Source organism: Pan troglodytes, chromosome 8, assembly GCF_028858775.2.
Source record: "Pan troglodytes isolate AG18354 chromosome 8, NHGRI_mPanTro3-v2.0_pri, whole genome shotgun sequence".
NCBI lineage: Eukaryota > Metazoa > Chordata > Mammalia > Primates > Hominidae > Pan > Pan troglodytes.
In genome coordinates this window covers 44,982,150-45,126,328 of record NC_072406.2, presented here as the reverse complement: position 1 = coordinate 45,126,328, position 144,179 = coordinate 44,982,150, and the positions used below count along the sequence as shown (strand labels likewise).

The 144,179-nt window shown below is 41.6% G+C and overlaps 1 protein-coding gene and 1 pseudogene across 3 annotated transcripts; both read left to right on the top strand.

Moving 5' to 3' along the window:
• The first annotated feature begins 42,524 nt into the window (after window positions 1-42,524).
• LOC450391 (small ribosomal subunit protein eS4, X isoform-like) lies at window positions 42,525-43,335 on the top strand (annotated as a pseudogene).
• Window positions 43,336-89,687: 46,352 nt separating this feature from the next.
• Window positions 89,688-137,286, top strand: KIF5B (kinesin family member 5B). Of its 3 annotated transcripts, none has more exons than XM_507730.6 (26): window positions 89,688-90,380; window positions 97,663-97,750; window positions 105,748-105,821; window positions 106,774-106,878; window positions 107,385-107,433; window positions 107,994-108,049; window positions 108,604-108,691; window positions 108,833-108,957; window positions 110,222-110,326; window positions 110,549-110,694; window positions 111,379-111,527; window positions 112,180-112,373; window positions 113,443-113,511; window positions 115,304-115,510; window positions 118,016-118,159; window positions 123,227-123,415; window positions 124,003-124,120; window positions 124,970-125,031; window positions 125,126-125,235; window positions 126,299-126,400; window positions 127,701-127,761; window positions 127,876-127,947; window positions 128,116-128,220; window positions 128,913-129,129; window positions 130,618-130,768; window positions 134,778-137,286. In XM_507730.6, exons 1-25 carry the CDS (start codon window positions 90,255-90,257, stop codon window positions 130,746-130,748), a joined length of 2,892 nt encoding a protein of 963 aa, XP_507730.2. In that variant the 5' UTR covers window positions 89,688-90,254; the 3' UTR covers window positions 130,749-130,768; window positions 134,778-137,286. The 3 variants fall into 3 exon arrangements, with proteins under 3 accessions (XP_507730.2, XP_054516932.1, XP_063637641.1); XM_063781571.1 differs by lacking the exon at window positions 89,688-90,380 and adding an exon at window positions 95,695-95,908; XM_054660957.2 differs by lacking the exons at window positions 107,385-107,433; window positions 107,994-108,049 and having other exon boundaries at window positions 89,780-90,380.
• Window positions 137,287-144,179: the final 6,893 nt, after the last annotated feature.

The following is a 144,179-nucleotide window of genomic DNA, read 5'->3' as shown; positions in this document are numbered from 1 at the left end:
CTTTAGGGTTATCAGTCTTGAAAAAAAAATGAAACATTTTTCAGTGTAAGTATATCCCATGCAATATTTGGGACACACTAATATATCATTTGTTTTTCCATTGCTTTTTTTTTTTTTTTTGGAGACAGTCTTACTCTGTTGCCCAGGCTGGAGTGCCATGGCATGATCTTGGCTTACTGCAACCTCCACTTTCTGGGTTCAAGCGATTCTCCTGCCTCAGCCTCTGGAGTAGCTGGGATTATGGGCACCTACCACCACGTCCAACTAATTTTTGTATTTTTCGTAGAGATGAGGTTTCACTATGTTGGCTAGGCTGGTCTCAAACTCCTGACCTCAGGCAATCCTCCTGCCTCGGCCTCCCAAAGTGCTGGGATTACAGGTGTTAGCCACTGCACTCAGCCTGAAATTCATATTTAACTGGGCATCCTGTATCTTACCTGGCAACCTTAGTTCCTTGATCTGAGAGTTTTCCATGGGGTATCTCACAGACAGAAGGGATGGGATGCCATCATCAAGCATCCTGACGTCAGAGAATGGGCCCAATGCCTTCCTATCCCAGCAGCTTCATATGAACTTGGAGCTGCACTCAGGAATGTCTGGACTGGGCATTAAAAGAACAGTTTTCACAGAGGACTCAAAAGGGACAATTGATGGTGGGAGTGGTGGCCAGGTCTGAGAGTGGTCATGACAGGATGGTGAGGAGGAGTGGGCAGGATGTAGCTTATGCTGAGCTTTTGGGCATGCATATTTGTTTTTCTGTTGCTACCATGGCAAATGACAGCCAAGTCAGTGACTTAAAACAACACCCATTTATTATCCCACAATTTCTGTGGGCCCTACATCCAGGTAGGCATGTCCAGGTGCACCAGGCGTGGTGCACAGCCAGGGCATTGCAAAGGGAGCTGCAGTCAAGGGCTCAGGCCCCGCTGGCCAGCTGTGCTCCTATACATAGCTGCGTTCCTAGCCCAGGTGCCCCTTCCTCAGGCCAAGACCTCTTATCGGGGGAGAGAGGAAAACTATGAAGAAACTTTTTGTCTACCCTGATGGTATTCGGTACTTTTCCACTCAGAGTCTTTGTCCCAGATTCCCTCTCCCCACCCCAGTCCCCCAGGACCATAAAACTGCAGGAGCCCTTTGCTCTGGGCTCCCTCAGTAGCGAGACACCTTCCCTGTGTGCCGTCTCTGCACTGACAGTGCACAAGCCAATGCTCTACGCTGTTCCACAGTGGGAGGTGGAACCAGGGGCACTGGTGTTTTCTTCCACTTAGCATCTTGCTTACACTATTGTGGTAAGTGAATAAAGGGTGGACTCTCACTTTATTTGGTTTATTTATTTATTTGACAAGGTCTTGCTCTATCACCCAGGCTGGAGTGCAGTGGCACAATCACAGCTCACTGCAACCTCAACCTCCCAGGCTCAAGTGATCCTCCCATCTCAGCCTCCTGAGTAGCTGGGACTACAGGTGCTTGTCACCACACCTGGCTAATTTTTAATTTTTTTTTTTGTAGAGACAGAGTCTTGCTATGCTGCCCAGGCCGGTCTTGAACTCCTGGCCTCAGGCAGTCTCCTTGTCTCATACTCTCAAAGTCCTGGGATTACAGACATGAGCCATTGCACCCAGCCAAAGGGAATATTCTCGACCAGATGGTGTCCTGAAGTGCGGGAGTGCCAAGCCCTGTCACCACCACACCCAGCTAATTTATTTTTTTATTTTTATTTTTAGTAGAGATGAGGTCTCACTATGTTGCCCAGGCTGGTCTAAAACCTCTGGCCTCAAGTGATCCTCCCGTCTTGGCCTCTCAAAAGGCTGGGATTTCTAGGCATGAGCCACCACCCCAGCTTGATGTCCTAAAGCATGAGTGCACAATGACCCCATGAATGCAATGCCCCTCAAAACCGCTGGTTCTTTAATGAGGCCGTTTAAGAATCAGAGTTCTGGCCAGGCGCAGTGGCTCACGCCTGTAATTTCAGCCCTTCAGGAGGCCAAGGCAGGTGGATCATCTGAGGTCAGGAGTTCGAGACCAGCCTGACCAACATGAAGAAACCCTGTCTCTACGAAAAATACAAAACTAGCCAGGCGTGGTGGTGCATGCCTGTAATCTCAGCTACTTGGGAGGCTGAGGCAGGAGAATAGCTTGAACCCGGGAGGTAGAGGTTGCAGTGAGCCGAGATCGCACCATCGCACTCCAGCCTGGGCAACAAGAGTGAAACTCCATCTCAAAAAAAAAAAAAAAAAGAAAAAAAGAATCAGAGTTCTAGCCTGTCACGGTGGCTCACGCCTGTAATCCCAACACTTTGGGAGGCCAAGGCAGGAGGATCGCCAGAAGTTCAAGATCAGCAACATAATGAGACCCCATCTCTATAGAAAATACAAAAATTAGCCAAATGTGGTGGTACATTCTTATAGTTCCAGCTACTTGGGAGACTGAGGTGGGAGGATCACTTGAGCCCAAGAGTTCGAGGCTGCGGGTGAGCCACTGCACCTGGCCAAGACTCTCACTTTCATTTCAGTTTGCTGTCTTAATCGGCAACCCCTGGCAGTTCAGCCCTCTCCAGCTCAGCAGAGCTCTTGACATCACTGCCCAGACTAGTTGCCCTAGTAGTGTCATGAGTTACAAGGCTCATTCATTCATAGATTCAATAACATTTATTCAGCACCTATTATGGGCTGGGCATTTGCTGGGTGCCAGAGATACAAAGATGAGTAAGTCCTGTCCCATCACCGGCATGAAGCCAGTTCCAGTTGAGACACGTTGATTGATTCATTAGGATACAGTGTAATTCCTTCTTCCATCAAGTATTTATTGAAAGCCTGACTTCTTGCTTGGGACCTCATATAATCCTCACAATGATTCTTTGAGATAAATTTTGTGATTGTCTTTATTTTATGGATTAGTAAACCAAGGTTCAGAGAATAAAATTTTGAGTGAATATTTTAGGCCTTCTAACTAATAAGTGATAGATGAGGATTCAAACTCAGGACTTCTGGTTTAAGTTTAGTGTGCTCTGTCTCTTTCATGCCACCCAGAGATAAGCTCTAAATAAGGACACAGAGGAAGGAATAGATTCTTCCTGGGGCTAAAGGAGGGGAATGCAGCAATATCTCAGGACTTCGAAAAAGTGCTACATATAATTACTATTATTGCTATCATAATTTAAACTCTTACTGCTTTTAATTAATGAAGATAAAAGTTGTGTGTCATCCATAAGACATCGTGCAAAGCCCTAACTTCTCCCTGAGATGGAAAATTCCCTTGTTATGGGCATTACTCACAGCTGGTCCCTCTGGACTATGTGCTGATGACATCAATGCTCAAGGCCATAGTGTGAGTGGTTTTCTCCAGGTGGGTTTTTGGAAAATCTGTGCATAATGACCCGCTAAACAATGACTCTCCAAAAATAGTGATTCATGAATGTGGCCATTTAAGAATCAGAGTCCTAGCTTGGCACGGTGGCTCACACCTGTAATCTCAGCATTTTGGGAGGCCAAGGCAAGAGGATGACCAGGAGTTCAAGACCAGCCTGGGCTCATGCCTGTAATCTCAGTGCTTTGGGAGGCCAAGGCAGGAGGATCGCCTGAGTCCAGGAGTTTGAGACCAGCCTGGGCAATATAGCCAGTGTGATGATGTTGCCTGTAGTCCCAGCTACTCAGGAGGCTGAGGTGGAAGGATGGCTTCAGCCCAGGAAGTCAAGGCTGCAGTGAACCCTGATGGAGCCACTGCACTCCAGCCCAGGTGACAGAGTGAGACCCTGTGTCAAAAAAAAAAAAAAAAAGGCCGGGTCTGGTGGCTCACGCCTGTAATCCCGGCACTTCTGGAGGCCAAGGTGGGTGGATCACCTGAGGTCAGGAGTTCAAGACCAGCCTGGCCAACATGGTGAAACCCGATCTCTACTAAAAATACAAAAATTAGCTGGGCATGGTGGTGGGCATCTGTAATCTCAGCTACTTGGGAGGCTGAGGCAGGAGAATCACTTGAACCTGGGGGATGGAGGTCGTGCCACTGCACTCCAGCCTGGGTGACAGAGCGAGACTCCATCTCAAAAAAACAAACAAGCAAACAAACAAACAAAAAGCAAAACAAAAAAGAGAGAGAATCAGAGTCCCATCTGGACATAGAGGAATCCACTTACTCCACCTCTCCGGCTTGAAGGGAAAAGCTAAGCGTGGGAGTTTGCAGAATGACAATAAAGGGCGCAGCACAACTTGGAGCTACACGCAAAAGTGAGCATGATGTCACTGTCTCCTCCTTGAAACATTTCCTCTGTTTCCATGAGTGTGAAGGTATTGGGAAATATTTAAGATAAGTGCTGTTGTCTGGGGCTCCAGGACGTCTGTGCCTCCCGACAGAGATGAAGGCATGGAGGCCAGCCCCGGCATGTGCCCATCGCAGGGTGGCTTCCTAGTTTTGTTTGTTCATTTCACCCCCACTTACTTCCCAGTCCTTCTTCCTTTCCAGGCTTCTCATGAAAAACACAGCCATCCCTAAGGACCCCAGAGGCCCTGCACCTTGGCTGTGCATCTGCCCCTGAAAAAATTCTGCAGCCACAGAAACAAATGCAATTTTCTTGTCTCAGGTCACCTTCAGATAAGCTTGAATCAGCCAGCCCAAGTGACCGGTTATGACATTCATTTCCCTCTTAGATCTCTGCTCCTCCTAAACAATAAAGCTTCAAGGTGCCAACAAGGAAGACTGAATTTTATTCTGTCAGATTGAGTGGTAGCCAACTGATGACCTCACTCAACTTCAGCCTTCCCAGTTATCAAACAGGACTTGCATAAGCACCGATGATCTGAAATTAAGTTTACTGGAGAAGGAGTACAAAGAGCTACTAAGTACCGTGAAGCTCTTGTTAGTTATTGAGTAGTAATAGGAATCAGTAGAATCCCCATTCATTTGTATCTCTTCTCTTAATAAGCATCAATTGAGCACCTACTGCATGCAGAGCCCTCTGCTTGTCACCCATGGGGGTACACAGACACAATCTCTACCCTTCCAGAATTTAGCACCTTAAAACCAGCCAAGTGGAGTGCTGGAAAGGAGGGGCAAAAGGTGTCCTCAGTGGTGCGCCATGTTGGTTCTGAGCAATGTGTCACAGTGCAAACCAGAAATAAAATTCTAAGGTCCACCAACCATCTGAATGGACCCCTTCTTTCAGCCAATGGCATTTGAAAGTTCACCTGAAAAAACTAGTTCAGGCCATGATGGAAGGGGGCGTTGGACATGCCTCATGATCCCCTCCTGTCTTTGGAATTCAGGAAAAGCTGACCAACATTAACATCAACACAGACCTTAAGTCTGATAAGAAACATTTACAATCTATTCTCTCTGAAGCCTACTACCCAGAGGCTTCATCCGCATGATAAAAACTTGGTGTCCACAACCTCTTTTCGTAACCCAAACATTCCTTTCTATTGATAATAACTTTTTCAACCAATTGCCAAACAGAACATTTTAAAATCTATCTATGACCTGGAAACTGCCCCATCTTTAGGTTGTCCCGCCCTTCCAGATGGAACCAATACACATCTTAGACATATTGATTAATGTCTCGTGTCTCCATCAAATGTATAAAAGCAAGCTATGCCCCGACCTTGTTGGGCACATGTCACCAGGACCCCCTGAGGTGTGTCATGGGTGCGTCCTTAACCTTGGCAAGATAAGCTTTCTAAATGCACTGAGTCCTGTCTCAGATGCTTCTGGGTTCATAACGGATACCCCATACCTACATTTTGAATAAACAAGCAAGACTGATGATGGCTGGGTGTGGCGGCTGAAGTCTGTAATCCAAGCACTTTGGGAGGCTGAGGTAGGTGGATCACTTGAGGCCAGGAGTTTGAGACTGGCCTGGTCAAGATGGCGAAACCCTATCTCTACCAAAAAAAAAAAAAATTAGCTGAGCATGGTGGCGCATGCCTGTAGTCCCAGCTACTTGGGAGGCTGAGATGGGAGGATTGTTTCAGCCCAGGAGATGAAGGTTGCAGTGAGCCCTAGTTGCGCCTTTGCACTCCAGCCTGGGTGACAGAGTGAGATCCCATCTCAAAAAAAGAATGATGCTGACCACAGCTGGTTTTGCTCACATGTCTCTTTAGTCATCGGAGAGACCAGGCCCTGGCCAACCCCCAGTCCTCCCGCTGGACTTAATGCATGTGGGCAGTTTGGTTTCTGCCAAAGGCCAACAGGGTTCACCTCAGGTCTGTTAGTGGCACTTTGGGGCTTTAAGTGCAGTCATTTTTAATTCATGAAATTCAAAGGAGACACTGAATGAGTTGGCTCTCCAGCCCTTAACAGGCTGGCCTGAGCATTTTGGGGCGGAAGCATTTTGTAAGGGATTGGAGGAGCCACGCCTTGGCCCAGGCAGGGAAAAGGATGACTCAGCCTGAGCCACTGAGGTTGGGCAGGAAACAGCTGATTCTCCTGCTGTGGTGCTAGGCAGGACTGCCTCCCTGCGGGGGGCGGCAGGGGGGTGGGCAGGGGAACAGGTTGCCTTGGGAATTTGGAGTGACTTTAACTGGCAGCTCTTTTTCTTCTCTTCCTTGGGTTATTCCTGGGGATTTGGGGAAAGAGTTGAGCAACAGGCTGAGTTAAAGGAGACAAAATAGAAAGGAAATGAGGAGCTCTGCAAGGCCATCCCTCGAAATAGGCCAGCAAATTCAACTCTTGGAGCCTCTTAGGGAGTCAGGTGGAACCAGGAGGAGCACACGACACAGGAGACATCCTTAACACACTGTAAAACGTGAATGTGTTTTTTTGCACCTGTCAAGAAGCCCCCAAAGCTGTACTCTTCCAGGAACTGCCAGCAGCCTGCAGAGATGGTCTTGCGCAGCTTCTATCAGTCAAGAAAAATGATGAGACAAGTCTCATTTTAGGAGGTTTATTTGCCAAAGCTAAGGACGCACACTGTGACACAGCCTCAGGAGGTCCTGATGACATGTGTCCAAGGTGGGTCGGGGCACAGCTTGGTTTTACACATTTAGGGAGACATGAGACATCAATCAATATATGTAAGAAGTACATTGGTTTGTCCAAAAAGGTGGGTGTCAGGCCTCTGAGCCCAAGCTAAGCCATCATATCCTCTGTAACCTGCATGTATACATCCAGATGGCCTGAAGCAACTGAAGATTCACAAAAGAAGTGAAAATAGCCTTAACTGATGACATTCCACCATTGTGATTTGTTCCTGCCCTACCCTTACTGATACATACATTCTGCCCCACCCTTAAGAAGGTACTTTGTAATATTCTCCCCTAGCCCTTAAGAAGGTACTTTGTATGCCTATCCCAAATCTATAAGAACTAATGATAATCCCACCACCCTTTGCTGACTCCTTTTTCGGACTCAGCCCCCTGGTACCCAGGTGAAATAAACAGCCTTGTTGCTCACACAAAGCCTGTTGGTGGACTCTCTTCACATGGACCCACGTGACATTTGGTGCCGAAGACCCGGGACAGGAGGACTCCTTCGGGAGGCCGGTCCCCTGTCCTCGCCCTCACTCCCTAAAGAGATCCACCTACAACCTCAGGTCCTCAGCCCAACCAGCCCAAGGAACATCTCACCAATTTCAAATCTGGTAAGCGGTGTTTTCACTCTTCTTCAGCCTCTCTTGCTACCCTTCAATCTTCCTCTCTCGCTACCCTTCAATCTCCCTGTCTTTCCAATTCCAGTTATTTTCCCTCTCTAGTAGAGACAAAGGAGACACATTTTATCCGTGGACCCAAAACTCCAGCGCCGGTCACGGACTCAGGAAGACAGTCTTCCCTTGGTGTTTAATCACTGCAGGGACGCCTGCCTGATTATTCACCCACATTTCATTGGGGTCTGATCACCACGGGGACGCCTGCCTTGGTCATTCACCCACATTCCCTTGGTGGCAAGTCAATTGTGGGGACGCCTGCTTTGGCTGCTCACCCACCCCCTTCTCTGTGTCTCTACCTTTCTCTTTAAACTTACCTCCTTCACTATGAGCAAGCTTCCGCCCTCCATTTCCCCTTCTTCTCCCTTAGCCTGTGTTCTCAAGAACCTAACACCTCTTCAACTCACACCTGACCTAGAACTTAAACGCCTTATTTTCTTCTACAATACTGCTTGGCCCCAATACAAACTCGACAGTAGTTCCAAGTGGTCAGAGAATAGAGCTTTCGATTTGTCTATCCTACAAGATCTAGATAATTTTTGTCAAAAAATGGGCAAACGTTCTGAGGTGCCTGACGTCCAGGCATTCTTTTCACATTGGTTCCTCCTAGTCTCTGCTCCCAATGTGACTTGTCTCAAATCTTTCTTCTTTCTTTCCTGTCTGTTCATTCAGTTTCCACCCGAAGCTCTGAGTCCTTTGAATCCTTCTTTTCTACGGACTCATCTGACCTCTCCCCTTCTCCCCAGGCTGCTCCTCGCCAGGCCTAGCCAGGTCCCAATTCTTCCTCAGCCTCTGCTCCCCTTCCCTATAATCTTTCTATTATCTCCCCTCCTCATACCTGGTCTGGCCTACAGTTTTGTTGCGCGACTAGCCCTCCCCAACCTGCCCAACAATTTCATCTTAAAGAGGTGGCTGGAGCTAAAGGCATAGTCAAGGTTAATGCTCCTTTTTTCTTTTTCTGACCTCTCCCAAATCAGTTAGCATTTAGGCTCTTTTTCATCAAATATACAAACCCAGCCCAGTTCATGGCCCGTTTGGCAACAACCCTTAGACACTTTACTGTCCTAGACCCCAGAGGAAGGCTGTCTTATTCTCAATATACATTTTATTACCCAATCCGCTCCCAACATTAGAACAAGTGCCAAAAATTAGATTCCGGCCCTCAAACCCCACAACAGGACATAATTAACCTCACCTTCAAGGTGTACAATAATAGAGTAGAGGCAGCCAAGTAGCAACATATTTCTGAGTTGCAATTACTTGCCTCCACTGTGAGAGAAACTCTAGCCACATCTCCAGCACACAAGAACTCCAAAACGTCTGAACCGCAGTGGCCAGCTGTTCCTCCAGGACCGCCTCCCCCAGGATCTTGCTTCAAGTGCTGGAAATCTGGCCACTAGGCCAAGGAATGTCCCCAGCCCGGGATTCCTCCTAAGTCATGTCCCATCTGTGCGGGACCCCACTGGAAATCTGACTGTCCAACCCCGCAGCCACTCCCAGAGCCCCTGGAACTCTGGCCCAAGGCTCTCTGACTGACTCCCTCCCAGATCTTCTCGGCTTAGCAGCTGAAGACTGACACTGCCCGATTGCCTTGGAAGACTACAGGACCATCACAGATGCTTTGCGTAACTCTTACAGTGGAGGGTAAGTGTGTCCCCTTCTTAATCAATACTGAGGCTACCCACTCCACATTACCTTCTTTTCAAGGGCCTGTTTCCCTTGCCCCCCATAACTGTTGTGGGTATTGATGGCCAAGCTTCACAACCCCTTAAAACTCCCCCACTCTGGTGCCAACTTGGACAACATTCTTTTATGCACTCTTTTTTAGTTATCCCCATCTGCCCAGTTCCCTTATTAGGTCGAGACATTTTAACTACATTATCTGCTTCCCTGATTATTCCTGGGCTACAGCCACACCTCATTGCCGCCTTTTCTCCCAGTTCAAAGCCTCCTTCACATCCTCTCCTTGTATCTCCCCACCTTAATCCACAAGTATAGGACACTTCTACTCCTCTTTGACGATCGATCATGCACCCCTTAGCATCCCATTAAAACCTAATCACCCTTACCCTGCTCAATGCCAATATCCCATCCCACAGTATGCTTTAAAAGGATTAAAGCCTGTTATCACTTGCCTATTACAGCATGGCCTTTTAAAGCCTATAAACTCTCCTTACAATTCCCCCATTTTACCTGACCAAAAACCAGACAAGTCTTACAGCTTAGTTCAGGATCTGCGCCTTATCAACCAAATTGTCTGGCTTATCCACCCCTTGGTGCCAAACCCACATACTCTCCTATCCTCAATACCTCCCTCCACAACCCATTCTAGATAAACCTAGCTGACCCCATAAATCCTAAATCCTTTCCCCACTCCCCTTTCCATTCCTTAAAAAACAGCCCTAAAAGCTGCTCCCACACTAGCTTTCCCTAACTCATCCCAACCCTTTTTATTACACACAGCCGAAGTACAGGGCTAAGCGGTCAGAATTCTTACACAAGAGCTGGGACCGCGCCCTGTAGCCTTTCTGTCCAAACAATTTGACCTAACTGTTTTAGCATAGCCCTCATGTCTGTGTGCGGCAGCTGCCGCTGCTTTAATAATTTTAGAGGCCCTCAAAATCACAAGCTATGCTCCACTTAACTCTCTACAGTTCCCATAACTTTCAAAATCTATTTTCCTCCTCACACTTGATGCATATACTTTCTGCCCCCTAGCACCTTCAGCTATATACTCAGTCTTTGTTGAGTCTCCCACAATTACCATTGTTCCTGGCCCAGACTTCAATCCGGCCTCTCACATTATTCTGGATACCACACCTGACCCCCATGACTGTATCTCTCTGATCCACCTGACATTCACTCCATTTCCCCATATTTCCTTCTTTCCTGTTCCTCACCCTGATCACACTTGGTTTATTGATGGCAGTTCCACCAGGCCTAATTGCCACTCACCAGCAAAGGCAGGCTATGCTATAGTATCTTACATGTCTATCATTGAGGCTACCGCTCTGCCCCCCTCCACTACCTCTCAGTAAGCCAAACTCATTGCCTTAACTCGGGCCGTCACTCTTGCAAAGGGACTGCGCATCAATATTTATACTGACTCTAAATATGCCTTGCATATCCTGCACCATCATGCTGTTGTATGGGCGGAAATAAATTTCCTCACTATGCAAGGGTCCTCCATCATCAATGCCTTTTTAATAAAAACTCTTTTCAAAGCCGCTTTACTTCCAAAGGAAGCTGGAGTCATTCACTGCAAGGGCCATCAAAAGGCATCAGATCTCATCGCTCAGGGCAACACTTTTGCTGATAAGGTAGCTAAAGAAGCAGCTAGCTTCCAACTTCTGTCCCTCATGACCAGTTTTTCTCCTTCTCATTGGTCACTCCTCTTTACTCTCCCACTGAAGTTTCCACCTATCAATCTCTTCCCACACAAGGCAAATGGTTCTTGAACCAAGGAAAATATCTCCTTCCAGCCTCATAGGCCCATTCTATTCTGTTGTCATTTCATAACCTCTTCCATGTAGGTTACAAGCCGTTAGCCCACCTCTTAAAACCTCTCATTTCCTTTCCATCATGAATATCTATCCCCAATCCTCCACTCTTGACTCCCTCTTGGAGTGGATAGATGATCTTTGCTGACAGGACACACTCCAACACTTTAATCCCGATGAAGTCCTATTGTTTACTTTTATACTCACTCTTATTCTCGTTCCCATTCTTATGCCACCTACTACCTCTCTCCAGCTATCTCCACCACACTATCAATCTCACTCACTATCTCCTAGCCATTTCTAACCGTTCTTTAACAAACAATTGCTGGCTTTGCATTTCTCTTCCCTCCAAAATCGCTAAGGCCTCAATTTACTCACTGCTGAAAAACGAGGACTCTGTATATTTTTAAATGAAGAGTGTTGTTTTGACCTAAATCAACCTGGCCTGGTATATGACAACATAAAAAAACTCAAGGATAGAGCCCAAAAACTCACCAACCAAGCAAATAATTATGCTGAACCCCCTTGGTCACTCTGTAATTGGATGTCCTGGGTCCTTCCAATTCTTAGTCCTTTAATACCTGTTATTCTCCTTCTCTTATTTGGACCTTGTATTTTCCTTTTAGTTTCTCAGTTCATACAAAACCGCATCCAGGCCATCACCAATAATTCTATACGACAAATGCTCCTTCTAACAACCCCACAATATCACCCCTTACCCCAAAATTTTTCTTCAGTTTAATCCCTCCCACTCTAGGTTCCCATGCTGCCCCTAATCCCGCTCGAAGCAGCCCTGAGAAACATTGCCCATTATCTCTCCATACCACTCCCCAAAATTTTTGCCGTCCCAACACTTCACCACAATTTTGTTTCGTTTTTCTTATTAATATATGAAGACAGGAATGTCAGGCCTCTGAGCCCAAGCTAAGCCATTATATCCCCTGTGACTTGCATGTATACATCCAGATGGCCTGAAGCAACTGAAGATCCACAAAAGAAGCGAAAATAGCCTTAACTGATGACATTCCACCATTGTGATTTGTTCCTGCCCCACCCTAACTGATACATATATTGTCCCCCACCCTTAAGAAGGTACTTTGTAATATTCTTCCCCCACCCTTAAGAAGGTACTTTGTACACCTATCCCAAACCTATAAGAACTAACGATAATCCCACCACCCTTTGCTGACTCCTTTTTCGGACTCAGCCTGCCTGCATCCAGGTGAAATAAACAGCCTTGTTGCTCACACAAAGCCTGTTGGTGGACTCTCTTCACACAGACATGCGTTGACAGTGGGGACAACTCAAAGCAGGGAGGGGGCTTCCAGGTCACAGGTAGGTGAGAGACAAATGGTTGCATTCTTTGAGTTTCTGATAAGCTTTTCCAAAGGAGGCAATATGCATCTATTTCAGTGAGTAGAGGGATGACTTTGAATAGAATGGGAGGCAGGTTTGTCCTGAACAATTCCCAGCTTGACTTTTCCCTTAGCTTGGTAAATTTGGGACCCCAAGATTTTCCTTTCACACTTCTCTAGGGCCCAGGAACTGCTGAGTTGGAGTCAGCCATTGTGACTCTTTTTCTTTTTTTTTTTTTTCTTGTAGAGATGGAGTCTCACTGTTTGGCCCAGGCTAGTCTCAAACTCCTGGCCTCAATCCATCCTCCTGCCTCAGCCTCCCAAAGTGCTGAAATTACAGGTGTGAAACACTGTGCCCCGCCTCCACTGTGACTTTATTTCCATTCTTTGTGTCTCAGAATCCTCATTTGTAAAATAAAGTTAATAATAGAAGCTACCTGTAGGGCTGTTTGTGAGGATTAATGAATCAAAATGGATGAAGCACATAGAACAGTTCATGGCTCAGGGTAAGAGCTTCATAAATGTTTAGGTATTTTTATGAGTAGGTCAAGAAGAAGGCATTGGTCAACACAAACAGTTGTGCAGACACTGACTGTTAAACTGTAGCCGGAGGTAAGGGTTGACTTAAAAGGGAGAAGCTGAGGTAAGTTGCCCTGAATATCCACTCCAATGTGCAGTAGTTGCAAGTGGATTTTTAAAGGCAAAAAGAGGGAGACAGGGAGTGGGCTAAGACAAAGTTGCTTGTCAGGAATTCCCATTGGTTTACAGAAATAACACTGATAAGCTATACACTGTGAAGCTTTAGGGTGTGGGTTATGGTGTCCCATGTGGCATTATTAGATTAACTTATAGCTGCCTGTGGCAATAGCAAGCCATTTCAAGAAATGAATACATAGCTCAAAGCAGGGAGTAGGGCATGATTGTGAGACAGCCAAATGCCTAGGCATATAAAAAGAGGTCCCCGGAGAATCTCCGACCTGCCCCACAAGTGTTTACATGAGATACTTTTGTGCAGATGAGGGAACCTGCCCAGGGCCTTGTCTGAGCCTGCCAACATGCGCACTGGGGGATGGGGCGGAGCCACAGGCAGTGGGAGGAGCCTGGCCTCTTCAGTTCCTGTGTGGTGGCCTGGGATTCAATCTGTGAGGTGGGGGGCCTGTTAGCAGGACTCCATCTCGTTTTGCTGTTTTTTTCTTTTTTCTCTTTTCACTCAATAAAATCCTGCTCTACTCACCCTTTAATGTGTCTGCGTGCCTAAATTTCCTGGTTGTGTGAAAAGAACCCACTTACAACTGAACTAAGGAGCAAAATTCTGCAACAATTGCTGCCTGTTTTTAATACCTCTCTGGGCCCAATAATTAAAAGGACTTGTGTTCCTCAGATAAAAGTTCTTTCCTTTTCTCATAACTTAATATTTTTCTTAGTTTTAAGAAGCCATAGGAAAGATGCATTTCTGTAGGAAGTAACTGTACCTATAGCCCAATCTGGATGCAGTTCTTTCCTTCTTCCAAGCCTGGGGGTATGTTTCCTCTGTGGATGAAAAGAGTCAAACTCTGTAAAATATTTGAGGAGATTTATGCTGAGCCAAATAAGAGTGACCATGGCCCATGACCCAGCCCTCAGGAGGCCCTGAGAACATGCACCCAAGGAGGTAGGGGTGCAGCTGGGTTTTATACATTTTAGGGAGGCATGAGACTTCAATACAATACATTTAAGAAATACATGGGTTTAGTTCAGAAAGGCAGGACAACTGGAAGCAAGGAGTGGGGTGCAGGGGGTGGGGGAGGCTCCAGGCTATAGGTAGATTTAAACATTTTTTGGTTAACAATTGGGTGAGTTTCTCTAAAGACCTTGGATCAATAGAAAGGAAACGTTTGGGTTAAGATAAAGAATTGTGGAGACCAAAGTTCTTATTTGCAGAGGAAGCCTTCGGGTAGTAGGCTTCAGAGGGAATAGGTTGTAAAATATTTCTTATCAGACTTAAAGTCTGTGTTGATGTTACTGCCAGAGAGGTATAATGAGGCACATCCGATCCCCACTTCCTGTCATGGCCTGAACCAGTTTTTCAGGTTAAATTTTAAGATTGTTCTGGCCAAGAAGGAAGTCCGTTCAGATGGTTGGGGGGGCCTTAGAATTTTGTTTTTGGTTTACAGCTCGATTGTCTAGAACAGTGCTTCTTACTCTTGAATGGTATATAAATTACCCAGGATTGTGTAAAAAGCAGATTCTCTCTCAGTAGGTCTGGACACAGCTGAGATTCCACATTTCTTCCAAGCTCCCAGGCGATGTTCCTGCTGCTGGTTCACAAATACTGGTCCCAGGGATCCAGCACAGTCCGCAGAACTTCCGGTGATGATGGAAATCTCTACCTGAGCCACTAATCATATGTGACTATGGACCAATTGAAATGTGGCTATTGAAAACTGAAGTTTTCATTGCATTAAAATGAAGTATAAATGACTATGTATGGCAAGTGGCTACCTTACTGGACAACACAGCTCTAGACTCATGCCCAGAAGGTCCAGGTCATGATCTGGATTCTTGTTAGAGACACAGACCAAACCATGTTCAGGACCACATATTACATCTTAGATAATAATAAGGACTCAGCAAAAAGCTGTGTACAGCTCTACCCAGACCATCTACATACCCAGAATGTACAGTCAACACATGTGCTCTGATATCTGTAAATGTCAGTAAAATAACTTTCCTATTTGCAGATAAACTTCCTGGTAGAGCTGTCTGACTGAGTTCCTTCCCTCGCCTCTGGACCTGGGGCTAGAACCACTATTGTAGTCTGTGCGTTCGTAAAGAAAAAATAAAAATGAGGTATTTAATTAACATTATTTCTGTGATCTCCTCAGTTCCATAATTTTTACTTCTCAATTGTTTTCTTTGCATGCCTTTAGGGCATGCCCTTGATATCCACAAACAACATAAAAACAGGCATTCTCTGCACGTAAAAAATGGAAAGTTTGTAAAATTGATAAGAGTTAAAAAAAGATCTTTATCTGACCAGCTGTGGTGGCTCATGCCTGTAATCCCAGCACTTTGGGAGGCCGAGGTGGGCGGATCACGAGGTCAGGAGATCGAGACCATCCTGGCTAACATAGTGAAACCCCATCTCTACTAAAAATACAAAACATTAGCTGGGCATGGTGGTGGGCACTTGTAGTCCCAGCTACTTGGGAGGCTGAGGCAGGAGAATGGCGTGAACCCGGGAGGCGGAGCTTGCAGTGAGCCGAGATGGCGCCACTACACTCCAGCCTGGGTGACAGAGTGAGACTCTGTCTCAAAAAAAAAAAAAAAATCTTTATCTGACTACATTGTGAAATAATAATAAAATAACTCGGAATGTTTGATATTCAGGAATTTTCTCAGGTTGAAAATTATTTCCAAGTGTTTAGCTTTCTTCTGGGTTGTTCCAAATAATCTTTGCGGTTTCTTTTTGTTTTTGAGATGGGGTCTTGCTCTGTCGCCCAGGCTGGAGTGCAGTGGCGTGATCTTGGCTCACTGCAACCTCTGCCTCCTGGGTTCAAGTGATTCTCCTGCCTCAGCTCCCCTTTTGTATTTTTAGTAGAATGTTGGCCAGGCTGGTCTCGAACTTCCCATCTCAGGTGATCTGTCCGCCTCGGCCTCTCAAAGTGCTGAGATTACAGGTGTGAGCCACTGTGCCCAGCCCAAATAATCTTTTATTTCTGCCAGTGCATTCTTGGGTGAGTTGGATGTGTCAAACATCCGGGATAAATGGTGACAAGACTTACACCCATATCAGTGACAAATAACTGACTCTGATCCAAAGCATGCAGCCAGGTTCTGAGCAGATGCCAGGGCCTGATGCTTCAGAACTGATAGGAAGAGGAAACCAGCCCTGTTTTTCACTACCTCTTGCTGAGAAATGTATCCATGCTTTTACATGCTCCTGGTGTTACATGGAAGAGATCAATTTCAATTGCCTCCGAGTTACTGTACTGATTTTATAAATGACTCTGCATTTAAGAGGACACTTTACATTTTAGCATGTGAATGGTTGAAACCTTAATAGACAACACTTTATAGTAGGGACAAAGTGAAGAGCTGTTATATTGGTTATGAGAGCTCTCTACTGCAACATAGACTGTCAAATTGAATTTAATAGCAAGGAGTTGACAGCAATCATGAAATAATAGCAATGAGTAGCTACCCTTTATTTCATGATAGTGGAAAGTTTTTTCTATATCCTTATTGCTTTTATAGGGTCTGGGTGTAGTGGTCATGCCTGTAGTCCCAACACTTTGGGAGGCCAAGGCAGGTGGATTGCTTGAGCCCAAGAGTTCAAGACCAGCCTGGGTAACACAGCAAGACCCTGTCTGTACAAAAAATCAAAAAATTAGCCTGACATGGTGGCACACACCTGTAGTCCCAGTTACTCAGTAGGCTGAGGTGGGAGGATTACTTGAGCCCAGGAGGTTGAGGCTGCAGTGAGTCAAGATCATGCCACTGCACTCCAGCCTGGGTGACAAAGAGTGATCCTGTCAAAAAAAAAAAAAAAAAAGAAAGAAAGAAAAAAGAAGTTTATGGAAATGAGATATACTGAGAAACTATCCAATAAATGCCCCCATGCTATACTGTGTTGAAAATAATATGTGTTGAATAAGAATGATTCAATTCTTATTCAAGGACAACATTGAGTTTCCTGCCATAGTGAAAAGGGGGACCCTTGAGTCAACATTCACATAGAAATCAAAGTAGAGTGTAACATTAAATGCCTTTGATGATGGACTATAAAATATACACACTTTGGACATTTTATTATGACACAGCACTTAACAGATTCAACATTAACTCTCAGATGAGAAAATGCTAGCAGCCCAAGGAACAAAGGAGTATTCTTCTCTTTTCTTTTTATTATTGTTCCCTCCCCTTCCCTAATTTCACTTTCTAGTTCTCTCTGCTTTTTAACTATTAGAAAACTTTTATTTGGTACTTTATCTATCCCATATCTTCTTCCACTGGAAAGACATGCCCCTTCACTGGGCATCAAATGTACGCAGCACTGGGCAAGATGCAATAGAAAGGTATAAAGAACATGTTCCTTCCCATAAGCTTATGAGGTTCCTTCCCATAAGCAATTTAGAATGTATCTGGGGAGAAAACCCTACTAATATGAAGTGGTGTGTTTATAAGGGCCATAAGTGATTGAAAACTACCCACCAATCACACAGAAAAGCTAGAGTGGTTGACTACAAGGAGGAGAAGGTGGAAAAAAAATTCCTTGAGGATTCATGATGTAAGTCTGATGGCTGGGAAGCAACTAGAGAAAACCAGGCTGATACAGTGAGTGTCTGGGAGAGGCTAAACTCCCCTCTAAGGCTAAGAGTATCTTGCAATGATAGCTCATTTAGACAAAGCAGTCTGGGCAGACAAGGCTGCACAGGTGACGTATTCTGAAAAATTATTCTTTTTTTTGCTTTGTTTTGTTTTTTTTGAGACAGAGTCACCCAGGCTGGAGTGCAGTGGCGTGATCTTGGCTCACTGCAACCTCCGCCTCCTGGGTTCAAGTGATTCTTCCACCTCAGCCTCCCGAGTAGCTGGGATTAGAGGTGCGTGCCACCACATCCAGCTAATTTTGTATTTTTAGTAGAGATGAGGTTTCACCATGTTGGCCAGGCTGGTCTCAAACTGCTGACCTCATGATCCGCCCACCTCGGCCTCCCAAAGTGCTGGGATTACAGGTATGAGCCACTGCTCCCGGCCCTGAAAAATTATCCTTAAGGAAGCCTGGATTGAAACCTACTAGGGATGGACAGGCTAGCTCCAGCTCTTCAGCCATACTTGGGCCCACTGCGATCTGAGAGACCAAAACAGACACCTCTTCATCACTAAGATGGATTCTAAGGTTAAGGAAACAGAGTTCCCTGTAAGTCAAGGGTTTGGGCTTACTGGCATGGCAAATTTCTAAATTCCTACAGCTTTATGCTTCCTAGCAACGGGAGCTCGGACCCCTCCTAACTGATTTACAACCCAGACCAGTATAACTCTGTTGGACAGAGGACCAGCCTTAATAACATTCTTTTCTGATAAGCAATTACAGACCGTAAGCCAGTTTTAGCAACTTATAGAGACTGCATACAAACTGTCTTTGTGTCCTACAGTTCACCTTTTGACATAAAAGAGCCAAGTTCCACCTCATTTTATTTTTTTATATTTATTTATCTATTTATTTATTTATTTTGAGATGAAGTCTTGCTCTGTCACCCAGGCTGGAGTTCAGTGGCGTGATCTCAGCTCACTATAACCTCCACCTCCTGGGTTCAAGTGACTCTCCTGCTTCAGCCTCCCCAGTAGCTGGGATTTCAGGCATCCGCCATCATGTCTGGCTAATTTTTGTATTTTTTAGTAGAGACGGGGTTTCACCATGTTGGCCAGGCTGGTCTCAAACTCCTGACCTCATGATCTGCCCGCCTTGGCCTCCCAAAGTGCTGGGATTATGGACATAAGCCACCATGCCCCGCCAATTCCACCTCATTTTAATGCTAAAGCCTTGCCCCAAAGTGAACACGAGATGTATGTTACAGACATGTTTGCCCATTGCACATGCATTCAGCTCCCCTCATAAATATGTATAGTTTTTCCCCCAAAACTGCTGAATATGTATGTCCTGTGAGGAAAAAAAAACCCACCTGCTCTTCCCTCTTGAAAAAGAGAATACCTTTGTCACACATCAGAGACTGTCTCTTCCCGTTTTGCAAACTGGTATTGATGATAAAGCTCTCCTTTCTACTACTGAGCCATCCTGGTGGTCTTTGGGACAACACCCTGAGTTGGATATCTTCTGCTAAGAAGAAACAACTACATATATGGGTCACAAACCCAAGAGTAATGCAGGGATCTGTGATTGGACCTGAATCAGGCAAACAGGCCCATGAGGATCTCAACCAAACACTTCTGGGTCCTGTGAAACTGCAAATATTTTCATTTTATTAACTGCCTTTTTTGTGCTGGGCCATGTTTGGTCATGTCTAAGCCTAGGGAAAAATGATGGACTCCTCTTATGGTGGTTTTCTTTTCTTTCCTTTTTTTTTGAGACGGAGTCTTGCTCTGTCACCCAGGCTAGAGTGCAGTGGCACGATCTCAGCTCACTGCAACCTCTGCCTCCTGGTTTTAAGTGATTCTCCTAACTCAGCCTCCCAAGTACCTGGGATTACAGGTGCCTGCCACCGCGCCCGGCTAATTTTTGTATTTTTAGTAGAGATGAGGTTTCACCATCTTGGCCAGGCTGGTTTCGAACTCCTGACCTCGTGATCCACCTGCCTTGGCCTCCCAAAGTGCTGGGATTACAGGTGTGAGCCACCACACCCAGCTTTATGATGGTTTTCTATAGCACCTCTTGGAGTTATATCTTTGCATTGTGAATTGCATTTTTTTTCCTTTGAGCATATCAACAATTTCCTTCTTTAATTTTATTTTTTAATTGACAAACAGTAATTGTACATATTCATGGGTGACAGAGTGATATTTCTATACATACAACATATGGTGATCAGATCAGAGTAATTAGCATATTCATCATCTGTGAGTGGCATTATTTTTAAATTTTGTTTTTTTATTATTATTTATTTTATTTTATTTTTAGAGACAGGATCTTGCTCTGTCACCCAGGCTGGAGGGTAGTGGTACAATCAGAGCTTATTGCAGCCTTGAACTCCTGGGCTCAAGCGATCCTCCTGCCTCAGGCCTCCTGAGTAGCTAGGACTGCAGGCACGCAACACAACCCCAGATGGGGTCTCATTATGTTGCCCAGGCTAGACTCATACTGCTGGCCTCAAGCGATTCTTCTGCCTCAGCCTCCCAAATTGCTGGGATTACAGGCATGGGTCACCATGTCTGGTTGTATGCGTTGCATTTTTTAATAGAGCATATTCACAAAAGCATATTATTGAGGTAAGAAAAGAAGGAAGAAAATAAAAGCAGATAAACAGCCAAAGTTTTGGGAAATACAAGAACTAAGGAATAAAAAATGAGAGTGTGATCTTGATGAAAAATGAAATCTTAGAGAATAAAAAAATGATGATCATTTAGGCATTTTAAAAAATTCACTGCTATGAATTAGTGGGATCAAATTAAAATGACAGATGTTGAAATGTACAGTAACAGAGAGATGAAAATATAAAAGCATGTTGGCTCTTAAATCCTTCGAGTTTGAGAACTAAGGGACGCCAGTGAGATTGTGTGGCAACACAGACTTGAAATGTTAAAAATTCACACAAACAATTATTTCCTTTACTCATGGAAATGTCTAGATTGCTGTCTGTTCCACTACACTGGTGAATAGACCTTTGTCCCAATGTCCTTGACACACAGCCTTTGTTGAGATCCCTGAGGGGTTGTGAGAAAGGGGGAAGGGCGGCGTAATGTAGAGTAGTTTAGAGGACAGAATCTTTCTCAACTCAATGTCTTTTGTTAGAATCCCAGGACAAGCTGGGCGCGGTGGCTCACACCTGTAATCCCAACACTTTGAGAGGCTGAGGCAAGCGGATCACGAGGTCAGGAGTTCGACACCAGCCTCTAGCTTGGCCACCATGGTGAAACCCTGTCTCTACTAAAAAATACAAAAATTAGCTGGCTGTGGTGGCATGTGCCTGTAATCCCAGCTACCTGGGAGGCTAAGGCAGGAGAATCGCTTGAACCCAGGAGGTGGAGGTTGCAGTGAGCTGAGATCACGCCACAGCACTCAAGCCTTGGTGACAGAGCAAGACTCCGTCTTGGGGGAAAAAAAAAAGAATCCCAGGACAAGTCCCAAATGATGGAGTCTCACCCAAGTACATTTTTCAGAAAGACCTCCTGCTTCTGTGTGAAGCCCAAAGCTAAGAGCTCTCCCGTGCCCACCCTTCCCATATTGGGGCTATTTGTCACTTCAAGTAGCAGTGCCCATTGCTCAAGGCATTGAGTGATCATTGTAATTCTCTAGCCAGCTTCATATATTTGAAATATGATCAAAGAGGAAAAGAAAAGCAATAAAAAGGCACAATTTAGATGTAATCTTTGGCTAGTGAGAAAAAACAATGATACTGGATTAGCCAGGATTCTTTTTTTTTTTTTTTTTTTTGAGATGAAATTTCACTCTTGTTGCCCAGGCTGGAGGGAAATGGCGCAATCTTGGATCACTGCAGCTTCCACCTCCCAGGTTCAAGCAGTTCTCCTGCCTCAGCCTCCCGAGTAGCTTGGATTACAGGAGCCTGCTACCATACCCGGCTAATTTTGTATTTTTAGTAGAGACGGGGTTTCTCCATATTGGCTAGGCTGGTCTTGAACTCCCAACCTCAAGTGATCCCCCCCATCTTGGCCTCCCAAAGTGCTGGGATTACAGGCTTGAGCCACTGCGCCCAGCCGGATTAGCCAGGATTATTTTGGCTGGAGTGTGTTAAAAGAAAAATCTTAAACAGGCCAGGCATGGTGGCTCATGCCTGTAATCCCAACACTTTGGGAGGCTGAGGTGGGTTGATCACTCAAGGCCAGGAGATTGAGACCAGCCTGGCCAACATGGCAAAACCCCATCTCAATGAAAAATACAAAAATTAGCCAGGTGTGGTGACACATGCCTGTTATCCCAGCTACTCAAGAGGCTGAGGCATGAGAATTGCTTGAACCCGGGAGGCAGAGGCTGCAGTGAGCCCAGATGGCACCACTGCAATCCAGACTGGGCAACAGAGCAAGATCCTTTCTCAAAAAATAAAAAGTAAATGAAAGAAAAATCTTAGACAAATTAAATTTAGCAGAGTTTAATTGAGCAAAGAACTAGGGCCGCCCCTGAACCAGAGGAGGTAGAGAGAGGTTCCAGTATGGCCTGGTGGTCCGAGAAGATTTATGAACAGCAAAAGGAAAGTGATGTACAGAAAATGGAAGTGAGGTGCAGAAACAGCTAGATTGGTTACAGCTGGGCGTTTGCCTTATTTGAACATGTTTTGAACAGTTGGTCACCTTTGACTGGCCAAAACTTGATGACTGGCACAAGCATAGCTTGCAGTCTGTTCATACATCCAGTTAGTTTACAGTTCATTATGTACAGAGATATCTTTAGGCTGAACTTAAAATAACGTAAGGAGGCAGCTTTAGGCTAAACTTAGTTTAACAAATGATAGAGCATAAATTCAAACTAGCTAAAGCAGAAAGTGGAAATTAGTCAAGGACACCTGTGTGTCTCATGGAGTCCAAGAAGAGAAATGAGATCGGGCCTTAGGGAGGAACAGAACCAGGATCTTAAATCTTTCTGCTGCTCTGCTAGCTGAACATCTGCTTCCTTCCTTCCCTGCCTCAGCCCACCAGGCCCTGAAGTCCTACCTTAATCATACCATGTTACTGCTCCAAGCACAGAGATCCCCAAGAGAGGTGAAACTGATGGCAGGGGCAGGCCATCTGGAGCCACCGCTGCCATCACACCAGCTGCAGCAGGGAGGAGTAGCCAGCGCTGCTTGCTCTGTGGAGCCCGTGGGAGCTGGGAACAAGTGGGAGCCTCATCCCTTCGAAGTTGGGGTGGGAGCTTCCTGGGTGCTGCTGCAGCCGCCCAAACCTCAGCTGCAGACCTGGGCCTCCCACTCCACAGAGTAGGCAAGATCCCCAAGCTCCCAGGCACAGCTGCAGCTGCCCAAACTGTAGCTGCAGACCTAGGCAACCCTGCACTCTTGGAGGCCCAGGAAGTCACCCCCACCACCACCCTTATAGGCTTGGAAGTGCCTGCTCCGCTGCCTGGCTTCTCCCTGCTGTCAGTGCCTGGTCCGATCTTGGAGCAAAGCTGGGGGGAGCCTGGGCACTATGAATGGCAGCAGGAGGCAGACAGATTCCTGGGCAGAAGGGGGCGGGTCCCTGGTGAGGTCCCACCTTCAGGCCAGGGAGGGCCTGAAAGCTGGAAGCCGGGCTCCCAGTCCTGCAGACCAGAGTGGGAGCTTGTGGTGGCTTTTCTGGGCCCATCCATGGCTGCTCACGGACCAATTGTTGCACACTTCCTCCTCTCTGAGGCCCATAAAAGCCCCAAGCTCAGCCAGAACTGAGCAGATGTTAGGACAACCAGCAGCAGAGAGAAGCTATCCACTCTAAGGCCTCCTCTATGCTGAGAGCTTTAGAGACTTGCAGAGACATTGGGACAGCCAGCTGCGGAGAGGAGCAACCCACTCCAGGGCCTCCTCTCTGCTGAGAGCTGCAGAGACAACAGGACAACCTGCCTGCAGAGCGGAACTTCCCACTCCAGAGTCTCCTCTCTGCTAGGAGGTGAACACTCATCAGGACACCCTGGCTGCGGAAAGCAGCTGCCCCCTGCAGGTCTCCTGTGAGCTGTTCTATCGTTCAGTAAGGCTCCTCTTCATCTTGCTCACCCTCCACTTGTCTGTGTACCTCATTCTTCTTGGTCCCAGGATGAGAACTCAGGGCCCACCAAATGGCAAGACTAAAAGAGTTGTAACATAAACAGGGCTGAAACCTGCCCCCTGCTCATCATGTTGTGGGTGAAGAGAAGGAGACAAGAGCTGTGGCCCTTTGGGGAGCCCAGACCTGGGAGCTCCCTGAGCCAGGGATGTGACTCTCTCTTTGGGGCCCTGAGGTTCCTGGTGTCTCCAAGCTTCTGGGCACCACTGCAATCCCCAGTGCCAGCTGAGGAAGCTGCTTGTGGTGCACCTGGTCTTGCTGCAGCCTCATGGAGAGCTGGTGCTCATGCCGGCACCTGGAGCTGCTTGCCCCCCGGCTGGCATGCCTGACTGTGCACAGAGGCCAGACCTCACGCTTGCTCATACACTCCTTGCTGTTCCACACCTGGCTCACCCTTGGCAGGCATGGGATCCAGGCCGGCAGCATGAGCAGAGTGCAACCTGCCAGGCCAAGTGGGCAGAATGAGCCCAGTGGGCCCAAGCAAAGATCGGGCAATGGCCCCACAGCCACAGAGGTTTCCAGCCAGAAAAGCAACACCCAACAATCCTGTAACAAAACTACTCTTTGTTTTCCCCCAAAGCCTTGACATGTCAGGAAGGGCAGTAAGTAGTGGCTCTAAAATCCCTGCTGCTTCTGCATGGGTACCCTTTCCTCTCCCTCTGGAATCCCTGGAAACCAAGATTTCTGACCATATCCTGAAGGGACCTGTGCTTTTGTTTCTTTGGCCTGCTGAAATCCTATTCACCCTGCAGGATCCAGCTCCAATCTATGAAATTCTTCCACCCCGGTCCTTTGCCTACACTGCTAAGTATGTTATTAATCTTCCAAATTCCTCTCCACAGTGCTGGGAAGAGTCAGCCTTAGCTCCTAGCAGACACTTATTAAGTATGTGCCAAATGGAAGCAAACTAATGGGCTAACAGACCCCCCCACCCCAGGACCTCTCACACAAACTATGGCAACATTGACAGCTCTAGGGATTGCCACAAGGAGCTTGTGCCCACGCCATTATTTTAAATCAAACAAAGAGGCAGCTATTACAACATGTAAATCCACCCTTTTAGATAGAAAAGGAGGTAAAATAATGATCCAAAGTGTAATCATAGTAGATTTGTTGCCTGACACATACCACAAGTCAATATGCTGAGAGGTTGGGTTGCAGCAGAGAAAAATGTAATCCTAGGGTCACCAAACCAGGAGATGGGAGGGAACCTCAAATCCATCTCCCCAAGGAATTTGAAGTTAGGGTTTTTAAGGGGCATTCAAACTGGTTGCTGGAATTCAGGGTCTGAGAAACATCTTAAGCAATCCTTAAACAAAAGCCTTATGATTCTAATGTCAAAGATCCTGTCTGTAGGAGCAATGGGATGCAGATGTCAGCACCTAGTGCACCTGACTTTTAGCAACAAGGAAGTAGGTTAGAGTGTAGCCTGATGAATGCTTAATTGTAACTATATTTTTGTCCAGAACCATGGACAAAATCCTTGCAGTCCTTCTCAACCCTGTAGGAATGGTTTCAAAGATAACATTGAAAAGGCACAGTCATGTTTTTCCTCCTTTTAAGTGGTTTCATTCATGTTAAATATCTAAGCATTGGCCTTGTGTGACAGCTCATGCCTGTAATCCCAGCATTTTGGGAGGCCAAAGCAGGAGGTTTACTTGTGGCCAGGAGTTAGAAACCAGCCTGGGGAACATAGTGAGACCCCGATCTCTATAAAAAATTCAAAAATTAAAAATAATTTTTAAAAAGCATTTAAGTACCACTTCTGCTCTTCCAAGTCCTCCACTGGCTCCCAGCTTGGCAACTTCAAGGTACCGTTTGATCCCAACTTTAACAGGGGCCACCTCCCTCTTTGTCAAACTTCAAAGAGTAGGATGTAGGAAAAAGCAAACTTTTTTTTTTTTGCCAAAATTCTTTCTTTGAAATTTGTTTTTCTGTGATGTCTGGGAATTTCTAGTGAGAAACGATAAAGTAAAATAAGACAATCTCACTCCAGCCTTTGCCTTCAACCCCCCCCTTCATCACCTGTGTTTCTGCATCACCCCCAAACAGCTAGCGCTGTGTTCTGACCTTTTCTTTCTCTGCATTCCTACCCTGGCACCAGCTGCAAACAGAGTCAGACATTGTCCCTGTAGGCCTTAAAAACTGATGAACAAAGATAGCCAGATACTCTCTTCTATTGTGGGGAAATGGGGTGTGGGCATTTTTCCCTGGCAGAGACTCTCAAGTATGTTACCTTCCACTTTGAGCCATAATCACCATCATTCCCAACAACAAAACGGTAGTCCCCCCCCCCCACAAAGTCACTGTGCTGCAAGGACCCTGTCTCCCTTAATGCTGCAAGCCAGTGGCCTATGTCTGCTGGCTCACAGGGACCCCTGGCATCGAATGTCTTACCCAGGGAGATAGTACCCTGTCGTGGGAGCAAAAGTCACCTCTTTTTTTTTTAAATTTATTTTTATTTTACTTTAAGCTCTGGGATACATGTGCAGAACATGCAGGTTTGTTACATAGGTATACATGTGCCATGGTGGTTTGCTGCACCCATCAACCCATCATCTAGGTTTTAAGCCACACATACATTAGGTATTTGTCCTAATGCTCTCTCTCCCCTTGCCCCACAACCCCTGACAGGCCCCAGTGTGTGATGTTCCCCTCCCTGTGTCCATGTGTTCTCACTGTTCAACTCCCACTTATAAGTGAGAACACGTGGCATTTGGTTTTCTGTTCCTGTGTTAGTTTGCTGAGAATGATGGCTTCCAGCTTCATCCATGTCCCTGCAAAGGGCATGAACTCACTCATTTTTAGGGCTGCATAGTATTCCATGGCATATATGTGCCACATTTTCTTTATCCAGTCTATCATTGATGGGCAAAAAATCACCTTTTTGCTCCTGGCAACCTTTGCCCAGAGCATTCTGGTTTGTCTTTGTGTGTAACAACTCAAGGGAGATGGCTTTTTGTCCCGAGATAGCACTTTCAATATGATGGTGCTTATGTGGTACTCAAGTAAGCACAACATAAACAGTATTGCTGAGAAGGACAGTTCACGTTTATGTTTTAATTTGGTGGAGTATTATTGTTTCTTTGTCATTTGGTTGAATCACCATCTTTGGCTATTTTAGGAAAGAACAGAAAGGGAGCAGTTTTCTGATCCACCTGACAAATTCTGGGCCTGCACTCTCCCTTGGAGTCCACAGGATTGAATTTAAAGAGCCAGAAGACTAAGTTTAAATAGAAAAGGATATTTTGAAAAAAGGCAAAGTGAGACTGTTTTTTTAAATGAAACCTGAAAACGTACCTTGAAAGAGATTCCATGACTAAAGCCGCCTAAGGGAGTTTATTAAATGATTATTCTTTGATTCTTTGTTTCATTTTTGTTTTGGGTAAGAGCAATCCAGGTTTCTCTTCAGAATATGATTTTTTTTTTGACGGAGTCTCCCTCTGTAGCTCAGGCTGGAGTGCAGTAGCATGATCTCGGTTCACTGTAATCTCTGCCTCTCGGGTTCAAGCAATTCTCCTGGCTCAGCCTCCCGAGTAGCTGGGATTACGGGCACCTACCACCATGCCCGGCTAATTTTGTATTTTTAGCAGAGACAGGGTTCCACCATGTTGGCCAAGCTGGTCTCAAACTCCTGACCTTAAGTGATCCACCTGCCTCAGCCTCTCAAAGTGCTGGGGTTACAGGCGTGAGCTACTGTGCCCAGCCAGAATATGATTTTTGATACCATTATTAGTTGGGCTTCATATTCTCTTTCACCATCAGCAAGCAATTTTGTTTTCTATATAGTTATAATTTATTTACAAACAGAAGGTGTTTTATGGAGACCTTTGTTTACCAAGCATAGCTCAAGAGTACACTGTATTTCTGGAATTCTCTCGTCTTCCTTTGAAGACCTACCTAAGAAGTCTACACTGATGGATGTGTGAAAGACTTCAAGTTTCTTAATATGGCTCATTACTTTCATGAGAAGAAAAGATTACTATAGACTTAGTTAAAGCAAGAAAAAGGCTTTCTATTGGAGTGGTCATTTCACAGTTTTATATCAAAATTATTTTATTTTAAAGGGAATTACAGGTAAACCTCACAAGGCTGGGCACAGTGGCTCATGTCTGTAATCCCAGCACTTTGGGAGGCCAAGGTCAGAGGATTACTTGAGGCCAGGAGTTTGAAACCAGCCTGGGCAACATAGCAAGACCTGTCTCTACAAAAAATTAGCTGGGCATGGGTGGTGCACACCTGTAATCCCAGCTAGTCGGGTAGCTGAGGCAGGAGGACCACTTGAGCCCAGGATTTTGGGACTGCAGTGAACTATGATTGTGCCACTGCAGTCCAGCCTAGACAACAGAGAAACCCATCTCTGAAATATAGAACAAACTATAACAAAACAACAACAACAAAATCACACAAACATGGAATTTTCTTTGTGAACACTTACTGACTTGGTTTCTAAAGGGCAGTGGAGTTATTTGTCTGTATCTGATTCAATAATATCCATCTTAAAATTCATGAAGATCCAATTAAAATGCCCCTTATTCCCTCCTGAACCCCCTTCACCCTCTGCCACACACAGATATTAAATTGTGACATCCCCCAGCACAACAGCATGTGCCCCCAATCTATTCCAATCTATCATAATCCTTTGTGTACAGTCCCAAGTCACCTAGTAGACGATGTGTTCTTTGAGTGCAGGGACTATGTTGCATTCTTCTTTATTTTATTTTTTTATTTTTTTGAGATAGAATTTCTCTTTTGTAGCCCACCCAGGCTGGAGTGCAATGATGCAATCTCGGCTCACAGCAACCTCCGCCTCCCGGTTCAAGCAATTCTTCTGCCTCAGCCTCCCAAGTAGCTGGGATTACAGGCATATGCCACCACGCCTGGCTAATTTTTGTATTTTTAGTAGAGATGGGGTTTCGCCATGTTGGTCAGGCTGGTCTCGAACTCCTGACCTCAGGAGACCGACCCACCTCGGGCTTCTAAACTGCTGGAATTACAGGCATGAGTCACCATTCCTGGCCAAATGTCATACTCTTCTATTTTGCATCTTCCACTGAACCTATGACTGTGGCTGGTACATCCGAAAAGAAATTAAATACCTGCTGGATTTAACTTATTTCAATGTCTCCACAGAATCCCATTATCCTCATAGCACTCTTTAGAAGTTGCTATTTTCCCTCTATAGTGACAGTGTACTGTGACTGTCACTCTAGAGTTATTGCAAAAAGGAGAGAAGTTTAGGAGGGACACAGTAACACACATGACATTTGCCTTTGTTGTCTTCCTGCTATTTTTAATAAACATTTTCCCCAGGTGCCCAATTCTGCCATGGAACCCCCACCTTGGCATCTCATAAGGGCCTGCTCAGTGCCATCAGTTCCTGTGACTTTTGTATTTATTTATTTGTTTCAAATGTCTTTTATATTGACTTTTTTTTTTTTGAGACAGGGTCTTGCTCTGTTGCCCAGGCTGGAGTGCAGTGGCACGATCTCAGCTCACTGCAACCTCTGTCTTCCAGGTTCAAGTGATCCTCCCATCTCAGCCTTCTGAGTAGTTGGGACTACAGTCACACATCACTACACCCAGCTAATTTTTGTAGAGATGGGATTTCTTCATGTTGCCCAGAATGGTCTCGAACTCCTGAGCTCAAGCGATCTGCCAGCCTCGGCCTCCCAGAGTGCTGGGATTACAGGCATGAGCCACCATGCCTGGCCTATATTGACTTTTTAATGATGTGTTCATTTAAGAAAAAGTTAGCAATACAGATAAGCAAGACAAAAACCACCTGTGAACCTACTCCTTGGGTGGGATCATGTGGCATAACATTCCTGTCTATAAACAGAGTGAGTTTTGTTGGCTTGTTTTCTAGAATGAGGGTATCAAATAACCTCTGAACAAGGAGAGACAAAAATTCCCCTGGCAGGGATCTTCTTTGTCCTGTGACTGTTGCTTCATCCATCCTCTTAGTTTTGCACTAACACACTTTGGTAGAAACACGTCCTGATTAGAGTTGAAGTGGATTTCTCTTTGGTTTTACAAAGCTGACCCTCCCTCCTAAACTCCTTCCCATTGACAGTAGTAAGCAGAATTTGGGGGAAGCTGAGTATGAGGGGATTGTGGGAAAACCATATGTGACCCAGCATGTGTTTGCTATTTGAAGCAACTGCAGACCTGCTCACCTCGGCACAGTGAGTTGCTTTGGGGAGCAATGGCTGGGTAGAAGAGTGCTCATTAAGAAGAGTTGTGAGGGCCAGTGCGGTGGCTTATGCCTATTATCCCAGCATTTTGGGAGGCTGAGGCAGGAGGACCACTTGAGAACAGTGGAGGACGCAGTGAGCTATGATGGCGCCACTACCCTTCAGCCTGGGTGACAGAGTGAAACCCTGTCTTCAAAAAAAAAGGAGAAGGAAGAAGCAGCAGAAGAAGCAGAAGAGGAAGAGGAAGAAGAAGAAGAGGAAGAGGCGGAAGAAGAGGAGGAAGAAGAAGGAGGAGGAGAAGAAGAAGGAGAAGAAGGAGGAGAAGGAGAAGGAGGAGGAGGAGAAGAAGAAGAAGAAGAAGAAGAAGAAGAAGAAGAAGAAGAAGAAGAAGAAGAAGCAGCAGCAGCAGCAGCAGCAGCAGCAGCAGAAGGAGAAGAAGAAGAAGAAGAGGAAGAAAGTATCCAATGTGGGTTGCATCTGAGACTCTGGGAGAAATCTAGACCGACCAGTGGGGTCATTGTAACAATGGTGGACAATGATTTTCCTTCAAACAGTAGTAGGACAGCCTTTAGCAAAGACACTGTGAGGCTGCAAGAAGCAATGAAGTGGGTGCGAGGGAGGGACTGTTGAGTCTCTAACTCCTGCTCTGCCTGGCATGGAAGCAGATGTGCATGTGTAGGAGGATGCTTGGTATTTAATAAGTTGGGTATTTAATAACTTTTTAAAAATGTAAAACATCATCATAATGAGGTAAGAATTATGTTTTACCATAAAAAAGTAAAATGTAATAATAAAATTAATAATATTAGGTTGGGGGATTTGAACACTTGGAGGTGGAGAGACCCCTTAAGAAGATGTTCTTTGGGATAAGAGCTAATAAAAAAAGAAAAAAGAAAAGAAAAGAAGATGTTAGTTTGCCTGGAAGTGGAGCAAGTAGGCATTCAAGCAGTCAACTCTAAATGAAGCAAGATTATATTTGTGCACCAAAGTGGAAAAGCAAGTTATACCATGTGTGATTGCGCCTGCGTAAATGTGTGTGTAATTTTTTTATTGAGGGCATCACATTAACTGGTACTGATTGCTTTAGTTCAGGGAACTTCAGGCATGGAAGGCAGAGCACAAGAAAGATATTTCTGGATGAAATGGCCTTTCTGATCTTCCTCTTAAGTATGCAATGATTTCACTGATAGGTCAGGTCAGATTTAGCCCATCTCATAACTGGTTATAGAAAATCAGGAGAGGCTGAGCGCAGTGGCTCATGCCTGTAATCCCAGCATTTTGGGAGGCCAAGGCGGGTGGATCACAAGTTCAGGAGTTCGAGACCAGCCTGGCCAACATAGTGAAACCCCGTCTCTACTAAAAATACAAAAATTAGCCGGGCATGGTGGCACATGCCTGTAGTCCCAGCTACTCGGAAAGGTGAGGCAGGAGAATCACTTGAACCTGAGAGGTTGTGTGGGGAGGTTGTGGTGAGCTGGGATGGCACCACTGCACTCCAGCCTGGGCAACAGAGAAAGACTCCATCTCAAACAAACAAACAAAAATCAGGAGAAAGCCCTAAAAAAATTTCAGGAAACAGAAAGGAGAATTGCTGAATTCTCTTACCAGACTCCGACCTGGAGTCTGGTAAGTTCTGATAGTTCTCCCAAGCCCCAAACCCCTGAAGTCTTCCCAGCCACTGCCATATGCCATTGGCTTGTTAACAGTTGCAGCCTCTTCTCAGTCACAAGTTTTTGTTTGTTTTTGCTTTTTCACTTTTGCTAACATTTAAAAACTTTTAAAATAAAAATTTCCAAACACAAACAGAAGTAGAAAGAATGGTACAATGAACTCCCATGTACCCATCACTCAGCATCAAGAATTATCAGTGAGGTTCCATCTGTACCACCATCCACTCCAACAATCATTTTGAAGCAAACCCCAGACATCATATATATACACCTTAAAAGCAAGGATTCTTTTTTAACATAAGCACAATACGCAATACCATTAACACTTAAAAAGTTAACAATAATCTCTTAATATCAAATATTTAATCAAAGTTCAGCCTTCTCCAATTGTCTTATAAATGTTTTTGCAATAGCCTCAAGTTTCATATGCTTATAGTGTGTTAGAATATTTTGTTTCTATCTTTAAAAATCCATCAATAAACGGGGTGTGATGCATGCCTAGAGTTCCAGCTACTTGGAAGGCTGAGGTGGGAGGATTGCTTGAGCCCAGAAGTTTGAGGCTGCAGTGACCTATGATGAATAGTCACTGCACTCCAGCCTGGGCAAAGTAGCAAAACCCCCATCTCTTAAAAACAAAAAACTCAACAATAAGTGTGCATATATTTACTATGTGGTCAGCCTTGTTTTAAGCACAATAAGGAGCTAAGTGCCCATGCTGGGGAGTGGTGAAAAATGGGATCAAATAGACAGGATAGGGCTAGACTACGGAGGATATTTAAAAACAGCAGAGGAGTTTCAACTTGATTTGGTAGACAGTGGAGAACCTCTTAAGATTTCTGAGCTTGGCGTGACAAGAGGAACTTCAGCTTCTCCGGTGAATGACATATGATAGTGACAATTCCCTTCACCTCTCACAATGCCTGACTTCCTGAAGAGTTGAAAGAGCAAGTGAGGTAATGAGTATTCTATACAAACCTCAGTTGCATTGATGGAAGTATAAAGATAGAAACTTGCCTTTATAGTCAAATGTTTTAATACAGATATTCTGCAAAGCAAGGGATATATATATATATATAAATTGAAATGAAATATAAATTATATTTCAATAATAAGACATTTTAATGAAAAGTTTTAAAATAGTAAAATAACCATATGCATAGTGTTAATATAAACAAAGAGCATTCTTTTTTTTTTTGAGATGAGTCTTGCTCTGTTGCCCAGGCTGGAGTGCAGTGGTGCAATCACTTCTCACTGCAGCCTCAACCGCCTGGGCTCAAGGGATCCTCCCACCTCAGCCTCCTGAGTAGCTGGGACTACCGGTGTGCGACACCATGCCTGGCTAATTTTTTGTATTTTTTGTAGAGACGAGGTTTCGCCATGTTGTCCAGGCTGGTCTCGAACTCCTGGGCTCAAATGATCCTCCCACCCTGGACTCCTAAGTTGCTGGGATTACAGGTGTGAGCCATTGTGCCTGGCCTCAAGAGCATTCTCGATGGTCAGGAGAGACAACATAAAAGAATATAACTTTGAAGACTTAGAAAGTGAGTGCTTTTCTGACATCTTCTAAATATACATCTTGAGTTTTTAATTGTATAAGTCCTAACCAATAGCCTAAGAGCTAAGTATACAGATGAATACCATATAAAGGCAATCTAAGTCTAGTTATTTTTAACTCAGTGGATTATAAAATAAACCTAAGACCTCATTAGAGGTCAAGTTTTTGCAAAGATATAAAAATTGAGCTAGAGTTGGCAGGGGCATATGTGGTAGAATTTTGAAACACTTTGTAATCCATGAGTCAGTGCCTCTGGAATGTTGGAGAAGAAAGAATGGCAGTAATCAATCCAAGAGGACCCAAAGGCATGCACTCTGTAGGCTGTTCCAAGCCTATTTTAGCAAGTGCACATGTCTCCAAAATAATAGGTACTCTCCAAGTGGCGAGATGGCATCTGGATCATACAGGGTTTTGTGGTTTTTTAAAAAGTCATTTAAAATTATTGAAATTCAACTAGACCCCCCAAAATCTTCAGAAGAAAAGAACAAATTTCAAATTTTAGAAAGCAGTTTAAGAAAAAGACATAATGGGACTGAGGTTTATCAGTATACATATTATCATGATCAATCTTTAGTATTATTATATGAAACTGATGGATGTTTCATAAAAACACATGGATTCTGGGCAGCCTTCCCTACTGAAAGGCTGAGAGGTGGACCCTGGGGCAGACAGCTGGGCTCAGAGCCCAGCAGGGTGGGGATGGATGAGGATGCGCTGACCACCCTGAAGATCCTCATCACTGGCGAGAGTGGGGCGGGCAAGTCCAGCCTGCTCTTGAGTTTCACAGATAATACTTTTGATCCAGAACTTGCAGCAACAATAGCATGATGTGACTGCAAACAGTATGATAAGAATGTATGCCAGGTGAAACACAGGGATCACTGTCATAGAAGTTGCCTCAAATTCCAGTTGTCTGGAAAGCGATGTAAACTGGACCGCCCGCCACAAAAATATACTCAGTAAAATAAAGTCTATAATATGTCAAATGTGCCAAGAGAAGATAACGGTAAACATATGTCTCTTTCCCACTGTCTAAACCAGTAATTCAATGCTCTGTTCTGTATTTGCTTCTTCCAGGCAATCCAGGAATCACATCAACCTGGCTATTCACAGATGAAGGGGTAAAGAAACTGCTGTGTAGATACACAATGGAATACTCTTCAGCCATAAAGCTTCTGGAAACCCTGTCATCCGCAGCCACATGTGGAACCCTGTGCATCCACAGATGAAGGGATCAGGAAACTCTAACATATATACTGAAGGGAATAGCCTTCAGCCACCAAAATAATAAAATTATGTAGCTTGGAGCAATACAGATGAACCTGTCCATCCACAAATGAAGAGATCAAGAAACTCTAGTATGTACACAAGGCAAAACCCTTCAGCCACCAAAATCATGACATTATGTCACTTGGAGCAACACAGTTGAACCGCCGAGGATGCCTCATCCTCCACAGGCGGATAAAGGCTGTGGCCGCCGCTGCTGCCTGGGTTGTGCCCTGACACCCCCACTGCTTCTCTATTTATACAACTTAATAGGGTTGCTGACCCAGCAATAACTGAACGGCTGATATGTACCTCACACTAAGCCAGATGCTTCATATGTATCTAATTTGAAAAATGCTGAGCTGTTACCTTCTTAACACCACGGAACTTCTACTTAAAAGTTTGTTTTTTAATCCCAGAGAGCTCCAAGCAAGTTTTAGGGGGCTCCCCAAAACCAGTGAAGACTTTAACTAAAAGTAGAATTTCAGAGTACTATAATTTGATTAGAAACCAAACCCCAAAATTAAACATGAAGATCAATGTCTGTACTGAACCGACATCTCGTGGTGGACACGAGATTTGTGTTATTGACTAGAATGTTACCGAAAATTCACAATTTCTGGCATCCATCGGTGTTCAGAAAATTGGATTAAGTACCAAATACAGCAGAGCACACCCAGCTTTGAGGCAAGGACCCCGTCAAGCAGTCAGGCAGTGCTTCTGTTAGGGTTCTGGGCACAAGTCTTCCTTGTCCCTCCCACCTTCTCCTGGCCTCCCTGTAAACCCGAACAGCCAGGTACCTCAATTTTCTTCAAGGCCAGGCTGTTCTTAACGTTGGCAAATTGGTCGAGGAAATGGGTGAGCCACTGCTTGCTCTGCACGTCATCCTCAGGGTGCTCGGTCTTCAGGCACCCTGAGGTGCCTGAAGCAGCCGCACGGCTTTGGCCTGCAGGAGTAAGTGGCCCATTCCTAGGCTGTCCCCCAAGATGTGTCCTCCGAAGAAGCCGGTCAGGTAGAGGGGATGCCCGCCCTATTTGTAGATGGGGAAGGAGATGCTGCTCAGGTCGAGCGTTTTGTCCACCTGCCAGGCGTACAGGAGCGGGTTGGGGGGCACGCAGAGCACCCTGTACCTCGCGCACACCTGCTGGTACTGGATCTGGCTTCCTTTTCCCCGCGCCACAAGCAGATCCTGCACCGCACCGTCCAGTTTGCTGACTTCTGCAAAGATGGCCGGGTCCAGCAGTGAGTCGCTGTGGAAGACCGCCAGAAGCGAGGCGCAATTGGCCTCGGTGCTCATCCTGGAAGCCGAGAAGACGTAGGAGTCGTTGTTGGTGAAATGGCTCTGCAGGAAGCACCCAGGCCTTGGCAGGTGAAAAAGCAGCCGCGGGCCAGAGCTCCCCCTACCCAACCGTTTCCTGGAGAAATTCTAGGCGAGTCTATTTGAGCTCCGCCCCAAGCTGCCGGCGGAGGCTGCATTCGGAGCACGTGGTTGGCCCCAGTCGCCTGACGAATCTGGAAGGTGTTTGTGGCCTGGTTGACCTCTCAGGGGTTCGGCAAATACAAGGATCGCTTCTTCAAGGCCATCAAATGCGTGCCTATCCTACGGGACTCGCAATTTATTGGGAGAATTTGGGGGTTTCTCCTACACACACAAATGGCACAGAAATTCCACGTGTCCTGAGAAACAGATTTTGCCTTTCCTGGTGTTCACCCTGTAGCAGTTTCAGGGAAGGCTTTTGTGAACCTGATGCACTTGACTTATTGTTTTTATTCTCTGTCCACAAATGTAACATGAACATACATTCTCCTAGTAAAAACAAGTAAATGCATAGAATGAAAAGTGGAAAAAAGAAATCAAAACCTTTCTATCCCATTCCTCTTAAAGGAAGTGTTAAAAAGTGGGTCTACATCCTCACAAACCCTTTCTATGCATATACATGCATATCAAAGATATAGCAAATATACCTTTTCCATAAATATTATTGAGCTATTTGTGCTATGCAGATTACATTTTTCATCTACAGTGGCAGAGGGTTTGAACATGTCAGTGCATATAGACTTATTTATTTATTTATTTTTGAGGCAGATTCTTGCTCTGTAGCCCAGGCTTGAGTGCAGTGGTGCAATCTTGGCTCACTGCAACCTCTACCTCCCCAGTTCAAGCAATTCTCCTGCCTCAGCTTCCCAAGTAGCTGGGATTATAGGCATGCGCCACCATGCCTGGCTAATTTTTGTATTTTTAGTAGAGATGGGGGTTTCACCATGTTGGCCAGGCTAGTCTCGAATTCCTGACCTCAAGCGATCCACCTGCCTCGGCCTCCCAAAGTGCTGGGATTACAGGCATGAGCCACACCACGCCCGGCCTTATCTTATTTTTTTGAACTGCTCTATACTTTTCCAATGTGTGGATGAAACATAATACAGCAAGAATTTTGTTGATGGACCCATAGATTGTTTAGACGTTTGCTTTTATAAACATCATTCAGTGAGTGAATGTCTTTTATTTAACCTATACTCAGGAACCATATCTGCGAGATAGTTTTTTAGAGTGGATTCACTAGGCCAAAGGATAGGTTATTTAAAATTTTTAGAACTATTGAGAAATTAAAATCCAAAAAAGTTGTATTAATTTGTACCCTCATAAGCAATATATAAATTTACCATAGCCTATCCCACAATGTCGGCAAAGCATTTGGTTTGTGCCATTGGTATCTTACTTTGGTTTAATTTTGAATTTATTGCTTAGTATCCTTATCTTTCCTTTTTGAGTGAACTATCATATCTTTTGTGTGCATAATCCATTCAATAGTTTTCCTATTGGATTGTTGGGATTTTCTTCTTTGTTTATAGGAACGATTCATATGTTAAAGAAATGACCACTTTTCTTGTGATCAGAGTTACAAGGGTCCTCCCCACCCACCTGCATTTTGCTCATTGCCATGGATTATTATCATTATTATTTTTTTGAGACTGAATCTTGCTCTGTCACCCAGGCTGGAGTGCAGTGGCACCATCTCAGCTCACTGCAAGCTCCGCCTCCCGGGTTCATGCCATTCTCCTGCCTCAGCCTCCTGAGTAGCTGGGACTACAGGCGCCCACCACCATGCCTGACTAATTTTTTCTATTTTTAGTACAGACGGGGTTTCACTGTGTTAGCCAGGATGGTCTCGATCTCCAGAACTCTTGATCTGCCAGCCTCGGCCTCCCAAAGTGCTGGGATTACAGGCGTGAGCCACAGCGCCCGTCCTTGCCATGGCTTATTTTTGTAGTTCATTAATGAATACTTTTCTTCCCTGAGATCCAAGTTTTTGTCATATTTGTGTGTGTGTGTGTGTGTGTGATTTAAAAAAACCCACATGGATTCTAATCACGAAAAATGCAGAAAATAGCGTAAGGACTATTTCCGAAGATTTTGTCTTGTTTTTTGGTGGTTCACCAGATGGATGCACAAGACTCAGTGACACGGTCCTAAGATTCATTGCAGCAAAGCATACTGAGCAAAAATAGCAGGGAATGTGCAAACAGAGGAGTCCAGGGAGGGTCCTGGGAGGCCCAGCATAGGCCTCTGATTTCCTTCCTCATTCACAGCCACACAGGAGCACTTTCTCTCTGGTAGAGCTATCTGGTATATATGAGTCTCAGAATCTGAGGGCTTTGTAGCAGGTGGGTCACAAAGGTACCTCCTGCTATACAACCAGTCATGGCAACTAACACTCCAGATCCCAGTAAAAAAACCCAAGTGTCTTGATATTTGTGCCAAGAACCCGACAAACCAGTACAGTGTGGCCCATTGCTCCAAGTATATGTAGCAAAACCATCAATCATAGCCAGGTGCATTAGCTCTCACCTGTAATACTAAAACTTCGTGAGACTGAGGCAGGAGGATCACTTGAGTTCAGGAGTTTGAGACCAGCCTGGGAGCCATAATGAGACCCTGTCTCTATGAAAACAAAATTAAAAATTAGCTGGGCATGATGTTGCATGCCTGTAGTCCTAGCTACTCAGGAGGCTGAGGTGGGGGAATTACTTGAGCCCAGGAAATCAAGGCTGCAGTGAGCTATGATCACACCACTGCACTCCAGCCTGGGTGATAGAGTGAGACTGTCCCAAAAAGAAACAAAAACTATCAGTCACTACCATAAAGAACATTTCAGGAGCCATATTCCCAGTTGCTGGCAAAGAGTCAATCATGGTGTCCTTGGAGACATGTAAGGACTAAGCATACAGACCTGTTGTGGTATTAGTTTGGTGCAAAAGTAATTGCAGTCTTTGCCATTACTTTCAATAACTCTTTCATTAGGGATATTCTGGAATGAACCAAAGGCAGCAAGCTTGCAAGATGGTATTACTCCAGAGAGTGTGCCCAGTATGCCCTACCACCCTGCCTTTCCCCATGTTTCTCCCTATGCCTACTTCCTCTCCTGTCCTTGTTTCCAGATCCCATATACCTTTCAAGCTCCCAAAACTTTGGGACAAACTCCCAAGACTCTCATGCCCAGCTGGTAGCCATCACTTGTACAGTCAGGACTGGCTACGCAATTTGTAGGATCTGGTACAAAATGAAAATACCCAGTTCCTTGTTAAAAAATTATTAAAGAACTTCGGGATAGTGACAATAAAGCATTAAACCAAGAGTAAGGCCCTCCCTCAAGCAGGTCACAGCTACACAGGTTGCAAAAGCCTGAGGCCAGCCCCGATTTTTTTCTTTCATATTCTGTCACCGAGGCTGGAGTGCAGTGGCTCCATCGCTGCTCACTGCAACCTCGACCTCCCAGGCTCCAGCAATCCTTGGGACTTGGAGAAGCTGGAATACCACCACACCTGGCTAATTTTTGTATTTTTTGTAGAGATGGGGTCTCACTATATTACCCAGGCTGGTCTCCAACTCCTAGGCTCAAGTGATCCTCCTACCTTGGCCTCCCTAAGTGCTGGGATTACAGGTGTGAGCCAATGCGACTGGCCTTGTAGTGAGTTTTCACTGGCGTATGTAAGACAGCTACAGGGAATTGGAAACTACCCCACTCATCTTCAACTCAGATCACTCCTAGCTCTACTCCATTGACAAGGTGACCGTGGAAAGTCACCTTGCCTCCAGACTCCATTTCCTCCTCAATAAAACAGGAATGATAATGATAGCATGTTTATGGGGCAATTGTGAATGTTGAAAGAGATATGTACATGAAAACGCTTTGTAAAGTAAAGCACTATGCAAATATTAGCTTTCTCTCTGGGGCTATGTCCATCTAGATAACAAACACTGGTCTATTATTTTCTCTCCCTTGGACGGTGCTGGAGGCACACTAGCAGATACTTTTCTTTGTTGTTGTGAGTTCGCTCTTGTCACCCAGGCTGGAATACAGTAGCGCAATCTCTGCTCACTGCAAACTCCACCTCCCGGGTTCAAGCAATTCTCATGCCTCAGCTTCCTGAATAGCTAGAATTACAGGTGCCAGCCACCATGCCCAGCTAATTTTTGTATTTTTAGGAGAGATGGGGTTTCACCATGTTGCCCATGCTGGTCTTGAACTCCTGAGGTCAGGTGATCCACCCACCTCAGCCTCCCAAAGTGCTGGGATTATAGGCATGAGCCGCCGCACCCGGCCAATACTTTTCTTTTTCACCCTTTCTCCCCAGACATGAATGCTTTTGTTATTATAGTAGTACAACATAACCTCATATTATGTTTCCCCAATTACAAAATGTAGTTATACTTACAGTTGTTATTATGGGGGAGACTAATTTGTGTCAGGTTGAGTAACTTCTATGGATGGCTAATCTTATGCACTTTATGTTTTATTCCAATTCAACTTCGGAGGATGTCATTTTCAAACCTTGTCCCTAAATTGTCACTTTGTCACACCATGTAATACTGTGGTCACCTCTCTACAGAATATACTTTGTGCTTGTTAATTTCTCACCTTCCTAACTGCTGCTATGTGCACATAAAGATCCTGATAAATATTTGCTAAATAAATGAATTGGCAAATGAATAAATGAAGAAAGAAAGAGAAGGTCATAGTCTGGATACACAAAAGGATTAAATGACGAAACTGGTTTATGATCACCAAACATAATTTCTTTAATGTCAGAAATAGTAGTTCTCTTAGTTGCTACCTAAAGACTTCAAACACACAGAAATGCATCCCAGATCATTGCAGCACTGGATCCAGAGAAGACGAGGTCCTGGTGGGGCAGACATGGAATAGGGTGGAGCTAGGTGAGCCACTGATTGGCCCACATGCATCACTATTCCCTGAATGGAAATAGTGCTCCAGCCTTGGGGTTCGGGGTCTGTTCCAATATATTCAAAGGGGTCATCCCCAGGCCGGATTAGGGGCTCAAGGTCACTCCAGGAAGGGCCAGCCCAGAAGTCTGTGGTCCTTCCATTTCCTGACTGACTTTCCTCTTTACAGAGCCCTCTTTCTTCTTCCTTCCACTACATAACCAACACACAATCAGGGCCACTGCTGATCCCTCCTAGACCAATTTCAATCCATGAGTCATCTCTAGGACTGACCCCATTCCCATGCAACACTCAGGAGTTGAGCTGATCCTCTTAGAAGTATAGTCCTTGATACATAGTCCTTGATTCTGAAAGGCTAGTCTAGCTTTTAGAGGTGGCCTAAAGGAAAGAAACAAATGTTTTTCATTTCCAAACTTCTAGTTCCTATATATATTTGGGCCAGGTGTGTAAGAGAGACTCACTAAATGTGTGTTGACAAGCTGAATAGAGTTTCCACTCTGATCGACTCAGAAATGAAGAGCTCACAATTCAGAATGTGTCTGTGACCCCCAGATGAGTCTCTTGGTCTGCACAGCTGGAGACTACCCAAGAAATTCCAATAAAATAAATTGCTTGCCTGAAAAATGGAAGTGTTCCATTTTTAATGTTGTAAAAGAAACAAGTAAATGCCTCAGAGCCTACAGCCTTTAGGATGGCTAAGAAACCCAATGTCATAATGACATTAAGGCTTTAAATGAGAATTGAGACGTCTCTGCAAAGTTTTTGAGTTAAAATTTTTATTGCTTGTGTTCCCGGGATCCTTAGATAACAGAGTTAAAATAATTAAAGTGTGGTTATGGCAACCCTGCCAGCTTTCATGGTTTTGGAGATTGCTATGAATTGAGTATGGTTTGAGTTTATTTCCCCCAAAAACTCATGTTGAAATTTGATCTCCAAGGTGGCAGCGTTGGGAGGGGAGTTTAGTGGGAGGTATTTGGGCCATGGGGGTGGATCCCTCATGAATGGCTTGGTGCTGTTCTCATGGTAGTGAGTGAGTTCTTGAATTAGTCTTGGATTAGGTCTCTTGGGAATGGGTTAGTTCTCAGAAGGGCGGGTTGTTATAAAGCCAGGACATTCCTCAGGCTTTGCCTTTCTTCACACGTGTCCACTTCACCTTTGACCTTTCCACATTGTTTGCTTGTTTTTTGTTTCTTTTTTTTTTCTTTTGAGACAGAGTCTTGCTCTGTCACCAGGCTGGAGTGCAGTGGCACTATCTTGGCTTATTGCCACCTCTGCCTCCTGGGCTCAAACGATTCTCCTGCCTCAGCCTCCTGAGAAGCTGGGACTGCAGGCGTATACCACCATGCCCAGCTAATTTTTTGTATATTTTTAGTAGAGATGGGGTTTCATCATGTTGGCCAGGGTAGTCTCGAACTCCTGACCTCAAATGATCTGCCCACCTTGGCCTCACAAAGTGCTGGGATTACAAGCTTGAACTGTAGCGCCCGGCCTCTCCATCATGTTTTAGCCTATCATGAGCCCCTCAGCAGAAGCCAAGCAGATGCTGGAGCTGTGCTTCTCATACTTCCTAGCCTGCAGAATCAACTAAATAAACCTCTTTTATTTATAAATTACCCAGCCTGAGTTATTCTGTTATTGCAAAAAGAAAAGGTTAAGACATAGGTGATCCTCCTTCCTTGCCTAACACAGCCATGGCTGTGTCCCAAGAAGCATCTGAAGTGGGTAGCAGCTCCAAAGCATTGGATGCTGGATAAAGTGACCAGTGTGTTGCTCCTTGTCCATCCAGTGGTCCCCACAAGTGGAGAGAGTGTCTCCCCCTCATCATTTTCCTAAGGAACAGACTTAAGTATGACCTGACAGGTGAGGAAGAAGATTTACATGCAGCAGTTCATTAAGATCAATGGCAAGGTCTGAACTGATATAACCTACCCTGCTGGATTCATGGATGTCATCAGCATTGACAAGATGAGAGAGAATTTCTGTCTGATCTATGACACCAAGAGTTGCTTTGATGTACATCTTATTACACCTGAAGTGGCCAAGTACAAGTTGTGCAAAGTGAGAAAAATCTTTGTGGGCACAAAAGGAATCCCTCATCTGGTGACTCATGATGCTCACACCATCCACTACCTTGATCCCCTCATCAAGGTGAATGACACCATTCAGATTGATTTGGAGACTGGCAAGATTACTGATTTCATCAAGTTTGACGCTGGTAAGCTATGTATGGTGACTGGAGGTGCTAACCTGGAAAGAATTGGTGTGATCACCAACAGAGAGAGGCACCCTGGATCGTTCGACGTGGTTCATGTGAAAGATGCCAATGGCAACAGCTTTGCCGCTCGACTTTCCAACATTTTTGTTATTGGCAAGGGCAACAAACCATGGATTTCTCTTCCCTGAGGAAAGGGTATCTGCCTCACCATTGCTGAAGAGAGAGACAAAAGACTGGCGGCCAAACAGAGCAGTGGGTGAAATTGTCCCTGGGTGACATGTTAGATCTTTGTACATAATTAAAAATAACATGGCATGATTAATAGCCAAAAAAAAAAGACACAGGTGATCTTCAACCTGACAGCTAAGTCCTCCTGCATCTATGTTCAGAATGCTTCAGTTATGTACTTGTTTAATTAAATAGAATAGTAAGTCAAAATGTGTTATTTGGGGGGAACTCATATTTCCTGGGAGGAGTTTTGTGAGATAAATGTTCAGCAGTTAGAGATTTTCCTTCTTGTTGCAGGGAATGGCTTTTCTCAGTTAGGCAATGATAAAACTTTCTACTATTAGGAAAGTAGAGTATAGTAACATCATGTATTTAAATGGAAAAATCAGTATAAGCTTTGGCTTTAAAAAAATGTATATTTTCTAGCTCTATCACTCTTTTATGTGGTCCCACGGCAACAGCAGCACATTTATGTGTAACCAGCTGCAGTGATTGTTAAACTCCTATCTTCCCTGTTGTTGTATGTGACCACTGGGGACAGTAAGTCTTCCTGCCTTTTGTATGGTCTCTACAATTTCTGGGACTTTTTATCAGTATTGTATTCAACATTTTTCTTATACAGATAGATAAGTATAAGTTGGTCTCTAATAGTATTGCCTACCAAAAAGAGAAGGACTCCTAGAGGACAGCTGATTCCATGTCTTGGGGCAAGAAAAATTAGGATGGTTTTTGGAACTTCATGTCTTGCCAAAAAGCAAGAATGTCTTTAAGGATGCCAGAGCAATGCTATAGGGCAAAGCAATTTGCTTAAATGGTTTCCCATCATGAACAATAACCATTACTGTTAATAAATTAATTAGAACAAATCAAATCTATAAAAGGCCAAGGGTTTATGATACCTGAAAAGGGAACATTAGCATAAATTATACAAAAGGTAATGTACTGAAAAAGAAGAATGATTATAAGAAAATATGTTTTATTTGTATTGATTTTAATAAATAAAAGAGGAAGTATGTGTGTTTTCTTTCTTTAAGTTTTTACCTATTTATCGAGTATGGATTATAATTCTTTCTATCTGTATAAGAAAAATGTGGAATACAACACTGTTAAAAAGTCCTAGAAATTGTAGAGACTATACAAAAGACAGGAAGAATTACTGTCCCCAGTGGTCACACACAACAACAGGGAAGATAGGAGTTTAACAATCACTGCAGCTGGTTCCACATAAGATGCGAAAAAGAGTTCAATAGAGTTAAATGTGCCAAATGTGTTAGAGAGGAAAGCTAACTGTGCATCTCCTAGGTAATTAAACTTCTTGATAGTCCTACTGGTGATAGTGAAATACAACAAGAAATGAACACGGTTTTAATATGAAAACAGACCAGGTGAATATATAATAGCAGAACATGTTATCTAACACTAGCCAACCAGGACTATAAAGAAAAAGTAAATGATTTGGATTTTTGCTTGTTTTGTGTTTTAGAGACAGGGTCTTACTCTATCGCCCAGACTGGAGTGCAGTAGGGCGATCTTAGCTCACTGCAGCCTCCAATTCCTGGGCTCAGTTGATTCTCCCACCTCAGCATCTCAAAGTGCTGGGATTGCAGCCATAAAGAAGAATGAGTTCATGTCCTTTGCAGGGACATGGATGAACCTGGAAACCATCATTCTCAGTAAACTAACACAGGAACAGAAAACCAAACACCACATGTTCTCACTCATAAGTGGGAGTTGAACAATGAGAACACATAGACACCGGGAGGGGAACATCAGACACTGGGGCCTGTCGGGGGGTGGGGGACAAGGGGAGGGAGAGCATTAGGACAAATACCTGATGCATGTGGGGCTTAAAACCTAGGTGACAGGCTGCCGCAAACCACCATAGCACATGTATACATATGTAACAGACCTGCAAATTCTGCACATGTATCCCAGAACTTAAAAAAAAAAAAAGAAAGAAAAAGTGCTGGGATTACAGACATGAGTCTTCGTGCCCTGCTCAAAGTAAACTATTTTGAAGGAAGATAGCAAGTTGCAAAAAATAAAACATAGGCTAAAAATGATCTTGAAAAGTTTTACTGAGATGATAAGTGGGGCTTTACTGTAAACAAGAAGTTCAGCCCCCATGACCAGGGATCAAATTTGACTCACCTAAGAAGCCCTCAAGTCCTGTGCTCTAATGAATAATCTTTGATAAGCCACGTCTTACAACCTTGGAGTATTTTTCTTTTGAGTCTGGTAAGATTACTGCAATCCTGGGAATGTATCAAAAAAATTGTTATGAAAACTCAAGATATTATTAAAATAAAAATAACTATAACCCAAAAAAGGTATAAAAACAACTACAAACATAATAAATTTAGCCTGTTATTTTGATGTCTCCAAAATAATTTAGGTATAATAATACGTTTTATTATCATTTGTATGTTTTATTTACCATCTGAAGTGTTTGAAATGTCTTAGAAATCAACCATACTAATAAATATATTTGTAATTACAGTTTAAAATTGTTTGGGGAAATGTAATTAATTAAATTTAATTATTAAATGTTCAAGAAAATTTAGCTTTCAAATATTAGATATATGAGGCTTAATAATCTGAGCATTAAACAAAGTACAAATAGCTAGGAGTATTCTTCTCCATGTCCCAAAGCCCCTGGTCATTGAAGAATGTACCCAACAATTCAGAGGGATAATGATATGGTTAGGCTTTATGTCCCCACCCAAATCTCATCTTGAGTTGTAATCCCCATAATCCCCACGTGTCAAGGGCAGGACCAGGTGAGGTAATTGGATCATGGGGGTGGTTTCCCACCTGCTGTTCTCGTGATAGTGAGTGAGTTCTCATGAGATCTGATGGTTTTATAAGTGTCTGGCAGTTCCCCTGCTTGCACTTACTCTGTCCTGCCACCCTGTGAAGAAGGTCCTGCTTCTCCTTTGCCTTCCACCATGATTGTAAATTTCCTGAGGCCTCCCCAGCAATGCAGAACTGCGAATCAATTAAATCTCTTTCCTTTATTAAATTACCCAGTCTCAGGTATTTTTTCATAGTAGTGTGAGAATGGACTAATACAGTAAATTGGTACCAAGGTAGTGGGGCACTGCTATAAAGATACCTGAAAATGTGGAAGCAAATTTGGAAGTAGGTAACAGGCAGAGGTTGAAACAGTTTGGACGGTTCAGAATAAGACAGGGATATGTGGGAAAACTTAGAACTTCCTAGAGACTTGTTGAATGAATGGTTTTGACCAAAATGTTAATAGTGATGTGGACAATGAAGTCCAGGCTGAGGCTGTCTCAAATGTAGATTAGGAACTTATTAGGAACTGGAGCAAAGGTGACTCTTGCTATGCTTTAGCAAAGAGACTGATGGCATTTTGCCCCTGCCCTAGAGCTCTGTGGAACTTTGAACTTGAGAGAGATGATTCAGGGTATCTGGCAGAAGAAATTTCTAGGCAGCAAAGTGTTCAAGATGTGACTTGGGTGCTCTTAAAAGCATTCAGTTTTATGCATCTGCAATGAGATGGTTTGGAATTGGAACTTATGTTTAAAAGGGAAGCCAAGCATAACAGTTTGACACATTTGCAGCCTGACAAAGCAATAGAAAAGAAAAACCCATTTTCTGAGGAGAAATTCAAGCCCACTGCAGAAATTTGCTTAAGTAATGAGGAGCCAAATGTTAATCTCCAAGACAATGGGGAAAATGTTTTCAGGGCATGTCAGAGGTCTTCTTGGCAGCCCCTCTCATCACAGGCCCAGAAGCTTAGGAGGAAAAAATGGTTTCGTGGGCCGGGCCCGGGGCTCTGCTGCTTTGTGCAGTCTTGGGACTTGGTGCCCTGTATTCCAGCTATGGCTAAAAGGGGCTAAGGTAAAGCTCAGGATGTTGCTTCAGAGGATGCAAGCCCCAAGCCTTGGTGGCTTACATGTGGTGTTGGGCCTGTGGGTGTACTGAAGTCAAGAACTGAGGTTGGGAAACCTCTGTCTAGATTTCAGAGGATGTATGGAAATGCTTGGATATCTAGGCAGAAGTTTGCAGCAAGGGCAGAGCCCTCATGGAGAACCTCTGCTAGTGCAGTGTGGAAGGGAAATATGGGGTCAGAGCCCCCACACAGAGTCCCTACTGAGGCACTGCCTAGTGTTGCTGTGAGAAGAGGGCCACTGTCCTCCAGACGCCAGAAAGGTAGATCCATCAGCAGCTTGCACCATGCGCCTGGAAAAGCCACAGACACTCAACACCAGCCTGTGAAAGCAGCTGGGAGGGGGGCTGTACCCTGCAAAGCCACAGGGGTGGAGCTGCCCAAGACCATGGGAACCCACCTCTTGCATCAGCATGACCTGGATGTGAGACATGGAGTCAAAGGAGATGATTTTGGAGCTTTAAGATTTGACTGCCACACTGGATTTTGGACTTGCATTGGCCCTCTAACCCCTTCATTTTTGCCAATGTCTCCCATTTGGAATGAGTTTCTCCCATTTACCCAATGCTTGTACCCCCATTGTATCCAGGAAGTAACTAACTAGCTTTTAATTTTACAGGCTCATAGGTAGAAGGGAATTGCCTTGTCTCAGATGAGGCTTTGGACTTGGACTTGGGTTAATGTTGGAATGAATGAAGACTTTGGGGTACTGTTGGGAAGGTATGATTGGTTTTGAAATGTGAAAAGGATATGAGGTTTGGGAGAGGCCAGGGGTGGAATGATCTGGTTAGGCTCTGTGTCCCCACCCAAATCTCATCTTGAATTGTAATCTCCATAATCCCCATGTATCAACGGCAGGACCAGGTGGAGGTAATTGAATCATGGGGACAGTTTCCCCCATGCTGTTCTCGTTATAGTGAGTGAATTCTCACAAGATCTGATGGTTTTATAAGCATTTGGCATTTCCCCTGCATGCACTCCCTGCCACCCTGTGAAGGAAGTGCCTGCCTCTCTTTTGCCTTCTGCCATGATTGTAAGTTTCCTGAGGCTTTCCCAGCAATGCAGAACTGTGAGTCAATTAAACCTCTTTCCTTTATAAATTACCCAATTTGAGGTATTTCTTCATAGCAGCATGATAACGGACTGATACAGGTAACGTGTAGCAAGAATAACTGGGATTGATGTCAGTACCCAATGGGAAAAGTGGAAATGAGATGGGTAGGAGTGCACAGAGAGCTTCAGTTATACCAAGTTTACAACTTAAATGGGGCTTTTGGCTGAATAGGTGCCCATAACATTACATGCTATACATTTTTTTATGTTAAAATATTTCAAAATAAAACAAATTTACAACTGTACTTGAATGAGGAGAAAATGTCCCTGATCAAAAATATGGTCTTAGTCCTAAATGATTGGCTACATTGGTTAAAATCACATTGAAAAACTTTTATATGTTGTAATCTTACCGCAAAGGCAGAATTTTACGAGTTGAAAACCATTTTAACTGGTCAAGTGAGATAAGTACATTGAAATTAGCCTTAATGTTTGATTTTAATGCCACTAACCATTAAATATATGTTCATCTATTTCATTTCTTAGATGTTCATGAAACTCTTAATTTTCCAGAAATTAAGTCACATTGCCTCTGTGGACTTTTGACTTGTGCTGTGCCTTCAAAAACTGTTTATATAAAACATTTACCGTACTAACGTAGTTCATAAGTTGGGTTAACCAAGCAAGTTACCAGTAGTAAACTATTTTTACGTTAACTTTGGGAAGCAATAGCTATCATGGAAAACAAAAATACAGCAGTAAATAAATACTCTTTTAGTGCATTGTAGTGGATTCATATCACAAAGAGAAAAGAAATATGAAAACATATATAACTAGTGCTATTCTGTACCTTATACAGCTTTGCAGTGGCTAAAGCCACCATAATATGGGCTGAGAATTGTCATCAATCTAGGTTATGTACTGGGCCATCGTCAACACTGGGAAGTTTGTTACTCAGAGCCACTTAAAATGCATTCTGGTGGATCACTTGAGGTCAGGAGTTCAAAACCACCTTGGCCAACATGGGAAAACTCTGTCTCTACTAAAAATACAAAAATTAGTTGGGCGTGATGGCATGTGCCTGTAATCCCAGTTACTCAGGAGGCTGAGGCAGGAGAATTGCTTGAATCTAGGAGGCAGAGATTACAGCGAGCCAAGGTTGTGCCACTGCACTCCAGCCTGAGGGACAGAGTGAGACTCCATCTCAAAACAAAAACAAAACACATTCTTCACAGTAGTCTGCAGAGGGAAGCTCTGTCTAGAAGGCATTGGCAGGGCTCATGTCTGAATTGAGAGCTCAAAATCTCTGGAATTGACCAAGCTAAAAGAAAGATTGTTTGTTTTCCACAGATGCTGTATTAGTCTCTTTTCACGCTGCTGATAAAGACATATCCGAGAGTGGGCAATTTACAGAAGAAAGGGGTTTAATAGACTCATAGTTCCATGTTTCTGGGGAGGCCTCACAATCATGGTGGAAGGTGAAAGTCACATCTCACATGGTGGCAGACAAGAGAAGCGTGAGAGCCAAGCAAAAGGGGTTTCCTCTTATAAAACCATCAGATCTCGTGAGACTTATTCACTACCATGAACAGCCCCCATGACTCAATTATCTCCCAGTGGGTCCCTCTCACAACACAAGGGAATTATGGGAACTGCAATTCGATACAAGATTTGGGTGGGGACACAGCCAAACCATATCAGATGCCAACTGAGATCTGGTGGCAGAGTGGAACCTCCAGGAATTGTGAGATGAAGGACCTGAGTGCCAAAGTGCCCATATATTTCCTTATTTCGATTGTATTGATTCCAAGCAGCTATACTTAATGCATGTGTACTGACACTGTGGGTCATCATTTCCATGATCAATTCTGTATTCGCTGATTCCACGCTTTCAGAAACTTCAGAAATTGATGTTTGCTATTGAGTCCAGACTGGCTCTCAAAGATTTCTTTTCCTTTCTTTCCTTTTTTTTTTTTTTTTTTTTTTTTTTTTGAGACAAGGTCTTGCTCTTTCACCCAGGCTGGAGCACAATGATGCAATCACAGCTCACTGCAGCCTCAAACTTCTGGGCTAAGATGATCCTCCCACCTCAGTCTCCCAAAGTGCTCAAATTACAGGCATGAGCCACTGTGTCTAGCCCAAGAATTTATTACTTTTGTAACTTGTACCCTTAACTCTCTGCTTGTAATATGACCTTTTTTTGTTTGTTTTACTGCTAAACTAAACTCAAGACAATAGGGTTTGAGGACACCTCCCTTTATTGACATAGTCACTATTTGCTAAAAGTGGAAAGCAAGTAAAGAAGACAGCACAGCACTCACCACTGCAGCCAGGGGACCTCAGCCCTGCATGGGTGCTGCAGTGGAGAGGGACACTGCCTTATGCTCTCAAGGGGTGGGGGCCCTGGCTCCTGGCACTTGCTGGCTGTGTGACCTTCACTTAGTAATTTTACTTCTCTGGACTGCAGTTTTCTCAGTGAAAATGGATTAACAATACCTTTCTTTTTCAGAGCCAGTGTTAGGGTGAGGTGAGTGAAACCAGATCATGCAAGCAAAGCCACGTTCTTTCCCTAAAATTTTGACATTTTGTTTATCATGGATTTTCTTGCAGTTTTTTTTTTATTTATTTACTTTTTTGAGACAGAGTCTTACTCTGTCGCCCAGGCTGGGGTGCAGTGGTGTGATCCCAGCTCACCGCAACCTCCACCTCCATGGTTCAAGCAATTCTCCTGCCTCAGCCTCCTGAGTAGCTGGGATTACCGGCACCCACCATCATGCCTGGATAATTTTTGTATTTTTAGTAGAGATGGGGTTTCACCATGTTGGCTAGGCTGGTCTTGAACTCCTGACCTCGGCCTCCCAAAGTGCTGGGATTACAGGCATGAGCTACTGCACCCAGCCTCTTGCAGTCATTTTAATTTTGCAAATATTGCATTAAAATATTATTTATCTTACTGAGTTTTTGGGGATCTCCCTTAATTTTGTGTCTGAGGCAAGTGCCTCACCTCCATCACCCTAGTGTGAGTTGTACCATCACCCAAGGCAGAGTCGTGGGAATAATCCTAGATTCTTCATTCTTAACCCCACCCCACGTCCAAACAATCTCCAAGTTTCATAGAATCTAGTCTCTCTCTCTCATTGCTTTCTCATTCTCTATTCCCATTTGTTTCATCTCTCATCACTCCCCTGTGAGATGACTGCAAGAGCATTTTAATTAGTCTATTCTAACTAGTCCACCTGTCTTCCCTCCAATGCATTCTCCATGTCACTGCCAGTGAGGCCTTTCTAAAGGGCAAATCTGATCCCACCACTCTCTGGCTTTAAAGCCTTCAAGATGTCCTCTAGCTTTCCGGATAACCTAAATTTATTCCCACGGTCTTTCATATCCTGGTTCTGTAGTCTTGTTTCCTGCCATAACCCCACTCCCACAAGCATGGTGGTATTTCATGCTGCCAGGCCTGTGCACATACTGTTCCCTGTCCCTGGAATGCCCTTCCCCATTTCCTTACCTAGCTGAATTATATTTCAAAGCTCAGCTCAAGGATACTTCCTCTGGGAAGATTTGGCTGCCCAGATAGTTGAACGTACATATCTAGTCTCTGTGTTCCCAAAGCACTTCATGTGTCCTCTATCATCGCTTCCATCATGTTAGACTGAATTCACTGATGCACTTGCTGTATTGCTTGCTCTCCTAGCACAGCACTAATGAGACTCAATAAATGTTTGTTGAATGACTGACAGACAGAATTACATAAAAGGACATAATAATGCACTGTACACAGTAAGTACTTGAAAGTATTATTCTGTTTCCTTTTTTGGTTTTGCACCCAGCTACTCCAACAACAGATGTATGGTTGTTGTCTTCAACAACCAGATACTTTTTAAGAACTGATACTTTTCTTAAAGGATCTCAGGGTATTTGCTGAGCCTGTCACTGCTGGTTGGAGGCTTTGATTGAAGGTACTCAATTTTACTAAATAAACTGTGCTGATCCCAGTAGTCTAAAGGATGGATAAGAACTGATTCTTGCTCTTTAAGAATATTCAATCTAATATAACTGAATGTGACAAATACTCAGTTTATGCTAACATAAGGCATTTTGCAATAAAGTACCATACAAAAGACTGTGGGGGTTATATCACTTGGACTTGAAGAATCAGTGGAGTAAGAGATGAAGACAGAAACTTCCACATGGGGGACACAGAGGCACAGAGGTGGTGAGCCATGGAATATTTGGAAATAGAAAGTAGGTCTGATGGAGTACATAAGACCTACTTTCTATAAGTTTTCTTAATTCTATAATTTCTTAATTTCTATAATTACTTTCCATAAGTTTTCTTCTTGTAGAAGAAGCAAAACTTGTAAAGATGGTTGAGAACACATTTCAGAAACCCTAAAATACCACATGGAGGAAATGTGTGCTTGACCTGAGACAATAAGAAACCATAGAAGGGCCGGGCGCGTTGGTTCATACCTGTAATCCCACTGCTTTGGGAGGCCTAGGTGGGCGGATCATGAGGTCAGGAGTTCGAGACCAGTCTGGCCAACATGATGAAACCCCGTCTCTACTAAACATACAAAAAATTAGCCAGGCATGGTGGCAGGTGTCTGTAATCCCAGGTACTTGGGAGGCTGAGGCAGGAGAATTGCTTGAACCTGGGAGATGGAGGTTGCGGTGAGCAGAAACCATGCCACTGCACTCTAGCCTGGGCAACAGAGTGAGACTCTGTCTCAAAAAAAGAAAGAAAGAAAGAAACCATAGAAGGTTGTTGAGGAGTGTCATAACCAGATAATTTCCCAAAGAAAGTTTAGTCAGGTAGTATATTATCATGGATGTGTACTACATAAAAGGAATCCAGCCATTGTGAACTACTTTTATTAAAAAAATAAAAAGGCCGGGCGTGGTGGCTCATGCCTGTAATCCCAGCACTTTGGGAGGCCGAGGCGGGCAGATCACGAGGTCAGGAGATCGAGACCATCCTGGCTAACAGGATAGTTTAGTAGAGACCCCATCTCTACTAAAAATAGAGAAAATTGGCTGGGCGTGGTGGCGGGCATCTGTAGTCCCAGCTGCTTGGGAGGCTGAGGCAGGAGAATAGCGTGAACCCAGGAGGCGGAGCTTGCGGTGAGCCGAGATGGCGCAACTGCACTGCAGCCTGGGCAACAGAGCAGACTCTGTCTCAAAAAAAAAAGAAAAAAAAAAAATTGGCCGGGCACTGTGGCTCACGCCTGTAATCCCAGCACTTTGGGAGGCCGAGGGGGGCGGATCATGAGGTCAGGAGTTCGAGACCAGCCTGGCCAATATGGTGAAACCCCGTCTCTACTAAAAATGCAAAAATTAGCCAGGTGTGGTGACACACGCCTGTAGTCCCAGCTACTGGGGAGGCTGAAGCAGAAGAATCGCTTGAACCCAGGAGGCAGAGGTTGCAGTAAGCCAAGATCATGCCATTGTACTCTAGCCTGGGTGACAGAGGAAGACTCTGTCTCAAAAAAAAAAACCTCCCAAATACATTGAGAACTGTACCCCTCATTCAAAGACCAAATTAATTAACCTTGAATGTCAATGGTCTTAATACTCCACTTAAAAGGCACAGAGTGGCCAGGCGTGGTGGCTCATGCCTGTAATCCCAGCACTTTGGGAGGCCGAGGTGAGTGGATCACCTGAGGTCGGGAGTTAGAGACCAGCCTGACCAACATGGAGAAACCCCGTCTCTACTAATAATACAAAAAATTAGCTGGGCGTGGTGGCACTTGCCTGTAATCCCAGCTACTCGGGAGGCTGAGGCAGGAGAATCACTTGAACCTGGGAGGCGGAGGTTGCAGTGAGCCGAGATCGCGCCATTGCACTCCAGCCTGGGCATTAAGAGCAAAACTCTGTCTCGAAAAAAAAAAAAAAAAAAAAAGGCGCAGAGTGGCAAGTTGAATAAAAAAACAAGACCCATTCATCTGCTGTCTTCAACAGACCCATCTCACCATAACAACACTCATAGACTCAAGATAAAGGGTTGGAGAAAGATCTATTACACAAATACAGAACAAAAAAGAGCAGAGGTTGCTAGTCTCATATCAGATAAAATAGACTTTAAACTAACTGTAAAAAAGGACAAAGAAGGACACCACATAATGATAAAGTGTTCAATCCAACAAGGTGACTTAACTATCCTAAATACATATGCATCCAACATTGGAGCACGCAGATTCATAGAACAAGCACTTTTTGACTTACAAAAAGACTTAGACAGCTATACAATAATGGCAGGGGACTTCAACACTCTGCTGACAGTGTTAGACAGATCACTGAGGCAGAAAGCTGGCAAAGAAATCCTGTACTTAAATTTAACACTTGTCCAGTTGGACCAAATAGACACACTCCACCCATCAACTACAGAATGTACATTCTTCTCATGAGCTCATAGAACATAGTCCAAGATCAACCACATGCACAGCCATAAAACAAGTCTCAATAAATTCAAAAACACTGAAATCATAGCAATTATACATTCAGACCACAGTGGGATAAAATTATAAATCAATAACAGGAGATCCCTCAAAACCACAGAATTAAATGAAAATTAAACAACTTGCTCCTGAATAACTTTTGAGTAAACAATGAAATTAAGAAGAAATTTCAAAATTATTTGAAATAAATGAAAATAGAGACACAACATACCAAAATCTCTGGGATAGAACTAAAGCAGTGTTAACAGGAAAGTTTACAATGCTAAACACCTACATCAAGAATTTAGAAATATCTCAAATTAATAATCTAACATAGCACCTAGAGAAACTAGAAAAATAAGAATGAACAAACCCCAGAGCTAGCAGAAGAAAATAAATCAGAACAGAGTGAAATTGAGACCCAAACATTTATATAAAGGCTCAACAAAACCAAAAGCAGTTTCTTTGAAAGAATTGAGGTTGATAGACTGCTACTAGATTAACGAAGAAAAGAGAGAGAAGAACCAAATAAACACAATCAGAAACAACAAAAATGACATTACAACTGATCCCACAGAAAATACAAAAGGTCCTTAGGCAAGATTATGAACACCTCTATGCACATAAACTAGAAAGTCTACAGGAGATGGATAATTTCCTAGAAACACATAAACTCCCAAGACTGAATCAGGAAGAAATAGAAACCCTGAACATACCAATATCAAGTTCTGAAATTGAATTAGTAATTAGAAAAAAACCTACCAACCAAAAAGAGCCTTGGACCAGGTGGATTCATAGCTGAATTCTACCAGACGTACAAAGAAGAGCTTAGTACCAATCCTATTGAGACTATTTCAAAAAGTAGAGGAGAAAGGACTCTTTCTTAACTCATTCTGCAAAGCCAGCATCACTCTGATACCAAAATCCGGCAAAGACACAACAAAAAAAGAAAACTACAGGCCAATCTCCCTGATGAGCATAGACACAAAAATCCTCCACAAAATGCTATAAACCGAATCCAGCAGCCCATCAAAAAATCAATTCCCTATAATCAAGTAGGCTTTATTCCTAGGATGCAGGGCTGGTTCAACATACACAAATCAACACATGTGATACATCACATAAACAGAGTTAAAAATAAAGGCCGGGCCGATGGCTCACACCTGTAAAAAACAAAAACAAAACAAAAAACCATATGATCATCTCAGTCAATAGGTGCAGAAAAAGCTTCCTTTTTTTTTTTTTTTTTTTTTTTTTGAGTTGAAGTCTCGCTCTGTCGTTCAGCCTGGAGTGCAGTGGCATGATTTCGGCTCACTGCAACATCTGCCTCCCAGGTTCAAGCGACTCTCCTACCTCAGCCTCCTGAGTAGCTGGGATTACAGGTGTGTGCCATCATGCCTGGCTAATTTTTTGTATTTTTAGTAGAGACAGGGTCTCACCATGTTAGCCAGGCTGGTCTCGAACTTCTGACCTCAGGACATCCACCTATTGGCCCCCCAAAGTGCTGGGATTACAGGCATGAGCCACCACACCCAGCCATCTCAATAGATGCAGAAAAAGCTTTTGATAAAATCCCAAATGCTTTCGTGATGAAAACTCTCAATAAACTAGGCATTGAAGGAACATACCTCGAAATAATAAGAGCTATCTATGACAAACTCACAGCCAACATACTGAATGGGCAAAAGCTGGAAGCAGTTGCCTTAAGAACTGGAACAAGACAAGGATACCCTCTCTCACCACTCCTATTCAATGCAGTACTAGAAGTCCTAGCCAGAGAAATCAGGCAAGAGGAAGAAATAAAAGGTGCCCAGATAGGTAAAGAAGTCAAATTGTCTCTCTTCACTGATACTATGATTCTGTATCTAGAAAACCCTAACAACTCCACCAGGAGGCTCTTATTGCTAATAAATGATTTCAGTAAAGTTTCAGGACACAAAATCAATGTATAAAAATCAGTAGCACTTCTAGACACCAATAACATTCAAATTGAGAGGCAAATTAAGAATGCAATTCCATTTATAATAGCCACATTAAAAAATACCCTGGAATACATTTAACCAAAGAGTTGACAGATCTCTACAAGAAGAACTACAAAACACTGCTGAAAGAAATTATAGATGATACAAACAAGTGGAAAAACATCTCATGCTCATGGATCAGAAGAATCAACATCATTAAAATGACCATACTGCCCAAAGCAATCGGCATATTCAATGCCATTCCTATCAAGCTATCGATGTCATTTTTCACAGAATTAAAAAACTATTATAATATTCATATGGAACCAAAAAAGAGCCTGAATAGCCAAAGAATTCCAAGTGAAAAGAAAAAAGCTGGAGGCATCACACTACCCAACTTCAAACTATACAACAAGCCTACAGTAAACAAAGCAGCATGATACTGTTACAAAAACAGACACGTAGACCAATGGAACAAGATAGAGACCCAGAAATAAAGTGCATACCTACAACCATCTAATCTTTGACAAAATCAACAAAAACAAGCAATGGAGAAAGAACTCCCTATTCAATAAATGATGCTGGAATAACTGGCTAGTCATATGCAGAAGAATGAAAGTAGACCCCTACATTTCACCATATACAAAAACTAACTCAAGATAAATGAAAGACTTATATGTAATATGTAAACCTATACAAATCCTAGAAAAAAACCTAGGAAATATTATTCTGAACATCAGCCTTGGCAAAGAATTTATGACTAAGTCCCCAGAAGCAATGGCAACAAAAACAAAAATTGACAAGTGGGACCTAATTAAACAAAAGAGCTTCTGCACAGCAAAAGAAACTACCAACAGAGTAAACACACAACCTAGAGAATAGAAGAAAATATTTGCTAACTATGCATCCAATAAAGTTCTATTTTCCAGAATCTATAAGGAACTTAAACAATTCAAAAAACAACCCCATTAAAAAATGGCCAAAGGACATGAACAGACAGTTCTCAAAAGAAGACATACATGTGGCCAAAAAACATATGAAAAAAATGCTTGGCATCACTAATCATCAGAGAAATGAAAATCAAAACCACAATGAGATACTATCTCATACCAGTCAGAATGGCTATTATTATTATTATTATTATTATTATTGAGACAGAATTTCACTCTTGTCACCCAGACTAGAGTGCAATGGTGGGATCTCGGCTCACTGCAACCTCTGCCTCCCAGGTTCAAGTGATTCTCCTGCCTCAGCCTCCCAAGTAGCTGGGATTACAGGCACCCACCACCACACCTGGCTAATTTTTGTATTTTAAGTAGAGACGGGGTCTCACCGTGTTAGCCAGGCTGGTCTCAAACTCCTGACCTCAGGTGATCCACCCACCTCCGGCTTCCAAAGTGATGGGATTACAGGTGTGAGCCACTGAGCCTGGCCTAGAAAGGCTATTATTAAAAAGGCAAAAAATAACAGATGTTGGCAAGGTTCTGGAGAAAAGAGAATGCATATACAGTGCTTGTGAGAATATAAATTAGTTCAGCCGCTGTAATTTGTCAAAGAACTTAAAACAGATCTACTGGCCCTGTGCGGTGGCTCAAGCCTGTAATCCCAGCACCTTGGGAGTCTGAGAAGGGTGGATCATGAGGTCAGGAGATCAAGACCATCCTGGCTAACATGGTGAAACCCCGTCTCACTAAAAATACAAAAAATTAGCCGGGTGCAGTCGTGGGCCCCTGTAGTCCCAGCTACTTGGGAGGCTGAGGCAGGTGAATGGCGTGAACCCAGGAGGTGGAGCTTGCAGTGAGCCGAGATCGCGCCACTGCACTCCAGCCTGGGTGACAGAGCGAGACTCTGTCTCAAAAAAAAAAAAAAAAGAACTACCATTCAACCCAGCAATCCCACTACTGGGTAGGTACCTAAAGAAAACAAATTATTCTACAAAAAAGATACATGCAATTGTATGTTAATTGCAGCACTATTCACAATAGCAAAGACATGGAATCAACCTAGATGCCCATAAACAGTGGACGGGATAAAGAAAAGGTGATACATATACACCATGGACTACTACACAGCCATAAAATAGAATAAAATTGTGTCCTTTGCAGCAACATGGATGCAGCTGGAGGCCATTATCTTAAGCAAATTAATGCAGGATCAGAAAACCAAATACTGCATGTTCTCACTTATAAGTGGGAGCTAAACATTGAGTATACACAAACATAAAGATAACAGCAATAGACGCTGGGAACTACTAGAGGCAGGAGAGTGGGAGGAGGGCAAGGACTGAAAAACTACCTCACAGCCTGGGTAATGGAATCATTCATATTCCAAACTTCAGTGCACACAGTTTACCCAGGTAACAAACCTGCACATGTACCCCCTGAACCTAAAAGTTGAAAAAAAAATCCCAAAGACCAAATTATTGCAAGAACTCATGCTTAAAAAAAAAAAAGGACGATGAACTATATTTGAGCAACCTAAGATCTTTTGAATTTAGGAATATTTGTTGTGCAGAATGTGAGTTTTATCAAGTTAGAAGGAAAGACTGGTAGAAAACTGTCACTTCATTTACTGAGTCGGTGATGTTTCCATTCCTCCTACTCAAGGAAAATTTTTAGTCTGGAGGCCTTGCCGTTTAATCCACCTAGATCTTACAGTCAACAGAGAAGATGGCTAGAACTCGTCTCCTCTGTTCCATTCTTTTTTTTTTTTTTTTTTTCAGAGACCAGAGACAGGGTCTTGCTCAAAAAATAACTAAAGATAGATCACAGACTTAAATGTAAGACCTGCATGTCTTGCTCTGTTGCCCAGGCTGGTGTGCAGTGGTGGAGTCACAGCTCACTACAGCCTTGAACTCCTGGGCTCAAGCAATCCTCCCAATTTTTTGGCAGAGGTGGGGTCTCTCTAGGTTGCCTAGGTTGTTCTCTGACTCCTGGCCTCAAGCAATTGTCCCTCCTTGGCCTCCCAAAGTGTTGGGATTACAGCCGTGAGCCACTGTGCCTGGTCTCTGCTCCACTTCTACCAAGACCTCAAATGTGGCAACCTCTGTGGAAGAGATATGCAAGATAGGCCGATTTCTAGAAGCCACAGTAACTATTTCTCTGGAAAGTGATATGTTCAAAGTAAAACACCAGGGGCATGCATTAACTATTTGAAAATACACGTTTGTGTGCCACACCTTAAGGAAATCTGACATTAAACCTACAAATCTGAAGACATAAGAGATGAAGAGATGAGGATGAGGTTTTTTGTTTTTTTTTTTTGTTTGTTTTTTTGACAGAGTCTCACTCTGTCACCCAGGCTGGAGGGCAGGTGTGTGATCTCAGCTCACTGCAACCTCTGCCTCCCGGGTTCAAGTGATTCTCCTGCCTCAGCCTCCCAAGTTGCTAGGATTACAGGCATAAGTCACCACACCCAGCTCATTTTTATATTTTTAGTAGAGACAGAGTTTCTCCATGTTGGCCACGCTGGTCTCAAACTCCTGACCTCAAGTGATCCACCCACCTTGGCCTCCCAAAGTGCTGGGATTACAGGCATGAGCCACTGTGCCCGGCCAGGATGAGATTCTTCATCCTCGTTTAAGATAATTAGGTGTATGCATAACTTTGGGGGAACAAATAAGTGATAAAAAGCCAAGTTTTCCATACCACATCTATCTTAAAAAATCTCCGGTCACAAAGAATCAGGTGGCACAAGTGTCAGGCATGATTTGGGAGGGAAAGAGAGAAAACTAGTCAGAAGCTTTTGAATTATTATCACTCCTAAGAAAACAATTTCTGGAGCAACAGGACAGTGGTGTCCACTGATTCTTAAACTTTGGTATAAATTGGAATCACAAAGCAATTTTGTTAAAAGTACATATGCCTGGGTTCCATCTCTGGAGATTATTCCTGTAGGTCTTGGAGTAGGGGTGTGGATGTGGAAAGGAATCAGGTATCTGCATTTAAAACATGTACATGCATTTGTGGGGCGCCATGGCTCACACCTGTAATCCCAGCACTTTGGGAAGCTGAGGTAGGAGGATTGCTTGAGCCAGTAGTTTGAGACCAGCTGGCAATATAGTGAGACTCCTGTCTCCACAAAAAATAGAAAAAATAGCCTAGCATGGTGGCATGAGCCTGTAGTCCCAGCTACTCAGGAGGCTGAGGTGGGAAGATCAATTGAGCCCAGGAGGTTGAGGCTTCAGTGAACTGTGATCATAACACCATATTCCAGCCTGTGCAACAGAGCAAGACCCCGTCTCAAAATACACATACGCACACACGCACAGACAAACAAGTAATGTTGATACCAACAAAATCTAGGAATCACTAAAAAAAGGATTACTGAACTCTGTATCTCCCAAATTCCCAAGCACCCAACTGCAACTGTCGTCTTTTTTTTTTTTTTTTTTTTTTTTTGAGATGGAGTTTCACTCTTGTTGCCCAGGCTGGAGTACAATGGCATGATCTTGGCTCACTGCAACCTTTGCCTCCCAGGTTCAAGCAATTCTCCTGCCTCAGCCTCCCCAGTAGCTGAGACTACAGGTGCCCACCACCACGCCTGGCTAATTTTTGTATTTTTAATAGAGATGGGATTTCACCATGTTGGCCAGGCTGATCTCAAACTCCTGACCTCAGGTGATCCACCCACCTTGGCCTCCCAAAGTGCTGGGATTACAGGTGTGAGCCACTGTGCCTGGCCCAACTGTCATCTTTTTGTGTTGGTGTTCATGTAGTGTTTTCTAATGGAAACACTTGCTTTGAATCCTTCATGGTTAGAGTAAAATTCTTCCAGATGTCTGCAATCCCATTATCTTCACATTCTTCCCGTCTCTTCCAATGAGGTGACATGGAAAACTAAGAATAGAAACATGTGCCTTTGGAAGATGTGTTAGTCCAGATGCACGGAGACGTGGCTGCCAAGATGGGATAAAATGTGCAAGGGTCTTATTAAGGAAAATGACTAGTGAAGGAAAGTGGACAGCGGCTGGAGAAATCTGGGGAAACGCTCAAGCCACAGGCAAATTTGACTCTGAAAGAGGAACAGAGAGAGAGAATCTTTGGTAGAGGTGTCCCAGACCACCATGTAGCCCATTCAGCAAAGTTGGCAAGGAGTCCCCAGGCCAAAACTGGTCATCAGAGGAGCCTCCTGTCTTCTAGGAACAGGTGTCCCCAGAATCCCTGCTGCACTGTCATTGGCTGGGAGCAGCCTAAGGGAATGGCGCCCCCGGAGCCATGGATTTCAGATCCAGCAGCTGGGCCCTTATTCAGTCGCAATCCTTGCAGCTGAACTGAAACATTCTCATGGCTGCCACAGAAGAGCTCAGTTTTGGTTGACAAACTGAGAAAAGAGAAATGAGGACTATGTGACAAAGTGTTATATGTTGGTTGCTCTGATCAGCAATAAGACACACCCCACCATGTTTGCTTTTGAACATTTTTATTATTTATTTATTCAAGACAGGGTCTTGCTCTGTCACCCAGGCTGGAGTACATTGGCATGATCATACATAACTCATTGCAGGCCTGGTGTGGTGGCTCAATCCTGTAATCCCAGAACTTTGGGAGGTCGAGGCGGGTGGATCACTTGAGGTCAGGAGTTCGAGACCAGCCTGGCCAACATGGCAAAACCCCATCTCTACAAAAATACAAAGAAGTTAGCCAGGCATGGTGGTGTGTGCCTGTAGTCCCAGCTATTGGGAGGCTGAGGCAGGAGAATCACTTGAACCCAGGAGGCAGGGCTTTCAGTGAGCCAAGATCACACCACTGCACTCCAGCCTGGGTGACAGAGCGAGACTCCATCTAAAACAACAACAACAAAAACTCATTGCAGCTTCAACCTCCCCAGACTCAAGCAATCCTTCCACCTCAGCCTCATGAGTAGCTGGGACTATAGGTGCATGTCACCACTCCCGGCTAATTTTTTTAATTTTTTGTAGAGATGGAGTCTCAGCATGTTGCCCAGCCTGGCCTTGGACTCCTGGCCTCAAGTGATCCTCCTGCTTTGGCCTCCCAAAGTGCTGGGATTACAGGTGTGAGCCACTGCGCCTGGCTTGAAATTTTTTTAAATTAAAGAACATTACTCTAGTGGTCCATTAATCTTTCTCCTCTCCTTCCCTTTTGCTTTCTCCCCACCCTTCAGTCCCCATATTAGGATGTGGAGAAGTTCCTAATTTACATTTATTTATTTATTCAGTTTAACCCCACATTACCTGTCAGCTTTTAATTCTCTGATATTCTCCATCATCAGTCGGTCTCTCAGCCCACTGAGCACACCACACATATCACTTTCTCCATCTGGGTTTATGCTGCCCTGCCAATCTGGAATGACCCTCTGTCAAGACAACATTTCTATACTGGCTGGACAAAGAGCTTGCATCAGGAAAGTTAGGGTGGTCTGGAGTGTGGAAAGCTGAAGACCACCACCTACCAGTCATTTCTACCCTCCTTCCTTCCCCAAGGCCTGTGGCTTTCCCACTGATTTTGTATTCCTCTCAGCATCTGGTTCAAACTCAGCATATGGTAGGTAGACAAAGCACACAGAAATTCCTCTGCAAAGATGGCCACAAAATTCTATGCATGAGACTCCAACAGTCAAATTTCTAGGGTTTTCAGTGAAAGCTTCAACATCCAGAAGAAAGTGGAAAAAATTAAAATTTGTGCAGAGAGTGGAGGTGATAACTTCTAACTAGCATGCATAGAAAACTTGTGGTCACTCATTATCTGTGAGATATCATTTCGTGAACATTCACAAGTGCAAAACTACATAATAAAGTGAAAGTAGACGACTCTCAGTGCACTGCCTATGGGGTAGCCCTGTTCCAAAGGGGCAGTCAATCCGCCAATCAATATGTTGATTCTAATACAGATGATGTTATTGGTTACTTTGGAAAGATCTCAAGTGGATTTATGTAAACATCTTTGCAAATTTAAATTGCCTATAAGACAAGGGCTTCTTCACTTACCTATAGTTTTTTGTTTTTGTTTTTGTTTTTTTTTTTTGTGATGGAGTTTTGCTCTTGTCGCCCAGGCTGGAGTGCAATTTTGCAGTCTTGGCTCACTGCAACCTCCACATCCCGGGTTCACATCATTCTCCTGCCTCAGCCTCCCTTGTAGCTGGGATTACAGGCACCTGCCACCACGCCCGGCTAATTTTTTGTATTTTAGTAGAGACAGGGTTTCACCATGTAAGTCAGACTGGTCTTGAACTCCTGTACTCAGGTGATCCACCCCGCTCGGCCTCCCAAAGTGCTGGGGTTATAGGCATGAGCCACCGCGCCCAGTCCACTTATCTGTAGATTAATCATTAACCTATTTTGTAGCATCTATAACCTAATATATCTTAGTTTTAAAGATTTAGATTCTTTCTACCTGTGTGATAATCAGAATTCTATAGACAATGACCTTGAGAAAAAAGTGACTTTGAAGTTAATTGTATCTTCTAGAGATTCTCTCGCTTATCAGTGAAATCTTGGAATTTTTTTTCTATAATTAATAATGTAAGCTTCACACCTGGAGAAGAGAGAATTCACATCATTCCAGTGGACATGTTATATTATTCATTCATTAAATTAACAAAGCAAAGAACATTCTAGAAAAGGTTGCTTAAATATGGCATTTTGCACACTCCTGGCCATTATTAATACCTTGGATGTTCCTGTATATGTTACATACAGTCATGGACTCTCAGACAGATCCTGGGATGACAGACTGTCGATGACTGTAATTACTGATAACATTTCCATAGGATAGATGTTTATTGTTATTTCCTGAGCACCCAGCAACTTATTAGGATCTGTCTAATCCCTGTCATTTTAGAGATTCCTTTCCACATGGTGTCTATTTACCCTCCAATGACACCGTGCTTACCATTTCAATCTGAAGTTTCCAAAGCACTTTACAAAGTGACTAAATATAACTTGTATCCCAAGAAGTCTTTTCAAGAGAAGGGTTGCAGATAGTTCTCATTTTGCACAGTTCCCACAGGCCCGAATTTCAGTTACTGCAGTTTAGTTAAATAACAACAGTCCCCCAACAACCTGGTTCGAATTTCAATTCTATGCCTTACAATATGGCACTCCGTATTTTTGCAATTGCATAAAGTACAGACTTTGCCACTAGGTCTTCAGTCCACACATCACTACATAAGTAACTGATGTTGCACTGTGATCAGTGGCCAATCACATCACTTATTTTCATGTCTGTGCATTTTTGGTCACTGCACATCTGTTATTCGGTTCATCTACAGATGGCAAAATGGGGAGGTGTGTTGCCTCCCAGGGATAAATTCACATGACATTTTACACAAATGGGTAATAGAAAGAAAGAACTGGCTAACAAAGATGAAAATAGAGCAAAGAAATACGAAGTGATAATTCTGGAAGTGAAATTAGAATAGTGAACACTTGAGCTATAGAAGAAATAACCTGTTGCTGGGCATGGTCGCTCACACCTGTAATTCCAGCACTTTAGGAGGCCAAGCTGGGTGGATGACTTGAGGTCAGGAGTTTAAGACCAGCCTGGCCAACATGGTGAAAACCTATCTCTACTAAAAATACAAAAAATTAGCTGGGTGTGGCGGCACACGCCTGTAATCCTAGCTATTCCAGAGGCTGAGGCATGAGAATCACTTGAACTGGGGAGGTGGAGGTTGCAGTGAGCTGCGATCATGCCACTGCACTCCAGCCTGAGTGACAGAGTGAGAGTCCGTCTCAAAAGAAGAAGAAGAAATAGCTGTCCATGGGAATGCTGACCCTGCTACCATTAGAGCCTTCAACATGCAGCCAGAGGAACTTAGTTAAGGTGACTTAATTTAAATGAGAAAAGCAATGTAACAGAAAGAATGAAGACGTCACAGAGGCAAAAAAACTTTACACTAAAGGAACTCATGAAGACACTGCATGATATAAAAGCACAAAGGATAAAATGTCAGAACCTGACCCAGACTTAGAAAGGCACATGACAAGACCGGGCACGGTGGCTCATGCCTATAATCCCAGCACTTTGGGAGGCCAAGGTGGGTGGATCACTTAAGGTCAGGAGTTCAAGACCAGCCTGGCCAACATGGTGAAACCCCGCCTCTACTAAAAATACAAAAATTAGCTGGGTGTGGTGGCACACACCTGTAATTTGGGAGGCTGAGGCATGAGAATCACTTGAATCAGGGAGGTGGAGGTTGCAGTAAGCCAAGATCACGCCACTGCACTCCAGCCTGGACTACAGAGTGAGACTCCGTCTCAAAAGAAAAAAAAGAAAAAAAAAAGAAAGGCACATGACAACAGAAAACATTCTCACTTCATATTGTAAGTTACATGGAGAGAAAGAGACAAGCACTGTACAAACTATGCTTCATAAGTTTTTTACAAAGAAATAAGACACTTTAATGTGTAATGTTTCTAATGTTTTAACTTATATTAAATATTCATTTTACTATTTTTTTCATTTTCCTATACCTTTATAGCTGACAGAGAGTTTTTACTGTTTTGACAAACTTTTTTAAAGGTTATGGAACAATTGTAATTTTTCCCATTCATAGCTAACATTGCTTTGCATGGCTTTATACAGTCATTCTTTGTTTTGTTTTTTTGAAATGGTGTCTGACTGTCACCTAGGCTGGAGGCTGGTGGCATGATCTTGGCTCACGGCAACTTCCACCTCCTGGGTTCAAGCGACTTTCCTGCCTCAGCCTCCCCAGTAGCTGGGATTACAGGCGCATGCCACCATGCCTGGCTAATTTTTATGTTTAGTAGAGACAGGGTTTTACCATGTTGGCCACGCTAGTCTCAAACCCCTGACCTCATGTGATCTGCCTGCCTCGGCCTCCCATAATGCTGGGATTACAGGCGTGAGCCACCGCACCTGGCCTGTACAGTCATTCTTATGGTGCTACATGACTGTGCAAGGTGAGGACTGCCTGTACAAATTTAAAGGGCTCAGAATGTCTGGTAAAAAGCCGTATAAATCCATATTCCGCCGATTGTCTCTTCTATTACAAAAACTACTCCTTTATTCTACTGTTACAGATAGTCATTTCTGAACTTTTCTATGCAAGGAAGCAACTGTTTTTAAATGTTTTTCAGATCAGAAGCCATTACAAAGCATACATTTTTCACATGTTTGACCACAGATCCAATGCAATTGGGAAGGTAATTTCTTGTGTTTGGAAGTTGCAACCTTCAACTTTCTGGTCTTCTCCTCATGTATTCTTTGTCCTCTACTGTGCCTCCTGTGGAAGTGAACTCCCCCAAATCCTATCTATAGCCCTGGGTGCTCACTAAGCCAACATTACTGAACAAGCAGGGATGGGCCCATGACATCTCATTCACAACATGTCTAAAATCCATGTCTTTATTCTTAAAATCCTCCCTCCTGACTTACTGATTTTGTTATTTTTATTTTTATTTTTATTTTTATTTTTGTTTTCTTGAGACAGAGTCTCATTCTCTTGCCTAGGCTGGAGTGCAGGGGTACAAATATAGTTCACTGTGGCCCCGACCTTTGAGGCTAAAGCGATCCTCCCACCTCAGCCTCCTGAGTAGCTGGGACTACAGGCACACACCACCATGCCTGGCCAGTTTTTTTCATTTTTCTGTAGAGACAACATCTTGCTTTGTTACCCAGGCTGGTCTCAAATTCCTGGGCTCAAGTGATCCTCCTACCTTAGCCTCCCAAAGTGTGGGGATTACAGGCATGAGCCACTGTGCCTGGCCACATATTTATTTTGATTGATTATTGCTTTTTATTTTGGCTATTTGAATTTCAAAATTTGGAGTTAAAAACTCCTCATTCTTCCTTTTACATAATGTACCTTTAAGATATCTGTTCATTGGTAGATTAATTTAAACTAATTAAACTGTACACTTATTTGTGGATACCACTGCACTAAAGGTTTTAAAAAAATATTGTTTTCTTTTTTCTTCTCTCTTTTTTTTTTTCTTTTTTTTTGAGATGGAGTCTTACTCTGTCACCAGGCTGGAGTGCAGCGGCGTAATCTCGGCTCACTGCAACCTCTGCTTCCCGGGTTCAAATGATTCTCCTGTCTCAGCCTCCTGAGTAGCTGGGACTACAGGCGTGCGCCACCATGCCCAGCTAATTTTTGTATTTTTAGTAGAGACAGAGTGTCACCATGTTGACCAGGATGGTCTCGATCTCTTGACCCTGTGATCCCCCCACCTCGGCCTCCCAAAATGCTGGGATTACAAGCGTGAGCCAACGTGCCCAGCCCTCTTTTCTTTTCTTAAATTTTTTTCTTTTTGTCTCTGCTGCTTGAATCAGAAGAGTTTAGAGATATGAATATTCCACATGTATATACATATATGCTTACTTATGTAAATGAATATATGAGAAGGGGAACTGGAATTGTGCTCATGGTTTGAAGGAAAGGTGAATGAAAGAGAAAAGCTTTCTATCCACCATGACCTTTATGCTGTCAAAGCAGCCAGTGGCGTGGCAGAGACAGAATTCCCTTGAGGCTTGCCCTGACACAAAATCAGGCAGGAACGCCAAGGGATGAGTCAGAGGGTGGACTGGGATCTGCTTCTCCCAGCCTCCACTAAAAGAATGAAACTTTGAGGCATTTCACAAGGGCATGTGGACCCTTAAGTCGCCAGGGTACATGTGGCCATGAAAATGTGTAACCATGACTACATCCCTGCTCTGGTCTCTCAATGCCAGCGTCATCTACTCCCAGGAGATGTCCTAGACCATCCCCTCTTCCCACTTTTCATACTACATCAGTCTTTTTGTTCTGTGGGCAATATTGGAATTAGGTTTTCACGGAAATAAGTGGTTAGATGATCACAGCTTGGCAGACAAGGAGAATGGCAATTCCATAGACAGAAGTTCCTCTTTTTATTTTTTATTTATATTTTTTGTAGAAACAAGGGTCTCACTTTGTTGCCCAGGCTGGTCATGAACTCTTGGCCTCAAGCAATCCTCCTGTCTTGGCCTCCCAAAGTGCTGGGATTACAGGCGTAAGCCGAGATCACAACACTGCACTCCAGCCTGGGTGACAGAGCGAGATCCTGTCTCTAAAAAAAAATAATAATAGTAATGAAAAAACAAAATGCTTTTTCCTACTTTCTTTTTTATTTTTTTGAGGCAGAGTCTTGCTCTGTCACCCAGGCTGGAGTGCAGTGATGCGAACTCGGTTCACTGCAACCTCTGCCTCCTGGATTCAAGCAATTCTTCTGCCTCAGCGTCCCGAGTAGCTGGAATTACAGGTGTGCACCACCATGCCCAGCTAATTTTTGTATTTTCAGTACAGACAGGGTTTCGCCATGTTGGCCAGGCTGGCCTTGAACTCCTGACCTCAGGTGATCCGCCTGCCTCGGCCTCCCAAAGTACGGGGATTACAGGCATGCGCTACCTTGATGGCCAATTCACTTCACTTCTGACACTACCTGGAAACAGCATCAGATCCCTTAAGCCTGCGCGACTTCAGTTGCCAATTTTTTTTTTTTTTTTTTTTTGAGACAGAGTTTCGCTCTTGTCTCCCAGGCTGAAGTGCAATGGGGGTTCAAGCAATTCTCTAGCTTCAGCCTCCTGAGTAGCTGGGATTACAGGCACCCGCCACCAGGCCTGGCTCATTTTTATATTTTTAGTAGAGACGGGGTTTCACTATGTTAGCCAGGCTAGTCTCGAACTTCTGACCTCAGGAGATCTGCCCGCCTCGGCCTCCCAAAGTGTGGGGATTACAGGCATGAGCCACCGCGCCCACCTCAGTTGCCAATCTTAAGGACTAGTTTGGCACCTATACTTCTGATTGACCTGCTAAAAAATCGGAATTTCCACACAACTCTCTCCTTAGGTTCCATTAATTTGCTAGGATGCCTCACAGAACTCAAGGGAACACTTTACCACATTCATCCAGTTATTATAAAAGATATTACAAAGGATGCAGGTGAAGAGCCCAGGGAGAGATGCCGAGGGTAAGGCACATGAGAAGAGTCTGGGAGTTTCCTCCAGGAGCCTGCATGTGTTCACCACTCTGGAAGTTCCCCAACCCTGTCCTTTTGGGCTTTTAGGGAACCTTCATTACGGATGCATGATTAATTAAATTACTTGCCATTGGTGATCAACTTGACCTTCAGCCTTTCTCCCCTCCTTGGAAGTTGAGGAATGAGGCTGCAAGTTCCAACCCCCTAGTTTTGTCTTTTTAGGGTCCTCTAGCCACCAGTCATTTTATCCAAATATGAAAGACACTTAAAGGCCAGGGGCAGTGGCTCACGCCTGTAATCTCAGCACTTTGGGAGGCTGAGGCAGGAGGATCGCTTGAGGCCAGGAGTTCCAGACCAGACTGCACAACATAGCAAGACCCCCGTCTCAAAAAACAACAACAACAACAAAATATATATATATAAAATGACCTGGAGGTGGTGGTGCACATGCCTGTAATCCCAGCTACTGGGGAGGCTGAGGCAGGAGAATCACTTGAACCCAGGAGGTGGAGGTTGCAGTGAGCCACCACTGCCCTCCAGCCTGGGCAACAGAGTCAGACTCCATCTCAAAAAAACAAAACAGAACAAAACAAAAAAACTTACTATGACATTACAATAATTTTAAAAGTATAATGTTATTAGGGAAAAGTGTACTGATGTCTGTAATTTAATTAGAAATGCACCAAAAAGAAGGTGGATCAATGTATCGATAGAATGAGTGATAGCTGTCAGGATACATGATAAAGGGAAGATAATTTCCCACTAGTTTGCATTTATTTCTCTGGAAAATTAAATAATCACAATAATAAGAAGGCACAATAATAATATTTTGTAATGATATGTATCTCAGATATACCTGATATCTTTTTGTTTGGTTTGGTTTTTGTTCGTTTTTGATACAGGCCTCTCTATGTTGCCCAGGTCGATTTTAAACTCCTGGGATCAAGGAATCTTCCTGCTTAGACCTCCCAAAGTGCTGGGATTACAGGCATGAGCCACCTTGCCCAGCCTACCTGATGTCCTTACCATGTGAGATTTCATTTCCCTTTATGCTGAAATATAAATCATCTGAACCTTCATCCTATATGACTGATAGAAGTCTAGTATTTTTATTATTAATAATGATTAACTTTTATTGAGTACTTATTATGTGCCAGGTCCTTTGATTTTTTTTTTTTTTTTTTTTTTTTTTTGAGATGGAATCTTGCTCTTGTCACCTAGGCTGGGGTGCTACGGCACGAACTCGGCTCACTGCAACCTCTGCCTACCGGGTTCAAGCGATTCTCCCGCCTCAGCCTCCCAAGTAGCTGGGATTACAGCCACCCGCCACCATGCCTGCCGGGCTAATTTATGTATTTTTAGTAGAGATGGGGTTTCACCATGTTGGCCAGGCTGGTCTCTAACTCTTGATCTCGTGATCCACCCGCCTCAGCCTCCCAAAGTGCTGAGATTACAGGCGTGAGCCACCGCTCCTGGCTCCTTTGATCTTTAAACAAGAAAACACACAATACACATATACATCTATAAGAATAATCAATAATTTTCAAAGACAGCAAAGAGCAAAGCCATATTTAAGAAAGAAATATTATCCTAAAGAAATCAATTTACAGGAATATAGCTCCTGCAATGAAGACAAATATTTGAAATACTATGCAGAACAGCATAACCCCTCATTTTGTTGGATCTTTTTATTACAAAATAGAATCTTTCTTACCAAAAAATCTACCATCCTGTTTTTCCAAAAACCAAGAAAGAAAGGAACAGCCTGCTCTCAGAGAAAAATCTAAGTCTCCCTTTCTGGTAACATGAAGTGGAGTGTTTGAAATTGTTCAGTTTCTCACAATTGTAAGGATCCCAGGATCCAGATAATCAGGGTAGAGTTATCTGAGCTCCTTTCTTTCCCTTTGGCCTAGAATGGAGACCCCAGGCTTGAGAGGAGTCTCTGCTGCATTTTCCCCTCAACATACAAGCCTTTGAGGTCCCAGTTTTGTGGTTTTTTTTCACTTTTCAACATCTTAATAGGAAATTAAGTATCAAATTTTCTGAGCTATATAATTGAAAAATTCATTTGGGATAACAGTAACACTATAAACTTACTGTGAAATTATAATTTTTAAAGTATAGTGTTATATTTAGGGAAAAGTGTATTGATGTCTGCAATTTAATTGGAAAGGCACCATAAAAAGGTGAATCAATGGATGTAAAGAGCAATAAATAGCTGGGTGAATACACGATAAAGAAAGGATAGTGAAGTGTTAATTGTAGAATCTAGGCAGCAGGTATACAGGTGATCACTATAAAATTCAACTTTGCTGTAAATTTTTAAATTTATATGGTGAAGGAATATATAAATAGATTAATAGAATCTTCGAAGCTTTCATCTCAGAAGTCCAGAAACACACCCATGAATATATGGAATCTTGTTGTATGACAGTAGCATCATAAAGTTTTGAGAAATAGTACTTGGATGGGAGAAATAATGAATGATTTAATAAATGGTGCTGAAGTCTGTTCCTTTAAAAAAAATTAGATTTCTACCCCAATTAGCCTTACAGTCTAGTGTTTTCCATTGAACTCTAAGTTCCATGACAGCAGAGTCTAGATCTATTTTTCCTCCTATTATAATCCCAGGGCATGGTGTTTAGTAGGTGGTCAATAAATACTTGTCAAATGGTCAAATGAAGAATATATTAATGAAGACCTTAGTCCTGGAAGATATGCTGTGGGTTGTAGGATTCCTGTGATCTGTGTTGTTGCCAGGCATTGGAGGAAAGAGCCAAGCAGCTGAGTCTGGAATCTGTCCACTTCCCTGTTCCTCCTTAGCTGAGCTAAAGCAACTGTCACACTGACTGCTGGTTGCAAATAAGCAAACTTAATGATAAGTGCTATGAGGTTGTCCTAGACTTTATTCAGGGCTGACAGAGCTCCCTTGAAGACTTGCTTATAACTTTGGACTTGCAAGAACAAAGTCTGTAGCTGTTTGCGCTTTCTAAGTCTGTAACAAATGGGATGGGTGAGCAGGATTTGGGGTGGGGGAGAAATAATGATGTAGAAATAAATGATTGATCCAAGTTCATTGTATATACATATAATATACATCACATATATATGCATTATAGATGTATGTATAAATGTTACATATATTATATATATGTTTGCGTGAAAGAGCGTGTGTGCATAAAGAGATAGCAAAAATTTCTTCCATGAGCTTAGCCAGATCTCACATACATTTTCCTTATAGCCCTGAAAAAGGAGAGCAAGTTATTTAACAGGGAATCAAATTTGGCAACCGATACTTTGAACTACTTTCACATATTGATTTGATGATTTTGTTGTCAGGACACACATTGTACTTTGATTCTGGTAAGTCATGTGCTTATTCTCAGCACACCACTCATAAAATGAAAAGGCTGCATTTAAATTATAGATACTGCACTTAGAGTTTCCATTTTGACTGCTAAATCAATCAAAGTGTGTTTTGTTCCATTGTATGATAAACATTGGTATATACATTTTAGTATAGTTGAACATTTTTTTTTGGTGGATCATGGGCACAATGCCTCCAAAGCCACAGGGGCTTCCTTTAATCGAGAGACTATTAAAACAAATGTTCTTCTTTTAACATACAGCCATTGAAAAGATGACACATTAAGAAACATGTAAACACTGCAGCTGCTTAATTACAAATTGCACGCTTGATTTAGTACCTATGCGCTCCCAGGTTTGGGGACCTTAAGAGAGGGGGACAGGGGCCTCCCCTCACCTTTCACAGTTGGATAGAGAAGGCAAGAATGTGGGTACAGTAACAGAAAACAGAAGACCTGGCTTGTGCACAGTGCCTGAGAGAATCAAAGCAAATTCTATCTTCTAGTTCTCCCAGAAGAAAGGTTTAAGATGTTAGGAAGGTTGGAAAACGAATGTGTGTTGTCATTTGGGAGACAAAGGAATTGACAAATGCTTCTAGTTAGAATACCAGCTAGGAAAAGGAGGCATACAGAGCTGACCTCATGCTCTGAAAAGGCAAGGAATCCAGAACCTGCCTCCCTAATCCACTTAAGCCCCAACCTTGATCATCAAGGGCAGTGCGTAGGTGATCCTGTACGTCACACCTGAACACACAACCCAGCTTAGGGGAAACACCTTGCCTTCTTTGGTTCTGCTGCCCCCAGTCACCCTCCCAGGCCACCCCAAATGCCTCTCCCTCCAGTCTCAGCTCTGATCCGTGAGCCCTGCCAAAGGCCTGAGACTGCACTGATCTCAGAAAACAGGAGTCTTCCTTTCCCACACTAACTGAAAGGTGACACAGGAACCAACCCCTTAACTTTCCAAATTACTGAGAACTCAGACCACCAAATACTGTACCTGTTGGCCAGTGGAGCCTGCTTGGTCTTTCTATAAAGAGAAGGGAAACCAATAGAAGAGTAATGCCTGTCATTTCCAGGGGAGGCAAAAAAGGACAGTAAACTTTACTACTGTAGGCCCCAGCGCAGAGCCATAGAGGGAGATGTGCCTTCCTCTCCAGCATAAAAGTAATATTCACAAGAGTTTTGTATATGTGGTTTTTAAACAGACAATAGCAATAGTCCTAAACTTGGGTCAGTCAGCTGGTGAAGGTGACTGGCAAGATTCTGGCAAGCAGAATGATTCGGAAGTTTCGCAGCAGAGTCTTCTGCCGAGGCCCAGGTCTCCCCCGTGTAACCTGCAGGGAGAGGGGTGAGGGGGCTTGGGCATTAGTACAAACAGCCTTGCAAGGTTTCAAAACTAAGCCCTAATTCCCAGAAATGAAATGGAGGTCGAGGAGAGATGAGGGTCCATTCTCAGGGAGGCAGAGGGATCAAGGCCACTTCCTGGGATTGCTTCTTAAGGGAAACAGGCCCTCTTGATAAGGGCTTGTTGGGGCACATGGAGCAATACCTAGAACAGCCCAGACCTTGGGGTTACCAGGTGGAGCCATGTGAAGGGAGGCAGTTGCTATGCACTGATCTTCCTTGGTGGGCCAGGCTGAGCCTCCTGGGTTAGTCGAACATTTTTTAAGTCTACATAATCCTAAAAGTCAAAAGAATAAGCTGAATAAAAGTGTTGTACAGATCTTTAGTTTTCCTCCAGTATAAGAGAAAGTAAAGTGGATACTTCACAAATATTCTCTGTATCACTGTGTATTATAGAGACTGCGTATTACATAGACAACTAATACAAAAACGCATGCTTTCCACAAACAGGAGTGCATGTTGTCTTTGCTTAGATAAGCCATATATGCAGCATAACTGTTCTCTTTATTTTAAGACACAAATCCGAATATTCTTTAGAGTGCCTCAAAGAAGATGAAGTGTGACCCATAAAAGAACTACTTAATAACAAAGATTCTTCAGAATGAACCGTCCTAAAAAAAAACAAAAAACAAACAAACAAAAAGATTCGTCCCACCTAAAATCTTTGTTTTTTTATTGATCTGAATGAAACACATTTTCCTTTTCATGGTTTCCCCATTCATCAATAGTAAACTCAGCTCCTTTATCTCAGGAGCATTAGAACTACTAACTGCAAATGTGCTGAGTACAAATCACTTTCAGAAATGTCCAACAATCACACCCATTTTAATGCTGCGAATGAAAGATTTGATGAACCTAATCGGTTCATCTAGCAAGCAAGCTATTATAACACTATTTTACTGCTGGTACTATTCCATTACCACCCGTAAATGATGTATTTAAAGTTCCAGGATCTTGAAAATGAACAGAGCCCTTGTAAAAAGTGTGTTTATACATTTTGCATATTAAATAACTTAATGATTACTTTGAGTATTTGTGCAGCTGAAACCCAGGGGTGAGGCTGCAGTTGTCCTGATTAAGGTAGTACATTCCTGCAAAAGGCTTAACTGCAATAGACATGTTACAACATGAACACGATTAGGATAAGAGAAACATCACCATCTTGATTTAAAGTGGCTATTTTAATTTTGTCTATAAGATGTCTATGATAAAATATCAGACTATACTTTTACATAACACTTCAAGGCCTCCAAAATAAGAGAGAAAATTATATTACCTTTCTAAATAGGTATATTGATATAATATAAATCAGTACTTTTGTCTTGATTCCTAAACTTGTGGAGTGACAGTAATAAGCAGAACTGAAAAGAGGGTGGACAGTTGTGACACATCCAGGTTCAATATTCCAAAGATTCATCAATGTTAAGAAACACATTTAGGGCTGGGCACAGTGGCTCACACCTGTAATTCCAACACTTTGGGAGGCTGAGGAGGGAGGCTCATTTGAGTCCAGGAGTTTGAGACCAGCTTGAGCAACATAGGGAGACTCCATCTCGATAAAAAATCTGGCCAGGCACGGTGGCTCATGCCTGTAATCCCAGCACTTTGGGAGGCCGAGGTGGGCTGATCACCTGAGGTCAGGAGTTTGAGACCAGCCTGGTCAACATGGTGAAACCCTGTCTCTACTAAAGATACAAAACTTAGCTAGGTGTGGTGACGGGCACTTGTAATCCTAGCTATTTGGGAGGCTGAGGCAGGAGAATTTCTTGAACCTGGGAGGCTGAGATTGCAGTGAGCCGAGATTGTGCCACTGCACGCCAGCCTGGGCGACGAGAGAGACTCCGTCCCAAAAAAAAAAAAAAAAGTCTAGAAAATTACCCAGGTGTGGTGGCATGTGCCTGTAGTTCCAGCTATTTAGGAGGGTGAGGCAAGAGGATCGCTTGAGCCCAGGAAGACGAGGCTGCAGTGAGCCATGATCAGGCCACTCCACTCCAGCCTGTAACAGAGTGAGACCTTGTCTTAAAAAACAAAACAGCCGGGCACGGTGGCTCACGCCTGTAATCCCAGCACTTTGGGAGGCTGAGGTGGGTGGATCACCTGAGGTCAGGAGTTGGAGACCAGCCTCACCAACATGGAGAAACTCCGTCCCTACTAAAAATACAAAATTAGCCGGGTGTGGTGGCACATGCCTGTAATCCTAGCTACTCGGGAGGCTGAGGCAGGAGAATTGCTTGAACCCTGGAGGTGGAGGTTGCGGTGAGCCAAGATTGTACCACTGCACTCCAGCCTGGGCAACAAGGGCAAAACTCTGTCTGAAAAAAACAAAAAAACCAAGAAACATATCTAGGAGGAATTTACTATGCCTATCACTTAGAGAAGGAGGAAGTATCTGAACTCTGGGAAATTGTTTGCTGAAAATGAATTTCAAGTTGTCTGCCTTTCAATTTAACTATTCAGCCACTTGGTTTTGGTTTTGTTTCATTTTTGATAAAGAAAAAAGCAGTTGATGGATGGGCACAAACTGACAGTTCTTACTGTATTAAAAATCAAGTCAGCCGGGTGCGATGGCTCACGCCTGTAATTCCAGCACTTTAGGAGGCTGAGGTGGGCGGATCACGAGATCACGAGTTCAAGACCAGCCTGGCCAACATGACGAAACCTCGTCTCTACTAAAAATACAAAAATTAGCCAGATGTGGTGGCGGGTGCCTGTAATCCCAGCTACTCAGGAGGCTGAGGCAGAATTGCTCGAACCCGGGAGGCAGAGGTTGCTGTGAGCCGAGATCGCACCACTGCACTCCAGCCTGGGTGACAAGAGCAAGACTCCTTCTCAAAAAAAAAACAAAAAACAAAAAACAAAATCAAGTCTTCGCAGAAATAGACAATATAAAGGCTTCCTAAGTGTCCTGCAACACTGGTGTTGTAGATGCGGTGCTGTGCCCCCCAAGCGCCCAAATTCCCAATTTATGACCGAGGCAGTGGCGGCTTTCAGTCTCCTTGGGAATTCCCTTCTACAGAAGGGAGCTGCTTCATCTAAAATTATGTCCATTCCCCAGGGACAGCCAGCCTGCAAGGCCTAGCCCCTTGTCCCAGTTAGCACTGCCATCCCTGCTCCAGGGATTCCTCCATGAGATCGGCTGAGGCCTCTGTGCCAACGGCATCACAGTCCAACGTCCCTGCTTAATCCTGCTGTTGACAGCTCTCCCCAGTTAACCTTCTGCAAGCAAATGTCTGCCTGAGACACTTTTCCACATCAAACTCAACCTAAGACACATGGCAAAATTCTTTGATACAATTAAAGATAACCATTTTTGGCCGGCGCAGTGGCTCACGCCTGTAATCCCAGCACTTTGGGAGGCCTGAGGAGGTCAGGTTTGAGACCAGCTTGGTCAACATGGTGAAACCCCATCTCTATTAAAAATACAAAAATTAGCCAGGCATGGTGGCGTGCTCCTGTAATCTCAGCTGCTGGGGAGGCTGAGGCACAAGAATCACTTGAACCCACGAGATGGAGGTTGCAGTGAGCTGAGATCATGCCGCTGCTCTCCAGCCTGGGCAACAGTGACACTCCATCTCAAAATAATAATAATAATAATAATAATAACAATTTTTATGTAATTGTAGATTACTACTCTATTAATTGGGTTTAAATGAATGCACTGGTTGTGGTAACATTCCTGCCAGTTTTCTTATAAATCTGTCTGCTTAATTCTAGGTGTGTGGACTTGGCTTTACAAATGTTAATTTCTGTAGGCCGGGCACTGTGGCTCATGCCTATAATCCCAGCACTTTGGGAGGCCGAGTTGGGTGGATCATCTGAGGTCAAGTGTTTGGGCTACTCAGGAGGCTGAGGCAGGAGAATCGCTTGAACTCAGGAGGTGGAAGTTGCAGTGAGCCGAGGTCGTGCCACTGCACTCCAGCCTGGGCAACAGAGCAAGATTTTGCCTCAAAAAAAAAAAAAAAAAAAAGAAAGAAAGAAAGAAAGAAAAAGGAGTCTGAAAAAACAGTCTGAAAAAAATGTAAAATGTATACGTCTTGTTTTCTAAAAATAGAATAAATTAGCTTGTCAAATCACAGTAAAAATATGAATAAATAGGAGAGACTCTCCAGTTTATTTCTCAATTATGTCCATTCTCCTTATAATTACTAATTATCGGGTGACTTGCTGAGTAAGAATGAAACCTTTGTCATTGAAGACATGAGGATGCTGGGAGCGGTGGCTCATACCTGTAATCCCTGCACTTTGGGAGGCCAAGGAGAGAGGATCACCTGAGCCCAGGAGCTGGAGACCAGCCTGGATGACATAGTGAGACCCTGTCTCTACAAAATATTTTAAAATTAGCTAAGTATGGTGGCACATGCCTGTAGTTCCAGCTACTCGGGAGGCCGAGGCAGGAGGATCACTTGAACCTAGGAGCCTGAGGCTCTAGTGAGCTGTGATTGAGCCACTGCACTTCAGTCTGGGCAACAGAGCAAGACCCTATCTCTAAAAAAAATAAAAAATACAAAAATATATGAGGGAAGCTGCTACACCTGGTCAACCAATGGTACATTTAACCTAACGTTCTGCATAGAGAGGCAAGTTTTGTTAAACATCTTGGCAGTCATCCCTGATATCAACTTTAAATTGTCAGGAAAGTTTTCCAAAATATCCATTATTTGTGCTCTCATGGCCCTGCTTTTATAGAACCTATCCCTATGGTTTCTACTATCCTAACTCCCCCACTAGAATCCTGGTCTTTTTCAATGGGAACCTGTTCATAATTTTATCCTACCAACTTTTGAGCAGAGCATGTTAATTAATAGGCACTCGTTGAATTCCAATTTCAATCAGTACAGAGGACTTATTAGCATTTGTGAGATCCTGAGCACTGAGCTAAGCATTGTTGAAGGAAACGAGCCATAGTCACTGCCCTCAAGTAACTTATATCCTCGGAGTGACAACATAATTAAACTGGAGACCCAGATACAAACTGTGGCAAATTAAATATGGGAGGTTGAATATTCACATTTCTCTTCAAACCCCCTGAAGCTCCACTAAAATGTTAGTAAAGAAATACCAGGCCGAGCGCGGTGGCTGAAGCCTAGCCTGTAATCCCAGCAATATGGAAGGCCAAGGCGGGCAGATTACTTGATGCCAGGAGTTCGAGACTAGTCTGGCCAACACAACGAAACCCTTCTCTACTAGAAATACAAAAATTAGCCAGGCGTGGTGGCATATACCTGTAATCCGACGTACTTGGGAGGCTGAAACAGGAGAATCGCTTCAGCCTGTGAGGCAGAGGTTGCAATGAGCCGAGATCGCTCCACTGCACTCCAGCCTGGGTGACACCGTGAGACTCTGTCTCAAAAAACCAAAAAAAAAAAAAAAAAACAAAAAAACAAAAAAACCCCCAAAAACCCCCAAAAAAACAAAATGCCAAAGCCTAAAGCCACGATATAAAGAAAACTTGAAAGAAGACTATCAGCAAACAGGATTTCAACAAAATGTTGGAAGTGTGTAACTACCTAAATAGCCTGGAGAAAGCTAAAAACCTAAGCTTGCAGGCAGAATGTCAATAAGTAAGTTAATTCTCTATATAGAACACCAGACAGCCTCGGGAAATGTAGACACCAGGAGGCTGAGGTGCAGGGTAGAGCTGAAAATAGGAGGGTTTAGTTAAAAATGTATATAAAGATCTGTTGGAATGCAATTCCCCCCCCCACCAAAAATGCCAGAAGATTGTCCTCTCCCCCAGCACAACAGAAAGAAGGAAGCTCACTCTCTCGAGAAGTTGAACCAGGGAGGCTGTGGACTCAGGGACACCACACACACAAAGATGGGGTGAGTCGCCTACTGAAAACAGGGAAATAAAACCTACAAACTGAATGTTAAGATTGCGTAACCCCATCACTTCTGAGAAAACTGGCAGCCAGACTTATGTAAACCTGGCAAAAAATTACAGAACTCCTTTCTAGGGAAACCAACCAATTCAAAAGAAATGTTATAAAACCACATTGGGTCTACACCACTGAAAAAGGTCTATAGATTCAGTGCAATCCCTATCAAAATACCAATGACATTCTTCATATTAATAGAAATTTTTAAAAATCCAGAAATTCATATGGAACCACAAAAGAATTTAAAGTAATCTTGAGCAAAGAGAACCAAGCTGGAGGCATCACACTACCTGACTTCAAAATATACTACAAAGTTATAGTAACCAAAACAGCATGGTCCTGGCATAAAAGCAGACACATAGACCGGTGGAACAGAATAAACAGCTCAGAAATAAATCCACACATTTATAGCCAACTGATTTTTGACAATAGTGCCAAGAACACACAATGGGGAAAAGACAGTCTCTTCAATAAAAGGTATTGGGATAACTGAGTATCCACATGCCAAAGAATGAAATTAGACCCTTATCTCATACTATATTCATAAACCAACTAAAAATGGATTAAAGATTTAAATGTAAGACCCAAAACTATGAAACTACTAGAAGAAAACAGGGGGAAGCTCCCTGACATTGGTAGGGGCAATTTTTTTTGGATATGGCCCCAAAAGCATAGGCAACAAAAGCAAAACTATTTTTAGGTAAATGGGATTATGTCAAACTAAAAAAGTTCTGTACAGCAAAGAAAACAATTAACAGTGGCTGGGCACGGTGGCCCACACCCATAATCCCAGCACTTTGAGAAGCTGAGGCAGGTGGGTCACCTGAGGTCAGGAGTTCAAGACCAGCCTGGCCAACATGGCGAAACCCCATCTCTACTAAACATAACAAAAATTAGCCAGGCCTGGTGGTGCGCACCTGTAATCCCAGCTACTTGGGAGGCTGAGGCAGGAGAATCACTTGAACCTGTGAGGCAGAGGTTACAGTAAGCCAAGATCATTCCACTGCACTCCAGCCTGGGTGATGGAGTGAGACTTTGTCTCAAAATAAAAATAAAAATAAAATAAAAAAGACATTTAGAATTTTCCTAATGAAATGGCTAGTTCCTGCCCAATCACACCTTGATGAAACCCATCGATCTCTAAACCCTACCAACATGCACAAGGTTTTCCAACATGTTTTAGTTTCTCACTCAAGTTGTTAGAATACCAACGCCCACCACTCATGTGAGGAAATCCTCTGACATAAGTGACAGATTCCAGAGAAAATTTGGGAAACAAAAAGTAAATAAAAAATAAAACATGCCAGGGGTGGTGGCTGATGCCTGGAATCCCAGCACTTTGGTAGGCTGAGGTGGGTGGATCGCCTGAGGTCGGGAGTTTGAGACCAGCCTCACCAACATGGAGAAACCCCATCTCTACTAAAAATACAAAATTAGCTGAGCGTGGTGGCACATGCCTGTAATCCTAGCTACTTGGGAGGCTGAGGCAAGAGAATCGCTTGAACACGGGAGGCAGCGGTGGCGGTGAACCGAGATCGCACCATTGCACTCCAGCCTGGGTAATAAGAGCAAAACTCCGTCTCAAAAAAGATATATATATTATCTGAATAATAAGAGAAGATATTGGTCTGTGAATAGAAACATTTCATGTAAAACATCCATTTGGAGAATTAAAATCCAGAGAGTTTTACACACACACACACACACACACACACACACACACACCCCATAGGGTGGGATCAGCACATCGAAGACATTTTTTTGTTTGTTTCAGACAGGATCTTTCTCTGTTGCCCAGGCTGGAGTGCAGTCGTGCAATCACAGCTCACTGTAGTCTTAACCTCCCCAGGCTCAGGCGATTCTCCCACCTCAGCCCTCCAAGTAGGTAGGACTACAGGTGCATACCACCACGCCCAGCTAGTTTTTTTGTATTTTTTGTAGAGATGGGGTCTTGCTATGTTGCCCAGGCTGGTCTTGAACTCCTGAGCTGAAGTGATCCTCCTGCCTTGGCCTGTCAAAGTTGTGGGATTACAGTTGTGAGCCATCATGCCCAGTCCATCCAAGAGATATTATCCTCCTAATTACACACACACACACACACACACACACACACACACATCGCCAATAGAAAACAGTTGAAAATAAAGTTAAGAGAATATCTCGAAAAGGAGAACAAGAAAACAAAGAAAAGGAAAATAGGAAAGAAAAGAGGAATATAGACAAAAAGAGACTAAAAGCTGCCTGGAAGAAAAATTCAGATCACATACAAATGATTAGGACTCAGAATCAGACTTAACAAAAGGAGCAATACCTTCAAAATATCAAGAGTAGCTTTATACAGCTGGTGGCTATTTGGATGTGTTAAGAGTAAACTGGTAGAAAAAGTTAGGCAATTTTTAAATCCAGAAAAAAACAAAAAGTTGTACAAGGTAGGCAATGTAATTATAGTGCACTACATGGCTAAGCTGGGAATAATATTATGTAGCATGTAAATGCTGTATATTAATTTAACTAAAAATAGTGATAGAAATATATATTGAGAAGATAAAGAGAAGAAAATATGTTGATTCAGATGGAGGCTAGTGTAAAGGAGCTATAACCTCATTTAATAATAATAGTTCATAAGTCAAGAAGCAGCAATAAAATCATGTTATTTAGAAACATGGAGATAAATACTAGAAGAAATTGCTAAAAGATTTAAAGTAGTTGCCCTGGAGAACAGAAATGGAGGTTGGATTGAACAGAACCAGAACTTCTATTTTTCAGGGTTGTAGTGTAGTTTTCACTTTTTAAACTATGAATGTGTTTCTTTGATAAAATAGAAAAAATATATAGGTTCTAAAGAATTAAATGAAGCTGGATGTGATAGTGTGTGCCTGTAATCCTATCTACTTGGGAGGCTAAGACAGGAGGATCGCTTGAGCCCAGGAATTTGAGACCAGTCTGGGCAACACAAAGAGACCTCGTCTCAAAAAATTAAAAATAAGGCCAGGCGCAGTGGCTCACACCTGTAATCCCAGCATTTTGGGAGGCTGAGGTGGGTGGATCACCTGAGGTCAGGAGTTTGAGACCAGCCTGACCAACATGGTGAAATCTCGTCTCTGCTAAAAATACAAAAATTAGCCGGGTGTGGTGGCAGGCGCCTGCAGTCCCAGCTACTCAGGAGGCTGAGACAGGAGAATCACTTGAACTTAGGAGTGGAGGTTGCAGTGAGCCGAGATAGCGCCACAACACTCCGGCCTGGACAACAGAACAAGACTCCATCTCAAAAAAAAATTAAAAATAAATTAATAAATACATAAATTATGGTATTAAATACCATGTAGGAGTTTTCTCTCTGACCTCTGAAATAATTCTGTGTGGTACAAACCACTTGCAGAAGGCAGGACCTGAGGAAAGACGGATGGGATTTGGACAAGCACAAAGGGGAGGGACATACACAGTGAGATCAGATTGGCTTTGAAATTAGCAAATTATAATGAAGGACAGTGAAAAAGACCAGTTTCCAGGAGTTAAGAATGTAAGTCGTGGAGCAGTGGAAAACCCTAGTTATGTAATGAGGAGTCAGTGCTAGAAGGCGGCCTTGGAATCCAAGCAAAGGAATTTGAATTAGTTTGAGTAGGAAAAAGGGGCATTGTTGTAGGTTCTTGAGTAATGAAATGATTTAATAAAGGTAATGCTTTTGGAGACTTAATCTGAAAATTTCATGCAAAACAGTGGATATGGGAGGAATTGTTTAGTCTTTTTCACTATCGTATTCCCATAGTCTATCTCAGCACCTGGACCATAGTGGGAACTCAACCTATAGTTACTGAATGTTCGAATGGGAAAGAGGCTGAGACCTCCCGTAGTAACCTCGGCCTGAAGTAGTGAAGCCTTGGACCAGGATGGGGTCCTGGAGCTAGAAAAGAGCAGGTGTGTCTTATTCAGATTTGAAAAAGAAATGCTATAATTTTCTATTCCAAAAGGTCATTTCTGGTCATTTCAACTGGAAATAGTAAACAAATTTTCTTACAGTAATAATGTTAAAAATAAACATACTTTTATAAATGTACTTATAATAGATAAGTACATTTATTTTTAAACAGTGGTGATGTTCTTAGATTCCCTCCAACCATTTAATTTATAATTAATTTAGAATATAGCCCAATCTAATACATTTATTACATTTTTACAGGATTATTTCCAGGAGAAACATTTTAAGTTCCAAATTTTAGGTTATGGTTCGAGGGATCTACTGCTATGTAACAAATGATTCAAAATGGAGCAGCTGAAAACAATAAACATTTTATTATATCTCATGATTTTATGAGTCAGGAATTAGGACAGGCCTTAGCTGGGTGATTCTTCTACTCCAAGCGTGTTAATTGAAATTACTCACTGGTATTCAACTGGTGGGTGTGCTGGCATGGATGGTCCAAGATGGCTTCACTCACAAGTCTGGTCTCTGGATGGAAGGCTGGGATCAGCTGAGACCATTGCTTAGTGCCCACATATGGCCTCCCCAGCATGGTAGTCTCAGGGTGATTGGTCATCCTAGATGGCAGTTCAGAGCTCCTAGAGTATTCCAAGAAACTAAGGTGGAAGCTGCAAGCCTTCTTCTCACCTAGTCTCAGATAGCATGTGGTGTCATACTTCTGCCACATATATTGGTTGCAAGTGAGTCATAGGGCCAACCATGCAAGATTTAAGGAGAGAGGCTGCACAAATCTGTGAACCCAGGGAGGCACAGTTCATCGGAGACTAACTTCCATAGTGGAGATTTTTTTTTTTTTTTTTGAGACGGAATTTCACTCTTCTTGGCCAGGCTGGAGTGCAATGGCAGAATCTCAGCTCACTGCAACCTCTGCCTCCTGGGTTCAAGCGATTCTCCTGACTCACAGCTTCCCGAGTAGCTGGGATTACAGGCACCCACCACCATGCCCGGCTAATTTTTGTATTTTTAGTAGAGATGGGGTTTTGCCATGTTGGCCAGGCTAGTCTTGAACTCCTGACCTCAAGTGATCCGCCTGCCTTGGCCTCCCAAAGTGCTGGGATTACAGGCGTGAACCACGGAGCCCAGCCCACAGCGGAGGTTTAATGTTCTTAATCTGTATAGGTGAAAACACCACTTGCATTTCCATAAGAAAAAGTTATGCCAATAAGTCTCGAAATGTGCTCTCAAGGAAACCTGCTGTTTCACTGCTAATGCTGAATAATGGCAGTCTGTTCTATGTTTGGAAGCATTACTAGGATTAACTAGGTTTTAAAAAAATCAATCTTTTGTTTCCCCATGAAAATATTTCTTAAACCCTTATCGCCTGATACCATTATTTCTTAGTAGTGTGACAGGACAATTTTAAGAACAATTTTGTTTTTCCATAGCATTTTTCTCCTTCCTGGTTCTGTGATAACATTCAGGCTTTTTGTGCTCTCTTTCCCAGGAAAAGTATGTATGTGAGGTCTGAAAGCAGAAGGCTCTTGCAGACACTTCCCTTTCTGGCTTTTATTTATTTATTTATTTGTTTATGAGACGAAGTCTCACTCTGTTGCCTAGGCCAGACTGCAGTGGTGCAATCTTGGCTCACTGCAACCTCTGCCTCCTGGGTTCAAGCAATTCTCCCGCCTCGACCTCCTGAGTAGCTGGGACTTCAGGCACACGCTGCCAAGCCCAGCTAATTTTTTGTATTTTAGTAGAGATGGGGTTTCACTGTGTTGCCCAGGCTGGTCTCGAACTCCCGAGGTCAGACAATCCACCTGCTTTGGCCTCCCAAAGTGCTGGGATTACAGGCCTGAGCCACTGTGCCCAGCCTCTGGCTTTTATTTTTATGAAGACTGAGTTTCCAGAATCTGTTGTGCAGGAAGAGGGGACAGGCAGGGGTTGAAAGGCAACAGAAGCTGACCAGTACCTTTGGTAGCAGAGGTTTCCAGAGCTTCACTCCCTTCCTTCTACCTCCTTTCCCTGCCCATAGGCATGACGTCTCCTCAGTCACCTCTTTGGAACCTCTGTTTCTATGGAGTAGAATTTGAAACTCACTGCTCTAGATCAATCAATCCTCAGGTCTTCTGAGTTGAGGAACATAGGGGAATGGTAGAGTTGAAGTTCAGGCGCTTCAAATACAGACTACCATGTTTCTCTTTTGCATGTATAGGGGATAAAGGTAAGAGTAGAATTACAGGTGATTGGAACTTTCTTAGCCTGGAAGTATAGAAGAATGCTGATACCAGTCATGAATTAAGTATTGGCAGGGAGTGGGGGATAATTCGCTTCATTTCTGGAATGCTAAATTTAAGGTTATGGTACAGCATTCTATACAAGGTGGCCTGTAAGCAGCTGGAGAGATGACAATGTCAACACAGATGAAAACGTCAGGGTTGTAGATAAGAGACTCCAGCAATTGTTGAAGAAGTGAGCCCAGAGATAAGAGAGCCAGGGCTGGGGACAGAGTCCTCACAACGTCCTGCTCAAAGGTTGCAAACTGGAGGCCCACCTGCCACATCCAGCCCACAGGGATGTTTTACTTAGTTCATGCATTATTTAAATTATTTTTAAATTGATGGCCAATTTAACTTAAAAATTGAGAGTTTTAAGGACATCTGGATTATGTCTTTCTGGAAAAAGGAAAACTTGGTAGTGTTGGGCCCACAATTCTCCCGTGGTAGAAGCTGCGTAGCCACTGCTGTTTTCGGATGGAACTGCCTCTGAGCAACCACAGTCCCTTCTAGTCAATTTCACCCACTAAATGGCAGCAAGAAGTGGCAAAGATTCTCCCCTTGACCAAACTCTAGCCAGGCTCCTCTGAGCCTTTCTTGAATAGGCCTCAACCATGGCCTATAAAGACTTGAACAAAACATGAACATAGTTTAACAGCTCAAGATCAGATTTCTGGGATGACCCTTACCTCCTTTAAAGTGGTTCCCTGAGAAAATTCAAGACTACAGAAAAGATACTGTTTGTTCCAGCCAATACCTGAAGATAGGGTCCCTGTCTCCTAGGTTCTGCGGGAGGGCAGGAGCCTAACCTCTATAAGGACCAGTTAGCAAACCCAGATGGGTTCCACGTGGACCAACCCCCACTTCTTGCTTTTTGCAATTTTTCACTTCCTGGGCTCTACTGAGCTCCAGCTCATCCCCCTTTGTATTTCTTTGTGCTCCCTTTAAAACGTCCAGTTACCTCTGTACAAGTCAAAGTTGAGTTCAGTTGACTCTGGCTTATTTTCCCCATTGCAATAGTGTGTTATGCATTAAAAGTTGTCAATACCACTTGAGCGTCTGGCTTGTTTTATCTTTGACAGAAGGTTACTAGTCAACAGGAACCAATGAAGGTGTTAGGTTTCATTGCTGTTTTAAAGATGGGCTGGCTGAGCGTATTTGTTTCTCTTTTTTCTTCAGGGAAGCCAAGAAAAGGGAGAAATCAAAGATGGAAGAAGATGGTGGCCATTGGTATTGGACGAAGTTGGAAAGAATTTTGAATGCAACTGAGAAATTAGTTTTTGAGAGGGAGAGTGCTGACTTTTTCTGCAATTAAAGATAAGGATGACAGGATATAAATATGATGAAGGAACCAGGTAAAGAATAATAGGACTGAAAGAGTGAGAAAGTAAGACTCTACCTTCATTGATCAGACTGGACTAACAGACAGAGGTAAAGCCAGCTGAAAGGTAAGCAGAAAAGTATTTCTCTCAAGGACATACTACATTTATAAAGTGTCACACAAACTCCTTCTTTGAGTGACCTAATTTCTTTTTTTTTTTTTTTTTTTTTTTGAGACAGGGTATGGCTCTGTTACCCTGACTGGAGTGTAGTGGCACGACCATAGCTCAGTGTAATCTTGGCTCCTAGGCTCAAGCGATCCTCCTGCCTCAGCCTCTGTAGTAGCTAGGACTGCAGGCACACACCACCACGCCCGGCTAATTGTATTTTTTAATTATTTTGTAGAGACAAGGTCTCTCTATGTTGCCCAGGCTGGTTTCGAACTCCTGGCCTCAAGCAATCCCCCTTCCAAAGTTCTGGGATTATAAGCATGAGCCATCATGCCTGGCCTACTGATTTCTTACTGAGAAAACTGATTCTACAAAAATCATAGACTATTACAAACTGTTGTTTGAAATTGTATCAGTAAGAATAAAACATTCCACTCTTGCTTGGAGGACCTAAGACACAGAGAAGCAGTCTTGACTTCCAAGCCAGGTGAAGGAAAAAGGGGTCTCTGAAGACAACACTTCCCATCTATTTTAACTGTAGTATTCAAGGAAACAGAACCTGGGGTCCATGGTGGTCCAGACCTGATGTTAATGCCTTTATTTGCAGCTCTGCTTTGCCTGGGGCCTCTCAAAAACACTGCTTCATTTAAATGTCATCAGAACTCCACACCTCCCAGAAAGCCCTGGGTTAATTTCATCTATTCCTTTGTTTGGTGAGATGTTCCAAGGTTCCTTGAGCGTGAGCTCTTCTTCAAGGCAGTGGATTAATAAACCTGAATCTGTTGAACTCTGAATTTGTTTCTGGAGGTATTAGGATGATTGGGTGAGCACAGGTAGCCCTGGAGGTTTTCATAGTTCAGTCCTTCATTTTACAAACAAAAATTGGGGACGAGGGGGAGGAGTTGTTACTGCAGTTCTTCTGCAGCACCTCAGAGCCACTTCCTCAGAGCCACTTCCTCAGAGCCACTTCCCCGTGGAATTTTATGGCACTCATCTTCTAAAACTAGAAGGCAAAGTCAACTATGGAGTGGTCTTCCTTGGATATGCAATGAACAAATTTACCTAGGCCTTTTATAAAGACCATCTTTAGGCTCCAGGTCAGTCATTCCTCCAGCATTGGGATTGATGGGTTCCGTATGCTCATTGCAGGGAAAGTGGCGGGAATTCGCTGAACTTCGTGGGGGCGGCGAGGGTGCGGGCTGGATGCAAGGTATTGGGCCGCTGGAGTGACAGAGATGCTGTGTGATGGGGGCTGAGGGCTCTTCCCCCTCCTCACCCTACTGTTCCACATTTCTTCAGCAACCTTCTTCATTCCTTAGGAAATTTTTCCTTTTTCTTTCTTATTCCTGTTTCACCACATCCCACTCTCTCAGGAAAGAGCTACCCTTCATTGAAATCTTACTTTTTTCTGGCAACGCGCTCTAAAAAGGTGGGCCAGGAATGATTCCCTCCACCCCCAGACAAAAATGAAAGCAACACTTCCTTTTAGGAATATAGTACTTTCTGTTTTTAATTTTAAAGCTAGTCAAGTGACACAGTGCGAGTGGAGAAGAAACAAATCTCTGGCTGTGATCAATTAGCTGCAAACACAACCGCAACTGCACCAGCCTAGTGATTTATTTAAACAAACGACATTAAGTAGTTAAAGCAAATCCCTTCTCCCTCAAAGAAAAGAAAGTTAAGTGCGTCTGCCTTAGCTCTGGGGAATTCTTCGGCGGCTTGGGATGGCGGGTGGGAGCTGCCGCCCTGCCTCCCCAGGAACTTCTGCGACAGGGGCAGTGCAGTAAAATTTGAATCTGCGACCCCGGGCCAGGAGTGGTGGTGGAAACGGCAGCCCGGCCGCCGCGGACGGGTGCGAGCGCGCGCACCGATTGGTCGCCGGGCCGCCTGGCCCACTGCGCCTGCGCAGTCCTCCTCCCGCACCGCCCTGTCGCCCAACGGCGGCCTCAGGAGTGATCGCGCAGCAGCCGGCCGGCCAGCGGACGGCAGAGCGGGCGGACGGGTAGGCCCGGCCTGCTCTTCGCGAGGAGGAAGAAGGTGGCCACTCTCCCGGTCCCCAGAACCTCCCCAGCCCCCGCAGTCCGCCCAGACCGTAAAGGGGGACGCTGAGGAGCCGCGGACGCTCTCCCCGGTGCTGCCGCCGCCGCCGCCATGGCTGCCATGATGGATCGGAAGTGAGCGTTAGGGTTAACGGCTGCCGGCGCCGGCTCTTCGAGTCCCGGCTCCCCGGCCGCCTCCACCCGGGGAAGCGCAGCGCGGCGCAGCTGACTGCTGCCTCTCACGGCCCTCGCGACCCCAAGCCCTCAGGTCCGGCGCGTTCCCTGCAAGACTGAGCGGCGGGGAGTGGCTCCCGGCCGCCGGCCCCGGCTGCGAGAAAGATGGCGGACCTGGCCGAGTGCAACATCAAAGTGATGTGTCGCTTCAGACCTCTCAACGAGTCTGAAGTGAACCGCGGCGACAAGTACATCGCCAAGTTTCAGGGAGAAGACACGGTCGTGATCGCGGTGAGTGACCCCCGCCGGCATCCCTCCTCCCGCTTCTTCGGGCCGGCCTGTGCGGGGAGTTTAGGGAAGTGGCAGGGTGCAGAATTGAAAGGGAGCGGCGGTGTCCCCAGCCCTCCCCGGCGGGGTTTGCCGGTTCAGATAACTCAGTGGAGGGAGACTGCGCAGCCTCGCGTGCGTTCCTGGATCGCCCCCACCCCAGTCTTCGGCGTCGGGAGACGGGAGGCGCCCAGCCTCAGCCCTGGACACTCCCCCACCTGGGGCAATGGAGGAACGTCCGGGCAGCAAGTTCAGTGCACGTTTGTCTGCGTGTGTGTGTGTGTGCAATTACGGATACTGTTGGTGTTTTGGATTAACCCCAAATTTGCCATTCAGAAAATATGTAATGCTAATATAAAGTTCGGCTGGGGACATTGAGCTCTGAGATAAGCCGTAGTGTACTTTAGTAAAGATGCTTAGTTTTATGGAAACATAACCAGTCCTTGAACCGTATTGTTTCCCTCTGGGAGAAGGAAAAAGCACCAAAAAGAGGTACAAATATTATCTATACCTCCAACTTTCATCCACCACTTTTTGAGTGATGAAAGACTTTTCATGTTAACAACTACAAATGGCAAATCGATGATTGTAGAAAGAAATAGTTGAGCTTTTTTTTTTTTTGAAACAGGATGATCAGTTTTGTTTAATCTAGCAGACCTAGCCGACTTTGGTTGGGTCAGATAAGTGCTCCGAAAGACAAATCGCATTCTTGCTAGGTTTTATGGGATAACAGCCTAGGAAAAAGTATTAACTTTTTGTTTTTATATCAGACAGAAAGTGTTATAAAAACAAACTTATAAAAAAGATAAAAATGGACCAGTATTAGATTCATACTTCTGCAGTTAAGGTCTATCTTGAAGAAAATTGTTGTTTGGTAATCCCAAGAATAGTGAGATACTGTTTTTTTGTAATGAAAAACATAACTAGAGTTGAGTGATCACTGTCAGCGAGACCAGAATGTGAGGGTTTTTAAAGGTCTGATCTCTGGCATTCAAAGGTCTGAGAAAATAGCACTCCTAGTTGAAGGAGATTAAAAATTAATTGTAAAGTATGGCATACGAAACAGTGACTAAATTATGTTGCTCTTTGTTGGTAATGCTATGTAGTAGAACTAACTTTCTACGTTGTTACCATGGTATGAAATTTTAATATGTTAATTTTTCCTCTAATGTCATTCTATAGTTAATACTGTATTGGGGCTATTTAATTTGGAAATAGGGCAGAGGTCACAGGAGATGGGACATGGATGATTGAAAGCATTGACACTGAAGACAGACTAAAGTTCTTTAGGGTTTTGATGTGAAAGTTTCTCCAAAGTTCAGCTCCAAAAAATGAATTGTCTTAGCTCCTTGGTAGGCCTTTGGCAAACAAGTCATTAGGCCACTAACAATTGCCAACTATTACTGTGTAAAGACTGTCAGGCGAGTTCTTTGTTAACAAGTCCACTAGAAAAACTCTTGTGTAAATGACATCATAGCCCGGCAGAGGCGAAGTAGTTAAGCCCAGTAATCCTTTTCCTTTGGGATGGTATATTTTACATATAGTCAGGAGGCTTGCAAGGCCTGGATTAGTTGTCAAACTTGAGGCTATTAGTTTCTTAAGAGTTTTTGTGGTTTACAGTACTCAGCTTCTGCAGTGGTTGGCACATCAAACCTATTTTTCCGTTTACACTTGTTTTAAGAATGTCTTATTTCTTCAGATTTTGTGTTTACACAGATCTGTAGTTATCACTATGATTCTTTTTGTTGGAATGCTAAAATTTAGGATTCATAAAATGTACTAAGATTAGAAGGTAAACTTTGATGAGGCACAAATACGACATGAACTATGAAGAAAGAACTAAAGGAAAATGAACAAAGGAAACATACATTTATTCTAGGTTTCCATTGGGAAAAAGTTGCTTATAAGTTCCGTTTCAAAATTTCAGTACTCTATATAAATGGTAATATTAGGAATAATGGATAGGTTGTTGGTTTGTGAATCCGTAATGAACAGTTAACCTTTAGGTAAGCTGATAAGCATTTTAGTTGTTTTTTGGTTGGTTGGTTGTTTTTTTGAGATTTTTTTTTTTTTTGAGATATTTTTGAGTTTTGCTCTTGTTGCCCAGGCTGGAGTGCAGTGGGGTGATCTTGGCACACTGCAACCTCCGCCTCCCGGGTTCAAACGATTCTCCTGCCTCAGCCGCCCCAGTAGCTGGGATTACAGGCACGCGCCACCACGCCCAGCTAATTTTTGTATTTTTAGTAGAGATAGGGTTTCACCATGTTGGCTAGGGCGGTCTCGAACTCCTGACCTAAGGTGATCCACCTGTCTTGGCCTCCCAAAGTGCTGGGATCACAGGCATGAGCCACGACGCCTGGCCTGTTTTTGTTTTTGTTTTTTTTTTTTTACGTGTAAGCAAAAATACATTACAACTGAATAACATAGCCTTAAAAAATGAAAGGCAACATGTTTTGGTTCATTGTTTTCAGAAACTAGTTTCTTGCATATAGTAACGACATTAATTATTGAGGTCTCATATTTTTGTTCAATTTTTTAAATGAATTATTTCATTTTGTAAAAGGTTATAAGAGCAGCCAGGAGGAGCAGAATTGGAAAATCTGTGGGTAAAATCTTCTCGGTTTGGTTTTTTCATTTTACTGGTTCCTAATCCTGATTCATAATGAACAGTTTAGGAGAGAATTGCTGCAATGCAGCATTTAAAACTAAATTTTTAAAAACATGATTTAAGAACATTTTGTATACAATCTTCTATTTAGATCAAAATTGAAAGAATATTGTAGTTTATGATGTTAGAAGCATAATCAGTGCTCATGGAGAAAGTAATTTTTAAGGATTCTGATTTTCTTATAACTTGAGTTTTTAATACTTTGTCTAAACTTTTTTCCTGCTACTCATGTAATCAGTGATTTTAATATGACACCATGGCAGGCAAATCTTTCATAGTGTTTCTGTGTATGCTGTACAGCCTTTAATACAGAATTTATTTTTAATTAAGTGCTTGGTGAAGTGCTATAAATGTAACATCGAATGAAATGAATTATTTTATGAAAGTCTTTAAGCGATATACATATAAACTATTTGCTTTAAATTAGAGAACTTGTTACCGCAAAGCAAGGAGGACAGGGAAACAGTTTATGTCTTTGAAATGAGCTTGCTGGAAACACCAGAAAAAAATCAATAGAAAAAATTAGGAGCTTGCTAAAAACACCAGGAAGAAAAATCAATAAAAAAATTAACATCTATCTATTTATGAATCATGAAAGTAGAATATGGTTATTTGCATCATTAAGTATCTTTACAAATCATTATTCCTTATATGGTACACCGTAAAGGCTGCCAAAAACAAGCTGTGGTAGTTCCGAGAAATTAGAAGAGAATAAAACTAATTAGATAATCTTGCCCAGTTCCTTGCCTAAGCAAAACAACATTCTCGCTTTTCAAGTGAATGATTTGGTGTTTGAACCTTCTTGATTACCTTAAGAGGGAAAAATGAGAGGAGGGAACCATCATCACATACCTTTACAGTTGTAGAATGTTAGCCCACTATAGTGTTTAACTAAGGACAATCTAATATAATACACTCCCAAGTGATCTGAAATGATCCGCTATTCAGAATTCCAGAGAAAGACATATCCCTGCCAGAAGGGTGTCCTTCATAACCAAATTTGGTCTTCAGCCTGGTCGGTGCATACTCAAACAGGAATCACTTCCCTTAAGGAACCTAAGGTATGCAGTTGAGATCAACTTATTCCTTTTTGATTTGTCCCCTTAAAGCATCAATCAGATGTGAATGCATCTTGTGACTTGGAGTTACTAGTAATATTGAAATCTGAAACTTGGGGGATCTTTGAAGACACATGGGATTAAAAGCTGCATAATGTACATTTCGAAGCTAAAAACCAGGTTTGAAAAATACAGATGTCCAGATGAGTTTTTCTTTAATTTATTTGAAAAATAGAGATATGCCTTAATTATAGACCATTAGAAATAATTTTTGTGTTTCACAGAGTCTTGATTTTCATTCCAGGAAGCCAGAGTCAGTAATTTATGGCTAGATCTTTAATTAAAACATTCGCCTTACTTAGTATTACAAAATCATCATTTGGTTTTGCAATCAAGACTGTTTTGTCAACTTAATGCTAAGCACTTAATTTTTATTTAACAATAACTTCTAGAAAGATAATCACTCCAGTCTCAATTATTTTTATGTTTGTGTGTTACCTTTTAATAGTTGCCATTTATATTATTTTAGTAAGGTTGTAGTGGTAGTTTATATGTTTGCTTGGAGTTGATAACTAGAGTAAGCAGCTTCATAAAGTACTTCTGAAGGCAGGCTTTACTATTAAAACTGTTTACTATTATGAAGCTGTTTACATTATTTCTGGCATATCTCTTGGTAAATGGTTTAGGGGCACTATTTTCTATTGATGTAAAAATTGAGGCCAGGCATGGTGGATCACGCCTGTAATCCCAGCACTTTGGGAGGCTGAGGCAGGTGGATCACTGGAGGTCAGGAGTTTGAGACCAGCCTGGCCAACATGGCAAAACCTCATCTCTACTAAAAATACAAAAATTAGCCAGGCATGGTGGCACATGCCTGTGGTCCCAGCTACTCAGGAGTATATTTGTAGATACATATAAAATTCTCTTGACATTACTTGATCACTTATATTAGATCCAAGTGTATAACTTAACTTAGTATTCAGGTTTTTATCTGGCCTTATCCTCTATTACTCTTTGAACCCTACAGTCTGTACTAATTATTTCTAAAATTGTGTTACTCATCTACAATATCTCATATCTTTATAGTCACTAAATGAATGTCTGCTGGATAAATGAGGGAAAATTACTTTCTTTTTGCATAGAAAAAACTATTAGTATGGTTCGTTTTTGGGTGGCGATTGTTATTTTGATTGTACTTAACGTTTGTTTTCAGAATTGTTCACCATGAATATATCTTGTGTCAGCAGTAAAATAATAGATTTCTTTTAGTCACACCTGTAGAATTGAATGTTAATTGTTTCAGTAGCATCTGAGAAAAGGATACGTTCACATATGTCACAACTAAAGAATAATCAGACATCGATGCCTATTTTAAATTGATGCCAAAGTGAGATCAGCTTCTTGTATCTGTCAGTAATGCTTTCAGCTTTAGAGGAAAAACCAACGGCTAATAGTGGCTTAAATAAATAAGAGGATGTTTTTCTCACATAACAAAAAGCCTGGATATAGGCCCTTCACGGTTCCTCACTCTGTTATACTTTGTCGTCCTTAGCTGTTGCTTTTCATCATCCTGTTTGTCATATTTGCAAGATGGATGCTACAGCTCCAGGCATTCATTCCAGGAAGGAGAAAGGGCAGTTTTAGCTGAGATGGTCCTTTTTATCAGGATAACAACACCCTTCTCAGAGACCTCGAACAGACCGCCACTTCATATTATTCAGAGCTTGGTCATGTGACTACTAGTTGCAGGGAGACTAGGCTAACAGGTATTTGGCTTTCTGGCCTATTTATTGGGAGGTAGCAAGGGAAAGGGGAATTGGGAATGGCTTTATGAGTGTCTGGTTCATTGTTACTTTTATTTCAGACTTTGAGGTGGGGATGTGGAGGGTAGTAGGTCTTTTTCAGCTAAGACTTAGGAAGTGTTTTCTAATGTTAAGGGCTTTTTCTGGGGTCATGATTGTTTTGTGTTTTAGGGCCCAACTTCCTTCCTTTCCTTTAGGAGAAACTAGAGAGCAGGCAGATACTTGCAAATACCTAGAACCCCTTGCCTCTTATTTTTGGATACCTAGTCTTTCTCCTAGATTATTAAAATTGTTCCTGCAAGCATTTAAACTTCCTCAGGTCTTACAAGTCTTAAAAAAAAATAACTTTCTTAGACATACAGCAGATTTTCTGCACCACTTGGTTACCTCCCATTCTTTTTCAATCCATTCCAATCTGACCTTTGTCATTGAGTACTTTTTAGTTTTGTCTTGGCCTCACAACTGTATTTGACATAATCACTCCCTCCTTGAAAATTATTATTTTTTGACTTGCATGGACACCACTGATTTTTTTTTGTTCAATACCCCTGGCTCCTTCTCAGACTATATTAGTGGTTCTCTGAGAGTGGTCCATGGAGTCCCCAGTATCATTTCTGGGGTCCAGAAGATCAAAGCTGTTTTCAGAATAAGATGATGTCTTTTTAACCGTTTTGATATTTGCATTTGATCCTTGCTCCTTGTACTTCAACTTAACAACTTCCATTGGTTTCTTGAATGCTACACTGTTCTTTCTGCCTTAGGATCTTTAAGCATCCTCCCAGTGCCTAGACTACTTTCCTACACGAAACCTTTTTCACCCTTCATGACTAATACTGGGGAGAGTGATGATGAGTTAGTTGCTGCTTATTCTTCAGTTCTTAAATATTCTTTCTCCAAGGGTGTTTCCCTGATATTCTGCTTTCCCGTAGACTTAGGTTCTCCTCCTATATTCTCTCATTGCACTTTCATAGCACTCAATTGCATGAGTCAGAATTCTGGTCACTTAATTTTTTAATGTCTGCCCCACTATTATTTATGCTCCACTAAAGCAGAGAGGGAATCTCTTGGTTATCATTCTAGCATGTCATCTCACATTCCATAAGTATTTGTTAAATGAAAGAATGGTTGAAAAGCTGTTGCAGGACAGGCACGGTGGTTCACACCTGTAATCCGAGCACTTGGGGAGGCTGAGGCAGGAGGATCTCTTGAGCCCAGAAGTTCAAGACCAGCCTGGGCAACATAGCATGGTGGCACATGCCTCTAGTCCCAGCTGCTCAGGAGGCTAAGGTGGGAGGATTTCTTGAGCCCAGGAAGTTGAGGCTGCAGTAAGCAGTGATTGTGCCACTGCGCTCCAGCCTGGGTGACAGAACCGAGACCCTGTCTCAAAAATAAATAAATAGGTATTTAAAAAAATAAAAATCACTCAGCAATATTTGGCTGCCATAGTAGTGCTAATTATAATTACTGGGAATTATAATTGTAATTACTGGGCCCTGGGAATGCAGCAAAGACTAAAGACCATTCTTGTTTTCCTGGAGTTTATTCTAATGGATTTGTGCATGGTGATCCCTTCTACTTCAAAGATTCAATGATATCAAATTATGCATACTAGGTATACTATTTTGAGGATTAAATATATTATATGATGGCATCTGTAAAGGTTAGAAATGTTCATTTACCTTTAATTTGTATAGTTGAAACACTTTTTTGTTTTTCAGTCCAAGCCTTATGCATTTGATCGGGTGTTCCAGTCAAGCACATCTCAAGAGCAAGTGTATAATGACTGTGCAAAGAAGATTGTTAAAGGTAAATATATTCAACCTGCTGAGTTGTCTCAGCAATAAGTAAATAAGTTTGTGATCTTTTCTACTTACTCAGCTTTCTTTTTTCATTTTAGTGCCCCTTTCTTCTAAGTTAATTGCAGAAGAAAGTTGTTTAAATAATAAAAAGGTCAAACACAATTAGTAAATATTCTATTGCTCAAATTCCATGATCTAATTATATACAGTACCTAATTAAGGTTATTATGAGAACTATGTTACACACTTATTCTTAAGAGATGCATTTCTATTAGATATTCCCAGGAGAGTTTCCAAGGTGGCAGTTCTAGAAAGAGAACAGTATGAGAATGAAAACAAAAGGGCTAGACACATTTCTAAAAAGTAGTGGAAAATGGCAGTCTATCATTCTTCCATTCCATTGTTATTCCTTCCCCAAAGACTTACCTATCCCTTGAGGAATTTAACAAGGGTTGCCAAGGGTGAGAAAAGTATGTACATTCCAGTTAATACTATAACTTATACAAGAATATTTAAAACTTTATATATTCTAAAACCATTGAATTTTAAAGCTGAGAGAATGCTCATTGTTTATCTGGAGTTACTTCCAGTTACTGTAGAAATCTGTTTAATCAAAGGAATGGCTGTTACTTTGTGATATGATTTATTTCATTTTTTGACAGCTGTAGTTGTTACAAAGTGCTTCTTAGATTGAGGCAAAATCTGTGTTGTGGCATTCACCACATTAAAAGAATTGGGATTCAGTATAAAAATAGGTGGATTAGGATAGCATAGGAGCACAAATGCTCATCCTAGTAACAGGAGATAAAGTGGAGTTACAGAAGGTTTATAGATGAGGTGAGGGAGGGAAAATGTGTATGTACTCATTATATCAATTTCATATTGTCTAATACAGGGAGCAAAGTCATCATGGAGATGAGGAATGGGGAAGAGGTTCTAGGAAAAGGCATGAAATGGATGGATTCAGGCAGTGTGAGAGTATTGCCAGGCAGTATTAAGGGCCCACTCGAGGTTAGCTGCTGAAAGAGTTGAATTTTTGCCCATTTGGAGTTTTGCTAGGTGAGTACAAAAGAGGGAAGTGGGGGACAAGAGAATTGAGGATATAGTCAAAGGAGTGATTATAATGGTGGACCATAGGATCTAAGGTGGTTAAGTTACAGGAAGAAGGATATGAGGGAGGCTGAAGGGCAGTGAAAAAAGGTGGTAACATTAGTGGGTTGTAGATCTCAGTGGGGTCAAAGATTTGTTGGAATCAGGGCACTGGTCAGAGTAATAGAAGGTGAATACAGACAGTCCCTGACTTAGAACAACTTAAAATTGTTCGACTTTACGATGGTGCAAAAGCAATACACATTCAATAGAAATATTCAATAGAAATATTTCTAGTACCTGTACAACCATTCTGTTTTTCACTTTCAGTATAGTATTCAATAAATTATATGAAATATTTAACACTTTATTATAAAATAGGCTTTGTGTTAGATGGTTTTGCTGAACTGTAGATCAGTGTACGTGTTCTGAGCACATTTAAAGTAGGCTAGGCTAAGCCATGGTGTTTGGTAGGTTAGATGTGTTTGATGCATTTTCAGCTTAGGGTATTTTCAACTTACAGAACATTTATCAGGAAGTAACCCCATCGTAAGTTGATTAGTATCTCTACTTGAAATTGAGATTATGGAAGCAATGCAGTTAGTAATGAAAAGGTAAAGGTGTTGTCATGGAGTTGACTTCCGAGGTAGTAAAGAAAGGATAAGGCCAGACATGGTGGGTCACACCTGTAATTCCAGCACTTTGGGAGGCTGAGGTGGGAGGATTGCTTGAGGCCAGGAGTTTGAGACCAGCCTGGGCAACAGCGAGACCCCATCTCTGTTTTTAAAATAAAAATGAAGAAAGAATAAGATCGCAGAAAATTTGGTCAAGGAGCTGAGAGGCCAGGGTATTTTAGTGGGATTATCTGCTACAGACTTTGAAACCACCAGTACTGTTTTATTACAACAGTAATGGTATTGGTGAGAGAGAGTGAACTGGGTACTGACATCTTCATAAAATGAAGGGGAATTAACACTTGTAATTATGTAAATGACTGCAACAAAGAGGAACAGGGTCATCATGTTGTAAGCATCATGTGGTTTTCTGGAGGGATCGATCATAGAACACAATTTTACTACATTCTTTGATTGAGACATACTTCTGTCTCATCAGTACAGTTTAAGATTACATCAGCTTTCTAACTAATAGAAAGTTACCGATTCATGAATTCATGGGCAATTTGAATATACAGGTCTTTTTTGTATCTCTTGCCGCCAGCTTTAAGCCCCATTCCATACTTGCACTTTGGAGAGCAAACCTTTAAAGTGCAGATTCCATTTTGTTCATTTTAGCTCTTAATCATATTTTGAGTTTTATTTTTATAATTATCTTACTGGGGATCTAGTAAGTTGGCTGTCAGCACATTTGATAAGTCTATTAAAGTGTCAAAGGTTTTGAAGTTTGAAAAATATGATTCTAAACCATTTATAAAGTGCTTAATGTCCCTAGGTTAATCTTCTAAAATGAATAAGATTGTTGGCAGTTATTTCAATCACACTGTTTGGGTGTTCAGCCGACTTCAGAGCCTCTTACCTATACAATTGGCTAGTCCTTAGTTTGTCAACATACTCACAAGAAAATGATGAAAAACTTGAATCCTTTTATCAAGTGATGGTGCATGACTCTAGTATTTGCCCGAAGTACCAGTTGAATAACCATATCCAAACAGGAAATGAGGTTAGTTCAACCATAGTCTTTACTTAATAAAATTTTGGTATACTTATTTCCATAATCTATCCCTTTTCCCATTTTGAAAATGTAAATAACATTAGTGTCTTCTATTACCTTTGTTCTCTTTGGCTTTTAAAAGTAACCTACAGTAGCTGTGAGATTTTTATCCCTGGAACGTAATCCTCCTTAGTAACTAGAAACTTGGGCTCATTTGAAGCCATTCTTTTGCTATTGTACTATCCACATAAACCTTAAAGTCCCTTTCAACAATGTTTATTCTGTTGTTCTGTTTTGAGGATCATATTTGTGGAAGATGGTAGTAAATAGAAGTACCTCTGTTTTAATATCATCAGTTAATATTTTCTGGTCTTTCCTAAGCAATGCAGGTTCATTCATTCATTATTTTTTTTCTGAATATGACTTTAAAAGTTCTTTTTAGGGCCTTAGTTTTTATTTTGTTTTGGTCTTAAAGTTACTTATCCTGGACTTTTATCTTTCTCATGCTGTTCTCGTGAGTTCTGTCTCTTCTCTTGTATATCCTTAGTTACATAGTCTCTTAATAATAGGCTGATACTCAGAGTTTCAAAATCTGTTGTTTTTTAAGTGGTACCTAACCTTAAGGAAAAGAAAAAGATGAAGTCTGTTTTCCTGACATTTAGGATACATGCATCTATTACTTTTGTTCTATTTTATTACTATTTGCAGTTCTAAGATGAAATCGTTTGCTTCCTGAAATTTCTCTTCTTTTCTCAAAATTTCAGTCCCTTCTTCATCCTGCTTTACTGTTTGGAACTGTGTTCAGGATAATAGTTCCCTTCTCTGTAATATGGTAAGAGTATAATCTTTAGAATCAGACAGTCCTAGATTGAATTCTAGGCTCTGCCACTTTCTTGCTGTGTGACTTTTGGCAAGTTACCTAACCTTTCCAAGTCTCCATTTCTTCTTGTGCAAAATAGGTACTAGGAGTTGTTAAGCACAATACAGGTATCAGCTGCTAATTGTGTCCTCTGTCGTCTTCTTTTTTTTTTTTTTTAATTGAGACGGAGTTTCGCTCTTGTTGTCCAGGCTGGACTGCAGTGGCGCCATCTTGGCTCACTGCAACCTACCTCCGCCTCCCGGGTTCAAGCAATTCTCCTGCCTCAGCCTCCTGAGTAGCTGGGATTACGGGCATGCGCCACCACACCCTGCTAATTTTTGTGTTACTAGTAGAGACGGGGTTTCTCCATGTTGGTCAGTCTGGTCTTGAACTGCCAACCTCAGGTGATCCGCCCACCTTGGCCTCCCAAAGTGCTGGGATCACAGGCGTGAGCCACCACGCCCGGCATGTGTCCTCTGTCTTCTTAGAGGACATTATTCAATCAGTCGTGTTTGTATTTTGGATAAACTCATAGTCTCAGCTATTTCTACTGTACAAAATTAGACCTCCAGCAAGTGTTAGAATACAAGGTTTCTATCATAATCTCTTTCTTCTTCTATGAAACCTTTGTAATTTATGTCAGTATCACCTGGCGATGATTTCCTTTTATCTTTACCCAAGTGCTCTGTACCATTTTGGAGGAGACTGCATGTAGTAGCTGGTGGGACTTGTCCTGGACAAGGATATGAATGTGGCAGAGTTACCAATAAATACACATATTTAAGGAGAAAGATGGCGTAGGGGTAGGTCGTGGGTACCTAGGGAGGTGTGAGGACAGGAAAGCAATTAAATACATGGTAGGTTGTACTTGGGACAATCATTGTTAAACAGATTGGATGAGAAGCCATGGTTAGAAATTGTTGGTAGGCAAAGATCAGCAGAATGATGGGCCAGCTGGGATTTCTTTTGAGATAGGGATTTGATGAGCAAGTTGCCAGTAATGACCTGAAAGCAGATAGTACTCTCTGGGTCCCTGACAAGTTCACTGAGAATGCACTGGCTCATAATTATCTGGACAAGTTTATAACTTGATTTTATGTAGGGCTATTAACATTCCCTATCTGTAGATTTGTTAGATACAATTGTTACTTTTGAATAAGGTTTATCCACTTGTATTCTCTTGAATTCTGAATCTGAGTGATTTGTTTCCCTTGTGTTAAGTAGCTATTTATTCATTGCCCACTATATGATAAGCATCTCATCAGGTCTTTGTAGATTTCCTGTTTTTTCCACCATGGCTTCCTGACCTGAACTCTCTGCCGCTGTATTCACCTTTGGTTTTTCCAGATGTAGCCTGCCTTGTATTTATTTTGGTTCCTCTGCTCCTTGAGTATATAGTACAGTGGTTAAGAGCAGGTCTCTGGAACCAAGTCTATTTGCATTTGCGTCTCAGCTTCATCTTACTAGCTGTGGAGTTACAGGCAAGTTATTTAACCTCTCTGTGTCTCAGTTTTCTCATCTATAAAATGGGACTAATAATAGTACAGTGTGGGCTGGGCGCAGTGGCTCACGCCTGTAATCCTAGCATTTTGGGAGGCCGAAGTGGGCGAATCTCCTGAGGTCAGGAGTTGAAGACCAGCCTGGCCAACATGGTGAAACCCTGTCTCTACTAAAAATAAAAAATTAGCAGGGCATGGTAGCACATGCCTGTAATCCCAGCTACTTGGGAGGCTGAGGCACAAGAATTGCTTGAACCTGGGAGGCGGAGGTTGCAGTGAGCCGAGGTTGCACCACTGTACTCCAGCCTGGGTGACAGAGCAAGACTCTGTCTCAAAAACAAAAAAACGAATAGTACAGTGCACGGGGTTTTGTGATGATTAAATACAATAATATATAAAAAATGGTTAGAACCTGACTCATTGTAAGCTCTCAGATGTTAATAGTAACTTTATATGATGACTTCTAATTCTCAGAGCTTTTGCCTAAGTAGTCATTTTGCTGGGGAGGCTGAAGTTCAGGGAGATACAAAGTGACTTTCTAAAATGTGATGTGCTGTTATCTCACTACCTAAATATGTTTTTTCTGTTGATACAGTATGAAAGAAGTAATACTTGTTCAGAGTTGTCCACCTCTGTTTCTCATAGGAATGGCAAAAGTATATTTAAAAGGGTGAGGGAGGCTTTAGAAAGATGCTGTACATTGATGATGGTAATAAATATTCAGCAAGCATTTGAGTTCCTCTGGAGTGCCAGGCACTGTGTTAGGAGTTAAACACGGTCCTGACTTTGAGTTGACAGGCTAGTGAGTAAAGCAGACAGGTAAATTGATCGAATACTCATTGGTAAGTGTTATGATTAAATGCAGATACTGTAAGAACACATAGGATGAGACTTTTACCCAGGTATTTTGGGGGTGCGTTGTGGAATTGGGTTAGAGGAAGAGGTAAATGTGATACATGAAATAATTTTGCTTTCCTTCTCAAAAATAAAAAGATTTTGAAGGAAAGTTTCAAATGTTTGGAGTCTCTTAAAATCTTCCCAGGGAAGTTAGTAATGATGTCTTTTTTTCTCATTAATAAATGTTTCTGTAGGAAATCTGTTATCCAGTTAGTTGTGCCCATGTTGGGGTTTTTTTTCTTTTTAAAATAATGAATAAAAACAAGGATTGGCTTGTTTATTGGTTTACTTTTCACTATTATATGCTGTTTCCAACAGAGGCTTCTCTTTTTGTTTTGGCTTCCTCTAGAATAGAATGTAATTTCATAGTACCGTTCTTGTCACCAAAAACAAACAACAAACAAAATCCTCGAAAGCCAGAAATCAAAGGATTGCCTTTTTCCCCCCTTTGACCTAATAAAGGAATATATTTAAATGTTAATGTCAGAGGCTAGAAAAAAATTTCATAGGAGGGTCAGGTGCAGGGGCTTAATCCCAGCACTTTGTGAGGCTTGAGGCAGGAGGGTTGTTTGAGCCCAGGAGTTTGAGATCAGCCTGGGCAACATAGCAAGACCCTGTCTCTACAAAATTTTTTTTAGAATTAGCCAGGCCTGGTGGCATGTGCCTCTAGTCCTGGCTACTTGAAGCTGAAGCAGGCAGCTTACTACACCCAAGAGGTTGAGGCTGCAGTGACCAGTGAGCTATGATTGTGCCATTGCACTCTGAACAGAGGGGAGACCCTGTCTCATAACATTTTTTTTCACAGGAACTTCTTGGTAATTGATTTTGAGGTAGGAGTGAGTGTTACACTTTGTGGGTAGGATAAAGAGGAAGGTCGGGGTTTGTGAGGATTAGCTACTAATTAACCATCAATTAGTCTTGTTTCTAAAATCTCATCTGTATGTAAATTGGCAGAGGATTTTTTTCTTTTTGGTCACATAAAGCTTTGGAGTGTAGATGTAATGACATTTGAGATGTACACTGATAGAAGAGATTCTTTATTATAAGCAGTGGAATTTAAAATTTGTTTCTTAATTAACCACAGAAAGCAGTCTGGGTCCAGAGAAAATTGCTTAGATGGGTCATCACTAAGAAAATTACTGTTGTTATATATTTCCTTTAATGTCTTTATAAATCCTTTATGTACTAAACTTTGATGGAGTCTTTCATATTAGCATAAAGAAAATCTGAATCTTTCTTGCCACTCTTTCCACAAATAATTTTGGTTTTTTTTTTTTTTTGAGACAGAGTCTCACTGTGTCACCCAGGCTGGAGTGCAGTGGCTCGATCTCAGCTCACTGCAACCTCCTTCTCCTGGGCTCAAGCGATTTTTGTGCCTTAGTCTTTCGAGTAGCTGAAATTACAGGCCACGTACAGCTAATTTTTTTTTTTTTTTTTGAGATGGTGTCTTACTCTGTCACCCAGACTGGAGTGCAGTGGCGCGATCTCGGCTCACTGCAACCTCCACCTGCCCGGTTCAGGCAATTCTCCTGCCTCAGTCTCCTGAGTAGCTGGGACTACAGGCACGCACCACCAAGCCCAGCTAATTTTTTGTATTTTTAGTAGAGACAGGGTTTCACCATGCTGACCAGGCTTGAACTCCTGACCTTGTGATCCGCCTGCCTTGGCCTCCCAAAGTGCTGTGATTACAGGAGTGAGCTACCACACCCAGCCACTCCCACAATATTTTATTATACAGAATTTAGTATGCAAGGGTTAGGAAGAGGGTGTGTGTGTGTGTGTGTGTGTGTGTGTGTGTGTGTGTGTGTGTGGGTTTTAGGGTGTTTTATACCTCACTAGGAATAAACATCTGATATTTTCCTGTAACATTAAGTAATTTCTTTTTTTTTTTTTTTAACCTTTTCTCTACCCTGTCATCCTGTGGTTTAAGTAATTTCTTAGGAATCTTGCTTAAGGAAAAAATCCCCTGAATTATAAAATCTTTTCTCATAGATGTACTTGAAGGATATAATGGAACAATATTTGCATATGGACAAACATCCTCTGGGAAGACACACACAATGGAGGTAACGTTTTATAATCTGTACTTAGATGTGGTTTGCAATACATACAGCATTCATTATTTGTGATATTATTTCACCATGCATAAACATTTTAATTTACTCTTTATTGCCTTTTCTCATACAAATAATATACATGTAACATCATTGTTGGAATCTAATCAGTTCCTGAGTTTAAATAGTAAGGGATACCTGTATTTGAGATTATATTTGAGATTGTTTTATCAGTTAGCATAACCATAAAATAATTAACATTTTAGACAAGAATTTTCTGTCACCCTGTTATATGGGAAATTTTGAATGCTTATGTGTTGTTGATTTTATTTAGTATAAATAACTTTTTCCTGTTCTCCTTGGCTCCTCCTTCCTCAAAATAACTGTCACTCTTCTCTGATAAGAATGTTGCCATAATTATCAGTGCTGCTGTTAATAATAGATGTGGACCCACTATAGCTTTGCTTCTAGAAAACAGCCTGTGATTTTCTGCCACTGCTAAAGAGCATCTGTTTTTATCATTTATTTGAGTGTACTATATTAAGTAAATGACTGCTTCTTTTAGTGTGATTCATATTACTGATTTTCATAAAGTCATAGAGAACAAGGACGTCCTAGTATTTGCATGAATTTGCCTCGAAGTAGAAGGAACAATGTAGAATTATATGGAAAGAAACTAAAACCTTTTTAATTATGTTCATTTTACAATGAACATTTTACAAGCATGGATAATCTAAATCTAGTGATTAAATGAAGGGTTAAGATCTGTTGGTAACCCATGTGGTTGATGTACAGTACTGTGTATGTGTAATAGTTGAATTGGATTTTTTAGGTATTTACAGAGCCGTTTCCACAAAAATATAGTTCCTGTCCTTTCTTGACTATAAGTTGTAGATTGAAACTCTTTGTTTTTACTTCATATTTTATAATTTATTTAAGAAGTCTAGTTTTGTTTTTTGTTTAGGGTAAACTTCATGATCCAGAAGGCATGGGAATTATTCCAAGAATAGTGCAAGATATTTTTAATTATATTTACTCCATGGATGAAAATTTGGAATTTCATATTAAGGTAAATTCCTTGAGGAAAGATTATATTTTATTTTACAGCAAGGATAATGTTCTAAAAAAATAGTAAATGCTGGTTTCTTTAATTTTAAAAATTGTTTTTATGGAAAGGTACAGTGGAAAGATCATTCAGGTTAGTAAACTTGGATTTTTGTTCATCTGCCATTAGATGAACAGGAATGTTAACTAACGTAAATGATTAAGTGTTTGGCCTCCTCCAAAAAATAAAGGAGGTTGCTTTACTGCAGAACTCGAAGGTTTCTACTACATAAAACTATTCTAATTCATTTTAGATGAAGATAATGTAATTTATGTCCAATGGGAAGACTGCTTAAATAACTAAGCTAATTTGGCTAATTTATGTCTTCCCATTAGAATGTGAGCTATGGCTGGTATGTTGATAACTGTCTCTCTAGTCTAAACAATGCCTAGCACTTAGACCTCAGTATTAATATGCGAATAAGTTATATAATTTTAGTTGATGGGTGTTTTTTTAAATTTGCCCTTTAGGTTTCATATTTTGAAATATATTTGGATAAGATAAGGGACCTGTTAGATGGTAAGTTAAATTCTTGCTAATCAGTTTTAAATAACATCTGTTAATTCCTTTTTAATAATAGATGTGAGACTATTTCTTTGTAACCTATATGAAATTGTCTTAAGTTATTGGAAATAGACAAAATTTTTTTTCTTCTAAAGTTTTAGTTGAATACCTTTAAATAGAATAACTAGTTTAAAGCGATGTTTATGGGTACTTCTTAGTAGTAATTAGAGCATTGGACTGGGAGTTTACATAATCTGAGCCCTGAGTTCTAGTCTTCTGTCAACTGTCAATTAGATACATTGTCCTTAGGCAAATCATTGAACCATTCAGGGTTAATGTTCTTGTTTATAAAATGTGGGTGGTAGGTTGGAGTGGTCCTAAAACTCTATATTGTTGCATTGGTTTCTATTTACATCTCCTGCTGTGTCTGTAAGGTCTGCTTTAGAGCAATGTTTTAATATGTTTTTAGAGTTCAACTATTGCTGTTAGGCTGCTCAGGAAAGCCTATCAGTTATTTCATATCCAGTGTTAAGAGTTTTAGGAGAATGTTGCTAACATTTGTTTTTCTTTCTCAGTTTCAAAGACCAACCTTTCAGTTCATGAAGACAAAAACCGAGTTCCCTATGTAAAGGTATTTATAGTACAGTTGTCTAGAAAACCCTGTAATACTTTTTTTTTTTTTTAAGACAGAGTCTCACTCTGTCGCCCAGGCTGGAGTGCAGTGGTGCAATCTCGGCTCACTGCAACCTCTGCCTCCAGGGTTCAAGCAGTTCTCCTGCCTCAGCCTCCTGAGTAGCTGGGATTAGAGGCATGCGCCACCACGCCCAGCTAATTTTTGTATTTTTAGTAGAGACGAAGTTTCACCATGTTGGCCAGGCTGGTCCTGAACTCCTGACCTCGTGATCCGCCCGCCTCTGCCTCCCAAAGTGCTGGGATTACAGGCGTGAGCCAATTTATTTAATATATGGAGTCTCGCTCTGTTGCTCAGGCTGGAGTGCATGGCATGGTCTCGGCTCACTGCAACCTTTGCCTCCCAGGCTCAAGCTATTCTCCTGCCTCAGCCTCCCAAGTAGCTAGGATTACAGGCACCTGCCACCGCGCCCGGCTAATTTTTGTTTTTTTATTAGAGAAAGGGTTTCATCACGTTGGCCAGACATTAACATATTTTTAAAAATTATTTCACAGGGGTGCACAGAGCGTTTTGTATGTAGTCCAGATGAAGTTATGGATACCATAGATGAAGGAAAATCCAACAGACATGTAGCAGTTACAAGTAAGTAGAAAATAACACTGGTTAGGATTTAAAACCAGCTTAAAATATCCTTATCCAGGTGATTAATTATAAGATTGCTTCAGGGAAATTGTTAAGGGGAAATCATGTTTGTTTATATTTGTTTGTGTAATTTCCTTGCAGATATGAATGAACATAGCTCTAGGAGTCACAGTATATTTCTTATTAATGTCAAACAAGAGAACACACAAACGGAACAAAAGCTGAGTGGAAAACTTTATCTGGTTGATTTAGCTGGTAGTGAAAAGGTAAAGTGTTCATGTATTTTGACAAATATTTAAGCATCTTTGTAAACTTTAGTTTGAGTTGGGAGTTACGCAGGATTCATTGTTGCATCTTACTTACCAAACTGGATTTGGTAACCTGAGATTTGTAACCGCTGATGCCAGTGCTTTATGATGATATCAGCTGAATAATCAGTTCCAAGTTACTGTTGTTTGACCATACTCTAGTTCAACCCATAAGTGGTTTCTATGACTTAAGATATGTTCATAGTGAGAACTTGTTCAGCATATGTTGTTATAAACTTTATTAGATATCCCTTTTCTAATTTTTGATACGTATTTTATCCATATTGGCAGTGGGGTCCCTATTAAAACTGGTAACTCTCGATTAGTCTTTTCTGGTTTGGTTGGACTTACTTCTTTCCTTTGGATGATTGTTTCATTATTACAATTCTATACAGTCTGATTCTAGTCTATATCAAATTAAGTTTGAATGTTATAATAGGGACCTCTGACCATTTTTGCTGTTGTGCTAATTTTGTTTCTTCTGCTTAGAATGATATATCTATTCCGTTCTACTCTGACGTCTTACACACATCTTTCAAAGATTATCTAATCTGAGAAATCTCCTAAGCTATTTCTTCAGCCAACATTGCTAATTTATTGTTCTGACCTATCTTTAACATAGATACTAGCTGGGCATGGTGGCACATGCCCGTAATACCAGCTACTGGGGAGGCTGAGGCAGGAGAATTGGTTGAACCCAGGAAGCGGAGGTTGCAGTGAGCTGGGATCAAGCCACTGCACTCCAGCCTGGGTGACAGAGTGAGACTCAGTCTCCAAAAAAAAAAAAAAAAAAACACAACATAGATATTTAGATATTTTATATTTTTTTAAAAGAAGCAGATTTGCTTATATAATGTGTTTAAACTCAGTCTCTGTTTTCTAACAGTTACAACATCAACATTACGCATTAGCCAATTTTAGAAGGTTCCTGTTTTCTAATGTAGCAAAGGGGACTAACAGATTAATGAACTACAAATTTACATTTAAATTGGTTATTTTCAACAGTACCTACAAACTACAGATAAAATCTGATGTCTCTCTAATCAAACTCTTAAGAGTAGTACTCAAGAAATGGTGGTATGCTTGGCAAATAAGATCATGAAGCTTTTCATGTTCTTTTTTCTTTTTTACTGGTTATTGATGACATATGAACATTTTAGAAAATGTAAAGAAAATTATAAACTTGTAATTTTGTTTCATTCTTTTGAAATCTTATGTATAGGTTAGTAAAACTGGAGCTGAAGGTGCTGTGCTGGATGAAGCTAAAAACATCAACAAGTCACTTTCTGCTCTTGGAAATGTTATTTCTGCTTTGGCTGAGGGTAGTGTGAGTATACATGTCTTCTATCTCCCTGTTACCTTATGGGGCATTATTTAAATATAGGCGTATATGTGTGCCTGGGTGTGTATGTGAGAGAGAGAGAGAAAGAGAGATTGAGATTCATTGTGTTTGAATCAGTATGTGTAAGTTAGTTGTCTTTTGGGAGTTTATTTTATAATAACATTTTATTATACTGGTCTTGTTTTCTTTCTTTGTTTTTGTATGCAGACATATGTTCCATATCGAGATAGTAAAATGACAAGAATCCTTCAAGATTCATTAGGTGGCAACTGTAGAACCACTATTGTAATTTGCTGCTCTCCATCATCATACAATGAGTCTGAAACAAAATCTACACTCTTATTTGGCCAAAGGTTTGTTGTTAAGAAAGTACAAAACCTAAATTTAGATAGACCTTTTGTTTATAAAATGTAGGAAAATGTGAGCTGTTATTCCAACCTGTACATACTGTTTTGTGCTAGACACACTCAGTTTGAATTGATGACAGATAATACAAGGTGGGTCTGATTTTTAGACTGCTTGGTTTAAGTTTTAGTACACATTAAAGTCAGATGTAATTTTAGTCAAATTTGTGTGACAAGCTGTAATTTGGTATTAAAGAAAATAAGCATTTGAATCGAATAATGAGGTCAAAGCCTGGCAAACATAATCCTCTGTTAAGCCTGTAGACATGCATGACAGGTTAATATAATCTGTATGAGATGATTAGGAAGATCAGCAATGATGATTCCGTCTTTGACTTTCAACAGTAATTTCTTAATTCAGCCTTGCAAACAAATCGGAAAAATATAGGCCTTTGTCTTTTATTTTTAGTGGTTTGTTGATTTTTTTTTTTTTTTAAGCTATTCACAGATTTTGGAGCAGACTCAAAGTTAGTTGAGTTGTAAATAACGTCATATGTTGCGGCTTTTAGTATTTAGTCTAAGAGATTACTGGACAAGCATAAGTTTCTTAGCCATATATACATATATTCCATATAGATAAAATTAAAAATAATTTCAGTCTCATCCTTTTTTTCCTCCAATTACATCTCTTAGGGCCAAAACAATTAAGAACACAGTTTGTGTCAATGTGGAGTTAACTGCAGAACAGTGGAAAAAGAAGTACGAAAAAGAAAAAGAAAAAAATAAGATCCTGCGGAACACTATTCAGTGGCTTGAAAATGAACTCAACAGATGGCGTAATGGTAATAACTTAAGAATTTGTCATCTTAAGTTTGTTAAATACAGATTTAGAGCATAGAAACGTAGAAATAGTTCAGCAAAATCAGTAAGTGACTAGATCAAGAAATTTAATAGACATCGAAATAATTTTTAAAAAAATTAATAGAAATCCTGGAGCTGAAAAATAAAATGAGCAAAATGCAAGAGACCATCAGTAGTAGAATTAATTAAGCAGAAGAATCTGAACTTGAAGACAGATTATTTGAAAATAACACAGAGAAGAAAAAGTTTAAAAGAACGAGGCTGGGTGCACTGGCTCATGCCTGTAATCCTAGCACTTTGGGAGGCCAAGGTGGGCAGATCACTTGAGGTCAGGAGTTAGAGACCAGCCTGGCCAACATGTTGAAACCCCATCTCTACTGAAAATACCAAAATTAGCCTGGCATGGTGCTGACCTCCTGTAATCCCAGCTAATCAGGAGTCTTGAGGCAGTAGAATTGCTTGAACCCTGGAGGCAGAGGTTGCAGTGAGCCTAGATTGCACCACTGCACTCCAGCCAGGGTGACAGATTGAGACTCTGTCTCAAAAAAAAAAAAAAAAAAATTTTAAAGGAATGAAATTGAAATTAGCTTTAGACGTCGTTTTTTTATTAACCACTTTATTTTCTCATTTTAGGGGAGACGGTGCCTATTGATGAACAGTTTGACAAAGAGAAAGCCAACTTGGAAGCTTTCACAGTGGATAAAGATATTACTCTTACCAATGATAAACCAGCAACCGCAATTGGAGTTATAGGAAATTTTACTGATGCTGAAAGAAGAAAGTGTGAAGAAGAAATTGCTAAATTATACAAACAGCTTGATGACAAGGTAGGTATTGCTTGATTTAGGTCTGTTTTATATTAGGATACTACTGACATGGGTGTTTTTATTTTCTAACTTTTCTGATTTCAGTGCTGTGGGCACTTAGGATCTTTATACATCTTCCTTGATTTCTGTTAATCTTGTAAAAATTATTGTATTAACAAAATAAAAAGTCATAATTTCAATTTCTGTGTGGAAACTATATGAGCATGTATCTTTTTTTCCCCCTCTTTTTAAGCTAAAAGAACTTTATAAGGCAGCAGTCCCCAACCTTTTTGGCACCAGGGACTGGTTTCAGGGAAGACAGTTTTTCCGTGGATCAGGTCGGGGAGATGGTTTTGGGATGAAACTTCCACCTTGGATTATCAGGCATTAGATTCTCATAAGGATCCTCTAACCTAGATCTCTTGCATGCACAGCTCATAATAGAGTTCGCGCTCTTAATGATATTCTAATGCTGCTGATCTGGCAGAAGGCGGAGCTCAAGTGGTAATGCTTGCTGCTCACCTCCTGCTGTGCTTCTTGGTTCCTGACAGGCTTCCAGTACTGCTTTGTGGCCTGGGGCTTGGGGACCCCTGTTCTAATGAAAATTTGGCATTGGGTCATTGGGAGCCTCAATGATACCAATTGTTAGTAGAATCAGGGCTCTGAAGACTCCAATAAAAGATGATGTAAGAGATTAAGGGAAACACAATAGAGTGGAAATAATATCTTCCTGCTTTGCATATAGAAGTAATGTCAATAGTATGAATAATAGCAAACTAAGAACGTAATAGAATGGAAGGCAAGAACAAGAGTAGTAAAGAGATTAGAAGAAAATATTTTCTTAAGTTGATATTTTTGTATTTTAAGCAGAGATGGCAGGTTCGAAGTACATGACCATTATAAGTATTGATAATTGAAAGAAATTCCTTTTGTTTTGCCATTTTCTTAAAAGAGATTAAAATAAGCAATGTTGAATTTAGAGAAATGGTTTTGAAATATTTCTGGGGAGTAGTAATCTTATAACCTGTATTGGGAAACAACTAGAACCAGGTTGTTAGCTACTGGTTAACCGGATACTTCACAATTCTAGGATGAAGAAATTAACCAGCAAAGTCAACTGGTAGAGAAACTGAAGACGCAAATGTTGGATCAGGAGGAGGTGAGTTGAATACCTTTTACATTGCTTCCAGAAAAGCTTTATAGTTTTGTTTTCTGAATCCCATTGACTTTGTCTATAATAGTTGTATAATTTTGGGTATGACTGTCTTTGTGGGAATAAGAATGTCACATGGATAAAATGAATTTTTACTTATTCATTGTATCTACCCAGATACAATCTGTTGTTCATTTCTGCCATCTTTTTTTTCACCCTGGTTCTTGACATTTCTCTTCTTGTCACTTACTTTGGATCCTCATTTTATCTTCTCACCCAGCAGAGCAGGGGGATAATTGAAAAGCAGTCCTTTAAATTTTTTTGTGGGGGTGGTGGGCAGGGTGAAGACAAAGACTGCTTCGGTAAGAAAGAGATACTCTCCATCAGTGAACTTAATCCTGGTCAGATCATCTTTCAACTATAGCATTTCATATTTCAACTGTAGCATTATTCCTCAAAGGGGCACTATTGATATTTTGCATTGGATAATTTATATTATTCTGTCCTTTGCATTATAGGACATTAAACATTCCTGGTCCCTACTCCTAAATGCCATTAGCATTCTACCCTATTATTAACACTCCCACAGATTTCCAGATATCCCTACAGGAGAGCCACTAATGTGGATGATTGTGGTGTTCTCCTCACCAGTCTCTTGGCATCCCTGCAGTTCAGATTTTATGTGCTGATACCAGGTTTTGTTTTTGTTTTTGAGGCGAAGTCTTGCTCTTGTTCCCCAGGCTGGAGTGCAGCAGCGTGATCTTGGCTCACTGCAACCTCCACCTCCCAGGTTCAAGCGACTCTTCTGCCTCAGCCTCCCGAGTAGCTGGGATTACAGGCGCCTGCCACCATGCCCAGCTAATTTTTGTATTTTTAGTAGAGATGGGGTTTCACCATGTTGGCCAGGCTGGTCTCCAACTCCTGACCTCAGGTGATCCACCCGCCTCGGCCTCCCAAAGTGCTGTGATTACAGGTGTGAGCCACTGCACCTGGCTGATACCAGGTTTTTCCACGGCATAGCACAAATGTCATCACTTGTTGCTGAAAGCAAATCTAAAATTTTTTTTTTTTTTTTTGAGACGGAGTTTCACTGTTGTTGCCCAGGCTGGAGTTCTGTGGCACAGTCGCGGCTCATTGCAACCTCTGCCTTCTGGTTTCAAGTGATTGTCCTGCCTCAGCCTCCCGAGTAGCTGGGATTACAGGCGCCCGCCACCACGCCTGGCTAATTTTTTTGTATTTTTAGTAGAGACGGGATTTCACCATGTTGGTCAGGCTGGTCTCAAACTCCTGACCTTGTGATCCGCCCGCCTCGGCCTCCCAAAATGCTGGGATTACAGGTGTGAGCCACCCCGCCTGGCCCAAATCTAAATTTTTAAGCAACTCTTGTAGAATGCCATTTTCCTTTATTACATTAATTTGCATGTGACTGCAGTCGATCTCTCCTAGCCAACTTCTCCATGAATGAATACTCTTTCCTGTATTACTAAGCACTTTATCTGTCCTGTCCCTCTCTTATGGTTTTGACCTTCTGTCTTGTACTGCACTTATTCATGTGCCTATCTTCTCTTCTACTGTGTTCCTTAAACACACAGTCTTTGATTTTCTTTCTGCCTTGCAGCATCCAGCACAGGGCCTGCACATAGTTGACATTTAGTAAATCTGTTTAATGAATAAATGTTGCCACACTGAATACCATCCATATTTCACTCCGTTTGTTCTTGACAAATGGTGAAGCTTCATGGGTGTTTTTTAAAACCTGTATACGTTTGGGGAAAATAAATTATTTTCTGTCCTATAGCTTTTGGCATCTACCAGAAGGGATCAAGACAATATGCAAGCTGAGCTGAATCGCCTTCAAGCAGAAAATGATGCCTCTAAAGAAGAAGTGAAAGAAGTTTTACAGGCCCTAGAAGAACTTGCTGTCAATTATGATCAGAAGTCTCAGGAAGTTGAAGACAAAACTAAGGAATATGAATTGCTTAGTGATGAATTGAATCAGAAATCGGTAGGATATAGTTTTATTTTCTTTTTTAATGCTTTAGTACAAGTATTCTTAACCTAAAAACTACTTAAATAACTTACTTTTCTATTTAAGTCAAATATCGATAACATCAATTTTCAAGGACTCGGGTTTCAACTTCATTTCTTTCTGTATATGAAGCCTTAGAGGTGGAGGAAGACAGTTATCTTAGTTCCTAAAGGTCTGTTAATATCTAATTTAAATGCTGTTTTAGAGGATGTTTGCTACTCCTAATTTTTTTTAATTTTTTTAATTTAGTATATAGCATGTAGAATCTAATGTTACTACTAATGTTAAAGGAAAAATAATTTAAAGCTGCTAGTTGCCCAATAAAGCTATTAGATGATTGTTCAAACAATAAATTAAATATGCAGTACAAATTAAAATGCTATTTAATCAACTGTGAATTATTTGGAATAGATGTAAGGATATGTAACTTAACATAATTTATGTTTTACTTACTGTTACATTTCCACTACGTGGAACAGTGCCTTTTTAGCACAGTGTAGTGGTTCCCAATAGATGGAGATTTTTTTTTTTTTTTGAGACAAAAGTTTCACTCTGGTTGCCCAGGCTGGAAGTGCAATGGCGCAATCTTGGCTTACTGCATCCTCTGCCTCCTGGGTTCAATGATTCTCCTGCCTCAGTCTCCCGAGTAGCTGGGATTACAGGCGCCCGCCACCACGCCCGGCTCATTTTGTATTTTTAGTAGCAACAGGGTTTCACCATGTTGGCCAGGCTGGTCTCGAGCTCCTGACCTCAGGTGATCCACCCGCCTCAGCCTCCCAAAGTGCTGGGATTACAGGCATGAGCCACCGCGCCTGGCGACTAGATGGAGATTTTTACTTGCTGAAAATTGATACAGGACAGATATCGCCAACCTCCAACAGTGATGACAGAAATAATACATAGCTATGAATGTTTCAACATCATCATGGAGGAGCTATTTTGTGGTTTTGTTGTGGTTAATGCTAGCTTCTTGTTTAGAAATCAGCAACTAGAGTTGCACTCAGGACCCATGTCCACCACATATTTCCCTGCTCACATTAACTTGTCTAAAAGAAAGCAGTCAACAGTACAAAATAATGCTTTTAAAAGGTTTCCTGCCCCTATGAGTTCCTTTTCTCTTTTTAATCTACAAAGTTACAGTTAGCTTGAAGTTAACATTCAGTACTGTACAGATCTAAGACACCATTATAACTAACTCGTACTGAGTTGCATTATTAACAAAGCTAATTGTTGTATGAAAGAATAACAGGAGTTTTTTACAACTCTGAAAGGTGGTCCTTGGCTGCTGATTTTAGTCTTTAAGACAGTTATATTTATGTTTCACTTGTGGAGCTGAAATCTATCAGCATTACATTGATAATAGGAGTTAGAAATCCCTAGTGTTTAGCATCTGTTTATATGCTTAGACAGTGTTGCTGTTCAGTTAGAGAGTGTCTGGTAATTTAAACAATTATGGTAGAAGCATGCTATATTATGAGACTTGAAGATAATTGGTATCATATTGTAGATTAACCTGGGTGGATACACACTCTACTGATACTCAGAAACTTAAGGAAATGATGAACTACCCTAAGAAATAAGCAGTTGGAATGATGGCATCTTTACTAAAAGATACTGATGAAAAGTCAATAAATGGCATTACAAATACAGTATAGTACAGGCATTACAAATACAGAAGCCCCAAGCGTTTCAGATTTTGGAATGTTTGCATTATACTTACCAGTTGAGCATTTCTAATTGGCAAGTCCAAAATGCTTCAGTGAGCATTTTCTTTGAGCATCATGCAAGCACTCAAAAAGTCCCAGATTTTGGAGCACTTCGGAGTGGGGATGCTCACCTTGTATCTGTTCTGCCATATGAGTTATTTTAAAGTGGGCACCAAACTGGGTTGGACTTTTCAAAATTTGGTGATTTTGTAGCTGTTAAGCCAGCTATGATTTGAGATTTATAATGATAGTCATTAAACTCAGATAATATTACTTTAACACTAGCTCCTGGATAATTGCCTGTATCATAGTATTATCACATGGATTCTTTCCAGTGAGTAAGTATATAGAAAGTAGATGAAGAAAGCATACTAACCATCTAGAAAAGAGTGTCATTGTAACGTTAATTTGCTGACTCACTTTCTAAAGATAAGACATAATATAGTAATAAGTGATAATCAAATCTAGTTGAATTTGAGGCTTCCCATTTTTAGACAGAAAATATTATTCAATCTCAGGAATTTAGTGAAATAACAGAAACTGCCTGCTCTTAATTGAAAACAATGTGGCTACTTTTACCATAGCCTATTAGGTCTAAAATATTTTTTAAGTTTGAGCTGGGAGCCCAGAACCTGGTAGATAGTTCAAGAAAAATGAAAGCAGAAAAGACATGGTTTCGTAAGGGCTTGGTGTAAAACTTGAAACACCGATGAGTATTTGATTTGAATTTTCATGTAGTAGATTTAACTATACTTTTTGTTTTGGGTTCTCTTAGGCAACTTTAGCGAGTATAGATGCTGAGCTTCAGAAACTTAAGGAAATGACCAACCACCAGAAAAAACGAGCAGCTGAGATGATGGCATCTTTACTAAAAGACCTTGCAGAAATAGGAATTGCTGTGGGAAATAATGATGTAAAGGTAAATATAATAACTAAGTATTAAGGACAATTATCTGTATACACTGGCACTTTTGTTTACTACTAATACTTTGTAAAGTTCTTTTCGTATTCATGATCTCATCCTCACAAACAGTCATGTAGTAGATGTTATTAACTGCATTTTAAATAGATCAGGAGAGAGCAAGAGAATAAGGGCACCCAAATAGGTAAATTCAGTAGGCGGCATTTATTGGACCTCATGTTTGATTCTTTACTATAACATTTTCCCCAACCTGGGCAATGTGGCGAAACCCTGTCTCTACAAAAAATACAAAAATGAGCCTGGCATGGTGGCGTGTGCCTGTAGTCCCAGCTACTGGGGTGGGAGGATTGCCTGAGCCTGGGAGGTCAAGGCTGCAGTGAGCTGCAATCGTGCAACTGCACTCCAGCCTGCACAACAGATCAAGATGCTGTCTCCAGAAAAAAAAAAAATTCGCGCTTAAAAATTACGTTAATAAATTTCCATAAGTGAAATGATTGGAACAACAATTAAGATTAGTTCACGGACCAGACATAGTGGCTCAAGCCTGTAATCCCAGCACTTTGGGAGGCCAAGGCAGGAGGATCACTTGAGCCCAGGAGTTCGAGACCAGCCTGGGCAACGTGGCAAGACCTTGTCCCTACAAAAAATTTAAAAATTAGCCTAGCATGTAGGCATGGTGATACATGCCTGTAGTCCCAGCTATTTTAAGAGACTGAGGCAGGAGGTTAAAGATGCTGTGAACCATGTTTGTGCCATGGCACTCCAGCCTGAGCAACAGTGAGACCCTATCTGGAAAAAAAAAAAAAAAAGATTAGCTCAGGGAATAAATTTATAATGAATGGGCTTGTGGTTGCTTTAAATATTTAAAGAAAAGTTAAAGATGAGCACTGCTTTCTTAATTCTTTTTTATTTTAGTGTGAAAAATTTCAAACATATAATAGTAGAATAATACAATGAACTCTAGAGTTTTCAGTTTTCAAAATATGGCCATATTTTCTTTATACCTCATTGTCCTAATCTTTTTAAAGATACTAATATTGGTTGTTAGCGTTAGGCATTTGACTTGGTGGTAGATTTAAAAACTAAGACCAAAGAACCAAACTAAGACTCTTAACTGAAAAACCATGCATATAACATGAAAGATTTGTATGTTGCAGTAGCTGTTTAGACTTTACCTTTTTGATTAAAGCCTAATTACAATACAAAGAGAGCATATACACTTGGGTTTATATTGAGAGCCTACTAAAAAGCCCAGTCTGTTAACCAGAGTTGGAACTGATGTAAAAGTTTTCAATATGGAGTACACATTTCCATCTTTTGTATTGTTTAATGTTGCTGTTTGCTGTTAAGTGATTCTTCAGTTTAAAAATGAAGAAAAAGAAAATATTTTTTAAAAATACAAAAAGAATAAAAGATAAAATCAACAAAATAAAAAATGTTTGTTGATGGAGGCAAGGATTCTCATGACTCTTCTCTTCATATGTTATTTCTTCAGTGGACTCACTATGGGGCCACTTGACTTGCTTTCCCTTCACCATCAGTCTGAACATTTCGGCCCTATTCTGTTTATGGTGAAGTAATGTGAGATGTAGAGAAATCTCTAGGATGGAAAAGTACATTTATTTCATATCGCAGAACACCAGAGAGATGTTGTTCAAAGTTTGCTTTGTAGATTTGCAACTTTTTAGACAAATCTTATATTTTATGTTCAAATAATTATGATTTAAGTTAAAAAGTGTAAAGAGAGAGTGGAAATGGTTTATGTTTAGTGGCAGAGGGATGAAATCCAGGTTCCATGACTACTAGATTTTTTTTTTCCACTATACCATAGCAGTTTGAAAATGTCGTCTTTGCAAATAGCTATTCTAATTAAAAAAAAAAAAAAGGATCCTCAGTATTTTTGTCATTAACAAGTAATTCTTTTCCTCTCATCATATATAAGCTCTGTTAGAGCGCTACCTTTTTTTTTTTTTTTTTTTTTTTGAGACGGAATCTCACTGTGTCTCCCAGGCTGGAGTGCAGTAGTGCGATCTTGGCTCACTGCAAGCTCCGCCTCCCAGGTTCATGCCATTCTCCCACCTCGGCCTCCCGAGTAGCTAGGATTACAGGCGTGTGCCACCACGCCTGGATAATTTTGTTTTTGTATTTTTAGTAGAGATGGCGTTTCACCGTGTTAGCCAGGATGGTCTTGATCTCCTGACCTCTTTATCTGCCCACCTCGACCTCCCAGAGTGCTGGGATTACAGGCATGAGCCACTGCGCCTGGCCTGTTGTTGTTCTTAAGTTACAGTTTACAGTTTTATGTTACAGTTTACAATGATTATTGTACTCATTGTATTCTATAGTTGTGTGGATTTTAAGGAGTGCATAATATTATAGGTCCAGTATTTAGAATAGTTCCCACACCACCCTAACAAATTCCCAGTGTTTTTGCTATTCACCTCTACTTCTTGAACTTCTGGCAACCACTGATGTTTTTACTATCTTTATAGTATTGCTGTTTCCAAAATGTTATATAGTTGGAATCATACAGTATGTATATGTAGCCCTTTCAGCTAGTTTCTTTCACCAGTATGCATTTAAGATTCTTCCATGGCTTTTCATGGCTTGATCATTTTTTTAAATCACTAAATTATATTCCATGATATGAATGTACCATGGTTTGTTTATCCATTCACCTATGTGGTTACTTTGAGGTTTTGGCAATTAATGAACAAAGCTGCTATAAACATTCATGTGTAGGCTGAGCATGGTGGCTCATGCCTGTAATCCCAGCACTTCGGGAGGCCGAGGCGGGCAGATCACTTGAGGCCAGGAGTTTGAGACCAGCCTGGCCAAAGTGGTGAAGTCCCATCTCTACAAAAAATAAAAAAACTAGCCAGGCATAGTGGTGCACGCCTATAGTCCCAGCTATTTGGGAGGCTAAGGCACGAGAATTGCTTGAGCCCAGGAAGTGGAGGTTGCAGTGAGCCAAAATGGTACCACTGCACTCCTTCCTAGGTGACAGAGTAAGACTCTGTCTCCAAAAAAAAAATAATAATTCATGTGTAAGTTATTCTTTGGACATAAATTTTCAGTTCAGTTGAGTAAAAATACCTAGAAGTGCTAGGTTGTACGTTATGACTATGTTAGCTTTGTTGTAAGGAACTCCCAAATGGTCTTCCAAAGTGGTGGAAACATTTTGCATTCCTATCAGCCATGAATGAGAGTCTGCTGTTCCACATCATTGCCAGTGTTTGCTCTTGTCAGTTTCTTGGGATTTTACTAATGTATGGTGTTATTTTATTGTCATTTTAATTTGCAGTTGTGTTTTTTCTTATTGTTGAGGTTTTCTTTTTTTTTGAGACGGAGTCTCGCTCTGTCACCCAGGCTGGAGTGCAGTGGCGTGATTTTGGCCCACCATAACCTCCGCCTCCTGGGTTCAAGTGATTCTTCTGCCTCAGCCTGCCAAATAGCTGGGACCACAGGCGCGTACCACCACGCCTGGTTAATTTTTATATTTTTAGTAGAGATGGGATTTCACCATATTGTCCAGGCTGGTTTCGAACTCCTGACTACAGGTGGTCCGCCTGCCTCAGCCTCCCAAAGTGCTGGGACTACAGGCATGAGCCACTGCGCCTGGCCCTGTTGTTGAGTTTTGTTTTATTTTGAGACGGAGTCTCGCTCTGTCGCCTAGGTTGGAGTGCAGTGGCATGATCTCGGCTCACTGCAACCTCCTCTTCCTGGGTTCAAGCAATTCTTCTGCCTCAGCCTCCCGAGTAGCTGGGACTACAGGCTCCCACTACCACACCTGGCTAATTTTTTGTATTTTTAGTAGCGACGGGGTTTCACCATATTGGCCAGGCTGGTCTTGAACTCCTGACCTCAGGTGATCCGCCCGCGTCAGCCTCCCAAATTGCTGGGATTACAGGCGTGAGCCACCGTACCTGGCCTCCTATTGTTGAGTTTTAAGAGTTCTTCATATGTTTTGGATATAAGTCTTTTATCAGATAGTGTTTTGCATTATTTCTCAGTTTGTGTCTTGTTTTTTTTTGTTTTTTTTTTTTTTTACTCTCAACGTCATTTTTTGAGACTAAAAATTTTTAATTTTAATGAGGTCCAACTTACCAAGTTTTTCATTAATAGATTGTGTTTTTGGTATTGTATTTAAAAACTTGTCACCAAACCCAATATCACCTAGATTTTCTCCTATGTTAAAAGTTTTTTTTTCAGTTTTGCATTTACATTTAGATCTATGATCCATTTGGAGTTAATTTTTCTGAAAGGGGTAAGGTCTGTACCAGGATTCATTGTTTCACATCTGGATGTCCAGTTGAAGAGACTGTCCTCTCTCCATCAAATTGCCTTTGCACCTTTGTCAGAGATCAGTTGACTGTATTTTGTGGTTTTATTCCTGGGCTCTTTATTCTGTTCTGTTAACCTGTTTATCTGTTCTTTGCCAGCACTGTACTGTTCTGATTATTATAGCTTTACAGTAAGTTGCATAGTGTCAAGTCCTGTGACTTTGTTTGTCCTTAGTGTTGTGCTAGCTATTCAGGGTCTTTTGACTTTACATGTAAACTTAATCATGTCGTCTGCACAGTTTTATTTCTTCCTGAAGGTGAAGGAATATACAGTGACCACAATTCCTTCTGGTTGAGCTTAAAGTTCATCCTTTCCCTGCCACCTAAACATCCTCTTGTTAAATTTTAAGCTGAACGTGCACATGATTAACAATGAATTTACTGAAGAGGTCCTGTAAAGAGGAAGTGAAAAAATTGAAAGAGGCAGAATTTATTAGTTTGGTTGTATTTTTGTGTTTTCTTTAGGTTTACATTTATTTATTTTTCTTGTTGGCATGTATTAACATTATTCTCAGTTTTTAAAAAAAGGAAGGCAAAAAGTAAGCTGTATTTATTTACCTTTCGTTGAAAACAGTAATAAAAGAAAAAAATAAGATCCAGACTTTGTATGAATATTGAGTAATACTAAAATATATTTTATAAAAAGATTTTATAGCCTAATTGGGAAAACACACATTGAACATTTTTGGCTTTAATTTTTTATTTTACTTTTTCCTCACAGCAGCCTGAGGGAACTGGCATGATAGATGAAGAGTTCACTGTTGCAAGACTCTACATTAGCAAAATGAAGTCAGAAGTAAAAACCATGGTGAAACGTTGCAAGCAGTTAGAAAGCACACAAACTGAGAGCAACAAAAAAATGGAAGAAAATGAAAAGGAGTTAGCAGCATGTCAGCTTCGTATCTCTCAAGTATGTTATAGAACAAAGTTTATTCATTTTTTGAAACAGCCACATAGAAATTTTATTTATTATACAAGTTTTCAGAAAAATGTGTCTCTAGGTGAAATTTAGTTGTTTTTTTCCTAGTCTAGCTGCAGTAAATTTGAATGATTTAACTGAGTTATATTTGCCTAACATAAATATGGGTTATGTATAGAAATTTACCAGAATGATGTGACTGGTGGTAACTTGTTAAAGACTCCAGAATTCCAGGGTGGGCAAAACTGCAGGGAACCAGTTTCCTGGCTTGGCAACTGAATGAATGGGGCCATTCACCACTATCAGAATTTCACAAGGAGGGAAGATGGTAACGTTAGATGGTGGTATCTGTAAAATTAGTATTTCATATTTGAGTCTTCAGTGCCTTAGTTTGCAAGTTATGATCACCAATGAGTTAATTGATTACATTCTTTAACATTTCAAAATTGGCTCCTGAATATTTTAGTTTTAAATATTCCCAAATTTATCATATATAGATAATGAAATGTTTACTGTCAAATATTCTTAAAGTGTATGCATATGTTTTCCACTTCATATCAGTATATTTTTTCCAAAAGCATGAAGCCAAAATCAAGTCATTGACTGAATACCTTCAAAATGTGGAACAAAAGAAAAGACAGCTGGAGGAATCTGTCGATGCCCTCAGTGAAGAATTAGTCCAGCTTCGAGCACAAGGTATAGCTTCCAACTGTTTATGAGTTACATCTGTGTTCTTATTTTAGTATAATTGTAGTAAACTTAATATTCACACTGAAAGAAATAGTAGGAATATGGCTGATTTGGAATGGTAAACAAATCATACATATTAATGTTGCTTTGAAACATTTTTTTGTTGTTGTTTTGAGACGGAGTCTTCACTCTGTTGCCCAGGCTGGAGTGCAGTGGCACTATCTTGACTCACTGCAACCTCCACCTCCTGGGTTCCAGTGATTCTCCTGCCGCAGCCTCCCTAGTAGCTGGGACCACAGGCACATGCCACCACGCCTGGCTAATTTTTTACCTTTTTTGTAGAGACAGGGCTTCACCGTGTTACGCAGGATGGTCTTGATCTCCTGACCTTGTGATCTGCCTGCCTTGGCCTCCCAAAGTGCTGGGATTACAGGCATGAGCCACTGTGCCTGTCAAAACATATATATATATATTTTTAAGATTTTGTTTGAATATGGAAATAGCCAATCTGGGGATTTCCCACAGTTATGAAGTGGGGTGTATGTGTGTGTGTGTCTTAACATAGGGGACTTAGGAGTTATGTCATTTCTTTACCATTCCCTTAACTAATCTGTTCTGGATTAGGCCAAAAAAAAAACCAAACAAACCATAAAGGAATACATAATACCAACACAATGGATGTAACTTGTATACTAGTCTACATGTCATTGAACTTGGAGAGCAGGTGACATTTGGGTAATTTGAAGTTGAATATTGCTAAGGAAAATGCTTATTGTAAAATCCATTTGCTCCTTGGTTTATATGAGGAACCTTAAAGGCTTATTTCACTCTTCTATTTTTTCTCTATTCAAACAGAGAAAGTCCATGAAATGGAAAAGGAGCACTTAAATAAGGTTCAGACTGCAAATGAAGTTAAGGCAAGTTTGATGTCACATTTCTAACAGCTTTAATTAATCAGTATTAATTTTGATTAGTCTGACTTTAACATCCTTTTCCCCCTCAAAATTTTAGCAAGCTGTTGAACAGCAGATCCAGAGCCATAGAGAAACTCATCAAAAACAGATCAGTAGTTTGAGAGATGAAGTAGAAGCAAAAGAAAAACTTATTACTGATCTTCAAGAGTAAGTATTATACTTCTCTAGTTAGGAGGAAAGAATCGGTTACTGATGGACATGGTATATATTCTTACTAGAAACCTGCAGTTTTCATCAAAATTACATTTTTATCTTGGAAAATAAAGAATTTTCTCATTTATGAGTAAAACTTCTAAATTCCAGGTGAAATTTTTGAGGCTTTTTTTAGGTCTTTTGATCTAAATTATTCAGTAAAAGAAAAAAATCCCCAACCTAAGTCCATTATTGCATACCACAGTCTTCTCCAAATCCTTTATTTAGTTTCCTTTTTTAAAAAAATTCTTGGCTGGGTGCAGTGGCTGATGGCCTGTGACCCCAGTGCTTTGGGAGGCTGGGGTGGGAGGATCACCAGAGGTCAGGAGTTCAAGACCAGCTGGGCAACATAGTGAGACTCCATCTCTACAAAAAATAATTTTTTAAATTAGCTGAGCTTGGTGGCACATGCCTGTAGTCCCAGTGACCCAGGAGGCTGTGGCACGAGGATTGCTTGAGTATTGGAGTCTGAGGCTGAAGTGAGCTATGATTGTACTACAGCCTGGGTGACAGAGCGAGACCCTGACTCAAAATTCTTAACTGGGAAAAACTTTTCTGGAAATTCTATGGATTTTCAAAGGTTTTTTTTTTTTTTTAAGTTGTCATCTTAGTTTATCTAGAAGCAATTTCCCTGCCTCCATAACCATGTGCACATACATAGAGTTTATGGAAGTCAGAGTCCGCAACAATTTGAGTAGGAACCAAGAAGAGAATAACATAACAAAATAATGATGAGGTTTGGGGCGTAGGTCTTACTATGAATACCTGATGGAAGTAGGCATAAGGATTCAGGAAGATGAAAGACAGAGGAGAACAGAATCATGATTTCAAACCAAAATACGAAAAATTTTCTATGTCCACAAGTAGCCAGGTCCCTTTCCTCTTTTCCTCCATAGGGTATAGGATAACAGAAAAGTCCTTGATGAGATTATAGAATTTAAAAGTTTGGAAATTTTAATGATGACATTGAGAAAACTGTGATATTGATACTGTGTTAATAATTTTTTTCTTTCGTCAGCCAAAACCAGAAAATGATGTTAGAGCAGGAACGTCTAAGAGTAGAACATGAGAAGTTGAAAGCCACAGATCAGGAAAAGAGCAGAAAACTACATGAACTTACGTGAGTAATTGTTTTTAATTAAAGTTTAAAAATAAAAGCTAAATTAGAGGATTATAGGCACTACCTTTGGATATAGCCAGTGGATACATATTTTACTTTGTATGGGCTAAAGGATTTTTTCTTAAATCCACTGAGTTGGTTTGATTTATATCTAAATACTTGGAATATATACTTGTATTTTAGTGAAAGCAAGGTCTTATATTTCATTGTGGTTAACATTAAGGTTTCTCTTTATCAATCTGCTTGCTGTTTCTTTATCTCCATATTACTTCAGGATCCAGCATAAAAATGAACCTAAAACAATATATTAAGTAACTTCGAAGATTTTAAGATCTAACACAAAAACTGAGTTTTTGTTAAATTTTCTCTTGCATAAAAGAGCATTGTGGTGTTTAGCCTTGCCATTTTGAACAGAGGTTTTCATGGTTTACCTTTTCTCATTTTCTCAAAACTCAGTTTTCTAGAATCTTAGCAGGTAGAAAATGCATGATTATAATTTTTCACATACCTTGAGTTTGTGAGACAATTTGCAAATCAACTGATATTGTTAGGATAGTTAGAACATCAGGACCAGTTCAGAGTGGATTTTATGAAGATTCTGCTAACTTGCAGCTGTAATTTTGTTTAGAATACTTGTAATGTAAAATATTTTAGTCTTTGACAGTTTATAATCTATAATTAATCAGTATCATTTTGGATAAATAGCAGTATAATACATGTGGCATATTTTAAAATATAAATTATAGAACTATTCCTTATTCTTTGAATTCTGCCACATTTTATTTCATCTCTTCCATTGCTATATATGGAATGTATAACAATAGACTGTTGTTTTAGAAGGCATATGAAAATTTTTTGAAATTGCAAAGCTGCAGTGGCTCACACCCATAATCTCAGCACTTTGGGAGGCCAGGGCAGGAGAATCAGTTGAGCCCAGTGTTTGAGAATCAGCCTAGGCAATATAGTGAGACCCCGTCTCTACAAAAATTTTTTTAGACAGGGCTGATTGTACATGCCTGTAGTCCCAGCTATTTGGGAGACGAGGTGAGGAGGATCACTTGAGCCCAGGAGGTTGAGGTTGCAGTGAGCAGTGTTTGGGACAGAAACTCTGTGTCAAAAAAAAAAAAAAATTTTTTTTTTTGAAAGACAGCACAGGTAAATTGTTTAAAATAGGCATCTTGTATTTATTTAAATTTAAGAATTTATCCTTTCAGATACAAAATATTTTATTCAACTCTCATGCTAAGTACAATTTTACAGAATAAAATTTGAAAATATATGTTTGTTCTTCTACTGTTAGGGTTATGCAAGATAGACGAGAACAAGCAAGACAAGACTTGAAGGGTTTGGAAGAGACAGTGGTAAGAAAAACATGAAAATAAACAGGATTGGGAAATATTTTGTGGGTTTTTTCTACCATGATTATTCTAAGTTTAAAGTCTGAGCTCCAAAAATATCGCTGTTCTTAATCCAAGGCAAAAGAACTTCAGACTTTACACAACCTGCGCAAACTCTTTGTTCAGGACCTGGCTACAAGAGTTAAAAAGGTAATGTAACTATGCCGAGGTAGGCGTTTGCATAAATGGTGCTTACTTCTAGGTAATTATTTGTATTCAAAGTGAAATAACTTTACAGTCACGTCAATTTTTGTATAGTTAAGCTTAGTTTTTTTTAATTTTTTAAATTTTTTTGTAATACTTACCTTCTTTTCTCAGAGTGCTGAGATTGATTCTGATGACACCGGAGGCAGCGCTGCTCAGAAGCAAAAAATCTCCTTTCTTGAAAATAATCTTGAACAGCTCACTAAAGTGCACAAACAGGTACTAAAGAGTATATTTTCTGGTAGCTGCAAGATAGTAAAAATCAAAAATTGAGGATTGGCAAGTGAGTATTTCAATCTTTCAGAGTCCTCAGGAATTTTTATACCCTGAGCCATTTTATCAGAAATTATATAAAGAAACCACAAGTAACTTTTAGAGGAGTTAATATTTTTAACAACGTTATTATCAAAAGAGGCAGTGAAAACATGTATTCTCATTTTCCCTTTAGGATTTTAAGACTGTGCATTTTCATAATTTATTCGTGGTAATTTTGAAATCTCTACTACACAAGACTGCAGTTAAAGTACTGCAAAGTCTTTTGGGGAGAGTGGTCTTTTTATACCTAATACCCCAGTGTGTCAGACATAATGATGCAGTTTTCATTTAACCAGATTAGTTGTCTTACTGAAGAAACATAGCACTATCTTGTAATGTATTGTCTTTGCCTAGTAGAGGGAAAGAACAATTCTCCCCCTAAAAAATTAAAGGAAATTATACCTTCGTGAATAAACTAGATGTGTGTACGCTATGTATAGATGGATGTATTCCTTGCGTGTTTCTGCCTAAATTAGATAAATGGGAAACAATATAAAATGCAGTTTTACTTTTCTAAAGAGCAATTATGAAATGCTCATACTTTTTCAAGTCATCCTGTTAAATCTGGAATCCTTGTTTTCTTTGTGTACGTTTAGTTGGTACGTGATAATGCAGATCTCCGCTGTGAACTTCCTAAGTTGGAAAAGCGACTTCGAGCTACAGCTGAGAGAGTGAAAGCTTTGGAATCAGCACTGAAAGAAGCTAAAGAAAATGCATCTCGTGATCGCAAACGCTATCAGCAAGAAGTAGATCGCATAAAGGAAGCAGTCAGGTCAAAGAATATGGCCAGAAGAGGGCATTCTGCACAGATTGGTTAGTAGAACACATTAAAACCTTTAAACCTTGCTCAGTTTGAATGCTTTCATTTAGTGGAAAACGTAATCCGAATTTTATGTGTTGTCATGGTGCATCTGTCTCTATTTTCTAACTAAGCAGAGTGGCACTGTTGGGAAAGAGGAATAATCACATTAGCAGAACAAGAAGATAAATGAGAACTAGAGAAGCAAGCAAGAATGGTCATGGAATGGAGAAACTATATAGAGCAATATTATTAAAGCCAAGAGAATTGCAAGAAAATAAGCCATCAGCAATGATTTAACGTTTAAGAATAATCATTGGTGGCTGGGCGCAGCGGCTCACGCCTGTAATCCCAACACTTTGGGAGGTCGAGGCGGGTGGATCACCTGAGGTCAGAAGTTCGAGACCAGCCTAACATGGTGAAACCCTGTCTCTACTAAATTAAAAAAATTAGCCAGGCATGGTGGTGAACGCCTGTAACCCAGCAACTTGGGAGGCTGAGGCAGGAGAATCGCTGGAACATGGGAAGTGGAGATTGCAATGAGCCAAGATTGCAATGAGCCAAGATTGCACCATTGCACTCCGGCCTGGGTGACGAGCGAGACTCCATCTCAAAAAACAAACAAACAAACAAACAAACAAAAATTGGTGCAGGAAGTGTTTTTTTGTTTTTTATTTATTTATTTATTTTTTGCTTGTTTTTTGAGATGGAGTTTCACTCTTGTTGTACAGGCTGGAGTGCAATGGCGTGATCTCGGCTCACTGCAACCTCTGCCTCCTGGGTTCAAGCGATTCTCCTGCCTCAGCCTCCCTAGTAGCTGGGATTGAAGGTGCAAGCCACCATGCCCAGCTAATTTTGTATTTTTAGTAGAGACAGGGTTTCTCCTTGTTGGTCAGGCTGGTATCGAACTCCTGACCTCAGATGATCCACCTGCCTCGGCCTCCCAAAGTGCTGGGATTACAGGCATGAGCCACTGCGCCCAGCCATTTTTTTTGTTTGTTTGTTTGCTTGTTTTCTATGACACAGGGTCTTGCTTGTCACCCATGCTAGACTGCAGTGGTGCAATTATGGCTCACTGCAGCCCCAGCCTCCCAGGGTCATGCAATCCTCCCACCTCAGCCTTCCAAGTAGCTGGGACTACAGGTGCACACCACCACACCCAGCTAATTTTTTTATATTCTGTAGAGACAGGGTTTTGCCTTATTGCCTAGTCTGGTCTTGAATTCCTGGACCCAAATGATCCACCCACCTCAGGCTCTCAAAGTGCTGGGATTACACAGGTATGAGCCACTACACCTGGCCAGGAAGATTTTTAAAGGCTAAGAATTGTATAGGTCCTAGAGAAAAGGATGTTACAGAAAAGAAAAAGTGATGGAGAAACAAAAAGGCAAAGAAAAACAAAACATTTGGGAATTTGTTGTGAATAAGAGAAGAAACCTTAACAGTCATTGCAGTCACATGTTAAACTTTATTCTAAAGTCTGTCTTTATTTTTCATATTAGCTAAACCTATTCGTCCCGGGCAACATCCAGCAGCTTCTCCAACTCACCCAAGTGCAATTCGTGGAGGAGGTGCATTTGTTCAGAACAGCCAGCCAGTGGCAGTGCGAGGTGGAGGAGGCAAACAAGTGTAATCGTTTATACATACCCACAGGTTTGTTATTTATATCTGGCTTTTCATATCTGTTTGTGGAAAATTGGTTGTTAAATAGGTTTTTTGATTTTAAAAAATTCTCACATTAGTGTTATGATTTTTTTAACTTAAGCATTATAAAAGTAATTTAGTTTGATCTTTTTGTGTAGTTTAGATCATACTATATATTCAAATTTGTGGTCTTAATTGTTTTGAAATCTAGCATTGGACCATTTGTAATAGCTTTTGATACTGTGTCTAATGGATGTACCATGGTTTATAAACATTCCTTTCCTTTTGGCTAGACATGTAATTATATTAATTTTTTCCATAATTGAAATTTTCAAAAACCAAAATTTTCATATATGAAATTTGAAACATCTTTTTTTTTTTTTTCTTTTTCTTTTTGAGATGGAATCTCACTCTTGTCGCCCAGCCTGGAGTGCAATGGCGTGATCTCAGCTCACTGCAACCTCTGGCTCCTGGGTTCAAGTGATACCCCTGCCTCAGCCTCCCAAACTGGGATTACAGGCGCCTGCCACCATGCCTGGCTAATTTTTGTGTTTTTAGTAGAGACGAGGGGTTTCACCATGTTGGTCAGGCTGGTCTCAAACTCCTGACTTCAGGCGATCTGCCCGCCTCGGCCTCCCAAAGTGCTGGAATTAGAGGCGTGAGCCACCGTGCCCGACCTGAAACATCTTCTTGTATTCCCTAACCTGTTAGAGATTATTTCCAGAAGGTTCCCAGAAATGCAGTTACAAGGAAATATGAACATTTTTAAGGCTCTTGCTACATATTAACACATTGGTTTCTAGAAAGACTGCACCAAATTGCATATGAGCCCAGCTTACTAACAGATTTCTGAGTTTTATTTATAATTATATAAGTAATATCTGTTCTTTGTAGGGCATAAAACAGTCACAAATTAGAAAAAATCTAGAGATACTACACAATATACTATCTCTCTCTTTCTGGAGCTTTTTGTATTAGTTTTTAAATTTAAAAGTTTAAACTGTTGATAACTATTGTAATAGACTCCACTTATTCTACTACATATGCTGCTTCGGAGCCTGCTTTTTTTTCCGGCCCCCTGCCCCCACAAACCCCACACCCCCCTGCCCCACTCCGAGACGGAGCCTCGTTCTTGTTGCCCAGGCTGACATGCAATGGGGTGATCTTGGCTCACCGCAACCTCTGCTTCCCGGGTTGAAGCGATTCTCCTGCCTCAGCCTCCCAAGTAGCTGGGATTACAGGCGTGCACCACCACACCTGGCTAATTTTGTATTTTGTAGCCTGCTTTTTAAACTTAGCAATATATTCGGAACACTTTCTTCTACAACGTGATTGGTTAGTGGTTGCCTAATAATTGGTCATATAGCAGCAACTCTGATTGTAACTAACTCTTCAGGAAGTCCCTGATGTGTGTATGTGCTTTGGAAATAAAAAATACTAGATAATTATGAAATGATCAGCAGTTTCTGACAAATACTAAAGCTAGTTTATTTTAATGTTGCTTGTTTATACTTTGACATTTTGCATAATACTGGCTCTAAATTGAGTAGAGAATTAAGAAATATTCTGAAGGATTCACATTTCTAGCAATTTTAAACATTTTGTTCACACAATGTAGGATTTAAAACAGTGGTAGAGTGAAAAGAACATGGACTATGGAGTTCCATCCAAGTTGGAATCCTGACTACTTTTATGAACTTGAGCAGATAAAGTTTTTAATAGTTTTTTTCTCATTCTGACTTGTTTTACAGTACTTCATAAAAATTATGGATTTATTGCTTAACTATTTAATGAATCTCTAAAACAACATTTTTCTACATAGCCACAATATTATCACACCCAGTAAGATTATATTTTTAATATTATTTAATACCATTCCATATTCAGATTTTTCCAATTTCTTTTTCACTATCCTGTACAGCTGGTTTCCCTAAACCAGAGTACAATTCAGGACTGCTGTTTGCGTTTAGTTTTATCCCTTAAATCTCTTCTGATCTTGAATGAGCACCCTCTTTAGTGATATTGACTTACTGAGTAGGCGCAGTTATCTTGAGGGTATAACACCTGTGTCTGATTGTTTTTATGTGTAGTCACCTTGTTCTCCCTCTATTTCTATGCAAAAGCATTGATTAGACTCAGCATAAACATTTTTGACAAAGTTATGTCATAGATAATGTGTACTTAATATCAGTAGACATACAATAGCTGGTTTTCATGATAATTAGAGATAACTCCTGTGTTTTTCCCCTTTGGACTAATAACAGTTTTATTAGTAAAATGGAAGTCATTCTTAAGAATTACATGAGTTGGCCGGGAGCAGTGGCTCACACCTGTAATCCCAGCACTTGGGAGGCTGAGGTGGGTGGGTCACCTCAGGTCAGGAGTTCGAGACCAGCCTGACCAACACGGAGAAACCCTGCCTCTACTAAAAATACAAAATTAGCAGGGCGTGGTGGCACATGCCTGTAATCCCAGCTACTCGGGAGGCTGGGGCAGGAGAATCGCTTGAACCCAGGAGGCGGAGTTTGCAGTGATCCGAGATCGTGGCATTGCATTCCAGCCTGGGCAACAAGAGCAAAACTCCGTCTCAAAAAAAAAAAAAAAAAAAAAAAAATTACATGAGTTAAGATGTTACCCAGCACACAGTATTCAGTAGATGCAAGCCTTTTCCTACCTTTCTGGAAGTGGGAGCTGGGCAAGGGGATTTTCAAAGCATAGATAGAAAGTTTATCCTTTTTGGATATTGTTCTCACATTAAAATTCATATGTCAACTTTAAACTTACCTCATTGTAGAGAGAGGACAGACCATACTTTTGTTAACTATTGCTGATCGCAGTATAGTGACACCAGGTTAGCACATAAGGGAGGGAGCTAACCCAGCCAAACTAGGTTTTCAAGACTTGAAAGTTATGATGTAAAAATACAATTATTTACAGGTTTGTTTTGATGCTGGTCCAAAGATAGTGGTTCTTAGTTTTCAAACTCTTATAATCTATCTTAAACCATGATTGGGGAGTATATGATTCACTTAAGTGATAAATTGTTTAAATGTTAAACACTGGAGTGCAGTGGAGTGCAGTGGCAGGATCTCGGCTCACTGCAACCTCTGCTTCCCGGGTTCAAGCAGTTCTCCCTGCCTCACCCTCCCGAGTAGCTGGGATTACAGGCGCCCACTACCACGCCCGCCTAAGGTTTTTGTATTTTTACTAGAGACGGGGTTTTGCCATGTTGGCCAGGCTGGTATTGAACTCCTGACCTCAGGTGATGTGCCTCCCTCAGCCTCCCAAAGTGCTCAGATTACAGGTGTGAGCCACTGTGCCCGGCGAGAAATTTTTTTAATGTTAAGAAAAACATTTCAAGTCACTGTGTTTATTTTTGGAAAGGATGACATTTATAATACTGATACTTTTAGTTCCCAGTTTTACATGACTAGTCTTCTGCCTTGCATAGTACTTTAAATAGGTTGCTTTTCTAAATGCATAGCTAAGTAGGCAGTTTAATACAAAGATGTTTAATACTACTAGAATTATTTATTTCACTGTTACTTTTCCTACTGTATACACCTCTTGTTTATCCCTATTCCTCTCCCCCCCTTTTTTTTAAAGCTTCTATGTATATAACTAGTAGTTGCTGGTTAGTGTTCCTTGGTTTAAGAAGGTCACTGACCACTGTCTGCTGGTTAAAAGATTAGCCGTCTTTTTCTTTTTTAAACAAATACAATTCATAAATCAGCTTACCCATAGCTTTATTTGGGAGAATAAAAACAAAGGGAGGGCTGACCTCCCTTTAAACATTACTGCTTCTAAACAGTTCTACTTAGGTGGTATATAAAAGGAAACCAAATCATTTAATATTGCCATCCTTCTAATTTTGGGGAAAGTAGCCACAGATGTTGGCTAAAATGTTTATAATAAACTGTTGGCATATTTTATTTTCTTGTTTTATTTTTCATGATTATCTCAAACACCAATTTTGTAAAACTAAACATATTTACTCTATGCTTTCTCCCATTTTTAGGTGTTAAAAAGTAATCGAAGTACGAAGAGGACATGGTATCAAGCAGTCATTCAATGACTATAACCTCTACTCCCTTGGGATTATAGAATTATAACTTTTTAAAAAATGTATAAATTATACCTGGCCTGTACAGCTGTTTCCTACCTACTCTTCTTGTAAACTCTGCTGCTTCCCAACACAACTAGAGTGCAATTTTGGCATCTTAGGAGGGAAAAAGGACAGTTTACAACTGTGGCCCTATTTATTACACAGTTTGTCTATCGTGTCTTAAATTTAGTCTTTACTGTGCCAAGCTAACTGTACCTTATAGGACTGTACTTTTTGTATTTTTTGTGTATGTTTATTTTTTAATCTCAGTTTAAATTACCTAGCTGCTACTGCTTCTTGTTTTTCTTTTCCTATTAAAACGTCTTCCTTTTTTTTTCTTAAGAGAAAATGGAACATTTAGGTTAAATGTCTTTAAATTTTACCACTTAACAACACTACATGCCCATAAAATATATCCAGTCAGTACTGTATTTTAAAATCCCTTGAAATGATGATATCAGGGTTAAAATTACTTGTATTGTTTCTGAAGTTTGCTCCTGAAAACTACTGTTTGAGCACTGAAACGTTACAAATGCCTAGTAGGCATTTGAGACTGAGCAAGGCTACTTGTTATCTCATGAAATGCCTGTTGCCGAGTTATTTTGAATAGAAATATTTTAAAGTATCAAAAGCAGATCTTAGTTTAAGGGAGTTTGGAAAAGGAATTATATTTCTCTTTTTCCTGATTCTGTACTCAACAAGTCTTGATGGAATGAAAATACTCTGCTTTATTCTGGTGAGCCTGCTAGCTAATATAAGTATTGGACAGGTAATAATTTGTCATCTTTAATATTAGTAAAATGAATTAAGATATTATAGGATTAAACATAATTTTATACGGTTAGTACTTTATTGGCCGACCTAAATTTATAGCGTGTGGAAATTGAGAAAAATGAAGAAACAGGACAGATATATGATGAATTAAAAATATATATAGGTCAATTTTGGTCTGAAATCCCTGAGGTGTTTTTAACCTGCTACACTAATTTGTACACTAATTTATTTCTTGTTTAGTCTAGAAATAGTAAATTGTTTGCAAGTCACTAATAAACATTAGATAAATTATTTTCTTGGCCATAGCCGATAATTTTGTAATCAGTACTAAGTGTATACGTATTTTTGCCACTTTTTCCTCAGATGATTAAAGTAAGTCAACAGCTTATTTTAGGAAACTGTAAAAGTAATAGGGAAAGAGATTTCACTATTTGCTTCATCAGTGGTAGGGGGGCGGTGACTGCAACTGTGTTAGCAGAAATTCACAGAGAATGGGGATTTAAGGTTAGCAGAGAAACTTGGAAAGTTCTGTGTTAGGATCTTGCTGGCAGAATTAACTTTTTGCAAAAGTTTTATACACAGATATTTGTATTAAATTTGGAGCCATAGTCAGAAGACTCAGATCATAATTGGCTTATTTTTCTATTTCCTTAACTATTGTAATTTCCACTTTTGTAATAATTTTGATTTAAAATATAAATTTATTTATTTATTTTTTTAATAGTCAAAAATCTTTGCTGTTGTAGTCTGCAACCTCTAAAATGATTGTGTTGCTTTTAGGATTGATCAGAAGAAACACTCCAAAAATTGAGATGAAATGTTGGTGCAGCCAGTTATAAGTAATATAGTTAACAAGCAAAAAAAGTGCTGCCACCTTTTATGATGATTTTCTAAATGGAGAAACATTTGGCTGCATCCACATAGACCTTTATGTTTTGTTTTCAGTTGAAAACTTGCCTCCTTTGGCAACATTCGTAAATGAAGCAGAATTTTTTTTTCTCTTTTTTCCAAATATGTTAGTTTTGTTCTTGTAAGATGTATCATGGGTATTGGTGCTGTGTAATGAACAACGAATTTTAATTAGCATGTGGTTCAGAATATACAATGTTAGGTTTTTAAAAAGTATCTTGATGGTTCTTTTCTATTTATAATTTCAGACTTTCATAAAGTGTACCAAGAATTTCATAAATTTGTTTTCAGTGAACTGCTTTTTGCTATGGTAGGTCATTAAACACAGCACTTACTCTTAAAAATGAAAATTTCTGATCATCTAGGATATTGACACATTTCAATTTGCAGTGTCTTTTTGACTGGATATATTAACGTTCCTCTGAATGGCATTGATAGATGGTTCAGAAGAGAAACTCAATGAAATAAAGAGAATATTTATTCATGGCAATTAATTAAATTATTTGCCTAACTTAAGAAAACTACTGTGCGTAACTCTCAGTTTGTGCTTAACTCCATTTGACATGAGGTGACAGAAGAGAGTCTGAGTCTACCTGTGGAATATGTTGGTTTATTTTCAGTGCTTGAAGATACATTCACAAATACTTGGTTTGGGAAGACACCGTTTAATTTTAAGTTAACTTGCATGCTGTAAATGCATTTTATGTTTAAATAAAGAGGAAAATTTTTTGAAATGTAATGAGTTTCTTAAAACTTAAGTGTTAGGTTGATTTTACATGACTGAGTTCAGGCCTTCTGTCTTGACAGAATAGTGACTGATATGTCATTATATTTATGTATATTTTGTTTCCTAATGTCTTGCAGCCTTTTGGACAGCAGATATTAAATGTATAGGCTAAAGAGCTAGAAATGAATGACCAGTCTCACATATAAAACTTTTTTTTTTTTTTTTTTGAGATAGAGTCTTGCTCTGTCGCCCAGGCTGGAGTGCAGTGGTGTGATCTCGGCTCACTGCAACTCTTATCACCTGGATTCTAGTAATTCTCCTGCCTTAGCCTCCCAAGTAACTGGGATTACAGGCATATGCCACCATGCCCAACTAATTTTTGTATTTGTATTAGAGATGGGGTTTCACCATGTTGGCCAGGCTGGTCTCGAACTCCTGACCTCATGTGATCCTCCTGCCTCGGCCTCCAAAAGTACTGGGATTACAGGCGCGAGCCACTGCGCCCGACCGGTGTCACCTGTATTTTACTTTGTATAGTCCCCGTTGTTCATCTGAGTCTGGTTGTTTTATTAACCAGGATAAGAACACTTGTTAACGTTTGTGTTTTAGATACTTCCTCAATGATCATTCAGGTCTAGCTGAAGAATAACTTTAAAAAGACTGTTCCTAAATTCAAGTGGGTATTTGTTTTTTCTTGTTTTGGGGGGCATTGGGCTTTATATGTTTTTATACTGTTGTGGAAAATTTTAATCAGATATGAAATCAGAATAATAATGAGTAATACCAGTTAGTCTCAACAATTATCAACTTACAGCTAATCTTGTTTCATCTGTAATCTACTCATCTTCCCCCAACAACCCCCCGTCCCGCCCCGTGTTATTTTGAAGCAATCCTAGAAAAACATATGCTGCTTTTTTTTTTTTTTTTTGAGACGGAGTCTCACTCTGTCGCCCAGGCTGGAGTGCAGTGGCATGATCTCAGCTCACTGCAAGCTCCGCCTTCTGGGTTCGCTGCCATTCTCCTGCCTCAGCCTCCCGAGTAGATGGGACTACAGGCACCCGCACCATGCCTGGCTAATTTTTTGTATTTTTTTTTTTTTAATAGTAGAGATGGCGTTTCACCGTGTTAGCCAGGATGGTCTCGATTTCCTGACCTCGAGATCCGCCTGCCTCGGCCCCCCCAAAGTGCTGGGATTACAGGTGTGAACCACCGGGCTAAGTATTTCAGTATGTATTTTTAAAAGATAAGGACTCCTTAAAACATACCCAACAAATACCATTATCACATCAAAAAATTTATAATTTCCTGATATTCAAATATTTAGTTTTTGTAAACAGTTTGAGTCAAGATCCAATGGAAGTTCATATATTAATGAAGAGTCCGACTCTTATATTTTTTCATTGCAATGTATGAAGAAAATAACTTTTTTGCCCTGTAGTTTCCCAGATACTGCAGTTGCATCCCTTTCATATCATTTAACGAATTTCTGTGGCCTTTATGTTTCCTATAAATTTGTTTCAGATCCACAGACGTAATCAGATTCAGATAGTTGTTTTGTTGGATGGGGACAGTATTTATAGGTGGTGGTATTCCATCAGGTGGCACATAATGTGTACTTGTCTCTTCTTGAGCTATTAGTCACTATTGATGATCAGTGCCTAGATCCATCTAAATAGGGGATACAGACACAGCATTTTTTTCATTTGTTTGCTGCAGTAGAGAAACTTGGTCTCTTACTTGGTTATCTAGTGGGTGTGTTTGTATAGTTATCTAGTGGGTGTGTGTGTATAGTTTGTGTAGGAAAGACAAGGTAAATGCTTCTTTCCGTTTATTTGTAAGTAAGTTTCAAAATGAGCTGCTTCACTACTGTCTTCCAGTAGTGACTAGTTTCGTATTTTTTCCTTTTTGTTTTTTTATTATTTTATTATCTTTTAGGTGTGCTCTATAAGCCTTTGTATTAATTTTTTTTCCTTTCCTGGAGAAATTTGAAAACAGTTTTTTTTCCAAATTAAAAAAAATCACAGCACATCTAAGGAATAGGATGCAAAAGGGAATATAGGAGTGATAGAAACTAGTGAGAAAATTTATACACTCATGCAGGCAAACTAGGATAGGGGATGGATAATTAATACAGTATCATAACTGATGGCCAGAGAACTTGACTTTTTTTTTTTTTTTTTTTTTGAATTGAGACAGGGTCTCTCTTTTTTCTTTTCTTTTTTTTGAGACAGGGTCTCGCTGTCACCCAGGCTGAAGTGCAGTGGTGCAGTGGTGCGATCTCAGTGCACTGCAACCTCTGTCTTCCCAGCCCAGGTGATTCTCCTACCTCAGCTTCCCGAGTAGCTGGGATCACAGGCATGCGCTACTATGTCTGGCTAATTTTTTTTTTTTTTTGTATTTTTGGTAGAAATGGGGTTTTGCCATGTTGTCCAAGCTAGTTTTGAACTCCTGAGCTCAGGTGATTCACTCATCTTGACCTCCCAAAATGCTGCGATTATAGGCGTGAGCCACTGTGCCCAGCCTCCAATGCTTTTTTTTTTTTTTTTTTTTTTTTTTTTTTTTTGAGATGTAGTTTCCCTCTTGTTGCCCAGGCTGGAGTGCAATGGCGCAATCTTGGCTCACCGCAACCTCTGCCTCCTGGGTTCAAGCGATTCTCCCCTCAGCCTCCCGAGTAGCTGGTATTTTAGGCATGCACCACCACGCGCAGCTGATTTTGTATTTTTTAGTAGAGACGGGGTTTCTCCATGTTGGTCAGGCAGGTTTTGAACTCCCGACCTGAGGTGATCCACCTGCCTCGGCCTCCTGAAGTGCTGGGATTACAGGTGTGAGCCACCGTGCCTGGCCTGATGCTTTTTAAATTTTTCTTGAGAGAGGGTCTGGCTCCGTTGCCCAGGCTGGAATACAGTGGTGTGATCTTGTCTCACTGCTACCTGTCTGTCCCCCAGGCTCAAGCTGTCCTCCTGCCTCAGGTTCCCTAGTAGCTGGTACTACAGGCATGTGCCACCATGCCTGGCTAATTTTTGTACAGATAGTTTCACCATGTTGCCCAGCCGGGTCTCAAACTCCTGAGCTCAAGTGATCCACTCCCTTCGGCCTCTCAAAGTGCTGGCATTACAGGTGTGAGCCCCTGTGCCTGGTCAGCTTTTTTAAAAGATGGGGTCTTGCTCTGTCACCCAGGCTGGAGTGCAGTAGTGCAGTCAGTCTACTTGGGATCCCATGCTGGTGGATCATACAAAACTCTCAGTGGCTGCTTGAGGCTCTGTCGTCAAGAAAGGCAAACTCACATTTTTCTGTTAGAACAAATTGCAGGCCCTCCTGGGATAGGAGACTCAATGTACTCAACTTACCACCAAGTTGCTAGTTGGTTTCTTCAAGGGACAGTTGAACTCAATATTGCTGGTAGGACGTTAGGCAGCAGCCGTAATTGGATCAGCCTTTGTAAGTGGGAGCCGTTGCTACTGGGCGTGCATAGCTTTCATCTCCCACTGGCCACACCATTCCTGTGCTCACGATACCAGCACTGCAGCGATGGATGACAGACTGGCTGATGTCAACCATTGGTTAAATTCCTTTTCCCTAGTAGATACTGTCTGGTAGGCATTAACATGTCACACAAGATCCTCACATCCTTTGCTGATACCCCTGTCTATGTCTACGGGAAGGGCAGGCACAGCAGCTTGAGACTTCTGTTTGGCCTTTGTCACTATACAGGATAACCTGTATCCAACAGGCCAAAGATGTAATGTAGTGATCATGCCAGTTACCAAGTGTGTCAATTCTAGTTAGACATCAGAGACACGGAAATGACCAGCAGAGGGATCCACAGAGCATGTGCTGCTTTAATGTGAGCACTATATGTTACCTAAATAGAACCATACCTCCATGTGCGGCCCCTATGATGATGCTTTAGGTTTCTAGGTACAACGTCAGCTCAGACCCTGTATCCAACAGCCTTCAAAATATTTGGGTGTTCCCTTTTGTCCATTGTCCAGTAACCTGAATAAATGGCCATCATTCTTTTGAGGGCAGGACTGGGGAATTGTAGTCGGTACTGGGTTGTTGCAAGGTCTTTCCTCCTGGGGACTGGACCTCATGACTGCAGAGGTAATCAGGTTAAAATGCAGTCATTTTCCAATATAACTTAATCCAATATAACTTAAAGGGAATGCATAGAGGGGAGATGATTAGCAGAGATGGCATCTACAGGCTAAGGAAAGGGGCCTTGAACAGCTCCTTCCCTCACAGACCTTAGAGGGAATCCATTCTGCCAACACCTTAATTTTGGACTTGTAGCCTCCAGAACCATAAGACAATACATTTCTGTTGTTTAACCCACCCAGTCTGTGGTACTTAACAGCAGCCCTAGCAAACTAACACAATAGCCTGCTCTGATAATTCAGCAGGACCCTCTAGGCATTTCTCCTTAGCATGGTCAGCATAAGCTTTGTACAGTTGAGCTTTGTCAGTACAAGAGAAAGGGGCTACTTTTCTCAGGTCTGGCATGCTTCCCCTGGCTGCTTATTACCATCCTGTTGTCAGGCATGGCTCAGCCCCAGCTGTGACCCGAGTATGCAGTCACTGAGCCAGCTTTCAGCTCTGGCCTTGGCCCTGTGACTACCTCGCTAGCTGGCAGGTGGCTCCCTCTGAGCCTGTCCTTCAGCCTCAGCTCACACATAGCCTGGAGAGGCACTCCCTGCTTGCGGCTGCAGTTTTCTGTCCTCTTGTACTCTGGAGGAGTGTGCCAGCCTCAGCCCATGTGTACCCCAATGGTGTGTTTCCTTCTTGCCCGTCCTGGCCATGATTCCCTGCTTGCCAGTGGCAGCCTGAATGTACCTCAAAGGAAAGTTCCCTGGTGACTGACTCAGCTGTCACCCAGGGCAATCCAGCAAATGTCCCTGCCATACAGTGGGCTGCAGCCATACCTCCGCAAGATCTGAAACCCAAACTTGGGGAGGGACATCCCTATCTAAGAGTTTGATCCTTCCTTGGGTACTTTCCCTTAACCCTAGGGTATCCTGTAAAGTTTTATGTATCCATTTGTAAGGCAATCCCCTTGGACCTTGACTGATACAAGGGTGATATGTAAGTTTATACTCAGAATCTTATTTATTTACTGAGACAGAGTTTTGCTCTTGTCGCCCAGGCTGGAGTGCAATGGCATGATCTCGGCTCACTGCAACTTACACCTCCCAGGTTCAAGCGATTCTCCTGCCTCAGCCTCCTAAGTAGCTGGGATTGCAGGCGCCTGCCATCACGCCCAGCTAATTTTTTTTTTTTTTTTTTAGACGGAGTCTCGCTCTGTTGCCACGCTGGAGTGCTGTGGCACAATCTTGACTCACTGCAGAAAGTAGGAAAGAAAAGACCAGAACAAAAGGCCTCAGATCTGAATAATAAGCATGCCATAAAGAGAACAGAAGAAACAGCAGAGGAAATCACCAATGAAACTGAAAGCCATGGCTTTCCAGTGCCCAGCACAATATATAAAAACAGACCCGCACTAGGGTATGCCATTGTGAATTTCACTACAAGGAATACCTGAACTAGAAAAAATTTTAAAAGTTTCATACAAAGGACTGAGAATCTGAATGCCTCAAATAACATCAGATATTAGAAGAAAGTAGATCAATATCTTTAAAATTCCAAGGGAATGTTATCTCCAGCCTCAATTAGTGTAAGGGTAGGTGGAATAAAAAGGTTTCCAGGCACACCAGTTCCCAAAAATGTTACTTCTTTATTTTTATTTTTTAAGACAGGCTGCGGTGGTTCAGTGGTGTGATCTCAGCTCACTGCAACTTCCGCCTCCCAGGTGCAAGCAATTCTCATGCCTCAGCCTCCCAAGTAGCTAGGACTACAGGCATGCACCACTATGCCCGGCTAGATTTTTTATTTTTGGTAGAGATGGGGGTTTCACCATGTTGGCCAAGCTGGTCTCAAACTCCTGTCCTCAAGTGATCCACCCACCTCGGCCTCCCAAAGTGCTGGGATTACAGGCATGAGCCACCGTGCTGGCCAGCAAAAATGTCACTTCTTATGTACCTCTTATCGGGAAGCTGTTCCTCAACCACAATAAGGGACTAAACTAAGAAAGATGCAGGGCATACAAAAGAACAGAACCCCCAAGGTGACAGCATACACAGCAACCAGTCCAGACAAGAGCCAGTCAGAGACGCTTCCAAGACAAAATGGAGAGTAATTGATATATTTGAACATTTTGAGAGGAGATTTATAAAACTGGAGAGTTTAGGGTGGAATAAATGATTGGTACAAAGAACACTAAGAAAAAAATTACTATTCATAAAAGAATCATATAAGCAAGAAAGGGAAAGTCATAGTCTAATTACATGGCTCAGTTGTGACTGGCATGTCGTTGTCATAATAATGTAAACAAGGATTATTAACGAAATTCATGATATGCCCTTATTGGGAAGAGGAGGAGTTGAGGGGTGTGTATGTTTGTTGATGGTAGTGAAAGAGTCCTCATCTCCCTTAGTGATGAGACAACTGATAATGCTTAAACATGAATAATTCGGAAGTACTGGAGATCTGGAGATGAGAACAGAGAAAGTGGTTGCTTCTGGGGAGTGCAAAGAATGTGAAGTGGGAAAAGCAACTGCTGGTTTTTCAAGGATGTTTTCTAGAGCTTGTTTGACTTTTTGGGCCTCAGATTGTATTTTGCCATCAAGCTCCCTGGGAAGTACAGTCAGCCCGCCATATCCATGAGTTCCACATCTGTGGATTCAACCAACCACAGATGAAAATATTCCAGGAGGGAAAGGCCGGGTGCAGTGGCTTATACCTGTAATCCCAGCACTTTGGGAGGCCAAGGCAGGAGAATCACTTGAGTCTGGGAGGTCAAGGCTGCAGTGAGCTATGATCGTGCCACTGCAGTCCAGCCTGGGTGACAG

What these genes read in the sequence shown, in the direction of transcription:
- KIF5B (XM_507730.6), top strand. Translation starts at nt 90,255, where the DNA reads ATGGCGGACCTGGCCGAGTGCAACATCAAAGTGATGTGTCGCTTCAGA. An exon ending in CAGACATGTAGCAGTTACAA is followed by an intron (nt 108,692 to 108,832) that starts GTAAGTAGAAAA and finishes ATTTCCTTGCAG; the next exon opens with ATATGAATGAACATAGCTCT. An exon ending in AGGGTTTGGAAGAGACAGTG is followed by an intron (nt 127,762 to 127,875) that starts GTAAGAAAAACA and finishes TCTTAATCCAAG; the next exon opens with GCAAAAGAACTTCAGACTTT.